At 41.6% G+C, this 143,636-nt stretch overlaps 7 protein-coding genes across 11 annotated transcripts in view; 4 read left to right on the top strand and 3 right to left on the bottom strand.

The window, feature by feature from the left end:
* The first annotated feature begins 16,449 nt into the window (after positions 1-16,449).
* On the top strand, positions 16,450-18,781 carry sp5l (Sp5 transcription factor-like). Its single transcript, XM_010747827.3, has 2 exons — positions 16,450-16,906; positions 17,228-18,781. Exons 1-2 carry the CDS (start codon positions 16,853-16,855, stop codon positions 18,263-18,265), a joined length of 1,092 nt encoding a protein of 363 aa, XP_010746129.1. The 5' UTR covers positions 16,450-16,852; the 3' UTR covers positions 18,266-18,781.
* Positions 18,782-20,070: 1,289 nt separating this feature from the next.
* Positions 20,071-51,325, bottom strand: arhgef25a (Rho guanine nucleotide exchange factor (GEF) 25a). Of its 2 annotated transcripts, none has more exons than XM_010747807.3 (16): positions 50,781-51,325; positions 33,995-34,302; positions 33,413-33,523; positions 29,657-29,796; positions 28,428-28,494; positions 27,952-28,055; positions 27,672-27,741; positions 26,006-26,095; positions 25,348-25,440; positions 24,811-24,861; positions 24,628-24,705; positions 24,306-24,497; positions 23,884-24,064; positions 23,432-23,661; positions 23,049-23,183; positions 20,071-22,077 (listed from the first exon to the last, which is right to left on the bottom strand). In XM_010747807.3, exons 1-16 carry the CDS (start codon positions 50,884-50,886, stop codon positions 21,952-21,954), a joined length of 2,082 nt encoding a protein of 693 aa, XP_010746109.3. In that variant the 5' UTR covers positions 50,887-51,325; the 3' UTR covers positions 20,071-21,951. The 2 variants fall into 2 exon arrangements, with proteins under 2 accessions (XP_010746109.3, XP_010746117.3); XM_010747815.3 differs by having other exon boundaries at positions 20,071-22,074; positions 50,781-51,324.
* A 17,284-nt stretch (positions 51,326-68,609) lies between these two features.
* ankrd33aa (ankyrin repeat domain 33Aa) lies at positions 68,610-74,687 on the top strand. Its single transcript, XM_010748808.3, has 5 exons — positions 68,610-69,145; positions 70,805-71,125; positions 71,249-71,378; positions 71,472-71,612; positions 72,297-74,687. The coding sequence occupies exons 2-5, from the start codon at positions 70,865-70,867 to the stop codon at positions 73,118-73,120; spliced, it is 1,356 nt and encodes a 451-aa protein (XP_010747110.1). The 5' UTR covers positions 68,610-69,145; positions 70,805-70,864; the 3' UTR covers positions 73,121-74,687.
* Positions 74,688-80,526: 5,839 nt separating this feature from the next.
* acvrl1 (activin A receptor like type 1) lies at positions 80,527-88,183 on the top strand. Its single transcript, XM_010747794.3, has 10 exons — positions 80,527-80,530; positions 82,762-82,833; positions 83,827-84,069; positions 84,421-84,623; positions 84,713-84,812; positions 84,903-85,049; positions 85,171-85,446; positions 85,614-85,811; positions 86,661-86,791; positions 87,064-88,183. The coding sequence occupies exons 2-10, from the start codon at positions 82,764-82,766 to the stop codon at positions 87,208-87,210; spliced, it is 1,515 nt and encodes a 504-aa protein (XP_010746096.1). The 5' UTR covers positions 80,527-80,530; positions 82,762-82,763; the 3' UTR covers positions 87,211-88,183.
* A 3,157-nt stretch (positions 88,184-91,340) lies between these two features.
* Positions 91,341-105,738, top strand: acvr1ba (activin A receptor type 1Ba). The gene is made up of 9 exons (XM_010747783.3): positions 91,341-91,587; positions 100,101-100,337; positions 100,430-100,690; positions 100,930-101,160; positions 101,434-101,601; positions 101,738-101,894; positions 102,536-102,660; positions 102,758-102,888; positions 103,168-105,738. The coding sequence occupies exons 1-9, from the start codon at positions 91,524-91,526 to the stop codon at positions 103,291-103,293; spliced, it is 1,500 nt and encodes a 499-aa protein (XP_010746085.3). The 5' UTR covers positions 91,341-91,523; the 3' UTR covers positions 103,294-105,738.
* A 1,375-nt stretch (positions 105,739-107,113) lies between these two features.
* Positions 107,114-137,746, bottom strand: kmt2d (lysine (K)-specific methyltransferase 2D). 4 transcript variants are annotated; one of them, XM_027288936.1, is made up of 55 exons: positions 137,423-137,746; positions 134,202-134,284; positions 133,764-133,875; positions 133,424-133,626; positions 133,161-133,270; positions 132,878-133,040; positions 132,477-132,648; positions 132,207-132,321; positions 131,838-132,016; positions 131,432-131,727; positions 131,187-131,306; positions 130,223-131,040; positions 129,955-130,092; positions 129,752-129,865; positions 129,515-129,619; positions 129,253-129,434; positions 128,811-128,975; positions 128,496-128,605; positions 128,317-128,358; positions 128,020-128,208; positions 127,769-127,930; positions 127,564-127,686; positions 127,043-127,164; positions 126,817-126,952; positions 126,620-126,706; positions 126,454-126,531; positions 126,195-126,353; positions 126,003-126,072; positions 125,560-125,798; positions 125,364-125,437; positions 124,944-124,994; positions 123,214-124,830; positions 122,958-123,128; positions 122,375-122,514; positions 120,436-122,234; positions 120,219-120,342; positions 118,399-118,480; positions 118,242-118,308; positions 117,888-118,120; positions 114,791-117,790; positions 114,543-114,692; positions 114,283-114,447; positions 113,996-114,140; positions 113,816-113,897; positions 113,559-113,731; positions 113,303-113,427; positions 113,076-113,211; positions 112,753-112,874; positions 111,279-112,650; positions 111,037-111,173; positions 110,586-110,716; positions 110,150-110,435; positions 109,988-110,061; positions 109,767-109,875; positions 107,114-109,633 (listed from the first exon to the last, which is right to left on the bottom strand). In XM_027288936.1, exons 2-55 carry the CDS (start codon positions 134,248-134,250, stop codon positions 109,541-109,543), a joined length of 15,216 nt encoding a protein of 5,071 aa, XP_027144737.1. In that variant the 5' UTR covers positions 134,251-134,284; positions 137,423-137,746; the 3' UTR covers positions 107,114-109,540. The 4 variants fall into 4 exon arrangements, with proteins under 4 accessions (XP_027144737.1, XP_019114817.2, XP_019114818.2 ...); XM_019259272.2 differs by lacking the exon at positions 137,423-137,746 and adding an exon at positions 136,846-137,379; XM_019259273.2 differs by lacking the exon at positions 137,423-137,746 and adding an exon at positions 136,846-137,379 and having other exon boundaries at positions 132,477-132,645.
* Positions 137,747-141,582: 3,836 nt separating this feature from the next.
* The window catches only part of dhh (desert hedgehog signaling molecule), a 5,737-nt gene continuing 3,683 nt past the window's right edge, over positions 141,583-143,636 (bottom strand). Inside the window, exons 2-3 of the mRNA XM_027288221.1 lie at positions 142,995-143,256; positions 141,583-142,881 (exon numbers count right to left, since the gene is read on the bottom strand). Of these exons, the coding sequence (XP_027144022.1) occupies positions 142,076-142,881; positions 142,995-143,256 (1,068 nt within the window). The 3' untranslated portion in view covers positions 141,583-142,075. The remainder of the gene's footprint in view (positions 142,882-142,994; positions 143,257-143,636) is intronic.

Genomic DNA, 143,636 nt, shown 5'->3' with positions numbered 1-143,636 from the left:
AGGATTTATGAACATACCGACAGCGTGGTGTGTCTGCTGGCTGTTTAAACAAGATATTAATCAGTGGTAAAAGGAACAATGAATGGGAAAGGATATGGAGTGTTAACCCCAAACTAGACGAAACCCTTCTGTTCCATCATAACATAGACAGCTCTTTATAAATTCAAACAATGAAAATGTGAATACCTGAGTGCCATAACAAGTATGTGTCATTTGTGAAATCCAGTCTGCCACAACAAACAGTGCATCGACACATTTTTGTGGATACAAAAAGTGTCAAGTGATATGACCTTTTTGTCTGGCAAACATGCATATTTTAAATGTGAAGTCACACAGGTTTCTGAATATGTAAAATATATAAACATGAATCATTTTTTGTTACTATGCCTCATGTCTTGCTTCCATTTTCAGTGTTGTTGATGTCTCTGAAGTGCAGCATTTTCCTGGAATTCCAAGCAATTATCTTGACCCCTAAAAACACTTATGGAGTGTTGTGAGGCTTGTAAAAACACACAATTTAATGGCAATTGTAGTTATGTCTGGCAGCATACCTCATGATCCCATTCTCCTTGTTGCATTGCATTAATCACATTATAAAAATATCTCATCCACCCTGTCTCCTTCATGCTGAGTGTGTGTCCTGATCTTAGAGGGGCTTTCTATTATTCTCGCTCAGGGAGAGGCTCCAGTCATTTTGTGGCTTATAGTTCCTGCTATTGTTCTTTATCTGCTTTATGGGATGCTTGTCCCGACCCCCCATGGCATGTTACTTTGGAAATGACCTTGTCTATGATGCTGACAGCTGGCAACCAAACCTCTCCCTGTGTCCCTGTCTCCTTACCTCTCCCATCCCTTTCCGTTCGCTGCTCCTCTCCTCATGCCGCCGTCCAGGTATTTACATTGTCTGACTTTGTGAATCATGAAGAATTCTTCCTGTTGGTTCATGAATTTGTATGTAATTTGTCACTCATGCCATGCAAAGTTCTTGCAGGGGTTAAGAGCCGAGCATAACCCAGGAACAGCCCTTTGATGTGTTTTGAAAAATATATTTTATGGTAGCTTATCGGGCTCCATTATTTAGCCAATACAATAATCAAACAAATGTTGCATTGTTTAGCCAATGTCAAACACTTTTTTTCTCAGATAGTCTTTCTGTTCTTGACTGTACCTTTAATTAGCCATGTCTCGAATTCCCAGGGAAACACACTCAAATCCAATTACTTTCAGTCAAAGATCTGTGGAGATTTCCCACCCATGTTCACATATATAAATGTTATACAGCTCAGGCCGTGGTTGTGAAAGAAACAGTTTTCATAGTCTTTCACACCTTCTTGTTTCAGTTTTTGCGTGACTCCAGTAGATTTCAGAGTTAGTTGATGATTTCCTGTTCGCTCTTGATGAACGTCTCCTGACCTTCACCACACCTACACTAGTAATGTCCATTCATCAAACATCTGGGTCATGCATCTCCTGGGCGGGTAAGGCAGCACCCGCCTTGATCCACAGGCTCCCCAAGGAACTGTGTTTGAGTGTGGAGCATCCTCCACAATTAAGTTTTATGTTCTCATTAAGGTAACAACAAAGATGATGTCTTCAGGACATAATGCATTTTAAGGTTAAGCACATAATCAAACTGCCTTTCAACGTGATTAAGTGGAGGGTGGATTATGTACAGCATTGTTTGGTGTACTGCTAGTCAAGGAGTGCAATGTCTTCTGCTCTTCCATGTTGGAGACCAAACACACCAAAACAGACAATAAAAAGGTTTAGGCAGCCTGTCTATCATCTGAACAGAACATAAGGTGAGACCTGGATTCCCATCTGACCTTCCTTTCCTTGCTGATAGTCACTGTCCCCTGTCAGGAAATGGTACTACACATGAAAAAAACAAAACACTTGCTGACTTACAGTCTCTACTCAAGGTATGAGGCATATATTTTATCTATATATATATAATCTGCCATCATGCAGTACAGCAGTTTTGCTCCACAGTTTTTATCACCTCCAGAATAACAATTAGATAGATTTACTAAACCATGTAGGGGAGCTGTTTTTACCCAAAGAGGGAGAGTCTGGTTATGGGATGTGTCACTTCCTAGCCCATGCCAAAGCATTGTGCAGCTCAAGTACACAACCGCGACACAGCCTTGAACCACATTGAAAGAGCCTCTGTTGCATTGTCTACTTCACCTCAACACTTCTGTCAACAGTAGATTCACTTTCAGCCATACAACACTTATAGTGTTCAACACAACGAAGAAACAACATTTCCCTGTGTTGTGTTGTCATTCCAAGCCCTCGGACAACTCCCTACTGTAAATATTTTGTAACTGCTGTATGTACGCTGGAGAAGATTAATTAGTCCCAGATGCAATTCACATAAAATAGTGGGCTGGAAAATAGAAGAAAGATCTGCATCTGAATATGGTGTTGAAATATATGAGTACATTTCTGCAGAGCACTAAAAGATTCACAGTTTCTGCATGTTTTCTGAAAAGATTCACATAGAACCAGATATTCAGACTGTGAAATCAGCCACAGTGATGGAGGATGTGATTTTGCGTTGATCCACTGTAGCGACTCCAGTATTTCATCTTGTGCGTGAGACTCTAATGGAGTGGGTCCTTGAGAATCACCAGTGCAGCCCGGTTCACCTCACACAGAGTTCAGGCAGGTAAGTTGTCCTCATTGCACAAAAATGTTGACTTGACAACTTTCAGCAGTTAGAATTTGTGTGTACCTATTCAGCGATTCTTCTGGTTTACCTCTAGTGGTATTTAGCTACGCAAATAAAAATTGTGTTCCAGTTGTTCTGGATAATCCACAGACCTCCCTTTTACTCACTCTCCTCAGGTTTCGAAGGGTCTACATCGAGAGTAGTTCATAGTTTAGCGACTGAGCCTGTCAAGCTTCATTTCTCCACATGTTGAAGCGGCTGTAGTAAGAGAGATAGGCTACTTGATATACAAAGAGTTTGAAGGGAAGTGTCTTCCTTTCCTAAATCTAAAACGGAAATGAAAAAAAATTAAGGAAGGAATTAAACTGTGTGGTTAACATGCCCAACTGCACTTATCACACACAGTATTTTCATACTTAAACTTGCTATTTTGAATACATAAGTGCATTAACATTGTTAGTTATGGCAAAATTTAATGTACTGTCAGTACCCAGATGGTGTACTCATAATGGTCACTTCTCATCCTCAATGTGTCGTGAAAACCACATTATATAAATGTAAGTTAACATGTTTTATATTTATATTTTGGCAGTCAAATGTTGGGACTAATGCTCCCCTGGTTACAATTTGATGATGAAGAGTAAAAAGTTTCTAGTTAATGCAAAATGTCTGTACAACATTGCCCTGCTGAAATTAGTGCACTACACCAAGGAAGTACATAGTGTACACAGGGTACTAAATAGAAGTCTCCTAAGGAAAGTATTTGAATTGAGACACAACATTTGTGTTACTGTAAAGGTCCTGTAGTGGCACCCATCTGTCAATCAAAGCAGCCACACTGTTAATTATGCATAACTTTAAGCCTTAATACAATTTGAATGGGTGAGTTAAAAAAAATCAGACTCAGTACAGCTGTCATGAACAAGGAAATTAGCTATAGAGACCAAAACAGTTTTTTGTACCAGGATGTAAACATGTTTATCTCTGCTGTGAAGTTAGACATTTTAAATTGGAGATTTATGGAGACTGACATGTTCTGTATCCAGTGGCCATTTGAGGAACTGCAGTTTTTGGCACCCACACATTGGCTTCACTTCACAGCCATGGAGGTTACCACTTGGGACTAACTAGTTCTACCCCACAATACAAAAACAATGTTGCCACTTATTATATCTATATCTTCTATATGGATCACCAGCTGGCAAGGATGATGGTTTCTTTCATCATTAGCCTTATATCATGAATCGTGTATCTATGCATCAATTGCATATTTAGGATTCAACTGCTTTGTGCAGTTCTTATTTGGAAAAACACATTTATAACCAACTTACAGAGCTCGCAATACTTAGTTAGTTAGCTACAACTGTTACAATTCTTTAGTTTAATCTATCAACAACCCATAGTTTCAACAATTAACAACAACGTTTTTACTTATTATTACCATTAAAAGAGCTTCAATCTTGTGCAATATTCCAACACTGAATTTTCCTGACGTCAGCCTGAGAGCTCTATAGTCTGGTTCACAGGACTGCCGCATCACCAGACACCCTCTACAGCACGTACCAGGCTGAAAGCAGCAGGGCGGAGGACAGGGAAACGTGGACTCTGAACTGTACTAGCAGGTCACTGCCAGACCACCTTCCTGCCACGCTGTGCCATCACTCATGCACACACATCTGAGGCCAGACGACAAAAATGAAACAAGAAAGAGGTGTTTTGTTATAAGTTACATTGCGCTAGAAATAAACAGTAAGTACAAAAAGAAAAAAACATTGGATAGAGGTATTGTGGATACACTGTTTGTTTTTTTTTTGTTTTTTTACCAGCATCCTGTCTTATCTTCAGTCAGGTGAGTCTCATGTGCATAAACAGTTTGCTGTAAAAGTCTTGATATAATTATAAAATCTGTAACAATGATCCTCTTCAGAAAGATGAAAGTCTCATGTTTTTTTTTCATTGAGATCCTGCGACGTTTACACCTGAGCAGCTTCAATATTTTATGATGCCACTCCATTCTCCTCGTATTCTTCATGTTCTTCTCCTCGTGTCTCCTTTACTTTTCCCTCTCTCTAGCACCTTTCCTTTCTGTTTCTCTCCTCTCTTCTCTTACCTCACCATCACCTTTCCCTTGCTCCCATCAGTACTTATTCAGCATCAAAGGGCACCCGTGGCTCCAGCTGGATGGCCACTAGCTTCTCATTTCCTCTCATGCTCTCCAACCATTCAGTGGTGGCGTGCTCCGTCAGGGCTGAGCAGACCCCAGGGAGTCTACCAGAAGCCTCCGCTAGGCGCTCACCGCCGTTTCCTGCTCATTTAAGAGAGCTCTCAGAATGGAGCGCCATTGTCCTGGCTGTTATCTGATGGCCCCACTCAACAGGCAGACAAAGCCAAGAGCCTGGCCCCCCACCAACCTCACTCGTTGAGACTCTCCTGATTTTTTTTTTTTTTGTTAAACATGTCAATAGCACCAGAAGGGAGCTCTAAAAACACTGATAGATGCATAAAAGCACTACACATTTTCTGGGTATTTAGAGGGAATTCAGAGACCACACAAGTATGTTCAGAATAATCATTATATAATTATATAGTTTTTATTAGAGCGATGTGTAAGAACCTGATCTATGCAATCCAAAGTATAATTAACTACATTATACTGACAGGTGTGACTGATGTAGCAGCAATACAATAGTTAGTGAGAATCAGTGAGTGAGTGAGGGTTTTTTTTCTTATGCATGAAAGGCAAGTCAAATATTTAATATAAACTGTAAATTTGATTGCAGTCAGATTTAACAAACACATGCATCATGAGTTGAATCAGACATGCTAAGGACAAAAAAAGCACTCCAGATAATTTACACAAGATCAATTTTAGTCCCCACATTAACTACCAGTTGGAGGCTGTGGTTAAAGTACATGACATAAAGTCATCATCTACTAGTTTTGATGTAGTTTGCTCCAGAGGCTAATTATGACTGAAGCATCGCCAGACTTCTAGTTCTCACTTTAACAGATCTTTTGTGTAAATAAGATATGGGAGCGAACACAGAACAAATTGCCAGGGTGAACCAGTAGATGTGTGAGGCTAAAAGGACACAGTCCTATGCCAAATCTACCAGAACATCTTAAATCCTAATGCGATTCTTAACATTTCTTTTGAAGCTAAGCTTTTTGAATTGTGTTAAAAGCAGATGACATTTCTCGGAACACAAGTCTTGTTTGAATCAACAGATAAAGATAAGATAAATAGCTCTGAGTCAAATGTGAATGTTGCAAACTCTGGACCTGCCTGTTTTATGATTTTCTGTAACACCTGCAACACTAAAAATCTAATTACAGACCTAAGAGTCCTTACAGTTAAAATCGTATGGATTGCATTTTAGAAATAGAAGCAACAATGTTTCATGGGACCTTCAATACTCAAGAGATTCCTTTAAAAATATGCATGAAACATTGCTGACTAGTCTAAAGTACCTGACCAGGGTTTTTTCTGCAAGTCAATTCACAAATTCGACTGTAAGCGCTTCACAATCTGTATAGCATACAGCACTCTTGCTTCAGAGAAGGCAAGATTAACAAAAAAATAAAAACCTTTCACAAGAAAAAAAAGGAAGAAACCCGAGGAAGAGCAACAGCCGTCAGTGTGCCTGAACGGATGGGACGTTTCTAACCAAACAGTTATTATAATTCAGTGGCTCTTTTTATGCATAAATAACATGTAATATTATCTTAGTAATTTTCAGATTTAATCAGTGAATGTATTTATTTCACTATGCCCTTTTTCTGTGCCCTGAGCTTCACCTGTTCTTGGTACTGTTTCAAGAATACAAAATTATACACAATTATTATTCAGAATAAATAAAGATAAGAAGACATGTCTGGTGTATTTATTGACCAATGCATACAATACCACAGTTTTTAATAATTCAAAAGACAAAAGAAACAAAAGAAATGATGATATATGGTGGCAGCATGAAGTAGATGAAATGTGGGAGCAGTGTCCTCTTGTGGAGATATAGGAAAAAGCAAATTCGCCAAAGTTTTTTTTTTCTCTTCACCCAGAAGCTTTGTCTCATTTAGTTTTTTTTCGGTGCCATTTTCTTGTCTGTTTGAGACTTCGCCCCACACACAGACAGAGAGCTAAGGGGGTTTTCCTATAGAGACACCATTGTGTGTGCTGTATCAAAGGGAGATTTGTTAAAGGAGCTTTGGTGTGCTGTGATATCACCCACATCAGTCAAGACTGCCCGTGCAGATGCCTGCAACTGAGGGGTGGGGGTGGGGGACTCACTACCTGCTCCGATTTCATAGACTTCTAACCTGACAGGAAAGACTGTAGCAGCAGAGGGAGAAGGTATCAAAATCAGTAGGAGTCATGTTTAAGATGATTTAAGGTAGATAGTACATCAATCTACTTAAAATCTATACATGGAAATTGTAAATAATCACCCTCTGCAGAGGTGTGATCAAGTCTTCAATGTACTTCAGTTACTTTTGTTGCCTTTTCAACAGCCCTCTCTAGTGGGGTGGCAATGAACTGTATGCTACCTCACCATGTGTGGCAAAAATAGAAGAGTTATAATTTGAGTGTGAGTGACAATACTTCTACTACTCCTCCTGAATCGGTTGATGTCAATGAAAAAGACTCCAGATTTTACATGCGCACACTGGAGAATTTTATTGTTTTAATATTCTCTGTAGAACTTGATTTTTGGTCACAATGTCACATATCGAGTAAATGTTATATTAATTCATTTTAATAGTGACAATGTAGGAAACTCTTCATCAGTACACGAATACCTCATCTACCAGAGGGCAAGCTAATGATGCACCAATTATTTTTAATGCATATATTTCAGGAATTAAAAGAATATTTCATTTTATTCATTCAGTCTTAATGAGTCGTTTTTTCCAGAGAAACATCAGTGTCAGGAGAACTTAAATACTTAATCACTTTATTGAAATAAAGAAAAATGAATTGAGATAGAAGAGAAAATGTTTAAAGTATGTTTTGGATTATAGTCCAAGCAAGACATACGCATATGCCTGTTTACCTGAACAATGAGACAGCCCAGAACTGAAACATTAATGCACATGGTGCACAAACAAGTACACCAGATGAGAAAACGAAAGGCTCCTAAAACAACTAAAGAACACTAAAACTCAAACTGATTCATCCATCTAGATCTCCCCTACTTTTTCTCTCTTCTTTTTTGAAGATCAAGCAATGGCAAAAAGTTGAATAATTCTGCCGCTTTGATCTGCACACACAAGTGAGAGTTCATTTCCATTTTTGATTTTTTTTTTCTTCCTTTCTGTAAGAGTGCCAGCATCAAGATTTACCTTGGTGTGCAAATGTGCTGGAATAGGTTAAAAGGAAATCTCGCTGCTCTCTCAAAGCACAAGTGCAGATGTTGTGAAGTTAATTAAAAATTTAGCAATTCGTTTCTCCCGTCCCAATTTAGGCTGCATCAAATAGAAGAAAACAGACAGAAAAAAATGACTTGAGAGAAGTCCGTGCAGTCTGTCTTTTTACATGTATGGCAACGTCAACAAGGAGGAACACTTCTGTAGTGTAAAATCCAGGATGAAACACCAGTCCTTTGCAATTCCTTGCACGGGATGTATCATTAATAAATCCTGTAAGTATCCATGTTTGTATTTTAAAAACAGAAAACAATTCATCAAATGTAAAATTATGATTATAATCCATCATTTCCATTTACTGAACTCCCTTACTTTTATGTTTATGTTTTTACTGTAAGATCAGAGATTAGTCCAGTCAGTTATTATCCATTTTCCCAAAGACATTTCACACAGCCTGCCTCATTTAGAAGACAACAGTGATAAACACATTTTAAAATCCCCCTCCTCATCCACCAATCTTCCCAACAAGTAACCCGGCTTTATCCATGTTTACTAAAATTGCATCAGTATGTTGACATAGGCCTCGCATCTTCTACCAACTCTTCGATCTCCTCCCAAATAATTGTGCCATCCACAGAAATGATGTCAAGTCTCAAGGTGCTGCCCACCCCTCTCCACTCCCCCTGTGTGGATGCTCCAGGAGGGTAGCAGGGGGGTTGGGGGTTGTTGGGTGGGGGTGTAGTTTCTGCACAGGTGTTGCAGCTGCATTCGTACATAATTCCTTTCTGTGCAAGCAGAGCGCAGTGTTAGCCTCTGTGTGCTGCTTTTCCCCAGTGGGACCCCTCTTCCACTGAGTGATATTACAAGCGGCAGCCGTGCGCCTCTGATCTACATGCGCTGGGCTCCCTCCTGGTCCTGGGTGAATAGCGCTTGACTTGTTCAATTTGTTTAGAAGCCGCGTTCGACGCTTTGAAGCCACACATTTTAGCATAAATCATAACCTGTCTCCTTGCTCACAACTGCTTTGAAATGCAACATCTGCTTTTGAATCCCCTGCTTTACAATTAGTTAAGCAACATCAATAGATTGACTCCCTATATTTTTTTTCTTGATAATGAACTGCTTTGTACAGTACACGTGCAAGGGCATTAGTGGTGGGCCCATTTGATTTTTTCAAGGCCAAGGTCCTGAGACGGATCAATCTTCATCAGGCCCACTACACCGGGGCGGTGTGAACTTCCTGAAGTTCTCAGCATGTTCTGACTACAATCAAACACATGTGTTAAATTGGGTTACCCTCCATGGTAACCTACTTAGGAAGTGTCATGGTTGTGGGGCATGTTACCAGGCCATGTTGTTTACTCTTTCATCACACTCTTCAGGTTCCCTGTTTGTTGGTTTGTTTTGCAAAGCACAGCCTTCTGTTCAGCTGTGGGAAAAGTGCGGAATCAAAGTCCCGGAGAGCAGCCTGACGTTGACACTGATAAGCTTGGCCTGTCACTATCCATTTGTCTGAATGACATTGATGCTCAGGTTGGATCTCTGGAGGAAGCAGCACACATAGAACACAGGTGCATATGCTAGTGCTGCTGCGTGTTGTGGAAAAGAAAAGTCTGCTCTATCCAAGTTTGCTCAATGAAGTTTGCATAGTTCAAATTTGTTGAAGTTAATGTATTGAATAAAAGGAAATACTCACAATATTGGCATGAGCTGTAGTTCAGTTCAATGCACTGTACCAGACTTCAAACTCTCAAAAACTGATCCGTCAGTTAGAAACCTCTCATCAGGTGCATTAAGAATTCTTTTTGCAGGTTGAAGAGGGAAATAACAATCCCAAAGATTTTATTTTCAAAGGCAAGCATTTGATCAGTAGTCATCAATTAAATTTACTGAGGTGCAAATTACACCACAAGGATTAGATGAAAGAGCCTCTGTGTCATTTTCCCCCCTCCTCCTCAAAGCTTGGCTTGGTTCGCAGTACACACAAACAGCAGGCTGATCCCTGGCATGGTGGTGACAGGGTGACACTTCCCCTCACATTACGCAGGCTGAGCTGACTGAGGGGCTTAACAGATAGTGGCATCACAGGCGTACGTTTACAAATAAATCTACTGCTCTGGCTGTGTGGCACTCCTCTGCACATGTAGCCCTTGTACCCCTGCTCCTACTTTGCATTTCTGATTTCAGTTGGAGCCTTGCCATGAGATCCGGTTACCATACCGACCAAGTCCCTCATTCCAGATGGCATGCTGGGGCTTCCTCAGTAATATTTATGATATGAGATCCATGACATTTTAGGTTTCTTTTTTTAATGCTACTAAAGGCCTTCTGTACACAACAATAATATTATACAACAAGGTGAAATAAGGTTAAACATGGTCAGTCTCACTGACAGAGTGAGACTCGAGTCTTTTGACAACTCATGTGATTTTATTCCCATTTCCTTCTGGAGTCAGTCCCATCTGAGTACAGTAGTTTAGATCAGACGCCAATATCACTGTGACAGGTGCTCACATCTCCCACAGACACTGAACAAAGCTATAAGATCAATTAGTTTGGTCCCTGCATGCTACAATACCCACATTACATTGATGTGGTTGTAAATGATATTGTCAAGTGTTAAAGCTAATTATTTATCTTTGTCTAAATGTGTTTGGAGATGCTTTGTGATTGATAATCCCATTGTTTCCTTTTTCTTTTGTCTCTACGTTTGCTTTTTTATTATTCATTTTATGTGGCATTGTACAGACAGGTAATTGTGTGGGAATTCCTCTTTTTAGGGAATTTACACAGCAAACCCTATGAATAAACAATTCATTCTTTCCTGGTAAATTAGTTATCATTAATTTTAAATGTTGTGTTCGGGATATGAATTAACATAAACACAGCACATGCAGAAAGGGTGCATGCAGTGGATACTTTAAGCACCAACAGGAAACTGTCACACTGCCGGTGTCTTAATCAGCAATCAGAATCAACATTACTGGACAAGTATGACAAATAGTCTATTAATGATTTGACTTCACCTCTCTGTAGTTTTAAAAATACAAATATACACAAATATATACTTACATATAAACAACAACAAGACCGACATATTGCATCTGCATGGAGAAAAAAAATCTATAAATATGGGTCTGGTATGTTGTGTTTAGTCCAATCATATATATTTATATATGTGTAGTTAATTATAGACGCATATACATTAAAGGTCCAGAGTGTAGGATTTAGTGGCATCTACTCGTGAAGTTTCAGACTGCAACCAACTGAATAGTCCTCACCTCAGCCTCCATTACAAGCGTAAAGGAGAAAGTACACCGGCTGCAAAACTTGCAACTTGCAGTCTAATCGTCACTGTGGCACTCTCCAGCAACCAACAGAACTTCAGGAAGTTACTGCTTCCAGCTAAGAACCACCTCAACTTGTCATTTTTTTCCACTTTGTTTGTTAAAAGGTCAGACTCAGGTTAGCTGTTTCATCCAACCTAATGCTGAACATAAAATATGAGAGGGGTTTCAAACAGTTCATCTAATTTTCAGCAAGAAAGCAAATAAGTGTATATCCCAAAATGTTTAAAATTAAATAAGTTACTGTAAATGACTCAATTTATTTTACTTTGGGCTTTACTTGTAGCTGTGTCACTTATTATCTCTTGATTGACTACATCTTTTCATGCAACTTTGCCACAAGTCTCTTTTTCAGATCAAACGCCATATTTTATAGGCCAAAACCTTCAAAGCATGTCATATCCTGTTGAGATGATGAAATGGCTATGAAGCACCATGAAAGTGACATTTGGCAGATGGACTGTATTCATCTTTATCACTGCAGAGTTCCTGTACTACTTTCCTTTGATAAAACATGAAACACATCCTCTGCTCAGATTTTCAGTCTGTGACAACTGTTTTAACTTCACTACTGATACATAAGTGAGGTTATTGTGAATCTTGAGCCTATTAAACAAAAAAAAATCAGTTCTGTGGTTAGTTTTTATTTGGTGACTTGCCATGCAACACAACATTTTGTTGACTAAAATCTGTTGCATGATAAAACTGATTTAACTTGGACTGTCATACTCGAGATTTGTGTAGATTTCATTAGTGGTAAAGGGCATCTCAGTTTATTTTCTATAACTGTCACAAAGGTGAAGAAGGCAGCGATTTCTTCAATCCATTTCTTTTATATGTACTTCCCAAACCCCCTCCATCTTCCCTGGATCTCTCTCTCTCTCTCTCTCTCTCTCTCTCTCTCTCTCTCTCTCTCTCTCTCTCTCCCTCTCCCCTTTCGTCTTTCGTCTCTGGGAGTATGGGTGCATGTCAAGTGATTGTTGAATTGAAATATTGATGTGGAGTATCAAAGCATGGCATAGCACTCCTGTGTTTCCAGAACTAACCACGAAGCGCTTTGATCAGATACTCCTGTGATCTGACTTCTGAAGTTGTTAAGAGTGCTGGAAAACAAAATGCAAACAAACTTCAAGTGCTCTTGGTATTGATAAAAGTTTTCTTTGACAAGTGGAGATGCGTGCTGTCTGCCTGCGTCTGCCCAAGACTGGAGATTTTGGGGTTTTCATACATGCTAATGGACAAGAGATGAGGGAATTATGATTTGTGAGTTTTCTACTTCTCACACACCTAGCAATGTAAACGGTGGTACAAGGGTGGGAATCATCACTGAACTCTGTTGTGATATCGAGAAGTACTGCAAAACTAATTAAATACTGTGATTCTCTGATTTATGCTTTAATTTCTATTAGAGTCTGATGACACTTAATAGGATTTATAATTTTATTTAATTTGCAAACTAAGACATTAAATTAAAACCTTAAATAAAATCTCTTAAAGCCATTAAAGAGCTACAATGCTTCCAAGCAAAGATTGAGTAATTAATTAATAACTTATAAGCCATTTTGGAGATTGAAGTGCTCTTCCAAGAAAGAAAAAATGATTTAATTGAGGTATTCCTACAGCATTAATTCATCGTTACATTATTCCTGTGTGAGCAGAAGAAGAGGGAGAAATGTTGTTTTCATCGGTTTTAACATCATCACCAAACTGCCAAATAAATATAACACGTAGAAAGATATTAGGAGCAGAGCTTAGGTGGCAAAAGAGTTTTGAACAAGTTCAAATTCCTGAATGGGCAGACAAGTGGAGGTCTTGTATTCACACAAAAAGCCAGCATGACCATCAAAATAACATGTTGTGACTGAAGTGAAAAGTTTAAACTCACATCATGGATGGATCTGAGTTGCAGTGAGTAGTTACTGAGCAAGGCACATTTGGCTACAGCGGTAAACCTCAATGTGCCTGATTGTACACATCAATCTCTCTTCAATATGTCTCTGTGCACCTCAACCCATCTCAGACACACACACACACACACACACACATGTCTAACTCAATAGGAAACAAGAAAGAGACTCCTGAATGCAGTATCAAATTGTTGCACTGTAAAGTCCAGCTGTTGGTGTTGCTCCTCATCCCAATGAAACTCAGTGTGTCATGTGTCATGGTAATTACGCTCCATCTTGTCCTGCCTTGGATTGCTGAATGGTTAAAGAGTGAAGCACTACAGTTAGCAGCAGGCTTTTACATGCTGTCTGTCTCATCCATTAGGCCACATTTGTCACACGAGGGCCATTGAGGCAGCACAGTGCTGTAAAATTGGCTTTTTGACATGGCCACCAGTACAAAGGCTGCTCTCCTCCATGGCTGCCCTTTTCGAGTGCAGATGGTCAGGACAGCTGGGACAATTTAGTGATCTGAGGCTTTTAAACTGCCCCCCAGGCATGATAAAAACAGCTTGAGTAGCCACTTGCATATTCTACGTTCTGAACTTAAGAGTAAGATTATGTCTGCAACACAAACAACACCATTTGTTTTCTACAGTGAACAAAAGGACTTAGAACTCTTCCAGGATCGTGAGGTTTCAAGTATCACAAAAAGCCCTGTTGAGTTTTAAAGTCTGTTAGATTTTTTCTTAGATGCACTTTCTGTGTTTTTCTGTTTAGAAAAAGATGCATTAGAGCATATCGCCTTGTTGGGATTTCGTCAGTGTCAGTTTTGAAGTTGAATTTGCTGGTAGCCACCCAGTCTGAGCATCGTGCGATGTATGACGGAGTGGGCCTGATTACCACCAATCTCACCAGCTGTTTAATGAACACAGGGACCTCTTTCTCTGGAAATGAGTTTTCCCTTGAAAACTGTGGAAGCCGTATCCAGGTCTATTTAAATGAGGTAACATGGGGAAGGTAAGCACCACCACATGAGCATTGTTTTCACAGTTCAAAGTGAGGAGAGAGTACTTTGCACTTCAAAGCCACTCATCTGGGAGGCAGTACAGTGGGGGTGGGGTGGCGTGGGGGAAGAGGGGACAGGAAATAAGAATCAGGGTAATTAACAACTTCTGCTCTGTAATAAACCAGAGACATGGTATACCTCTGCCTCCAAGATACACTTCTTTTTTCATGTCCTTCTCGCTCTTCTCCTTTACTACTGTTTTCTTTCATCGTAAATGTTCACTTTAATTTGGAATCATTTTCCCTCAATGATGTTGTTGTGGTGTTACATCATATTTCTTAATATTTGCATGAGGGATTTGTATCGTACACAATCTGTGCATTTGTCTTTAACTGCACCGTTGCATATGTTTATCTATTCTGAAATTATTTTGTTCAATTTGTATTTCAAGCCAGAGGTATTAGGAAACATAAAACAATCATAATTCATAAAAATGCTTCTTTCTTAGCTTTGCTGTTTTTTGTAAAGCTAATAATTAATCCGGTCTAACATCTTGTAAATATTTTTTATAGATTTGTCCTTTTTTTTTTTTAAGTTCCAACACACATATTTTCAGACTCACTCAGTTTGGTCCTCATATTAAAAAAAGAAAACACAATCCATGTGACTTGTTTGCGGGCTGCAGCTGAAGTCTGTACGTCATTGTGAGTCAGGAGAAATCTTTTGTTCCACACTGAGGTGTCTCTCTGTCAAGGACATAACGTAAGCTTAACCAAATGGTACAGTTTGGTGATGATTTCACTGCCTTTTGTTTTGTTTTTTTAATGGTTTAATTCTAACATTTACAACTTAAGTGGAATACAAGAAACTTTACATTTCAGTTCAAAATAATTTAGGAAGTTTAGAAATTTCCTAGCTGCCTCCTATTTGGGGTATGTTTGTTTAAGGATCACAGTCTGTGAAATAAGGAGTAGATAAGTAGATAAGTGAGGAACTAGGAATTTACATGAGAAACAGGTTCCCAGCCTGGATTTAAACTCTTAACATTGTAATGGTGAACAGACTTACAGAATGAGATTAAGCCTCAATCTGCATTTAATGGAGCAGATCTGAAGCGGCCTCTACTTGAACTCTGAAATGTGAGAATGTCACACAGGGTAGCCTATTTGACATGTCACCCACTGGTGAGAACTCAGAGGCTTTGATTGAGTTTTATCAATTAGCTTTGTGAGGGAAAATACTGTGACTGTCTTCATAGTGTGTGAGCCTCACGCCTGCCAGGCTGAAGAGCTGTTCTGCTGCTGTCATAATCAGTGAATGAAGAAAAAAAAAATACAGTCCATGTATTTCTTCATCTTTGTATCCAAAAATAAAAACGGTTTGTGCTCATTATCTACATGATGTATGTAAGCAGAATTGTGCATAACTGCAGCTTCACATTTTAATTTAACTAAACCAAAAGTGCATGTTAATGCAAAATTATTATTATATACAGAACTATAATTAAATGTAATAAGATCTTTTTGGCCTGACATCACTGTCTCTGACATAACGTTTTATTTTTCATCCCACATGTACTTTTTTTGCTGTCCTGTAAGTATGAATCAATTACTTTTTAAAATTCTATTTGTTTGTTTGTTTTTTTGTCTTAATATTTATTGACTGGAGGTGATAGTTTGCCCACCTTTTCATTTAACGCAGCATCATTTATTGTTGCCAAAAATAAAAATCCATGTGTTTACTATATTTACTTGAATTCCCACAGTGGACTTAAAGCAGTATGCAAATGCTCCCAGTGTGAAAAATATTTTGACTAAGCTGGCTATATTAATCTTAGATCTTTTAACAGACTAAGCACTTTGTTCTTGTACTAAGCGTGGTCCTAAATGTAGACACTGAAAGTTTCAGAAACAGTGATTGTTAACACTTTGAAATAGTTTTTTTGTGGATTTACTTGAAACTTAAATGGAATACAAAATCTCCAGAGAAGTTACAGTACATGAGGATACTCTAAGTGAAACATTACAGGGGATTTTTTTTAATCATGCCTCATTTTTTTTTCAGAACAATTGGAGGAGGAGTCAGTTCTTGGGGTCAGCATTTGGTTGAAATTGGGTGAAATTATGAGTAGCCCACCCCTTCACCTAACAATCCCCCCTCCTCCCTCCTTCACATCTCCTCTCTATTGACTGGCTCTCCTGCATCATACTGGAGACCCCGTTGAGAGGATCTTTTCTCTCTATAAAGAGAAGATGCAGCTCAGGCGCCTTTGAGATGATCGCAAGGATTTACTGCGCGCGTCTCTGCCTCTAACTTCAGACGGGCATTCACGGCTGCTTCAACACCAAATCATCTGGACTGTTAGCACACGAACAAAATTTACCGAGTGGACTGAGAAACATTTGAATGTCGCGGGATTTCACAGTCTATTCTACCAGAGTGCCTGAGTCACCCAAGATCTGAATGCGAGCATCCTTTCCTTCTGCGCTCCGAGCTGTAGTTTAGACTTTGTGCGTCGTCGCCTCTCGGCGCAGTTTGTGTTGCAGGTGCGTGGAGGAGGACAGGACAGATGGCTGCGCTGGCGATACAAAGGACTGACAACTTTTTGCACACCTTTTTACAGGTTTGTTGTCTCTTTTAACACAATGCACCCGGATTAATTATCTGCTTTTTAGTTCTGTGAGTCGTGCGTAATAAATGCTTGATCCCTATGAAAATAATTAACTTGTTATAATGGTAAAATAATTTGCAAATGAACATAAAACAGACTAAAGAATATCAGGACAAATGTTTAGTTTAAGTCTTTCAATTAATTGATGATAATATAATACATAATATAGTCTTTAAGATAATCTTTAAATTTTACATTAAGGGAGATATAAAGCTTTAAGTTGTCTTCAAGGTGGTCCATGTATGTAATGTGTTTTTTTGTTTCACCACACAGGACCGGACGCCCAGTTCCTCTCCAGAGGGAGCACCTAACGCCCTCTCCTTCCTGGCCACCACCTGTAGCCAGGCCTGGCAGGTGGGAGGCACTATGGGCTCAGAAGGCTCCCAGTTTCCCTACGAGGGCACCGTCAGCTCCACATCAGGAATGTTTCAGCTCTGGAGCAACGACATGGCGCCAAGCACAGCCCTAAGTACACACCAGATGACCTTCACAGTGCCCAAGGTGCAGTTTCCTGGACACATGCAGTCTGGCCTGGGTCACCATCATCATCATCCCCATCATCACCACCACCATGAGCTGCCTCTCACCCCTCCGGCTGAACCCCCCTCCTCCTACTCATTCGAACTCTCCCCTGTCAAAGTGCTGTCCTCGCAGCCACAGGCCAATGGCCCCTATTATCCTCAGCACAACAGTGTGGGACAAAACTTCCCCAGCTTCCTCCAGAACTCCTCAGCCAGACATCACCTAAGCGGGGGCCATGTGGAAGATGGGCAGCAGTGGTGGAGCCTTCCCCAAACCAATGCCACCCCTTCCAACCATCCCTTCTCCTTAGGCAGACAGCTGGTTTTGGGACATCAGCCCCAGATAGCTGCGCTTCTCCAGGGCACCTCCAAGGGTCTGCTGAGCTCCACTCGCCGCTGCCGCCGCTGCAAGTGCCCCAACTGCCAGGCGAATGGTGGAGGGTTAGAGTTTGGAAAGAAGAGACTGCACATCTGCCACATCCCAGAGTGTGGGAAAGTGTACAAGAAGACCTCTCACTTGAAGGCACATCTGCGTTGGCATGCCGGGGAGAGGCCCTTCATCTGTAACTGGCTCTTCTGTGGTAAAAGCTTCACCCGTTCAGATGAGCTACAGCGGCACCTCCGCACACACACCGGAGAGAAGCGCTTTGGGTGTCAGCAGTGCGGCAAGAGGTTCATGAGGAGTGACCACCTCTCCAAACATGTCAAGACCCACCAGACCAGGAAAAGCCGGTCTGGGCAGCCTTCACAGAGCACGGACCCTCTGCTCACCAATATCAAGAGAGAGTAATCTCTGTGGTCCATCATTCAAAAATAATAATCAATCAATGAACAGACTGTGTGACTTACACTTACTGCCATAGGTTTGCACTATAGAGGGTAAGCATCAAGCTCCCTGAAGATCTTCCATTGTCAAAGCCCTACTTTTGTCTTAAAGTAGTAAAAATATATTTAGAGACCATTTTTAATCAAAGTCATCTGTGCTGTTTGGGGAAAGGCACTTTTAAAGAATACTTGAAGCTTTTTTCAGCGATATTGTGAGAATTGTCCTGAATTCAGTGTCCTTTTCAAGTTGCCACATAAACAGACTTCACCGTAAATAAAACTAATTTCTTTGAAAAAAATTAAGATTTGTACAAATTTCAGCTGATGTAAAAATCTAATTTTTTTTTCAGAGTTCATTTTGTAAATATTTTATTCATGTGAAGGACGTAGCATACATGAGCGAAATTTCCACAAGGTTTCCTTTAATATGTTGTCCATATTATCATGTTCAAAATAAATGTATGCCTTCGTACAGCTAAAATGATCATTTCTGCTCTCGCAAACAGGTTCAAAATGAGAAAATGCTTATGCTGCTGTTGATAATTAGATTTTTATTCCTAAACATATCCTAATTTGTCTGCTTCAAGGTAGGGATCTTTTTTTGAAATGTGAGTCTTTGATCTACAGATTTATCTCGTCTGCTCTTAGGCAGCAGTGTGAAGCACCATTGCTCCAGACTAACAAACATATAAAATTTTTAAGTTCTTTGTAAATTATGTATAAATATCATGAACAATTTTATTGTGGTTATGGCCGCATGTAAATTTTAATAAACATTGTCCTTGCTTAAACAATTTCACTGTTTCTAATAATGTTATTTTCCTACATCTTGACGGCTGATTGTGAAGTAAATATTTATGACAGTGAGGCTCAATGGTTTTAAACTTCTTAGCTCATTCAATAAATGTGTGAATTTCAGATGCCCCGGAGCTCCTAAAGATCTAACACTTTATTTAAATGATAATTCGATTGCATTCAGAATACAAATGCTGCTCATTGTGCTGCTGGTGTGAAGGAAGAAGCTCCTAAAGAAGACCTAACATGGTGGGCTGTTCAAAGATTTTCACACCTCAAAGTAAATACTCAATCTATTGATGGGGCTGTTTGTCTCGCCTGCTGCAATCAAGTTCACAGTCATGTGGCTTTTAATGAGTGTTTTCTTTCTCTCAATGGAGAAGATTGAGTCAACAGATGCAACAGAGGGCACTGGAGAGGAATTCCCTGTGAATGGGACCCCTGTTGTTGAGACCCCCTCAGTGGTGACAGGAACTCCCTTTGATTTTGCACCCTTGTGAAAGTTAATACCCCTTTCCCCCCCTCTGTCCACAGCCTTCATATATCACAGCCGTGTTACGATCGGCAATGCTTTACTGCCCAGAATGGGGCTTTATTCAGAGGCCAGCCAACCAGATGTCTGCTCATCCAGGGGTTTCTTCTCTTTGTTTTTAATCCTGTTTGAACTTTCTTCAAGGGGGATGTCGAAGCAAGTAAAATGCTTTGCCTTTGTCTTTATCGGGGGGAATCCCAAAAGTGAGTCTGAGGACCTCCAGGTCCATAATAAAATAATACTTTAGTTGCACCGGTTGCATCGGTTGACTTAATAGAATAAGCAACTGTAAGAATGTATATATATGCCAATATTAATCATCACAAGTGGTTACAATATATAAACTTCAACAGGATATTTAAGCATCTGTACACACTGAAAGAGTTCTTCTAATCAAACCAATCAAGAGAGATTATATAGAGAAACACAAACACTGCACTCAGTTTCAAAAAGACACTTTTATTTGATATGATACAACAGTTTCTTCTCAGTCAAACATGGCATTAATCAACCCTCTCTGTTGGTTTCATGTCCTTGCTTTTGGTTCTCTGTCGTTGTATTTGTTTTGATGCAAAACTGCCTGATCAGTAATTCCCATGAAAACACGACAGTTCACATTAACTGCAGATGAATTCTGTGAGATGGCTCCACTCACTTTCCTAATGTCTCACCTCTCCTCAGTTTACCTTGTGTCATTTATTATTGTTTAGGGTGGGGTAGACTATTGAGCAGCTTTTGTTTCATTTTGAGCACTGAAATTTGAGACCTATTGATCTTTGTTGCGGTATGATCAAACTTAACTGTAAGTGAAAGCCTTGTGGGGACCTCTACTGGCCACAAAGAAGAACTGATTTGATATTGACAGGATAGCCCCTTCATCTAGTCTTCTGCTTTTGTCACTTAGGTGTTATAATCTAGATCTGTAATAACAAAGATTTCTTATTTAGTAAGCGTAGTGGCAAACTGAACTATAGTAGTATTTTAGTGGTCAGCTGCTGTTTTTGGCACTGTTGTCTGAGAAAGAGGGGGCATGCAGATTCATCAACATCACTTTTCATCCAGCAAAATACTAACTTTCATTTAAATCAACCGGAACAGTGACATTTATCAGCATACCTGGGTCATTCTTCATTTTACAAGTCGAAATTTATGATTGCCTTTATGGTATGCACTGTACAGTATTTAGTCCATGAGGGCAAAAGCTAACAGAGATTATAGAAATGGTGCACAGCCTTGACATGACAACAGTGGACTAATAAAACAATTTATATTAGTTTAAACCAATGCACTTTAAAGGACTCATGTCCCCTGAACCACAAGCACGCCACTTTGACCTGGGTAGAAAGATCTGTGTAAAGTAGCACTGTGACGGTCAGTCACCAAGGAGATGTTGCATGCAACACTTTGGGTCAGCACAGCAGTCCCTTTGAATGCACCTACCATATCTAGCAACTCCTCTGGAGTTGCCCAAAGAGTAAAATGTATTCTGAAGTGACGTCATACCCACAGAAGACCTCCAGGGGGCTCCATCATGCCTTTTTTGTCCAGATCAAACGAGGGCCAGTCAAACAGAATAAGAGAGCACACAGGAGCTCTCAACACTGTGGCAAGAAAGAAAGTTCTTCACTTTCAGTTGAAATCCGAGTGTGTTAAGTCTTTGTGGCATGTTCACATCAAGTGTTCTGTTTTTTTCCCATTCTTATTGACATAAACAGCAAACTCAGTTGTCAGCAGGGAAATGACTAAATGTATTAATGTAGCTGTTCTTGTCTTCACAATTGGGCATCAGAATTACCAGAGAGTACAAGAGGAGCCACTGCCACTCCTTGCACACTCACATGCACACACATTGTTGCACAAAGGTACATACACGCACACAATCAACTCCAGTGACTGCCCCAATTAGGAATGGATATTTCTTCATTAGACAAATTTACCTTGTCCTTTGACAGAGAGAGGAGTATAGTATACAAACTCTCAAAAAGGTAAAAAGCAGAAATTGCCTTGACACTGAGTGTTAAATGAGTGTTTTCCCTCTGAGCCCAGTAACATCCAGTAACTGGAGCTGTTCATGTACACTCACGGTGGCCTAAGCTAGTCACCTTCCATTGAATGGCTCCCTAAAAACAGGAGCAAAGTCATTTTTATAGTTGCAGCCCATAATTCCTTCATATGTTCCTTCGGGTTCATTCATTATCCTCCAGAAAAATCAACCAGGTAACGGTCCAACTTGGCATAAACAGACAGTAGACAAGTCTTCTTGTCTCCACAGCTGTGGCGTTAGCTGCTGTCCTCCTGACTCAGGAGACATATAGTATCAGAGTTCATAGGTCATCCTCTGCTAGCTGAGCCAGGTTGCTGGGGCGTCGTCCGGCTGAGGGGCCCGACAATGGAGCCTGGATCCCAGCATCAGTAGCATGACCCCTTCGGCAGCCCTCTCCTGCTCTCTGCTGGGTAGAGAGGGAACATTCACCACACAGCTATGAAATACTTCAGTGTACTGCACTAACATATCTAATAATAATATGTCAGTTGTGGACTGATAAAACAGTAGTGAAATATATTGCCAAACACTGAAGGGAATATTAGGACTTTTTTCATTTGCAGCCTCAATCTAAAAATTCATTGGTCAAAGTTCAGTCCGTTTGCCTCAGCATAAGTGTGGGAAACAATTATCTGCCTTTGATAGGCATCTCTCTCTGATTTCCTCGTCCGGCTCAGCCTGATTCCTGTTTGCTTTGTACCAAGCCTATCCAGTCTGAGTAAACAGAGAGAGGGGTGGAGAACAACAACTGTTCGCCTGTATACATGCTGAGGACAACAGCCCACTGATGACAGGGGGAGACTTGCTAATGGTAATCTAAAGCCCAACAACAGGATGCTCTTATTGTTCACTGACCAGATGGATAAAACTTCAAAGTAAAGACAGACAAGCCTGAAATTTTGGAAAATGTAATTTTTTGTGCAAATGTTTGTGGAATTTCCCTTCTTTGTTTTCAGCTAAGTGAAACAAGTGGTGCTATAATTGTAACCCGTTTCCTTCAGAAATATCCTGTTTTTTATTGATTCCCTTTTCATCCATTAGGGGGAGAAATAACTCTTCTTATGACTCAACAAATCCCTTCACTGCATGTGACTCAAAAATAAATGATTACAATTTACTAAAGTCTTTCATCTTTTAATTAACATTAATGAGCACATTGGGATTATTATTAGACGTTGTACAATGGCCCATTATTTCCCCAGTGTTGAGCTTGCTGCGGCTTGTTTTTTGTCATTAATTTTTCCAATATTGGTGTTGAATAATAACTGCTAGACAACCCTGAAGCACAGTGTTCATCTACGTGCAAAATAATGTTAAATGTAACTCAGAGGCCCCAGCATAGACAGCTTTGTCTCTAAATGCATGCATATACACTACCTGTGCACTTTGTGTGGTGGCTGTGTACAGCCCATTTGACACAGCTTGACAGTTTGGCTGATCAGTGAAGCCCAGTTGGACATGTGATGGAGAAACAGTGTGGGAGTCAGCAGGACATGGCTGGACCACAGTGGGCTGCAGAAGCAAACAACAGGTAGGTCACTCACTGACACTGTAGCTCATGCACACAATACTTTTGTTGTTTTTATTATTCCATCAGTGCAGACAGTCCAGTCAGGCAGCCAAAAAAGCTTAAAGGATAAGCAGGTCTGGCAGTGTCCTGGGTGTTTCATGAATAGAAATACTGTGTTTGAGTGGGCAGTTACTGCAGGTCACAGTCACTGAATGTGGGGCGGAGAAAGAGACAGCTAAAGAAAACCTACGTCCCGCAGTGAGTATGTCTCGCTGGGTCCTTGGCCCTGGCCTTGGCTGGGTAGGTAGAGTGTGGGCAGGGAGGTGTTGTGAGAGTGAAGGGAGGGCAGCTTATGACGGTCTATAGAGGCAGAAGAGTGGGGCCGAAGAGCGCTGGCAGCAGACAGAGGGGGCCTCATGCTGCGGCCCAGGCTATTAGACTTGCTCTCTCGCCGCTGGTACTCAATAGGTGACTGTAAGGCTGAAAGACACAGAGATACAGAGATAGATCTTATAATGCTTTACATCTGATACTGAATGTTCTACAAAGCATTACATCATGTGGATTCAGCACTTTCCTCAACTGCTTACAATGCATCTGCACTCCAAACAGAGTCAATAAATGAAAAATATGTCAAGCTGAAACAAGATTTATGGATCCAGGGAAATGTGGCGTCATCTTTAGAGTTCAGCTGGGACTTACCATTGAGGAAGTTACGCTGGGATTCCAAGATCTGAACAACATCATTGACCCAGGCCCTGCAGATCTCAGGGGAGGAGGCCAGCAACTGGAAACGCACCACACTCCCGTCAGGGTTGCGTGATGTCAGCACAAGTCGACCATCATCGCCGTCCACAGTGGGCTCCACCCCCAGGCAGCTCACCTGGAACATATCACATCTGACTAGCATGTGGAGTCCGGCCTGTTGAGTTGCTTGTTAAATATCTCACTTACACATGCAAGCCTCAGTGCCATGGCATTATGTAATGTGTGCTGATTTAGGCAAGAATTAGTGTGGATCTGTTGTGTAACTGATAACCTGGGACCAAAACGTACTTTCTCAAATTTTATTTTGCTAAAACATCATGTGTAGCTGATCTGAGTTCACTGAGGCTCACACCAACCTTGATGCTGTTCTTAAAGATGTATCCCGGGAGTGAGAAACCTTTCTTCCTATCAATTGGCTCACTGAAGATGACCAGCTGCTCAAACAGGAAGATCCGTCTTTCCTTTGCCCGGGACAGGAAGCTACTGTCCTGTTCGGTAACAGTGAAGGTGTCTTGCTGGAGCAGCTTGCCCTGGGCTGTGATCTTCCCCTGGTACCACAGCAGAAGATAAACACAACAAAAAGGGGAAGTGGTTATGGTGTGGTTTTCATGGACTGAATAGTTGGCATGAGAAATGTTTTGAAGACTGTGACGGATGGTCTAAATTCCTGAGACGTACCTCAAAGCCTTGTAGTCTGCCCACATTCATCATGTCATTGCAACGTTTTGGCACAAAGCACATCACTTCTACTGCTTTCTGTTTAGACAAAAGAGGCTGTTATCAAGAATACTAATAAAAAGTATGGTTTTGCACATACAAAGAAACCCTTTAAAACTTATATTTATGCATCAGTACACCAACCTCCAACTCCTCTGTGTCCATCCCAGCTTTGGTGTAATACTTCAGGAAGTCCTGGTCAAATAAACACAGCATGGTCACCAGAGCATTCCAGGTTTACTGCTCAGAGTAAGCTGAGGACATCTGGAAGAGTATTTATGGGTGCTGAACCCACCTTTCATTTGAATGCCAAAGGGCAACGTTTTATATTTAGGCAAAGTTTTATACCAGGGATGTCATTTTACGATCATCTTCAAAGACTCTTACGTATGATTGTTTAAATCTTCTGGTAAGAATGGAGTCTCATTATGTAATTTGCCTCTTCCTCTCTGGCTGGAAAGTAGCCTGAGCAGACAATGCCACCGGTGTGTCGTCAGTGTTTCTACACAGAGGGGCGCATGTGTGTGTGTTTGTGTGTGTGCGCTTGTATGTTTACAACCCTGTGACTGGACCTGCTGTGTGTGAGACAGCTGCACAGTGAACACCAGTATATGTGTGTGTGTATATATATATATAGGTGTTGGTGTGTTATCAACAGCACAGCAGTGTTCTGCTTTTCACCTTGAGGAGCAGCTGGTACTTCATGATCCTCTGGACAGGTTTGATGAGTAGGTCGTTGAGCTGCAGCCTGTGGCCCAGCTGCTGCCGCAACTCCTGACAGCGAAGACAGACACAACACAACACCATTCAAAATGACAGCCACTGCACAAATAACAGCAGCTAATAGCCCATATAATCCCACTAAGACAATCTATTACAGCGATTACACTGTTTGTCTGCTTGTCTTGTGTTTGCTGTCAACGAAAAGGAACTGATTATAATCTGAATAATAAATGGCGGCGGAAAAAACACCCACATGGTCATGTATAATATATAGTATGAGAACAGTTAAACATTCATGCATACTAAATGGCTTATTAACCACAGGCCTGAGTGGCAGGTGACAAGAGTATCGGTATACAAGTGTTAGTCCTGAATCAATAAGTCAATACATTTGAAAACAAGTTTAAAACTGAATAATTAAGTAAAAATTCCAAACATTTGCTGGCTACAACTTCTCATGAGTGAGAATTTGCTGGTTTTCATCTTTGAAAATTGAATATTTGGGGGTTTTGTTGATCAGACAAAACAAATGTTTGACTTTAGGAAGATTTCATGAGCATGTTTTGCCATTTTCTGATTTTATAGATGAAACAAATATATTGCAAGCGGTACTCACCTCAAAATAAGTCTCAATATATTCTGAGACGATGTGTTCTGACTTGGGCTTGTTCTGACAGTATACAACGTACATATGCAGACGCCTCTCCTGCATTATAAGCCAAACAAACATCTCATTACAAAAATAATTCAGTTGAACTTTTGATACAAATTAGCCACAAAGTGAAAAAGTACTATAACATGAGCCTCACTGTGAGAAAAATTGCATCTTTAATTGCATTACAAATAAATAAAAATACCCCTAAAAGTGACCTAAAACAGAACGAACGAAAATCAATGTGCAGTGTCTGGTTGCTTCTGGGAGCAGAGCAATAATGGTTTGTCTCAAAGTACGAGTCCTTTGAAGCTGACTCTGTCTGGTTAGCGCCCACTCTTGTGTGACTAATTGGCACGGGAGTGCAGATGTGGCAAACCAAAGAGCCCTAATGGAGTCATGTGTAGATGAGCATCAGGTTATGTATAATTTACCCAGGTTATCCTCAGTGTAACCAGACCCTTTTAGAGCTGATATAAGACTGTACCTAGCAACAGACTGCATGGCTCTGTAACCTAGAGACCAATGAGCTGCTCCAGCTGAATATGGACATCATGTAACACTGCAGAAGACGATTGCCTGCATCTGTCCACCAGTGTCAGTATATCGGTGTGGCTGCATGTTTACAAGTGTTTCTATGTTGTATGTGTGCAAGTAAGCACACATGTTGCATGTCAGTGACACAACCCTTGTTCAAAAGCGGATTGTGCTTTCTGCTTTTCATTAAAGCCATGTTCCCAGTCTGCTTGTTTTCACAGTTTGACACCATGCTTAGATTTAGTTACAAGTTTCTTTATTCCCCCGCAGGCTTTTTAAGTTGATTATCCTGTGGGCTGAGCCTTATTGAATTGTTTAAAGAGCTACAGACAGAGAGAGTGAACATAGCAAAAGAGAGAGGCAGACATTTAACTTAATCATCTTCAGACAAAAAGCAAAGCCGAGTTGGTCAAATTACCCATCATGTCTGCCTGGTCTGCACGTGCCGCCACTTAACCAATATACATAAATTTAATTTTGCTCCCTGTAAAAGGCCTGTGACCCTATATCGTCTCAGTCTCTATTCTTTTCTAAGAACAATATAATTAACAGGGACTCTGTCTCGCATGTGTCACTTTGCTTCATTAGTCAGTCAAGATATGAAGAAAAAGGTAGGTTGCCATTTTGGGTGGAAAAAAAGTCTTCATATAAAAGAAGCTGGGCTGACGGTATGTTTTTCCTCGTCTTATTCTTTCTGGCTGTTTTTTCCCTGGTGTTTCCTGACCAGTCCACCCCAAACTGGAAATCAGCCAGTGTGTCGTTTGTGTGTGTGTGTGTGTGTGCGCATGTTTTCCCTGTGCACTGTTGTAAAAACAGAGCTGGGCCGAGACGTATCAGTAACAGGGAAGTGCAAGGAGAGACACTGGCAGTAGAGAGAGAAGGAGGGAGGTACGGTATAGGATAAACAGGAGCTCTGCATGTTTTCTTAGCTCTGTTTACCTTCAGAAAGCACAAGGAAACAGACCCAGACACATCCACTGGTGTGTGTGTGTGTGCGTGTGTGCGTGTGTGTGTGTGTGTGTGTGTGTGTGTGTGTGTGTGTGTGTGTGTGTGTGTGTGTGCATGTGTCTGTGCCTACAGTAGTCATACTCACATGTTTAATAAAGAGCTGAGCCAGCCTCTCTGGCTCTGCCAAACACTTCTCCAGCTCTCCCAGGAAGTAGCTGCAGAGAGAAAACACACACACAAACACAATCACCCCAAAACGGAAGGTCAGATTTGTCTACTGACCTATTGTTCCTTTGTCTTCCACTCAGCCACCAACACAATACTGTGAAAATCACTATTTGCCTTTCGCTTTGAATGCAACTTGATCAAATATACAATTTTCCACATGTGGAACTAAATGTATTTTTAAAAAATCATGGACTTACTCTTTATGCCAGTCAAATATTTGGTGAATGTTCCCAAAAACAATCTTGTCTTTTCCCTTCATGTCCTCCGGTATACTCTTGGCATTCATTGTGCCCATGTAGCCCTGCAAGGAAATGACAGAGCTGTTTGTTCACACCTACAAAAAATTATAACACACTACAGCAATCCCACACCAGCTATTATTAAACGTTTATTAACATTCAGACGACAAGAATTCTTTTGTGAACCAAAATATCTCCGGCTATTTAAGGCACCGGGAGACAGATCACCTTGCAACATAATACTCTTCAAGATAATAATTCACAAAATCTGCTCAAGACTGCAGACGGTGGGATGAAGGCAGACCAAAGTGTGGAGACAAATGAATGAATTGTGATGATAAGGATTTAGAGCTCTCTCTGACAGACTGGGTGGAGTTCCCTCTTCTCTGTGAGTGCAGATTCTGTGTTCTTAGCTGGCAAACTGCAAGGTTTACCTCCACTATGAGCCCCAGGTCTGCCACATAGTGCTTCTCAGTCTCAATAAGCTCCTTCAGTACGTACCTGTAAAGATACAAATGAGGGAGGATTAGTGTTAGAGTTGCTGAAGTTTTTTTTGCAAACTGCACTTTAGTTTTACAAGTCTCAGTTTCCTAATAATTTTGCAGAAAGGTTTTGAAACCAAATTGCAATTTCATAGAATGTTTCCTGGAAAGGATTATGTAGTTACAAGGAAAATGGTGACTGGTACACTTTCATTTAAATGAATTGAATTAATTAGCATAACCTAATCTTAACTCCACTAGTTTTTTTCCAGGGCTTTCAACTGTATCATACAGTCTTCATCAGGCAATAGAGTTAGCTTTGTCATGGCAATGGCTCAGTCAGTCAGTCATTAAAATGGTTTTGTCAAATGTGAAATAGAAGGATTCAAACAAATAAATTATTTAAGTGAATGAGTCTCTTGCATTTAAACAAATCAGTAACTGCTTATAAACTTGATAAAACTATGTAATTACAATATAATATACTACAAGAACTACTTATGTAGCCTACAGTCTTATTACACCATGTCTATTTTCCCCATAAGTATGTAGTATACATTTTAAATTAGCATCAAACTAATTTCTCATAGACCTTTCTATTTTAGTGCAGTGACCAGCTCTATAGGCTTTTTCACAGCAACTTTCTTACTGAAATCAGATTGAAATATTCTTACTCTATTAGCAGATTTTCTTTTTTTTTATTGTTTTTGCCATGCTAGCAGCATAGCACAAGGAAGGGTAATGTAAGTCTGAAATAAAAGTCTTGTCAAATATTGGATGGTTTGCTAGACAAACATTTGGCAACTCCAAAATTATTTGTTTTTATGACTTTGGTGATCTCACTTTGTCAAATACTTTGGTTTGTGACCAAATGTCTGCTACGTGACTTTCCTAGCAGCATCAGAGATATTTTGTGTTTAGCGCTAGTTAGCAAATATTATCACAACATACTAAACTAGAATAATGAACTTACTTAACTTGAACTTAAACCTCATTGTGTTAAAATTGTCAGTATGAGCATGATAAAATGATTTTTGCAGTGCATATGGTGAAATCTAACACATTACAAAATGACAACTGCACTTAAATATAATGTTTGCTATAATACATTTATGTACAGAATATGTTGCAGTGGCACATGTGTCCCCCGTGTCTGGATCTTTATCAATAAAAACACATACATGCTTTTCTCTAAGGCACTCTTCCTCTCCTCCTCAGTGTCAGCTGCAGCTGACCATTGGCTGGAGGTGTCGTCCATCAACACAGAGCCGCTGTCATCTGGCAGAACACTGGTGGACTGGGTGTCAGAGAGGGAGACAGGCTGACAGACAGACAAACAGACAGACAGATAGACAGACAGACAGAGAAACTGTTTATCAAAGGGTCCAGTGCCAGTATTGTGGATCATGCCAGGAATAAAGTAAGCTAGGGGAGATAAAGAGCGGGAGAGACATGATAATGATGCAGGTTGCCAAGGTGACCAGGGAGAGCAGAGAGACACGAGGAACAGAGACTGAATGATAAGAAGATCAGATTCAGATAGTCACCATTAATGATCCGTGCTGCACACATCAGCCACAGATATATGGAGAGAAAGAGATTAAAAGATAGACAGAGTTACACAGAGCAGTAGGCTCCAGAGCCTGACGTAGGAGATGACAAACAAAGCTGTGAAGGTTCTTGATGGAGTTTCAGAGAACGAAGAAGCACGCCTGCTTGCAATCACATTACATTTCTGATTTATGTGTGAATTGATTAATTATATTTTCTTGTTTTGCCACCTGAGGATTCAAACACTTATGAAAACACATAAGACAGTATCTCTTTTTGGTTATTTATTTCTTTAGCACCCCTACAGTGACATCTACGTCAGTACGGCTTTATTGGCTGCAAATAGAAATGCATGCAGGATAAACCCAAGGTTACTATGATCTAATCGATTGTGTTCATGTGCAGTATACATGACCTCCTTTTCATGCTTTTTCCTGGAATTGATATGATTTCCTGAGGGGCTCCTGGTGAAAAACTAGAGTCATTGTGCAAACTGCAACCCAGCCTACAAAGACTAAAATCATCACTAACTCGGTGGATCCACTTTTAACATCTGCGCACGACCTCCATGTTTGTGTAACCTATTTATGTCACAATAAGCACACTTATCGCCTTCATATGGTCATATGGTCACTGCCATCTCTTTGTACAAATATATCTTCTTTCAAAGTTCTCCCCTCTATTTTTAGCCATGTTGTTCACCCGTTTCTTTTAAAACCATTCAGTCTTTCCTGACTGTGTAAACATAAAGGGGCAATCGTCTGTCTTCACCTAAATCCCTGTGTTCTATTGTCCTAGTCAAGCAGAACCTCCCCACCTTAAACACATACACAAACCTGTACACACACACCACAGACATATGCCTAATCCTTCAGACTCCGTTGGCAGGCGTCTGCCTGAGGGAGAAAAAAATAGATAGATCGGACAGATAGACATAGAAGCAAATGGAAAAAGAGACAAGACACAACTTTCTCCTCTGGCCTAGTTCAGTTTGTTCACCTGCCATCTCCATGATCAAGTTGTTGGCGTCTACAAGATGTGAGCTTTCAATTCTGTCACAGTGACGAGTGTGAGAGAGAATAAGCATGAAAGAGATGAAGCGAAGTATAGAAACAGGGGTGCTGGGAGAGACAGAGAGGCTCCATAAAGACCCTTGCTCCCCCAACTCGTCTTGCCCCGCTAGGAGTTCTCCTGCCTGGCTGACAGGTCTCCCTGGCTCCTTGATCACTTCCAGATGTGCTGTGGCAAAGCCCACAGGAAAAATTACCCTTGTCTCCCTCTGTTGCAAGTTTTGTTTTTCTCCTCAGAAGCCGACGAAAAAAAACTGACAACAATTTTAGTAAAAGCTGAGATCATGATTTTGTGTAGGATTAGGGGTTGTGTAGGTGTTTGAACAGAGTTTTTTTCCCCCTCATAATCTGAAATAGTTTATAGTTCAAAATAGTTTGTATTTCTTCTTTAAAAAAATCTCAGAAATGCTATAGGATTGTAAAATAGCCAAATGTTTTTGCTGATTACATTGTTGTTCAAGAGTATACTATAAATTTTTTTATTGAATTATTTTATATTCATAACTAAGGCTCACATTTTGCACTGCTCATTTGGGGGCTTAGAACATATAAAATGCTGTAAATGATGAGTATTAAAGTGACTCTAAAGGCATTTTTATATAACAGAATAGACTTTATGGCTTTAAATGAAATGTTTTTTGCCAGGTATGATATCCATACCCAATACCTGATATTTGCTGATGCTGGAAAGGATGTGTTTTTACATTTCCTGTGGTGGCATCAGCTGTTTCTTTAATGTGGTGGAGCAGTCCATTCAAAGGGCCCATCAGTCTTTGAAGCACAAATCAAAGGCATGTCTGTGCTGAAACTACTATTTAACAGCATTCTTGCCAGTATAAGTAAGAGAAGGTTTTTAAGAGATGTCACAATATTTCTTTTGTTTCTTGGTTATTTGTTTGTTTTATATCTGGGTCAAGGTGACAGACTGTAAAACTGTTCCTCTGGAAAAGCAGTTTAATGAATATTGTGATCTATTGTTATGGCTTCTCTTTTAACACCGCATCTTGTTTAACGAGCTGCATACAATCACAAGAACTTTCCATTGAACAAGAAAACAATAAACATTGTTGAAAACTATGTTCTGCTGCGGTTGTGAGATTAAAGTCAACGGGTGTGAAGAAAAGGGGGAAAAACAACAATGCATATAATGCTGGACATGTGGCCAGAAACCACAGCTCGGGGATGACTGACCTACATAATTTAATCTCTCCACTTCTACCTCTCTCCCTTCTTCTCTTACCTCTCTCTTTCTCCAAAGATTGGCAGTAAAAACACCAAAACACTGACCTCATCCCTGTGATGTAATCGTATTAATGGCTTTTGATGTGTTGTTGAGACTGAAATTAGGATTTAAGTGCTCTGGTGTTGATTCACCAACAGGAGACACTCCACAATGCACGAATGCTCAGATATCATTATTGTTTTAGTGTGTATTGATAGGGCTCAGGCACTGATGATTCATTCAATATTACTGTTTTTTTTTCCATTTTCTGCCATGCTTCAATCTCAAAAAAAGGGGATCCTCTGAACACTGACTCGAGACGTTCCTTTGCCACGAGCAACTGACGCAGAGTGTTTGATGGAGAAATGAAAGCGTATGTGAGCACATTGCGTTCTTTGTCATTTCACAGAAGTGGAGTCATCTTTCATCACATCTGCCGTTTCGCATTATTTCCGATTTTTCTCCAGGCATGTCCTTTTGTAACATGTTGAATGTGAGTCATGCATCACACAGGTCTCTGTCAAACTCTGCCCTCTGGTCTTCTGGTGCATCGATCTGCTCTGATGAGAGAGCCTTGTATTCATTTAGACTCCCTTATGTGTGTGTGCATGTGTGTCTCTATGCATGAGGCTATAAATCTTTGCGTTGTGGTTGTGTGCGTGTGTGTGTGTGTGTGTATGCATGGTTCCAAAATACAGTGCTCCTGTGTGCATCTGTGTGTTTGCTTTTGCCGGATAGTTGAGCTCTGCCAGCAGCAGTAGAGTTAGTCATTTCCAGATCTTGCTGAAGGGCCATGAAGACAAACAGTACTGATGTCACCTCCCCACCAGGCTGGGTACTCACTGAGAGTATTACTACCACTCCTCTCAGAGACTGTCTACAGTAAACTGTCCACTAAAATAAACTATAAGTGGATTTACACCTGATAGTTTGAATCTCATCAGAGTTAATTATTCATTAGCTCAAGTTTCTGGCATCCTGTCAAAAACTTACTACTTGTACTTATACTAGAAATGTTATCTCTGTGTGACAAATATGTAGTGACAGATACAGGTTAGATAATGTTAGTTTTACAGTATCTTGTCCAGATGTACCTGGGTGTTTGGCAGTGACGTGCAGCCTATCAGCGAGTCAGTTATGTAGCCGGGGGACTGTAGTGTAGCCGGTGACAGGTCCTCAGGGCTTGCCAGGCCATCTTTCCACTCCTGGAACACACACACACACACACACACATATCCACAGTGTCAGAATCACACAATATAATTATGATGCGTAATGGTTGTAGCATGCTCATGCATTCAGACACACAGAGGCAGCCGCACAGCAGCAAAAGAGAGCACGAGTCACAGAACATGGCAGCATGCGTTCCTGCAGGCTGAGCCAGCAGTACTGATGTTATATAACAACATCGCCGCCTGCCATGACACCAGTGTCAGGATGTTGGCTTTGGTTTGTATTTATAGTGGTTAAAGCTATGCATATTTACTTCAGAACCAGTTCATAAGAAGATGGTGTGGGAATAATTCCTGGTAATGAGTTTACATATGAGGTGGTTCATCTCATATGTATAAAAAGGATCTTGAAGCACAAGGCCAGCACACAAAGCTTTGTTTGATTAGTACATGTGACCGGTAAAAATCAGTGATGCATGCTGCAAACAACGTTTCACATCTCACCTGTTCTCTGTGGGTGACAGGCAGGATGGTGAATGTGTCATCAGGCCTCAGAGGGCTGCCCAGATCCTGGCTGTGGCTGTGGGAGGGAAGAGGTGCAGGCTTTCCCTCAAGTTTGCGGACCTGGCGCTCCCCTTTGGCAGTGGCCCCGGCACTGAGTTTGCGGACAGGATTTGTGAGCCATTTCTTCAGGGTACTCACAGAGCGCCTGGAGCCTGGGGAGCTGGGGGCCGAGCTGCCTGATGCCTGCGGGGGCAGTGACGCCACAGAGGTGGAGATGCTACCTTCGCTGCCTGCTGCCGAGTATGAGTCTAGAGTGAAGAGACAGGGAGAGGAACAGAAAGTGGATGGTTAGCGATAAAACAGTGAGTGTTTGTGGAGATAGACAAGTGATAAATGAATGGGTCAAAGGGCAGAGTACACCATAACTCTCTTTTCAGAGCTCAACAGTCAATTCATCACTTCATCCATAGACAACAACAGTGCAACAGTTCACTTTCTTTAAGGCAACAGAACTCCTGACTGACAAATAAATTAGGGCAGCGGTGCTGCTCAGTGAGAGGTGATGGAGGACTTAAGGTCAGAAGATGTGTGAACGCCAGGAGAGAAAAAGTAAAGAGAAAAATAAAACAAAGAGTGGATATATAAATAGCCTTCCTTTTCAAACACAGCTGTGCAGCTGTGAGACACGCCATAAAAGACACACTGTTCTGTTTATGTCAAGCAGACCGTGGTTTTTATATGTGAGCTATGCATCCAATCACATGACCAGCGGATGGCCGACGTTTAATGTGAAAAATACTACCGGACAGTTGAAGGCCGGCTGCAGCAAAGTGATGTCAGGAGGACATGGGAAGTGGGCTGGGGGGTGAGCTGGGACCGGACATCCACTTTAATCCTTTGTAGAGGGGAAGACAGTCCTTGCTTGGGACTGTTTGTTTTTTCTGTCTTCTGTCCTCCCTTCCCATCCTGCCTCATCCACCCTACCCGTCTTGCCTTCCTCAATACTGAGATAGCTCTTCCTCTGGGCTGTGTGTCTGGAGTGTTTTATCTGTTGCGTGCAAACGCAGTTCAGTAATGCCTCCCATCCATCTTCCTGCCCTAGACCTGACCCCTGACCCTTGATCACCACTCACCTACAGATGGAGGAACACTCTCTCCTGCTAAGACTCACTGCCACAGCTTATTATTGTTTGAATACAGACGCTATCTCACCTGACTGTATCTTAACTTTTCAGAAAAATACACTTTCCATAAAGTTTTGTATTGAGTTTGTGACTGTGTTATGCATGTGTTGCTTACACAGGGACAACACTGACCTCATTTCAGTGCCACAGAGGAAGATCTTATCACAGGCCGAGACTGCAGGAGCCACACTGACACAGTTTTGCATACACAGTCTTCAAAGGCATAAGTTCTCAATCCCATCTCAATCAGTGTTCATGCTTAAAGCAATTTTCACATTTTATTTATTCATTTACGTTCTCTCAGAAATAGTCACCACTGTGCCGATCAGTGAAAATAAGTTGTGTATAAATGTCCCCTCGCCTCCAGTGCACGAACCTCAGTCACAGTGTTTGAGAAATGGCTAACCCCAAAGCAAAACAACTCATGTTCATGACATCGCATTGCTGCCAGCACATACAAATTTGGATAAAATATACCATTTGTGGATGCCAGCTGCTAACAAAAAAACCTCTTACTTGTCTGTTTGTGTATTTTCACCACCGAGACAACATTTCCTCTGTAATCTTTCTCCACCAAGTCTTGCCATACATTTTACAGACATCATGCATGTGTGTGGGTGTGTGTGTGATCCCAGGGTGGCCAATTTCCTCACTCTTCTGTCACTCCCACCCCCATCCACATGAAAGACTGGAGAGCGTAAGGAGATCTGAGCATCGCAGGATGGGAGGCAGGGGGGGTTGAATAGAGGGAAGAAACAAGGAGCAGAGAGGGGTACAAAGAAGGGAGATGGTTGAACCCTGCAGGGATTAGATGGAAACTTTGAACACTGGATAGGTCCATATACACAGTCAGACAAACATCAGTCTGATGTTTAAACCATTGCACTTTGTGAAATGTTTTAGTTGTATAAGACAATAGGACATCAAGAAGCATCTGAAAGCGATTGTATTTATGGCTGGTGCTGTTAAAAAGCCTGTGGCGAACATGCGCCATCGCTGAGGGTCCCCAGCCAGAGAGAAAATGATGCTGAGCACATGTGATAACCTCACCCTCAGCTTCTCTGACCTCTAACAAGGGCCAGGCCTAGAGGTTTGTGTTTCCCTGCTCAGGTTCAGTTAGGCCAGGGCTTAGGGGTCACAGTGCAGAGGCACAGCCAGCAACACCATTTCTAACCAGCTCCAGACAACAGTGAAGATAGCTTATCAAGAAAATTGGGGTTGAAGAGAGGCTGACACTCTCTGGGCCTGGAAGCAATTAAAAGTGAGAGGAGACAGCAGTGTAGCTTCATGATTTGAAACCCTGCGTCAGAATGACACAGTGGCTCTGTCAAATATACAGATTTACAATGTGCAGTGTACGCGATTTACTGGTTTTATAATGAAGATTGTTACAGCCGCATCTGTCACCATGGCAACTCTGCAGTTCCCCTGCTGATTGTTGTGTATATGGGTCGGTTTCCTTGTTGACCCTGGCAAGCATGATCTCTACATTGTTATGAGCCATTACGAGGATGTCTATAACAGTGTGTAAAAAAAAAAAAAAAACAGCAAGTAAACTGTAAAACACAAAGGGAAATGATGAGTTTCCCCTCAGAGCAACATGCCTCCGCTCTCCCTACATATTGGAAGATGAGAGGAGCTGATACCATTATACACCTACACAGAGGGAATTTGGAGTAAAAAAAAAAACAGTCCTTTCCACTCTCCCTCTGTCTTGCTGCATGTTAATAGTGCCCAGTGACATTCATCTCCATAATGGCGTTGCTGAGAAAAGATTACCCAGGCTGATTTTGTTAATGCAACTTGACGATTGTTTATGTGCTTGCAATAATTAACAGTTGAAGGCACAGGGCAACGCGACTGCATTAAGCTGGCCCAGTCTGTGGTGATCAGTTAATGCTGGGCTTTCACCAGTCGCCCACTCACTGCCTGAGAGGCTGAGCGGTGGCCGGGTGGGAGGCTCGCCCAAAAAGTTGCTGTACTATGTAACTCTAGAGCCAAGTGGGTCTCTGCTGCAAAGTACTTCCAGATTTTCTCATGATGATGTTCACTCACAATTGTGAAGTTTGATAGCACTCATTGCCTAAGAGGGCAGCTTTAATTTAGGGATCTATCCAAGTGATCTATTATCTTATTCTTTCAGTACTGACAAGCAGCAACTTTTTCCAGCACTAAATCAAGCTCTTGACTCCAAGTCTGGTTGGTTAATTTCAGGGCTGTAATTAACCATTAATTTCTTATTTTCATTAGTGATGTAATATGCTCATTGTTTTCTTGATTAATTGATTGGAGTGAAACAGAATGGCTGTCATTTAAATTCCCTTCAAACAGCATTGCAAAACCTAAAATGACTGACTTTACTGTGAAGTAAGCAAGGAAAAGCTGGAAAAACAAACACACACACACACACACACACACACACACACATTTAGTATTGCAGTACAATTGAATTATCCAGTGACTATCTGCGACACAGCTCGTCCAGTCATGTGGAAAGGGGAAAACATCCATTGCAATATTCTCAGGAGGGTCACTAAAGTTTGGATTATGGATATGAGTTTGGATGTGACTGAATAAATGATAAATGTCTTGGTGATTTATGTTTGCAACAGAAGACCAGAGAGAAAATAAAGGAAAATCACAAAGGCAAAGCAGCCTCAAATATGTGGGTGGATGATGTGGATGGATGTGTTGTAAATGTTGGTTCCCCTGAAGAAGTTTAGTCCAACTTCCTGTTATTGATCAGTTGATAAGTGAGTGCTGCTGAGCCAACAAATCAGGCTATAAAGCGTTGGCTGTAATGGAGCAAACTTGTTCACAGCCGCTCCACTCTGGGGCTCTCTGTAAATCCTACAGCCTCTTGGGACAGCAAGCAATTTAGGCATCACTGAACTCCACCACACATGCAGACAAACATGAAGGTGCCCACATATATCCAAATGGCACATGCACATTTTTTCCAGGGTAGCGGTCCAGATGGGTGGCTGCAGGCTGTTCATTTGTGATCTGAGCTTCCAGTGTCATCTTTCTGTCAGAACAAACAACACGCGGCACATCAGAGGCAGACGACCTGCTGGTCACCACAGTGTCAAACATGTCAAACATCCAGCTGAGTCCAAGAGGCTCTCAGAGCTGCCAATCAATGCCAGCACCTCACAGATCACAACCCCTGGGGGTCTGAGAGTGTGGCGGTCAACACACAGGCACCAGACGCCCGCCTGCGTCATCACTAACAACTTTCAAAACAACAGTATGCTTATCTCCTCAGTTCTTCATTGCCCTCCCCACCTTATGGTCTTCAGCCCAGGTTCTCCTTGTATATTACATTTCACCTACTCAGAGGAAATGGACACTCTTCCCATCAACTAGCAAGGACCTGGGCTGCACTCAGGCATTCAGATGTGCAGACTGAAAGACCCGTGAGACAATGAGGCACTTAGTACCTGAGGCATATGACCGGAAATCCTCTAACTGTCCTCTGATGAACTTTTGCAGAAATACAGTACAAGGCTTTTTGTTGTATAACATTTGAGATCTCATTTTCCAGCTGCGATTCTCAATGAAAAGACAATTTTTTTTGACCTTTTGAAACTCCTGTCTTTTTCACTTTTCCCATTATATTTCATCCTGTTAGCCCCCAGGCTGGTTTATGTGTATTTTGTTTGTGCTGCTTCTGATTAATAAATCCTGGCACTTGGCTGTTCTTTCTTTCTCCTGTCCTCCCTCTTTCCCTCCTCTTCATCTTGACTTCATCCCCCTTACAACATGTCTGACCCCTTTTTTTTACACTGCTACCCTATTTTGCACTCTAACCTTCTCTTACTCTCTCTGCACTGCAGTGTTTTTTAAGACTTTGGCTCGGTCCTGCCCTGGGATCAGGACACTCCTCTGATGAAATGCCCTGCTCTGCCCCAAAGCTGCTGAGACCAGCACAAGCTTGACATGCAAAACCAACTGGCAGAGCAGATAGTGACACTGTAGCAAAAGTACGTCTGTCTTCTTTTCACTTCTGCTCTCTTCTACAGTGGTGGTTTTGACAGTACGATTTAAGCAACTGAACCTGCAACCTTAGAAATCCTCTGAAATAATCAAGTTGTCTTTCCGGGGAATATGAATATATATTTTACTGAACAGCAGACAGAGGGAGAGGCTAAGAGATGGGCTGATGGGGGGATTATTCATGATTTAGGAAAGCAGTAAATGAAGGTTAAGCACAAATGCCAGACAGACTGAAGCTAAAACCTTGAGTTAGAGGAAAGGAGGAGACGCTGAAGAGGAAGAAGACAAGGAAGGCGATTAGGGCACAAGCTTCCATTTAAATATTTGAATATACTTAAGATCACATAAGCAGGAAGTCTGCAAATTCCTAATCTCATGCATAGAAACATGGACATGTCTGCAGTAGCACAACTGTTATCTAACTAGTCATTATTGTGTATGGATTGTATTGGAGTGTATCTGTGTGCAGTAACTTTTGGAGAGGCACATTGTAGTCAGACAGACAAGTGAACAGAGATTTCCTGTCCTCCTACTGACCTAGTTTATGCAGATACACACTGCTGTGATTCCAGGAGCACAGAAGGGAATACGTGGTAGACGTTGTCAAGTGACACACACAAACAAGCCATCAGGGTCGTCCTCCTGCCATCTACACTCTCAGCCACGCTCTGTGGCATATTTTTCATCAGCGTAAAGCATCAAAGCAATGTCAGTCACAGAAAAACAGGCCTGAATAGATGATGCTGGCATTAATCCTATTGTCTATGGAACAATGTGGAAGAGTGATTCAAACACTTCTCCTGATGAGGGCTTATGAAACAGCCTGACGACAGATCTAAACCACCTCTAGTGCCACTGACTGTCAAAATCAGGTCAACATGAGTATAGCGATGTATTTTAAGTGCCGAAGGTTGTGCATTTACGTCACAGTTGCTGATTCCCATTGAGATATTGCATCCAACTGAGGTTGCAATCACCTCCAGCACCTACAAATTGGATCTTACTTTGTCAAAAAAAAAAAAAAAGGGATGCATCAGCATGAGTACGCAGAGGCAATCTCACCGCAGACACTGTATTTTTCCTCAGCGTCTGCTGCTGCTGCCGCAGGCTTCTGGCAATGCGAGGCTGGAACCATGTTTGTGGTTAGTGGGACTGAAAACTCCAGACATTCCTCTAGAACCATTCACAGAGAGAGACTAGCCAAGTTCCTGGCACCATCTGCCTTTATTTCCATTAATGTAAGCTTTGGGGAGCCGAACAAACACACACTGAGAGTCAAACGTAGGGGATTATGGTTCAACTGTGGTCCATTTCACACCCACGCTGATATTAACAAACTGAGCACCATGAGATCAATGAGAGATTGCAGAGATACTAATGATGACTCATTGTGAATCATCACTGGCCAAAATCAAAGCAACTGACCGAGATATCCTGACTTTTAGTCTCTCACATGAATCAGGCTCTGAAAAAACACACCTGATCCTACATTTCACTTAATGCACCTCAATGTTTCTTTCATTAGAAAGTCCACCATGCCTGGTAAATAAATGCCCGCAACTCTGCATAACAAGCACACAGTACTTCGTTGCTTTCAGAGGATTTCAACATAGATATAAGATTCATTTCCATACATTCAGAGCCGCAGATGACATTATACAGCTGTTTTTACAGGCACAGTGACCAAGCAGCAACATCCATGGCTGGCAAAAGTGCCAACACTAGTTCCTTAAAAGGCCACTTCAAGCTGGCACCACAGATGATCAATCTCCTCAATTTATGTATAATTAAGGACATGGCCACTGAAAAGTAAGATTTGGCCCAGCCATCTTTGTTCACTTTTAGATTAGCTGTGTTTGAAACCTACTGGTGACGTCATAGAGACTATGTTTTCCTTCACACTGCCTAAAATATAAGACAAGAAAAAAGATCTTCATGTGTAAAATCAGTGGCATGCCCCTTTATTCCCCTTCCCTCACACCCACACACACCATTACTCTGTAAGAGTCTGTCTGAATGATACTTATTGGTGTCACAATCATAACATCTATATATCAATGGTATATTATAAAAAATATTAGTAATATTCTTGATCATTAACAAGATTAAGTCATTGCCAGCATGGCAATTAGTGAAATCTGCTGATTCATGTTCATGTCACAAACATTTATAAATATATAATATTTTGGAGGTCGGAAAATTGGCTCAGATTTTGTATGAAACAGTACAGAACAACATTTCCTGTCAGAACAGAGTTTTGATGATCAGGAACAAAGAGGAGTCATTAAAAGGTCAGCATGAATCTGGATATGTTACACTGCCAGAGTAGTTATAATAAAATCACACACAGGTGTTCTCCTGTTTTATTTCAGAAGCAGCAGAAAAGCAAAGACCCAATGTTTTAGCTTGAGGCCTTCATCAAGTATATTTACTGTAGTTTGCTCATTGTGATCTGACACAGAGTTAATTTATTTGGACAGATAGAACATCTGTCCAAATAAATTAAGCAGGCTGTAAAACAGATGATACTGAACCATGCTTCACTTTATATCAACTCAACACTCCCTATAATTCATTGACTGGCAGTGCTGGAAGAAGTACCTAAAAAGTAGGATTACAACAGTATAGAAATACTTTGTATTTGAAACATGCATTCAAGTCTACACAAATCTATTAGCATGAAATGAAGTACTTACTTATAGTTGTACTATATTATTGGATTATAGTTATTGATGCATTATTGTGTACAGTACTTCCAGGCTGCAGCTTGTAAATGTGGAGCTAATTGTAAAGACTTTATATACTACTGGTTTGATTATGAATGAATTTTTACTTCCCATGGATCGAAAAAGGTCTTCTCTTAATCTATAATAATACATCATAACTATTATCAGTCTGAAAAAAGGTTCCTTTTTGGGTAGAGAACATGTGGAGAGAGCACAAATATGACTTTGTTGGAGTGTGTACATCTGTTTTAGTGTTTGTAATGTGTGTGTGTGTGTCTGTGCCCAGATAATCATAGTGATGATCAACACTACCCTTTCTGCCTCTCTAACAGCAGGCAGCAAAAATGCACACTCACTCACTCGCACTGGCTACTGTTGATCATCACTATGATCATCTAGACACACACACTAAAAGAGAGGGCACGGTGCAAATTAAAAGGGATTGTGATTCCATATGGCAACTGTGGCCGTGCCAGTCAGGAGGCCTGCGAGGTGAGCTGGAGACAGAGCTGTGGTGCCTGCTGTGCTGTGGGGATGTGGAGCCTCTCCTCCTGGCCCCAGTCTGCCTGGCAGCTCTGGTACTCTTAGCTCTGGGCTCTTGCTGTTTATCACGCTGGCTGTATACAAGGTCACTTCTCTGAACTGCAGCCAAGGCTACTGTATGTACATGATGGATGTGAATTGTGGGTAGTTTAGCATCCACACACGTTCTGGCTGTTCAAGCATAAAAGGTGCCGAAACCATTGAATGAAGTGTAGCTCTTCATGCTGATCTGACATGTTTAGTTGACCTACGGATGTAAAGATGTGCTGGTACAGTTGTTCTCAGTCAGACTTGATAGGCTTTCCAGACACATATTCTCATTCCTTTCCATTGCTCTCCACCTCTCCCCCACTCTAATCACCATAGCAACTAGCAAACCCAGAATGGGGAGCGACTAAGGGACAGCCGCACAAAAGATTAGCCATCAGCAAGACATAAAATCAACCTACACATGTTGCACGCAGGAACATATACATGTACACATGCCTGTCTGTGGCAAACACACACACACTGTATAATAATTGATATAAATTTGCATCAATGTTTATACAGTAACTAAGAGTTTTCATGCCTTATGGTTATTTGTAAACCAATGCTTTGTGTGCACAAAGGGTGCCTTTGAAAGGCTAATTCCAAATTTTAAAAAAAACATCTGCACCTGTCAGCTTTTGTGTATTTCCGATCAAATCCTGCATTTGGAGCGAGAGCTCTCATCCATATGGCCATTAAGAGGCTGTCTTATGAATACGCAAAATCAATTGGGGTGTTACAGGAAGACCTGGAGCTCAGGTCCACCTGTAAATCCATGTTCAAAGTCCACAGACTGAACTGCTGACTATCAATTATGGAGAGGTTCATACAATTTCATGATGGACGTGAAGCAACATTAGAAAAGTTATAAATATTGCAGTCTCTAAAAACTGTTTAGATCCTCTTTGTTCACTGAACTGCTTTGTTTTAACTGTCAACAGGTGTCATTTGAGTGTTAGTGCAGAAACACATCATTCTGATACAACCTAAGGGTACATTTTCTCTCTGAAATGTGTTAGTTTTAGTTTTGCAGGTACATTGCCGCAACACAGAAAATCTGTCGTCCAGGCCACCACGACTGATTAAAAGTATTAACTGCATTAGAGTAACTGCGGGCTATCTCTGAAATAAGAGCCATATATGGTAACAATGAATGCTGACAAGTGACAATCAATCTGGTCTGCTGACAAAGAGGAGGAAAACAGCTCAATTTTCACTGTGGAGCAGGCAAAGACAAGGGAAAAGTTTACTAAAGACTGCAAATGTCTGGAAATGTTTTCTTTTATGATTTGCTTTCTTTACCACTGAATTTCCCAGGAAAAACATTCTTCCACAGGACACATGTTTTATGTTGGAGTGAGCAGAGCCAAAAAGCTAGGTCAGCTATGTTTATTAGTTTGAAAAGTTAATTTACCCTGAATTGATTTCATGATTTTGTAAGACTTAATAATTACACACTTTTGCACAACTGATAATCCATGAACTTGTAGAACTATAGCCTCTGGTCACAGAGAGACGAAACAAGAGGGAGAATTCAGGTCAGAAGTCAACACCACAGCAATACTCTACGCTGATCTTAGACTTGTAGTGTAACCGGGTTTAGGGCTGCATTTGACATATGCCACTAAGAAGCTGTTAAGCCCTCACTGAACTGAAGAAACTGATTAAGAACAAGGCAACCTTTCCCAGACACAGCAGGCAGCTGTTCTCATGGTCAGTACAGAGAGAGTCAGCAGCTCATCTGAATTGTAGTCAAAGCTGAAACCGACTTCAACACCACATCGCCTTCAATATTGTCACTTTCCATTGTTTGCTTTGCTTTGTGCACTGTTTTGGAAAGTTTCTCAGCGAGGCCTCTATCAAGTATCCCCTAGGGGTGAGCTGCAGGGGAGAGGAGCCAGAATCAGAGTACTTCTCTATTCTGTCAGCCTGTGGGGGCACTGAAGTAATTGTTGGACTCAACCTGTTGCTAAGACTTACAGTAACCATATTCTAATCCTTCTGGATGAAAAGATGTTCTGGGTAGAACGTGAATAAGTTTTTTTTCCACTGTAGAGATAAGGGTATTATAGAGCATAAGAAAGGACAAATGTCATAGACACCCCTAAAGACTGCAAATCTAAAAAGACCCATATGGCTGAAAGTGGGGGTAGAAACGCAAGGGGAAGTGGCTACTCTCCCCCTCTGCGCTGTAGGAGAATTCTTTCTAAACAAGGTATGGAATGCACTCCTGTGTTTCATAATTTGTTCCCTCATTCTTCTCCTCTGAACATTTACAAACAGAGGCCTGAGGAAGAGGAAAAAGAGAGCGGGAGATAGAGGAGTATGCACGGGAGCCCTGGAAATATGTCAGGGCAAGGCCGTTTAGTAGAGCAAAACAAAAAGGAGATTGAACTGTGAAAATAGGGAGATGGTGAAAATAGTGAAAAGGGGGAGAAAACATAATTAATAATCGTCTGACTGGCTGTATGCCGACCAGTCTGAGAGAGAGAGAGTTGGGAGAGAGGAAGAGGAGGAGGACAGAGAAAATGAGAATGCCCCAGGAATGATCTTAATGCTCCACTTGGTGTTCACATTCCAAGCCGGCAAATTATGCGACATTGAGCCCAAAATTCAGATGATTTCTTCCACTGGTTTGCTACCTCGTCCTTTCTCTCACTCCATTTCTATTTGTCCCTTTTTCGTTGCATGTGCGAGAGAGAAACAATATGGAGGAGATCAGTTGCACAGCACAGAGGAGGCAGGGGGCCTGGGTGGGAGGGCAAGAGGAGATGACGAGGTGGAGGGTGGGCTGGGGTGCAAAGTTTAAAAATATCTCAGACTGTCGAACACAAGGTTGGGCCACTGCAGTCCAGCAGCATACCTTCAATTTCAGCTATTTTTGTTGCTTTTTCCATAATGCCTGAAGTCTGCCTTATAAGCTGATGACAAAGACAGTTCTCCAGCTGAGACATAAAAAGACACGCTGGTTCTGTCACGGCAATTTTCCCTCACGTTTGCCAACAAGGCTGCTTTCTGTCAAAAGCAAACTCGACTTGTTATCAAAATTATTCATGGGCCTCAGGGTCAGGCAGGTTAGCGAAGGGGAACCTGGGGATCAAGCTGCTGTGTGTGAAAACAACCACACTGCTAAAGTGCCCTTGAGCAAGATGCTGAACCATACCACCTTACTAACCGGGGACTGTAACTCATCACGCACTCTGACTAAGAAAAGTATTTTTTCTACAGTGATCAAGTGATTTATTTGTAATTACTTAGAAACTGCAGCAAATGAGCCATTTGTTGAAGCTGTCAAGCAGAAAAGTACAAGGACAAAAAAGAAGAAGAAATGTAATGAAATGTAGAGTTGAAACAATTAGATTTGCATTCAAACAATTTTTGATGACTGAATCTATTTTTAATTTGATATTTTTCTGCTTTTTTGTCTGTCTTTTTTTTTGTGTTTTTCTTTTTGTGAAGCTAAACTCAGTAGCTTTCAGTTTTAGACTGTTGATCAAGCAAAACAATACAATTACGTTGATCTTCAGGAAATTGTGATGGACATTTTCCTCTATTTTTACCAAACAATTGTTCAATTGATCAAAAAAAAATATAAGCAAATTGATAAATAATCAAACAATTTGTTAATTATTTATTGAATACAACCACCACTCAACAACAAAAAAAAAGTTTCAGAAATCAATTTCAAAAATTAAGCATTCATCACCATCACAATATAACACAAACTCAACATAAAACATAATAACTAATTTGGATACGTATTAACTGATTGCTGTGTGTTGTAGATGTTTCTTTATTTTGAGCATAACTTGCATGCAATGTAACGTAATGTAATGTAATGTAACATTGTTTATGGAGTTGGAAATGCAGGCCATACATTATATGACCATGTTGTAGGCACATTCACATGCAACGGCATGTGAGGCAGTTATAGTTCCATTTAATGTTTTTTAAATTCAAAATGTTCGTCTTTTTCTTACTGTTCTCTCTGCCATGCAACCATGTAAATGTGGTGTGAAAGGTGTGTGTGTCTGTGTGTGTACATATGAGTTTGTGTGTGTATCATTGCTGGGGGGATCCTTGTCCTAAGTCATTGCATGCATGAGTTGACCTTCACAAATAAGCACACTTACGGCGAACACATATAGATGGACAACGCATGCACAAGGCAGCAGGTAGCCCTTTTTATATCTTCAGAGGAACATACAGGAAGAGAAAAATAAAGAGAGAAAGAAAGACAATATTAGAAATATTAGAGAGACGAGGATCGTTGTAGAGGAAGAGATTTGGGGGCCACAGATGGAGAATTTGTTTTTTTGCCCCCCAGACACAGTTAAAGCTGCTTACTGCCTCAGTGGAGGAATAGAGCAGGTCAGGGACATGTTAAGAAAAACAACCAAATTACTGAAGATACCTGTGTGAGTGTGTGTGTGTGTGTGTGTGTGTGTGTGTGTGTGTGTGTGTGTGTGTGTGTGTGTGTGTGTGTGTGTGTGTAAAGCTAAAATAAAAAAAAAATTCTTTGCAATTATTATTATTCCCCAGGAAATCTTAATATGTTGAAAATTTTTTTTTGACAAACAGTAAATTTACAGTTCAGTTTATAAATATCTACAAACTGTGCATGTCTTTCAAATGTCAAACCATTTTGAAACACGTTTCAAAAGCACATTGTCTGATTTTTCCTTAAAATAACATTTTAAATATATTTTCTTCAACACATTCAGGTTATGGGCTTTTTTAAACCTCATTTCAGACACAGAAGTACAGTGCATATTTAAACATGAGCTAAAAACATTTCAAAAAGCATTCTGAAAAGCCAATTTAATGAAAGAAATCTGAAGCAAAGATATATATTCAAATTATACTCATTTCAATATGGGCTGACTATCTAGCCTTGTAGCAGCGTGAGCTTACCTCCACTGTACCCTTATCTTTCTTTTGTTTCTGGCTGCATTTATGAGTGTCAGATTTACTTCAGGGTGCATCCCAAATACCACTAGGTGTGTGGGAGGCGGTGCTGCAGTAAAGGAAGCATTTAGAAGAGATTGTGTTGCCTTAGAATACAGTGACATAATTCATGTTTAACATTACCATGTATGTATAACGAAAACATTGTCAGTGTCATGATTGGGAGCCTGTACATTTTTTTATGTAAATCCTTTCCAGCAGAAATGAGCGTACGCACATTCATTCGATGCTTTACGGGACTTTACCCTATGAGTGTTTTACTCCACCTTACACAATGAAAACGTTCACCAAAACACACCACACCTACAAAATTGGATTTACCGAATCGACAGGTTGTATTTCTTCCCTCTTGTCTATAGAGTTAATTGACTGTAGACAATATCAAACAATTGCATATCTATCTATTTTTTAATGGTTTGCCAATAATATTTGCTGGGAAGCAGCTCTCACTAATGGCCCCTCTGGCAGCCAATCTGCTAATGTGCCAAGCAGAGCAGTGCTGAGATCAGGACTAAAATGATACATGCTTTTCTCTTTCATTATATCCATCTCTCCACCTGCCAATCTCTCTGAGATTCTTCTCATCTCGTGTTCAGCACTGCTCAGATCAATAGTCCCACCTCTCCCCTCCCCCGCTGAACACTGATTTATATATTGTCATGTATTTTCTCTGATTGGATTTTTCTTGCCTTCTGGCACTTGTTAGTCCTGCAATAAACCTGCAACACACGTTGCAACAACAAACAACACCCCTACATACATTCACATATCCTTTCACTAAGGTGTCCACTGTGTGTGTTCCTGTTTCATTACACTTTGATTAAAAAAATTGCGTGGCAGGATAGTCTGTATAAGGCTGCAGGAAGCTATTGAGTTTTTCTGACGCAGTAGTTCCCTTTCCGCATAAAAGAAGCAGGACTGATGACCATCTTGGGCGTTAGGGCATTTCTTTAGTCTGCAGCTGAAATGACTTCAAGTTTACTCATTCCTTGATTGACTGCTTTGTGTGAGTGTGCTGATCTGAGCTAGCGTGTGAATGGAGGCATAGACCGGGCACACATATGGTGTGACATAATGGCATACTACACTACGTGTCATCACCCAGCATACAAGTAAGTGTTATTACGCCTAAGTAGGGAATGAATCATGCAGTACACTATAATTTCCTCTTGTGTCAGTTGAGTGGCTTTTTTAGAATCAATGAATGGTGTAGATGGAGACAGCCTGTCACTGAGATGAAATGACTATAAAGAGGAAAGTCTTTGTTTGTCGGTGATATCAGAGTCGCTTGTCAGAAATATAGCAGCTCAGTTAAGCTATTATTTTGTATTTTGACCCTGATTATCTCAGCTTAGAGAAAGCAGCTACTGGTGTTTCATTAAAAACATCAACATCATTTAAGACCTGTTTGTTATGCAAGAGTATTCTTCCTGGGATTGCAAGAAGGGCAAGAAGTGAACTCAACCCTGTATTGTTAGGTGTTTTTCCTGTAAACACCACAACAGAAACAACAGAGTCCCGAGTGCCAGTGTTGCGTGTTTTCCTATTGGACAGGTTCCAGGCACAGAAAATGAGTTTGAACAGTCAAATATAACAGATAAAATGTCAGAGAAGGGACATAGTTTGAAATAAAGCGATCAAGAGGAAATGCTATTGTAAAAAAAAAAGTCCACCACAGCAGATGCCCTTTTCCCTGTTAAATATAGAAACTGATTTACAGTAGATGATTGGAGAGGACAGTATGTGAGAATACTAGTGGGACCAAATCAGTGATAGCAACAGCGAAATGTACTTTACATGCTCTATGAGGTTTTATAGAGCACACAGTTTCACATTAATAGTTAAGTTATTCTAAGAGACTACTGTAGTTTTATAATGTGGCTTCCCCAGAGGAGGTAGAGTGCTCACATTTCTCCTGTTCAGTCTGTAAAATAAGAAGCTTTTCTGCTACTTCTAACTGTAAAATGTAAAACATCTCATCTTTTCATGTTGAGCCCAAAACAGCTGCTTGATATGTCAAGGGTTGTTTCAATAAATCCAAGACTGTTTGATTTATTCGATTGATATTTCTTTTAATAGCTTCATTCGTCAAATCGCACATGTTTATGCATGATCTAAGCATTTGTGTATTTGTTATGATAACGTGGTAGAGGATCAGTGGGGTGGGGGGCTGTGGAAAAGGAGAATATCTATTACATAAGAGATTAAACTGAAGGAATCTGAGGTATGTATCCAACAACGCTGGCCAGTAATATGAAAGCCTACTTCATGAGCCCCCCTATGTACAGAGCCTCAGCGGGCAGGTCCACTGTTTATCCCTTTGATGTAGGCTTGTAAAAGGGAACAAACACACAGTATGGCCCCACAGCGTTAACTCATATAGTGCTATTAGACACCACTGATATTCTAACTTTGCCTCAATGCCACAGTGACAGAGGTCACGTGCGTGCACGGACAGTGACAGAAAAGATTTTCCTTGCTCTCAGCTCAATGTTACAGTGAGTTATGCTTCAACTCTATAACTCTGCCTGTGGATGACTGCATGAGCTTACCGGCCTTGTTGTTATTACATATCGTGCCACCCGCTGCTTTTACTCAACCACACTGTTCTAATGGACCGCTGCTATTCCTGCTGTACTTTGTACAACAAACAGGAGAGTTAGAGGGAGAGAGACAGAGAGAAAGAGAGAGAGAGAGAGGGGATTACTGATGTTTTGTTCAGCTCTCACTGTTTGGGGTATAGGAATGTTTCAGAGTGGCTCAGTCCCCCTGTGTGCTTCATCCATCCACGTGCTGCACATAACCAACTGACACACACTTATCATGATGAGGACCTTTTCCAAATCACACACACTGTCTTCGTCTCCCTCTTCCTTTCTCTATTTTAATGAAAGATTTTTCTCTTCCTCGCTGTGCATCATCTATAAGAAGGACTTTATTTCACCCGCTCTGATGTGTATGTGACACACATCTGTTGCTTTAGCTGTAGGCGGAGAGAGCAGGAGAGAGGATTGAGGCTTACACTTTAAACCATTAGCATACGTTCACAGGAATGGAAGGGGAGATAAGGGAGAGGTGGGTGGACATCTAAGAAAATGTGGAGGAGAAGATGAGCAAGCGAATGCAGAGGTATTAAATGAGAGGAGAGGAGTTATTGCTTTCGGGGGGGAATTTCAGGATGATCAACAAGAACACACACACAGGCAAGCAACTCCACACACACAAAAACAACAAGACTCTTACAAGCTGTTACAGCACCAACCTCAGGGCAAAGAAACTTAGACACGATGAAAATCAACATTTACTACACGTTGTGTGTTTGTGTGTGACACTGACCTCTGACTCGGGCATAGCAGCAGCCACACTTGGCCAGGACTTTACGGAACAAGTGTTGGCAGCCACAGCCTCGGTGGTGGCGATGGTGATGGTGGCCCCCTTTCATGCTGTTGAACCATGAGCAGAGGTGGGCATGGCCCGGCACTCTCTTTTTCCCACCTCCCTCTCTCTCACTCTCTCTCTCTCTGTCTCTCTCTCTGTCTCTCCCAAGTCTTCCTCTCTTGCCTCTCACAACAAGTAGAGGTTTACTCTTCAAAGTGTAAATCCCCAAAAGGTGTCAATAGATCCTTCCTCTTCAGTTAACTGCCGACAGACTTAAAGCTCACACATCCAGAGAAGAGAGGAAAAGAGTCCACAAAAGCAGCAGCAGGCAAGAAGAAATCCACAGTCACAAGGTTTTTTTCTTCTCAGCTGGTGATAAACAGCCAAGGAAACATTCCAGCAAGCCTATCGGTATATTGAACGTGCTCTCTTCCCTCTGTCTCTGTGTTTTTCCTCTGTTTTCTTTTTGGTGCTGAGCTCTCTGCCTCTGTGAACTGCCTGGTCAAATGACACACTAGGAGACAGCTTCGGAGAGAGAGAGAGAGAGAGAGAGAGAGAGAGAGAGAGAGAGAGAGAGAGAGTAAGGGGAGGGGTGAGAAGGGTGGAGTCTGGAGCTCTAGTTGCTGGCTATTCCAGGATAAGGTTCCCACTCCCCTAATTTTCTCTCTTCCTGTTCTCTGTTTCTCTCCTCTCAGCTGTTTTTTCCCTCTGCTCCCTTCTGTTTCCTCGCTCGTCTGCTGTCTATTCAACTATCCACCTCCGAGAACCAGATGAAATGTCGCGCTGAGAGCTGACCCTGGAAATAGTAACACCCAGGACTGTAATGATACATAAAGCTATTTACAGAGAAGAGGCCATGTCGGGTTGAAGGTGTCATGTATTTTCCAGTAACAGTGTCATCATCACCGTCTGTAAGCGTGTGTGTCACTTTCTGGCAGTTAAAGAGTGTGTGTTCACTTCATGGATCACAGTGGGCTTTCCTGACTGGGACAGCTCCAATATTGACTTCTGTGTTCATTTATGAACATGGGGCCAGCTTAGTGAGCGTTTTTTTTTTTTCTTTGTGTTTCCATGGAGCAAGCTGGCGGTCTCAAATTTCACAATGATGGCATGTTGGCATTCTTGGTGTGTGTGTGTGTGTGTGTGTAATACTAGTCATTTAGTCTGACAATTCATTGCAGTACATTGTGGGGCAGTCAAACAGCTCTTTAAGATACACTAGAATAAACTGTACTGTATAGATGAAGTTCATATTGGTCATCTGAATGACTGATGAACAGGTGATACAGATACAATTTTCAAACACAGTATGCAACTTTATATTGGGATATTAATATATATCATGATATAGTACATTTCAAATATAAATTTAAAAAAGCATAAGATAAGAACACGGTAATGTCTGTTTTGGGATAATCAAGCAGCATACACACTGAAAAATCAAGATACTTCATATTTACTGCAAGAAAGCAAGCCTGCTCTTAGTCAGTAATATCAGTAGAGAAAAATCATCCAAATGTAAAATAAAACCATTTCCAACAACGTTTTACTCCTCAATGCCTTCATCCAGATGTCTACTGTAGCATCAGTGTGTGCATGTGTGTTCAGATCATCAGTCAGTGCATACATAAGCATCCGTGTCCAGTACTAGACATGAGTGTGCATATCTTATGTGATTGTGTGCTAACATAGCAATTCATGGAAAGCATCTATATTTAGATGTGTCAATGCTAAATTATAACTCATCAACCTTCCTTATGGATGAAATCAAAGTCTATTGACATTTCAGCGAGTATAGCAGGCTTATTCAAGCTAAGCAACATAAGAGGTAACCGAGGCAGGTAAAAGAAAAAAGTCGTGATAACGCTATCATGAAATAATGCATGTTCTGAGACACATCCAATTACTTTCAGACCAACAAACAGCATTTCTTAGGCCTGAAGCAGCTGAGCTTATGACTCAGTCTGTGATCTCATCTCACTCATCACGTCAAGCTCCTTTCACACACGCTACAATTGTGGAAATCACCACCTGATTATTGAAAGAAGAGCAGGATGACAGCACCCACTCGGGTTCATCTTTGAGGGGCATCGACGGAAGAAAAGAAGGCAGTGTGTCAGCTGGCACTGAACCAACACACAAGCACAAGCACATCCCTGGGGTTTATTGTTAGGTGCCTCAGTGGTTGACAGGGCTGTCTTTCCAGCATCCACATCTCTACAGTTACAGACTGCTGTCAGGATGTTTCTGCTGTCTACAGGAGACAGAAACATGCCTGCATTACCCATTACTCTCTTACTATTTCTGTTTCTCTCCCCTCACTCACAAACATACAGGGCAAACCAAAGCAGCTATTACACGTAAGAGATGAAAGTTTGTCACTCGATAGAGACACTTCAGTGACAGATGTATCATCTGTTCTCAGATTCACACTGATCTCAGATATACTGGTTTGCCACATGCAACATTTATAGTCTGATGCACTGATACAGATAGATCACAATCCTATCTCCCGGCAACTCTCCGTCTCTCCCTTTCTCTTCTTATAATGGATGCTTTAAGCGACTGTGATTGAAGGGGCAATTCACCCGAGGAATATTGAACAGTGCTGCTGAATGTCTCCACTTGTCTGATGGTGATATGGCTGCCAAATGCTGTGGAAGAATAGGAGCACAATTTAAAGTGAACTGAGAAACAATGGATTTGACAGCAGAAGAGAGGGTTTAAAAGAAACAAGATGAAAAGAAGACATGAAGACAAGAATCCGAGGGCAGAGTATCACAAATTGAGCAAATGCTGCCTGCGCTATTACTCTACACGAACACTAAGGAGACATAAAGAATACAGGGAATCTTTTCATGTTCTCTTAAATTTGATGACTCTAGAGTGTGTTTCTACAAAGTACCCAGTAGGGGGCATTTTTACTTGTTGCATAAGGTTAATTGGTTTGTTCACTCACATAGTGTAATGAAGGTAGTCTTCACTATTTTCTTTTGGTTATTAAAAAACACAATAAGTTAACATATTTAAGAATGAGGCACAAACAGAGTAGCAAATGTTTTATTGTATTTGTGTGTATTGGGTTAACAATAAGTATTTATTTTACCTTGCAAATCCAGCCGCCGCATGGCGATCCTAACACATGGCAATGGTAAATTTTATTCTTTCATTTATCAATATTTTCTAAAATAACAGTGTCACAATTGTTTGGAATATGACACATAAAATGGCCAAATCTAATGTAGTCGGTACAGTGAATGCTGATTTCTCTGTATCAGCCCTGATGTTCAACACCTACGGTATCACTCTCTCAGTGTGGAATGAAACCTTTGAACAACTGAAAATGGCCCAGGAGACTTGTACAAAGCCATGAATGTTAACAGAAATATGGAAAAAATGTTCCTCCCCCTGGCTTGAAGGGGAGAGCAGGGGGATGTGAGGTGAGGCATGCATTAACACCCATTCATCTCCCTCCTTTTATCTCTCTCCTCTGCTGCCTCACTCCTTCCTATCTTACATGACACACACACACACACACACACACACACACACACCAAAGATAATTCATCTGCACATATACGCTTGTGCAGATGTGGATATCTGGATAGCAGCAGTGAAGGAGGACGAATAAAATGTATGCACGTACATTCACACCAGGGTGGATTTAATGGCTTGTCTGAAGATTAGCACGCTAGTAGATGGATGTGTGTTTTTGTCTGAGCCAAGCCAGCCAAACAGGGAGACTGCATAGTTTTCCTACTGTGTGTAGGAGACAGTCACATATAGGAGACGTGTTCAGAGTACTCTTAACTATGCGAATACACGCATTTTCCTAATGTTGTTTTGTAGTGATGTTCTTGGGAAATAGATATTGCATCCATCCATAATGTACAGTATCATGTACATGCACTTTAACTACAGGAGGCCTATAACATAGGCATGCATACTAATAGCTAAAGGAGAGTCTCAGTTGCAGTCCCACTCTCCCACCCCCCACATGGACATTAGCCTCTCCTCACCCCATCAGCCAGCTGAAATCCTGCCAAAATATGCTCACTTAGATTTCATTTTCCTTCCTACCTCTCCCTTGCTTTTTCCTCCCTTATTTCATCTCTCTCTCTTCCTTCCTCCCTCTCTTTCTTCTTCCCTTCATCTTTCAGCTGAGCGCCAATTAAGGTAAACTGGCATTCTGGACAAGCCGGTGTAAGGCGGGGGGGTTTGGCAGAGGCCCCATCGTGGAGCAGAAGTCACAGAGAAACTGTCTCGTTCTCTTCTCCTGTGTCCTGCTGGTCTGCAGAGAGCTGCTGTTTTTGTCCAATTAGACTAAACTGCCCTGCTGGCACACACCAGGGAGACAGACAGGTGTGTTACCCTGTGTGTGTGTGCATTCAACACTAGTACCATTCAGTACCTCCCTCTGTGTTACCTCACCATGCAGTGCAGCAGGAGCTCTGCACTACACAGAAGGGAGGCACACCTGCACATACCACCCACAATTAGAAGCACACACACACACACACACATTCACACAAACACTTACCAACATTCCTTCTTCCAGCTTTTTTTCCCAACAAATCACAGTGACAGCACTTCAACATGAGCTTGTCAGAGTTTTCCTCCTGCACCTAACCCTCAGCCTCTTTCCCTTTCTGAGTCTCTCTGGAAATGGTCTGTGAACCTTGCTCTAGAAGTGGCATGCTGTAGCACTGAGACTCTGGGAGTACTGCTGACTGTGTTCAAGGTTTAAGCCTGAGCTAAAACGCCACCCAAAGGAGAAAATGTTAATCAAACAAAGCAAACCCAGGCACCAGAGAGGGAGAGAGATGCCACTACTTTATCTTCGATTTTCTGTCAGGCAAAAGAGATTTAGAGATGGATGATTCAAATAAAGGCTGAATTATGTTGTAAATTATTATATATAAACTAATAAAAAATGTTTGTTTTTTAATCTGTATTCCTGTTTGTCGTGAGTGTATGTGAGTACGTAAGTACATTAAAGTGTGTAGATAGGTGTCTGTGTGCGCACGCGTCCCTGCAAAACTGTGTTTATGTGTCCTCATCTGCCTCCTTCCTTCATTCTGTGGTCTAAATGCCAGCTGTGCTGTGGAGCAGTGACCTGTGAGGTATCTGACCAGCCTGACCTAAGCCTTCGAGCTAGCGCTGCCTGACCCACTTCACTGAAACACAACATGAACTTTCTGCATTGAATTTAAATGAATTAAATTAAAAACAAAACAACAACAAAAAAAAACAAAAAAAACAATGAATAACCAGAGGATATGATTCATACGTTTTAGGGTTTGGGAGGAGATACAGGTTTTGCTCATATCATACTCGATCATACCACCAGGACTGTCCACTTATTGTTTATGAAAGGCCTGCAATCCTCAATTCTTTAGAGCAGCTATAATCGTCATTATGGCAATGTGTAAACAGTTTGTCGATGTGAAAGTTAGTAGTGATGAGAATCACCACCTCATCTCATCTGCAGCTGTATGGAACAAGTTTTAGCTCATTATTTAGTCAAACCAGCAACTTAACTGTTTTGGTTCACTCTCACTGCTCTCATACAGTTATTTTTGGACACTGCAGGAAGCTGCACTACCTGCTCAGCTCCAAACAGCAGACAGACACAGTTAGCAGCTTACTAGTAAACATAGTGGAGCTCTTAGCAGCTAAAAAGATATTTCCCTTAAAAGTTAGTAAAAACGAAAAACTGAGCTGAAAGAGAGTGAAATATTGGACTTGCCTCCAAATGAATGATGACATTGCTCCTTGCTGCAAACTGCTGAATGTGTAAATAAGCAACTGTTTGCAAAAAACTTTGTTTATATGTTCACAATATGTTTCCACCGCCACCTCAACAGCAAGCTTGATTAACGTTTCCCTCTCAAGGGAAATTCAATCCATGTGGTAGGAAGTCGACAAGAAGGTCATTATTTCACAAAAAGGAGGTTTAGATCTATAGTTCAAAGGTGCAGATAACAGAATCAGGGCTGGTCTTTGGCCATTGTTTACAAGAACACCAGTACATTGCAAAACAGATATGCAACATCAAACCATCTGGTCACCACACTCCCAGAAACCGTACATAAAAGAGATTTTTGGAAATCTATGACAACTGTATGTAGCAATTTAGTGGCCTTCATACACAGGAAACAATTGTTGTTTATGTAACAATTATACTAATTCATTTTTCTGATCCAGAATGTATAAAATCGTCTGACACAGTACATCTCTTTTTCATTACAGTAGAAGATACATGAGATATTATAATTGTGTAAATAAACACACGATTACACTATCCATCTTTGTGATCAGGCCCTCACAACACAATATGGTGCAACATCAGGTTGATCTCTGACCATTTAAGGTCGCACACATACAGTTCAGTCTGAGGGTCCTCTGGGATCAGCACCGCTCCTTGGATGGCACACTCTCCCAGCCTCTTACAAAACCCGATATGGACAAGGGCATGCATTTTCTTCATAGTTTACCTCAAATCAACTCAAGAATGGGGTAAATGATGTCATTTAATTTGTACTGCAATGATGTTCTCAGCACCAAACTGGGTACACGAGCCTTCCAATCATAACTGTGTTTTCATGGGTATCATTTTTCATCAGGTCCAAGTCTGTGAAGGTTCTCAGGTCATTGAGAAGAGATCAGTCAGGTGTAACTGGACAGTGTCTAAAGACTCTTTCTTTATTATTTTAATTTCCTGCAAGGTCTCTCCAAGTTCTTGTTTTGATCTGTACTATTTTAAATTGAAAATCCATTCATTATTTCAGGATTTTATGTGTAGAAATGTGTGAAAATCAAAGGAAAATCAATTTAAACTGTAAAATGCACAATTCCAGTGCATTTGATTGTAAAGACTTTATGGTACAGAGACAATTATGTAAGTGTTCTTCATATTAGGTTCCCATAATTGCTTCTGTATGTTTAACAGAATATCATGTTTCTTATAAATAACACAACTCAGTGACATAACTTATAATAATAATAATAATAAGCATGTGTTTTAAGTTTCAAATGAGCACATTCAAAATTAAATATAGACATGTAAACATGTGTACACATGAGCAATGTGTGCAGTTCTGGGTCAAATACAACGCTGTTATTTTTACTGGTTCAGTGCAGTTTCCTGTTGGCTTCATGCATTTCACCTGTGTGTAGACACACATGGCCATCCATCATTGATTAGTGTTACGAAACAGACACATATTGTCTGGGGAGAGTGAGAGTGAGAACTATATGGCTGAGAGTCTAAGGAGCCAAGAGACAGAGAAAAAAACTGATGAGATTTGAAAGAAATAGGATCAGCAGCTCTGTGTGCTTGAAGGAAGCCGGGTTTAAAATACCACTGCTGAAGATATTGGTTGGAGGAAAAATAAAAGAAGACATACATAGGGATTAAAGAAGAAAATGAGGGAGACGGGAGGGAAAAAAAGAGCATATGATCAGAATAAAAGAAAAAGTCAAACTGTGGTACGATTTACTACCCAGAAGAGTAAAATACACAAGTAAGAAATGGGATGAATCGGGGGGGAAAAGGATCTGAATTCATGGAGGTTGGCACTGTCCTGCGATTCCTGGGAAGCCACTAGAAGGCATCTTGTTTCTAACATATAACAGATGGCCCTTATGGCCCTGTGAACCATGTCTTTTAAGAAATCGGGGGCCTCAGCTCTTTTCCCGTCTCTTCCACTGACACAGCAAGAGATGGAAACAACACTATGACCTCTGCTAGTCAAACCATAGCAAAATGTAATCACATGTCTCCTTTTCTGCATGTATTTAAGATTGAATGCATGTTACGCTAAAACAAAATTCACTGTAGAAAGCAAAAAGCCCCTATAAAATCATAAAACATAATGATACAAATAAAGTATTTAATGAACAATCTTTAATTTAATCTTTAATTCTTTTGTCTTTAATTTGTGCTTTTAGTGAGTGTCTCCATCATTAACCTTTTGATGCTTGTGCTTTTGCCTGCCAACCCCATTAATTGGCCCATTAACATGATGTAGCTCACTTAGTAGAGTGTGCGCCTCAAGTACAAAGATTTAATCCTTACTGCAGGGGCCTGACTTTAATTCCCCACTTCCCTGTCACTCTTCAGCTGTTTCTATCAATAAAGACTCAAAAGCACCAAAAAACATGATGACTGAGGAAAATGCGAAATTGTGTTGTCACAAACCCTTTAGGAATCCAAGTTTGCATGAGGACAACTTGTCATGTCTGTGCTGAATTCTCTGGGTAACAGGCAGACGATATGGACAAATTGCAATAACTATTTATGGATGACAATGATTGATATATGATATGATATTTACTAAAATAATTTGCATTAAATTGCATGTGAAAAAGCCATTGTTTTTGCAAAACAGTTATTTCCAATAACTACTGAATATGCACTCAAGTAACAAGGATCATATGATGATCAAGTCGACAAGATTTCATTATAGGAATTATGTCATGGTTCGATCATAGAGACCAGATAAATGAAAACACTCCTCATCCAGTCCTACTCTGGGCTATGACAACGTTTGTATCTTGTTGTTGTGGTTCAGATGTTTTTCTGCTTTGTGTTTCATTGATTTTCCATCCACTTTCCCATCCGGAGGAAATTGGGCTATGCAAAAACAATTGAGCAAAGGATCTTGTCTGGAACAATCTCCCTTTTGGTCATCATCCATCCACATACCATAATGAATAATGGATTTCTTTCCCTTTTTTGCTTTTCAGAAACTACTGAATATGTACTGTACGCTAAAAATATTTGACAGTATCAACTCTCAACATCACACTCCATTAGAGTAAGACTATTACTGATAAGCATCGCTGACAGCTTCCTCTGGCCTCACTCACACCTCTTATGTACGCTATGTAGGGTTCTGCACAACAGTTAGTGGTCCAGCCACATGGTACACACCACCAAACCCTCCCCCCCCATATATACACACACACTCCCTCTAACCCAAACCCAGATTCAGCTACAAAGCTTCTTTTGTTCCATTCTACTCGAGGAAAATCGCAATGCACGCAACCCTTTCACAGCAAAATCAGAATAAGTATAACCAACAGTGTTGGAGCAGAAGGGGAAGGAAGGCAGCTGAACATGTTTTCTTGCCCCATCTGGAAAGTGTTGCACGTGTATACGCATACACACAAGACCGCTTTCTCTCTTTCTCTCTCACGTACTTATGTATGGTACATTACAGCAAAGCAATTTACTGCTATCAGTGCTAATAGAGGATATAGAGGGTGGAGTTTAACAGGGGTAAACTACCAACACTCAGGTGATTTCAATCTGATACTTTCCCTGATGTTATTACTGCCTAACGACCATCATCAGATATGGCAGATGGGACTCGGCAATGCGCCTGTTTTTATCCTGAATTCACATATGGCTAACATGCAAGAACAGGCTGAGCTGAATTTAAAGGCCTGGACAATAGTTCATGTGGCATGTACACACTTCTGGATTATTTATTTATGTCATTAATCAAGAAATCATCACTGTATACATCTAACCAGCCATGCAGATTGTTGCTGGGAGTTTTTCATCAAAGTGATTGAGTGGCTGAGCAGGCTGCTTTTTCGAAGTCACTGCGCAGAAATCTGAGACGTTTCACACAAAGAATCAAAGCTGAGTCTGGAGGTTTGTGTTTCGGTGAGTCTCTAAGCTCTTACTGGTTTGGTGAGAGCCAATGTTTGGACTAGCATTGTGGGTTTGGGGTCACAAAATGGTCTGTCACGCTTAGTGCAACCCTTACAGGTCTTACCTGTTCTTTCTCTCTGCTCTGGGTTTTCTGTAGCAGTGGCCTGCTGCTCCCACTCCAGCCCCTCTGACTCTGACTGCAAAGGCCCCTTTTCCTCCTCGCTTGATGGGAGGTCTGCTTCACCCCCATCTGAGAGCTACACACAGAGATGCCTTTGTCAGCGGTGAAGCCCTGCTCTCAAGGAGGAAGTGATGGTAAGATTGTACAGAGTGCTTTTGGTCACATAACCACAAAACATTATACCAGTGGCTGTTTTTTCCACTATTCCCTGCATCTTGTTCATCCTGTTCTCCATGACACACTAAACAAGAATGCAATAGAAATTGTTGAGGTCCAACTTTTGCCACAGAGCTTGGATAAGAACTGCTTCTCAAACAGAAGATTTGAATCTTCATTTTAAACCCAGCAGCACCAGATTGGAGGTTAACAGAGGTAAGAAGAGTTATCAGTCTTCTGCAGGAAAGAAAAGAGAGATTATAATCACTGTTGTGTTTTTTCCCTTATCTGTCAAGGTGGAAACGATTTATGAAGATAAACATTCTTTTAAAGCGAAAACAGAGTTCCAAAGAGAAACCCATTTGGATGTTTTGGTACATCTGTATAATTGATTTTCCAGATGTTGTGTTTAAATCTACACGCTGCAGTTCAATCAAGTTCATTAAATCTGCGTACAAAGAAGAGACTCAAAATTGATGTGGCTGTCATGCCATACAGCCAACAAGAAACCACATTACTCACGTTAGAAAACCAGATCACCTGCAATCATTTTCTGAGTTTTTATTGCCGACACATATATGTGTGTGTGTGAAAAGGCGAGGGAAGAGCGGTTGAGGAAGATAACGAGAATGGAAGGGAGGGAAAGACGAAAATTGCCTGGCTGCAATGAAGCGTCAGACACGCACTGCAGTTTGTTTATAGTTTGATGGTTTAATCACCACTACATTGCTTCCTGTTCTTCTAAAACATCCAAGATTCCTCCGAAGCACTGAACAGAAAGCAATTCTTCCATCCCTCTCTCTCTCTATCTCTCTCTCTCTCTGCTTGTCTGGCTTGCCCATTTTAGATTTATGACAAAGTTATGGAGTTGACATAAAATAAACTTGGTATGTAATGATTTGGGCCAGAAATATGCATCATGCCGTGCAAGCCCTGATGAATACCTTTGTATGTATCTTTTGCTTTCTTTTTGGATTTGTGGTTTTATGCTTTCATACAAACAGCCAGTAAATACACAAACAGATCTACAACTCACCCACTGATTGGGCATGGCCACAGATGTAAGCATGTCAGCCATGGCTCCCAACATCTGGTCAGTGCGTCCCTGGTTTTTCTGTAGAGCCTTCATTCTTCCCCAAAACCAAGCAAAAGGTTCCCTCAGATTATTCTCCTCCGCTGTCGTGACCTTTGATCTCCAGCTCTTACACAAGCTTTCTCTCTCTCAGTCTCTCTCTCTCTGTGTCTGTCTCTCCGTGTCCTCTATCCCTCGTGTCTGTCTGTTTTCTGCTCCTTCAGCTCTTGTCTCACTGTGCCACAGTTTGGAGCAGAGCCTCCACAGTCCGCCTTGTTCTACCCTGACACACAGGAAACCTCATGCATATGAATAATTGATCCTCGAAGTTCCTGCCTAGATTTGAAAACATAAGCTTGGACTGGAGCCTCAGACCTCCCTGTCCATGTCTCACCTCCCCCAATTCAGACACAGGTGAGCTGGCTGGAGGTGTCTCTAACTCTAGTTTAGTCCAGCGCAAATATCCACCAAGTGCTTTCAATATAAGCTTCCCCTGGAAACTCAGATAAAAGTTTTCTTGGGCCCTCTTGAGTAGAATCAATTATCTTCTTTGTCATCTTTCTAAATGAGGCGTCTACATCATGTGGAAGTCTTCTTCTGTCCTCCTGGCTGAATGCTGAAACGGTGAGATGTGACTCCTGAACTGAACACATCACCCTCCTCCTGAAATCCTGCTTTCTTGTTCTTCATTGGCTATGGAGGATCACCACCCCCTCCCCAAAACCTCTCCTCTTTCCATCATTCATTCTCTTCTTTCATTTTTGCCTCTTTGTCTTCACTACCTGGATTTTTTTCCTGTGTCAAATTGTCTCGATATTTTCTATATCTCTTTCTTCTGGTCTTTCTTTGAACTATCCTGGCACCCTGCACTCTCTTCATCTTTGCCCAACTCTCAGGCAGTGACACATGGATTGTGTGAACTCTTGAGCAGCGGGGCAGCCCCAAATAAGGTATGAACACACAGCCCATGAAGCTCAAGTATTTAAGAGACTGTCACCGATCGCAGACACATCTTACACAACCGCTTTAACTACTGAAGTGCTAATTAATCAAACAAGTATTGTTTGTTTTTGGCTATGCGATAATTTGCCATTAAAAGTATAAAGGCTTGCAACACTGTTTGCTGACAGATTGACCCTGCAGGCCACATGAAGAGCACGTATCATGGAAAATATTGCATTTTCACTGGAGAACACTTTGCATGGTTTTACAGCCCAAGTGAATATTCACACTACAAGACTATTGGATCACCAGTTATTGAGATTTAATCTGAATTGATATAAACAGGTTGCAATAACTATGCTAACTGCTGGAGTTTAAACCCTTATGATGTTATATAAGAATGTTATCCTAATGTCAGTTTCTATGACCATTTCAGTTATTTCAAAGTGGAAAGAAACACAAGAGAAGCCAATCAATCACACGGGCTGCACTGCTAGAACCCATAGTCCAACATAAACTTATACGCACACAAAATGAATGCATTACGTCACAAATCCGTGACAAATCTGAATATGTAACTTGAGATTTGTGTTATTGATGCACACTGTGACTGCACAGTTATGAATGAATGATAGCAAAAAGAGAATAAAGAAGAGAGAGAAGGCGCCGCAGTGCTCACAATAAACCTATAAACTCTAGCAGCATAGAAAAGCATACATACCTGTACATTTGTAAAACCAGGGGTTCATTGGTGGTTTAATATATAAGATAAATCACTTTAACAGCAGCCAATTGTGCTTTTAAATAGAAATAAGAAATGAATTAGAAGCATAATTAAAATCTACAGCCATGTTTGTGGCTCTGTGGGGTGGTGCTTATGCACAACGTTGCTTTGATCAAAATGCAAAAACATTTGCTAATTAGCGCTAGACACAAGGTACAATCAAGGCTAAATGATGTCAGTTGTTTTGTAGGCATTTAGCAGAAATCAGTAGTTTATTGAACAAATAAAAATATGGACTTGATTGTGGCCCTAGAAGAAAGGTCTGAGGATCACTAGTCATTACATTTCATCCTGAGGGGACCATGGATATCTGCACCAAATCCAATAGTAATGCATACAATACATGTCAAAATATTTCACTCAGAACCACAAATGTCAACCTTATAGTGCTCAAGGAAGTCATTGCATCACCAAAGTCATCAGGATTCATCCTCAGGGGAACATGGATGTTTTGACAAGATTTCATGATAAAAGTTGACTTTTGAACCGACTGACATTGTTATCCCTTGATCGACAACAGTTTGCCCAATTGTTTTTTTAAGTTAGATCTAGACTTTATTGCGCTAAATCCTGTTTTTGCAGATGTATCACCAGTTTGAGGATGGATTGCCCAGAAAAGCAGCACTATCTAATTTAGTGTTTTGTTTTTGCTATGATCACAATTTATTCTTATATGATCTATGTTTTGTTTTGTTTTTTAATAAATTCTTTAAGTCTTTGTACAAATGTCTGAGGCAGTTGAATATTTCCATATAGACTTTTTAACCTCAACCAAGCCTAAGTACAGCCTCCTCACACTGTTCTCATTTGGTAACACATAGTTTGGGCCAAGAGTGATCCACCTTTTCTCCATGCGATGAAGAACTGCCCAGCATAAGGGTTGGTGTCTTCATTATATTATTGCTTTTACTACTATGTGCCTTTTCCACTATTTTAGAATGTTATAATTTATCCGTCACATTTTTATGTTTTATTTTTCTTTTGTAACTTATCTACTTATTTTGAGGGTGTAATCCAAAAAATATCTACACAAACACAAATATATTAAGAACATGAGACGTTGCAGAATGACGTGCTCGAACATTGGGATTTGTACCAATAAATGATGTAGTCACCCACTGTCAACTAAAAGCATAAAAAATAAGTTGATGCAGTACCTTTGATAAAAATGGAAGTTTAGAGTTTTTATTTGATCTAAAGTGTCTATTTTTATTATTAAAAGATGGCTGGAATAACGCATGTTAATAATATTAAAAGTAAAAAGAAGCTTTGAAGAGTAAATAAACATATAATAACAAATTATGTAAGATGCATCGCTCACAACACTTACAAATTATGAACCAACAAAGAAGACTTTCTATTCAGCAATTATATTTCAGAAAATCCTTTTACACCCAATCTAATATGTAAATTAACTAGAATTGTACTCTCCCTCTATCAAACTGCCATGAAGGATTTGCATTGTCATATATGAATACATTTACTCTCTGCTACTTTCTCTCTTTTTGTCTTATGTGTTTTCACTGAGCCAAGACAGACTTCATATCATCTTTAAAAATAGAACATTGAAGCTCTTTATCAGGACTTAGTACAGTTAGTCATCGACTGCAGTGGAGACCTTTGAGAAACTGGCAGATTAAAATATGTGAGAACATGAGGAAACACTAAGCTTAGTGTTGGAAGAAGCTATGATTGCTTTCAATGACCACAAAGTTTCCACATCACTCACACCAGCCATTAGCGTAAGTCATGTGCTCAGTCATGACTGATTGTGGACACATCCAAATCACTTTCTCTGAATCTGGGCAGCAGAATGTAAAGCACACAGTCCTAGGATGACCCTCGATTCGATGATAATGTACAAACTTGACACTTAAAACCATTGTTGGCATTTTATAGTTTTAAACAGTGGTTATCATATTCTGTCAGCCTGGTAAATTTGATAACTCAAAGCCAAGTTTGCAATCAGATTGCAGACCTGCAATCATGATTGCCATATCACATTGTAATATCAGTCCAGCTCATTTAGGGGCCATATCATCTGTTTGTGTGGGCTAAATTCTTTATTTACACCACTACCATCTTATCTGCTTTACACTGGTTTCCCATTAAGTTTCTTGACTAAATAGCAAGATCTTGTTTTTACATATAAAGCACCGCAGGGTCAGACAACAGCTTACATTTTTGATCTGCTTCATCCTTATATCACATGGTGGTCATTTAGGTCTTCATGCACCACTGAAAACAAAGTGATGCCTTTTCTGTAGATCTAGGTTCTACAATCTCTGTTGAAGCTTTTAAAAAAGCAGCTTCAGACTGAATTATTCATTGTTGCTTATGTTTTATTGCTTTATATTGTTCTATGCTTTCAGTTTTTAACAATTTCTTCCTGTAAAGCACCTTGTGACCTTGACCTGTGCAAGGTGTACTAAATAAACAGATTATTATTATTATTAGTAGTAGTAGTATTCGTTGTTATTATTTAATTTTGAATCAATATGTATACACAAAAAAAACTGAAGTAGTGGACATTTTTCTTCTGGATATTTTTTATGTTTTCTTGTCCTAAACTAACTCAAACACAGCCTGTAGTAAATTCCATTTTGACCTTTATAAGGAAAAGGTTTAGTACTAAGCAAATCGTTTCCTTTATTTGCAGCTTTCGTTCCTTGTGCCTTATTTACCCAACCTTGGGTCAAAGCACAAACACCACAAACGTCTACTTCCCGTTGTAATAATTTTCCCAAATCACCTCAAATTTCCTCCTTGCCTGACGTCAACAAGTTAGCTCTGTTTCCTCTTTGTATCCTTCGATTCACCTAATCTCTCTGGTCTTTTAGATTCTTTAAAGCACGCAGCAGAAGGGGAGGTCTGTCCTTTAGCCACATAGCTGGAAATTATACAGCAGATGCTCACAGAGTCGAAGTAAAGTGCTGGTAAGACTGGTCCTGGAGAGACTGCCAACAATCTAATATTAGCTGAGCACACGGCTGTCTTTAGAATCAGTCACTAAGCTGGCTAAACTTAGTTCAATGCTTCCCAAGCCTCTTTCCAAGTTTTGCTCCACCACTGACCTCTGCCATACCCTGGAGTCTGGGGAGAAGTTGGGCTGCCTTTTGCAGTGATGAGTGAATGTCTCTGTGAAGAATTTGCAGAATAGGAGGAAAATAACTCAGACCCTAAAAGGAAAGTGTGAGTACTATGGGGAGGTAGGAATCAGAACAAAATGTTCCTTAAATCATGCATCATTGTAATTGTAAAATATGTTTGTGATGATTTGTCCTGTACACGTGACATCTAGGTGTTACTCCCTGTACATAATGTAAAGCCCTCCGAGGCAAATGTACTTTGTGACTTTTGCTATACAAATAAAATCTGATTTGATTTGATTTGATTTGAAACCAGAGCAAAAACATTTAGGTAATAAACACAAACCTGCTGTTAAAGTGTGCTGTGCTGCCCTCGTCTGGTAAAGACCATTCTTGTATATCTAAAAGCATAAAGGAAAACACTGAAACCAAAACACACTACTACCCCATCCTGTTGTACCAAACAGACTTCCTTTTCCTCTGCATTTCTTCCTATCAACTTCTGTTTTGGCCTTTCAGAAGCTGTAAATCTTCGCCCCCCAAGCATCCTTTTTTCCTCTTCCTGTGTTCCATATCAGTAAAGACCCACCTCAGGCTCCTGTGTCTAAACATAGCTCCTTTTGAGTAATGGGTCAGGTTAGTGTGATACCATAAGTCTGATCTGATGGCTCACAGCCAAAGAGGCAGATTCTGATAAGGAATTGGCTGGAGCATTTGATGGGATTTAGTGGGATTATGTTGTTGGTGTGTTGTGTTGGGTGATATCAACAACATGTCTGCTGGTTAACTCTTCAGAGCAGATCAGCAACTATAATTCTCAGGATCAAGGTGCTGAGTGAAGAGTATCCGGTTTGTCACAGTGGCTTGACCCAGCCAAGACAGAGCTCTACAGTGATTGACATATGACACTGAAATAATTTTGTTTGCTAGTGCTGGCACAAAGCATTTTATAATAAAGTCAAAGTGCAAAGTGGAGACAGTTCAGAGCCAACAAGATGTTTGGAGATATCATTTCTAGGTTATGTAGACAGCAGCTGTAACATACAGTGAGGATTAATGTTATGGCTATTTTAAATGTGAGCTCCCTCAATAACTTGTTGAACTACGCCCCATAAACACTTGGACTCATGTCCAAGCACTGCATCACCTAATTTGATCAGAAGAGGGCAGTCTGCCTCCCTCTAACAGAGAGGAGCTGTCGCATAACACAGGCTACAGTGCACAAAGACATGGATTGGACATGCTGGATCAATTTGATATGAGGGTTAATCTGTTTACATGCACCTTTGATACCACGTGATTGAGACCATGATGCTATAAATGAACCCGTTAGTATGACATTTCTGTCCACATATGGGGCTTGGCCCTCAAAACAAAACAGTTGTGGTCACAGTTCAAGCAGTGGGTGAAAACCAATGTGAAACTAGTAAGAAACAGCTAATTCAAGCATCTTAACCTGGTTTCTTCTAATTGAAATATGAGATTATTTATGTTATTTGAACTTTATGCAAAACTACATTTAAACTGACAATTAAATTAACTATAGCGGAACATGTGTCGAAACAGAAAATATGCATGCTATCCTTTGAACTATGTTAGACCAGTGGAAAAACTTTGTAAGTCTGCTTTGTTTGTTTTTATAATGTAAGCATGCAAATTTTGCAACATTTACAGCATCTGTGTGGGTGTACAATGAGTAGTCTTTGTGCGTGCTGTATTTGAGCATTTGTGTCCATGTGTTTTCTGTCCGTGTGTGTCATCCCTGTCATGGGAATAATTACCACAAAGGCCCCCCTGGCTTAGAGCAACAATAGGTTCAGTTTGTTTTCCCAGCAAATAAATTTCCACGGGAAAACAGACAGAAGATGCTATCACCCATCACGCAAACACAGAAATTGGGGTCTTCAGCAGTGTAGTAGGTTTCGGTGCCATAGCCGCCATGATTCAGTCACAGCACTTGGATCATTAGAGAGCTTTGCTCTGACACAACAGACGGGCAGCAGAGAGTTGTGGATGGACAGATTCTCAGAGAGCTGTGGAGACAAGTGAGAGAGGGAGCGAGAAAGAGAGACTAGCTCAACAGACTGGAAGGGGAACAAGGTTGGCTCCTGTCTGTTTCTTTCTCTTAATCCTTAAATCTTCTATAATCAGGATGAGAGGAGGAGAGCATGTTGCCTGACTTAGGACAGCAGCGTCTATGTTGGGACCTGGATGGATTGCCAGCTCATGAGGCAACCTAACTGGCCAGTAGGAGAGATGGAGGGAGGGGGGAGGCATTCAGCTGGAGTCAGTTGGGAAAACTTAAACTTAACCAGTTTCTATCAAGAGCCAACAGGAAGAGTGGAGGTCCAATATATGAGGATGGTTTAACCACCAAGAGCAAGACAGAGAGAAAAGACAAGAGGACTGAGCCCTGCCTGGATTGTTGTAGGGTGAGACTTTGACTATTTCTATTTTTTCTAAGTAGTGTTTCACTATGGTTGCATATTTTTACACCTTCACTCAACAGTTTAGAGAAACAACAGTTCATATTTAAGATGCAGAGGAAAAAGCTTGACCAGATTGCAAGGTGTTACTCAGCAGGAAGTGTGAGGCCACAGTGGCAGAGTTAAAGTAGGAGCTTTCTATGTCTGTGCAGAAGGCGGAAGAGAAACATTAGTGTGATAGTAATCGTAATTCTTCTGCATGAACCAACACTAAAACACAAAGATATGTATGTGGGATTAAAGTTGAGCAGTTCTATCTGGTATTTAACAAGAACCTATCCAAAAGATTCCAGTGCTCTAATAACTTAATTAAATAATTGTCTGCATCTGCAATATTCTATGTGAATGTCTGCTTCGTGTGGATATGTTGTAATAATGTATGCAAGGCCAATGCAGCTTGTCGACTGAATCCCTCATTGGAAAGCAATCAAGCTCTGTCTCACGCTCATTTGCAGCTCCTTCAAAACATTAAGAATGACTCAGTCTATGCCATTTTAAGTCTGAGCCTTGAGAAACAGTACCATTGCTGCTTTGGAAATATGTTTCCTACAAACATAACATTGTATGAATTGTGTAGTAGATTTATACAAGAAAACTACTGGACACCCCATTGTGCTTGTACTGCAGCTCAGTGTGACACATTTAAGACACCATGACAGATGCTGTCACTAGCCTGGCCTCCAGTTGCTTCCAGCACCATATGGCCTTTCTCGACCCAGTACACGCCTCCTACTATGCCTTCATTCACATTACTGTCACAGACTGAGTTTCTGCAGTACAGCATTTCCTGAATATTTACGTATTTATTTGTAGATATGTATATACACAAAGCTTGCACATTTATACATTTCTGAGTATTAATAAATAGAATTTTAAAATTACCTTAGAGTCATAATAACTCTTCTCCTGTTCTATAATTGCCTGTGCTTGTTAACTAACATTAAGGAAAATCATGTTATATCGCCAGCTTGCCTATCTTGTAAATCACGGACTTACAGATCAGCCGCTTTGACAGGAGGGCTGAAGTAAAGTGAAGCTCCTTATCTTCTTTAGGCATCATGCCTTATAGATGAGGCCCTCTAAGGTCTTCAGATATATTTAACATGCTATTTTAACACCTAGTATTTTGGTATTTTTGCAGTGTACCAGTGTAAGATGCTTATTTTGAGGAGAAGAAAGCATTCCTAAACTAGGTGGCAACAAACAAAATCAAAAAGCAAAAATCTTATGCCTTTTGCACACAAATATTTCCACAATCACCTTTTTTTTTACTCATGCACAGCATTTGTTTATTGGCCAATGGGTCTATTTTTCTATCACTATAGAAAGTTGTGTACCAAAAAATATCATTAGTTATCTAAATTAATCATCAATACAGTGAGCAGTGAGCTGACTGGGTCAGTAATGCAGGTTTGTCTCTCTGTCTGTTAGCTGAACAGCACACAAAGTTTCATGGTGTTAAGTCATGCACTTCATCACAATCACCTTTGGCAACAGTCTGAACTCAAAGGCAGTTCATGATTGCTGCATGGCTAAGTGAAAAAATGTATAAAATAAGTTTTTAATTTTGAGTCTATTATAACACTTAATGTTTTCCTCTTCAAGATGTGGGTGGTGTGCAGCAGATCTGACACCCGGGTGTGATCCCAGGCTGAAGGGGGTCCAATGGCCACTGCAAATTATGACCCCCACCTGGGTGAAGGCCCATCTGAGGACTCAGAGTTCTTCCTGGATGATGACTCTGACTCAGAGAGCCTGCTCTCTGATGACTCAGTGCTTCCCGACTATGAAAAGGAAGAAAATCATAAAGAGCCGGCCAAAACGTTGTTTGAGGCCTGTGTTAGGAATGACCCCGTATCCCTGCGCAGGATCCTGGAGAGAGGAGTCACCAAAGAAGAAGCCATGGAGCTGGACATCAATGGCAAGGTGGATTTAATTTTTCTTTGACACACCTTTAAAAAAATCTGTGTTTCTGCTGTGAAAAGGGTTAAATATAAGGTAAACTTAGTTTAAAGATGGTCAACTTAGTTCTACCTTGTTCCTCTTCAGAATGGACTGATGCTGGCTGTGAGCAAGGGATTCATAGACATCGTCACCATCCTACACACATGTCCATACATAGACATCAACCACCAAGACAATGATGGCAATACTGCCCTCATGATTGCTGCTCAGGCAGGTATGTCTGAAGACATATACAGCAAATAACCTCAACATCTCATGTCAGTCCTGCTATATAATGCTGTCATTGTTGTTGTTGTTTTCAATCCAGGCTACATCACCACTCTAAACTATATCATTAACTACTATTCTGGTGTGGACACTGAGGTCAGGGATCCCCGTGGCTTCACAGCCCTCATCAAGGCAGGCCTGCAGGGCAAAGAAGAGTGTGTGTCTGCCCTGATAATGCATGGTAGGTTTATGGTACATCTGCACACATGAACTACAGGTTTACTCAGAGCCCAGATTCTTACATTAGTGCACACCGTCACCCATAGGCTGTATATGTAATGCTTTAGGTGTAAACAAAACATACAGTTAGGATAGGAAGATGAATACTGTTGTGTGCAAGTCATGTGTCCAAGAAAACATATATGTTATGTTAATGTTATATGTGATGTACAAATAGTAAATCAGGCAGTATAAAAAGATCGAACCACATTCTATTCAAAGTCCAACTATATCAGAAATAGACTGATAATATTAGCCCATAATCTAGTTGTATTTACAGGCAAGCTTGAGCAGCTTGGATTTGTTTTACAGCCTCCATTAGGCCTCTTAATTAAGTGGAATGTCATAGTCTTTGAAATAGACACAGCTTCCTCCAATAATGGGTTAAGCTTAATTATTACATTTATTACTCTAGCCTGATTTAGCATTTTTCACCTAACTGCACTCTATATCCTATTCCCCCATACTGTGAAATGACCTGATTTACTTCTGGTAGTGTTACGCCTTGTATCTACTCAATGAAATAGTGGTCCAAAAGCAACCACATGGTGGGGTAATTTTACTAAGTTGAAGGAGCAATTGATTTCCTCACATCCCTCAGCATCCAATGATTCTAGTTTTCTTTCTCTTACCTCTTCATGTGCAGGTGCAGATATAAATGCAATGGACCTGGTCCAAGGAAGAGGTGTAAAGGACTGGATTCTTAGGACAGGAGGGTTTGAAACCTTTCAAAGAATACGCCGACTGCAGGCGCATCCAATCGCTGAGCAATTCTGTGATAGCTACATTCCAGAGTGGCCTGAGCTAAGGCAACTAGTAGCAAAGGCCACAGCCACCAAAACAGCAGGTCAGAAGCTGAGGCAGCGATTAAAAGACACCTTTACTTTCAGCTTTCCTCAGGATCCCCAAGAAAATGGGGTCATGGACCATATGGTGCGAATAACCACAAGCATCCACAGCCCCCTGGTAGCCACTGCTTGCCGTCCACTATGTCCCAGCAGCCCCCCAGAGATTGGAAAGCGACGGTTTGCTGTCCCTGAACTACTTGAAAAGCACAGTAGCAAGGAGTTGGAGGAGAGCTCAGTGTCCCACAGTAATGGCTCTGTCACCTCAGCTACTCCCCCTGTTGTGTCAACCACCTCTGTATCTCTGATCTCCTGCTGCCAGAGCTCAGCAGAGTGCAAGCTGCCAAGTGGGATGAAGAGCATCATTCCCCACAGCGTGGCACATAGGAACAGCATCTTCCCCTCAGGCTGTATTCCCAGGATTGAAGTGACAAGGTCTTTGGATCCCACTCCAAAGAAAGAGAAAAAGAAGAAAATGCAGAAGGGCTACCTGGAACCTCCTGTCTGGAAGTACAAAGAAGCCAAGCTGGAGAAAAAGAAAGAGAAGGAGAAGGAGTTGCAGGAAAAGGAAAAAGATAAACAGAAAAAATCTAAGGGGCCCAAACGTTCATCGAGCCAAAAATGAGGCATTACTCTCCTTTCCTCAACAAATTTCACTGTGATAACGTCATGCATGAGGGATGAGCGTGTGATTACAGTGACTCCGAGGCCAGTTTTACGTTTTACATTAGAAAAGGAATTGTGAAACAAGTTCAAGTTCAGGACAATTAAAGACCCAATGATGTGTTTGAACTTTGGCTTGGGATGAACAAGGGAAAACTGGAGTAACTTGAATTTGCTGGATGTGATGCATTTTTGAGCATCTTTGTAAAGCTGAATATTATATTGGAAATGTCTGTTTCATATTGCAACTCCTACCTGATGCATTGGGAGATCAAGTCTCATTGGGATGCAAAGTTATACCAAATTAGAAATGACATTATTTTATTTTGAAAAAACTGTACAGTTGTGAGGATTTACTAATTTGTGTGTTGTGATCGATTTCCAAGTAGCGTGGTAGCATCATGGGATGCAACTGCAAGACGACCACAGCAAGTTTTCCACACTGCAATAGGGATAATGGCTGCCCATTGAGTGATTGTTACATAACTTGAAGGCACAAGAAGTACTATGTGGATGTTAAATTTTCCTCTTGCATCTTGGAAGGTAAACTCACTTCAGGAAATCAATGATACTTTTGATTTGCTGTGCAGATCATCATCTAAACTGCTATCTGTTATCATTTAGAGTTAAACCATTTCACCTATACACAAACCCTTTTGACCCGAGTATATAAGCTGGTCTATTTCAGACCATAGTTTGAACACATTTGACTTTTGTCAAAAGCAATTTTTTTAGTTCATTTGGTACTCCAAACTGTTTAGCCACAATGCACAAATTCAGTTGTTGGCAAAGGTTGAGAAACAGGAAGTGAATCATATCTATGTAACACACTGTGCAATTATTATCAAAACATTTTTATTTTATTCTTATTTAAAAGTTGTCCAATCCTCACAATTCTCACTGTCTCCAACATGTGGCATCTACCTGATGCCTTCTTTTTTGTGTTTTTGACCCCAGCAGTGAAAAGGGAACTGAGATATCTGCAACATTTTGTCTGATCATGAGTAAAACTGCTTCCTGGTTTACACTCCTCAGTCTGACAGTGCTTAATGTTCGATGGGCTTTTATTCACTAGAATTGCTGCTTGCAATCATTTTTAAGAAACCAATTATCTATGCGCAGCAAAGAAATCTGTACATTATGTTACTCAGGAAACCCTTTTGTTTATAATATGTTGGGCATTATACATTGAGCATCTATCAAGACAAGAAATCTCTTTTGAGGTCAAGCTTGGATTGGAGTCAAAAGCTTCTGTGTATAGATCAACTTGGTTATTTCAGAACTAATCATAACTAATATCCCATACATCTGTAACAGAAATACATATTCTAATTACAACAAAATATATATTAAAATGTGTTATCTAAAAAAAATATTATTTAGATGCTGCTCTTACAAAAAATTAGAGTATCATTTCTGGGGATGTTTATTTTAAAGTGAAAGCAAGAGACTCAGAAAAGATTGTTTTTTCTTCTTCTTAATAAAGTGTGAGACAGATAAAAATGTGTCTTTGTATGTGAGCTGGGAATAAATTTACTGACCTTTTGCAAGCGAGTTTGTCTTTCTTCACTGTGCTGTATCTCATATCCGCTTATCTGAAAGTGCAGCATTTGGTGAGAAGGTTTTAAAGATATCTCCCCAACATCACTTTTACACAACTTCCTGAAACATTTTATGATTTTAAAAGCTAGAAATGTAAACTTGCTGTAACTGTACTGGCATTCATGTGAGTGACAGCCACACGTCTGGCACATAGTCTAACCTCAGTTACACTTTCACTGTAAAATAACTTTGAGCTTCTTAGTTCTTAGCTTCTTAGCTTAGCATGCACTCACTAGAGTGGCAAGGGATGACCTTTGAACCCTGGCCTGTAATCTTTTAATCCAATGTGCAGTGTCATTGCATAACAATTAGCTTTTATTACTTGTAACATTGAAAAATGGCAACTCTGATGAATTCAAGAATATTTTCATAGAATTATTTATATGAAAACATGCTGCAGCTCATCAGTCTCACTTCCTCTTTAGAGGAGGGGACTGGAGGTCAGCTCAAAAGTGAATGACTCTCAATATAGGTCAGTGAAGGAACATATAAGACTTTAATCATATCTATAAGGCTCAAACTGTAAACACATCCTCATACAGTTGTAACAGATTACATCCAGTCCAGACTTTGACCTCTGAAAATTAAGTATGACACTGTGTGGCATGAATATAGCTAAATATCAGCATTACATTCAACTGTAAGTGTTGTGTTGTCCACATCTAAAATATTGATTACTCAATAGCGTTAAAGAGAGAGTAAAACCAGTCCTCTCTTTATCCAGAACTTTCTTTAAAAAAACAAACAGGATGAAAAAAATGTCCGCTGAAGCAATATCACATTTCCTCTGCTTCAGTAGATTACACAACAAAATAGGCTTGTTCGAAAAACCTTAAGGGAATAGGAACAAGTTACTCTTTGAATCACAGAGATTAGAAAAATAAGTGCTGATGAAAAAAAGAACAACAATTTCTTCTTTTTCTACACGACAGCTGATGTGAGCCCTTCCAGCTGTTTTTTCAGCCGTAAGCCAAAAACAGAGAGATTACAGAGCCTGAGAACAAGGAGGGGAATTTATATTACAGACATGAAGACATCTCTCTCAGACTCTGCTGAATGAAGTGTTTTCACACGGCACAGTCTGTTTGGCATCCAAGAGACAACTTAAGACATCCTTTGACTGCCACAACTGCTGTAACAGAAAGGCACTTGAGAACTGTTGTGATATCTTCAATTTGATGAGATACAAGACTTACTATTACATTAGACACACAGATTAGTGGGATCAAGCGTTTTCTGTATGTTAGCTTAAATCTGAATTTAGAACATGATTTTATGTTTTATGATATGGTATTTTAATATGCAACATACACAAGTGTAATGTGGAAACCTCTGGTACACTTGAGAATGGACATTTCAGTGAAGTAGGAGACATCTTGTGTCCAGCTGTTTATATAATCAGTATTTTTATAACAATGAATCAAATGACACTGTGAAAACAAAGTTGGCTTCACTGTTAAGCTGTCTGGCAAACAACTTGATTGTTCTGTTCAATCTCACTGCTCTCAGCATTGATTTCAGACATGACAGGCAGCTGTTTAGCAAGTAACAAGTTGGACGTACTGCTTCTTCCACCTTTTGGCTAATGTAAATATCGGCAAAGATCCACTGTGAATCATCGGTGGGCCTGGAGTAGGCCAAATTATGCCTGGGTGCTCTAAAAAGCCACCTATAATGGCACTTACCTGTCAATCAGTGCTATTAATTACTTTATGCCTTAATATTATTTGAACGGGTAAGATTAAAAAGAATTCACCCCACGTACAGTTGTCATAAATGGTGAAATTAGCTATAGAGCCTAAAATTGTTTTCTGAACCAGGCTGTAAACATGTTTATTTATGCTGTGAAGTTATGCATTTTAATATGTAGACTGACTCACTTCTGGAGCCAGCCTCAAGTGGCCGCTCGAGGAATTACAGTTTCTAGCATTTTTCGCATTGGCTTCATTTCCCCAAGTGGTTGCTGTTAAGTTAGCTAGTGTTTCACACTGCTGACTAACAGTGGACGGAAGCAGGAAGAAAAAACACTTGGGAGCATGCATCGCATCCTTTGGATTTCCCCATAAAATTCATCCTAAATACGGTTTCATGAATTTTATATTTTCTCTGAAATGAGAAAGTCATGGAAGGTCTCTTTGTTCACACATTAGTTAAAAAAAGTGATTAAAACATAAAATGAACATATAATATGCTTCAAACGGTGGTACAAAGTATTTTCATGTTTTTTAAAAAATGTCTGTCAACTGTTATTAGTTTTTATTTTATTTACTTATACTTTAATTTACTCACTGGTTAGTTTACTTACCCATTTTTTTGCTTTTCTTCACTGTTTATTTTATTTATCTTTATTTATTTATTTATTTATTTATTTATTTTCCTCTCTTTTTTGATTATCCTTAATTTATTTTTAATTACACTTGTCTATCTGTTGGGGCTGGGTGCCAGAGGGATAGGGGTGGGGGTTGGTATCTGTTCTGGGGTATGCTGGATTCAGATTTGTAACCTGAATACTGTTGTTTTTTCAAAAATGTAAACAGAAAGTTAAAAAAAAATGTCTGAAGGGGGATCTTTAAGTTCAATACTGTTGCTGTAATGTATGATGGAGCCTGCAAACTCATATAAAAAAAAGATTATGGTTTGACAACTGATTAAAAAAAAAAAAGAAGAAGAAGAAATTAGATACTTATTAGTTCTTGTTTTTACTTGGAGAAATGTTATTGTATCATAGAGGGGTCTTTGAAGCACATTCCTGTCAGTGCAGTGCAGACAGCAGTCCACAGGGGAAAGAGGAAAATGAGAGGTTTAGTGAGCAACAGGAAAACCGCTATGAGAACACATTCCAGGCAGAGCAGGCTGTACGGGACAATAAGGGGTGGGACAACACTGTATACTATTTAAGAAATATGTAATCTTGACTTCAGATCAGGACCATAGACAACAGCTTTTAAAAAAAACATGTTCTTACTTAATGGGAGAGGACTGGCAGAGAGCCTGCACTTGTGAAGCGGAAGGACTCTGGGCTGGATCCAAACCGACGACGATGGTTCGTGTTGTCGGTTTATCAGCACAGATTTGGACCGAGATGTGATAGGCTACAGTCTGCTGTTCGTCCGTCCTGTCGGTACACAGCTGCTAGTTTCTTCCAAGTTGGAAGTTTTTACTTCTTTTCTACATGTATAGATGTTGTTAAACGAGTGAGAAGTTTTAATCTTTTTGAAGCAAAGAGAAGAGGGGGGAAAAAACTACGGACAAACTTTTTTTTTTTGTCAGAGACGACGGTCGGTCGTCACACGAAGCAGGAAAGGATGTGAGACCTCTCTGGATGAGACAGCTACCATTAAACGAAACGTGTTTTAAAATGGAGCCAGCTGTGTTTTAAAGCCACTTTTACTTGTAATACTTACTGGCCACGGAGAGACACTTCAACCTAACTTTGATATGGGAGACGTGCGGCTGTCAAGTTAAAAGGCGAGTAGAAAACAGGTAGGTTAATGGTGTGAAACATGCCTCTCTCGTCCTGTAGGTGTTTTTACATTGCATTGTGATTTCTAACTTATTTCATATATGTAGCTATTAATGGTGTTTAACGCCGAAGTCACCTTTGACAGTACCAAACATCAGTCCACGTGTTTCCAGATGTGAACCACCAGGTGTCAACAAGTACCTGATGACCCACAGACAAATTAACAGCAGGAAATCATCTCAAAATGTACATTTATAACCTATATAGAAGCCCACATTTGTGCATTTGATCATATATAACTATCTCCTGTGTTGTGATGCTGTTTTTTATTCATGCAAAAAAACAACAACAAAAAACAGCCATAATAATTTACATTTATTAACCTCTATATATCTTCTTATATGTCTATGTCTATGTATCGTAATGTTTTGTTACCTTAAAATAAGTCTTATATATCTACAGACACCGAGGGGTCCTCTTCCTTATTGTCTACCATTTTGAACTGCCATGTTTCTACAGTAGCCCCGTACGGACAAACTAAAAACTTGCCCTGGATGAGGTCTTTTGTAGTCACCATAGTTTCTCCTACACCATTCCTGGGTGAAAGTGAGGCGAGGGGCATTCAGAACAAAAAACAAAAAATGTATTCATTTGTGCATAATGACCTGAGTCACGAATAGTCACATTTTTGTTAGAGACGCTTAAAGGCCCACCATTTTTAACTGCCATCTTGGTACAGACAAACTAAACACTGGCTCTAAACAGGGTATTTTGTGGTTTTTACAACCACCATAGTTTTTCCTACATGCTTGGTGGTTTAATGCGAGTTAAGGGGTATTTAGTTGGTTGCAATCTGCAACTTCAATGCTAGATTTGCTGAATCCTATACACTGCACCTTTTAAAGTACATTCATCCAACTCAAATATTGTACAGCGCTGAGGTATTTTCATGTAATTCTGCTAAATTCTGTAGCATTAACCTGCTGCTTAATAACTTTTAATACCCAGATATGTATTTTTACTGTAAGATTTTGAATGCAGGACTTTGAGGTGGAAAGTAAAGGTTCCAACCACCGTTGTGGCTACTTCCAGAGCATGTTGGGGTTAAAAGTTCATAGCTCTTGAAATTGTACATTATGCTGATCTGAATGCAAATTTTAGCTTTGTACCTCTCCTTCACTAATCCCACACACACAGGTGGGTGCTGTTGTTGGTTCATGATGTCAGATCTGTGTGACTCATATCCAAACCTCTGTGTATTTGCAACTGTTATTTACTTCTTCTAATTTGTGTGCACAGTACATCTGAGGTATATTTTTCTTTTCTACCACAGTCATGCATTTATTGCAGGTATGTATGTGAGAGCCTGCAGACAGCAACTGAGTTTAAAGCCTGCCAAGCCTAGCTTTGTCTGTGAATGAAGATACAATCTGTCTGTCGCTGTAACTGGCAGACTGTCAGAATCACTGGATTACACATTTAGGTTTTTCTTCACCACTTCAAGCACACACAGAACACAAGAATTTTAAATGCATGGCTAAGTCATTAAGAAAGAACTGAATGTGATGTTGCCTTGCCATTTAAAAACCACATAATAGAAGCTTTTCCAGTAACACTGCTTAAAGATACTTTCCAGAGATAGTTATGTCTTTTCGGTGTGATGAGGCCCCAGTGGAGGGGCTGTGAGATGTTGCTGTGCTATGCTATGCCCCCACCATCCACCACTATAACCACACAGATGGAATGAGAGATCTGCCTCACCGAGTCAAAGCTGTGTAGATGAGAGGAAGAGATGACAAGGGATCTTTTCCCCTTGGGTCACGCGGGTGTAGCATTGGACTGAATGGAGACAAACAGGAGAGAGCTCAGAGAGGAAGTGTTCTGGAGACTAAAGTCAGGATGCCTACGATGGAGGACATGATTACTGGTGTCTACTGCCTGTGTTGGGACTCTGTGGATGATAAAAATGATAGCTAGAGAAATAAGGCACAGCTGTACACAAGTTCATTCTGTGGGTGGAGTTTTGTCCAGGCTATTGCTCCTCTGAACAAACAGCTTAAACACCACTGACACACAGGCTGCATGGTACAGGAAGTGCTCTTTTTTTCTTTTTCTTTTTTTGTTGTAAAATATGTCTTGTGGTTTTAATCTCAGTGAGTTTTCACATGTTGAGCTGGAGTTTCACAGCTACTTCACAGTAGCACAGTCATCACAGTAAACATGAAAACCTTTATTCAGGACATGCTCTTATTTTCGATACCCACATGTGTGGATATTTTTAGAACAGATGCATTTTATAGAAAACAGGTAGAACAGGATCTGAAATGAAAGTCAAGTACACACCAAAAATGTTAAATCAAGAACTTTCAGTCAAAATACAGATGCAATCATGCAAAACATGTTTACTCATGTGGTTTCTCTTCATTGACATTTGACATGACTTAAAATAAAATAATGGCTTCCTGTAGTTTGTACTTAAATACATCTAGCGAGATGCATCATAACTAAAGGAGGATGTCCGTAGTTTCGTGCTGACATGTGCAAGTTCCCATGCCAGATGTGTGCAGATCAAGGGTTATTCGCTGTGAGAGACACGAGGTAGGACAACTAATTCTATCAGAGTACTTGATGCTGACAAAACATGCTTTGCTGTTTATTTACAGCAAATAAATGCTTATCTATTGCTATAAAATACGACTTATTTTAAATTTTATATATGAATAGGACTATACCTGAGTCCGAATTTTCTGAGTTGAGTTACATTCAGTGTTTTATTTGTGTAAGTTGTTGACTGTCAATTTTAGTTAAGCATACATAGATATAAATCACTGGCAATTTGGTTTATAAAACATCTTCGCTCACCTTTTCTCAACCTCAAAAGTTTTCTGAGCAGTGTCTACTTTTCACCATCAGTCTAGATAATTTTGTGATGCATTACTTACTCAAGCTAGTGTTAAGTACCTTAGTTGATTTTCTAACAAAAGACAGTAAGAATGTATTACAGGAAATCAACTGTAACCTGTGGTTTTCTTTGAAATGCAGTGAAATGGCGTTCAAAGTGCATCCACAATTTAATGTTAGGCTTTCTGTTGTGACATTTCACTTCAGTCAAAACTTGACATGTAAAACTTTGTATGCATGTGTTATCCTGCATTGTTCTATAAGGCAGCAACACAAGAAAGAGGCTCAGAAATACCAGTTGTATGTGGCAGCCTTATGAACCATCACATGTCCTTTTTGGACTTGAATCAGCCTCTATGGCAACTGCCTTGTGTATCTGAGTGCACACTTGTCCACAGCCCAATTGGTTCCTGTCTCAGTTCGCTCATTTGAGATTTAATATAAACCCCAACCACCTCAGAGGTTATAGGACTCAGGTGTTGCATATAATACAGATTGCAGGCTTCATTTCGTCTTTCACTCTGATGATTAGAGAAGCTGCCAGCAGGCCCTGGTAAATCCAGAGTCTGATCAAAAGCAAATGGTGCTTAACCACTTTAGCCAGATAAAAAGCTCTCAACACCTCTCAAACACCAGCTTTTCCAAGACATGCTTTTTAAGTGATACTGCTGCTAAACAATGGTGCAGAGAGAGCTTAGAGGACCTCAAGGCTTCTGTGGATGCTTGTGCTATTGTGTGGTTGTTTGTTTTTTAGAGTTAAAAGCATGGTGAATAAGTGAATGTTTTTCTAGTCTATATAATTTGGTGACAAACAGAGACGATTACAAAAAGTGATTGAAATGAGATCACAAAGAATGGAGTCTAAATTGGGCACAGAACATAAAAAAACCTCAAGAGACACTAGACAAATGTGTATCTATTTAGCACAATGTATGTAGCAATAAAATGTACAATGCAGGATGTGTTGCAGTAGATATGTATACAATGTTTTATGCTTGAATGTTTTAAATTAAATGTAACTTGTCTAAGAGAGTTCTTCAGTAGCGAGAAAGGCTGAGTTATGTATGACGGCCCTCCTGCTTGCGTGACCCTCAGCAATGCAGCCCTAAACAATGAGCAGACCTGGGTCTCGCCGGCCAGCCGGGTGGGGCCACTCAATGGCAGGAAGCGTAGCCATCAATATTTACTCTGCGAGCAGGGCAGTCGACGAGTCGACAGGCCTGGAGCCTGGGTAGCACAGCGCCACATAGAAGTCTCAACACACATACACAAACACTCTGGAGTGCTGTTACAGCCTCCTTCCCTTAAGCCCCCTTTTCCCACCCAATGCAATTACAACACAGGCAGACAGGCTGGGACCTCGGACTGTTGTTTTTGACCTCATAGCTTCCTCTGCCAAAGAACTCGGGCTTTAACCACTGCTCGACTCCTCATAGACGCTACTATTAAGTTACTGTCTGTACGTTTCAATCACATAGCAGTAAAATTGTCAGGGAAATGGCCTTATTATCTGCATTCTGCCAAAGTAAATCTCTGATTTCTCATTATGGCAGCTCCTAATAAAGAGACAACACTAATTGTATTATCATCTATTGATTACATTAACTGTTATTAATTGTCCTGTTTCTGCTTTACAGAGATGGGAAGCTCTGCTCTGCTTACAGTGGTGCTAGCTGGGGCGCTTCTTTGGATCTCTGCTATCCATGCAGGTGAGTTAATGGTCAGATGTGTTGTAAAAAGCATTTGCTTTGACACTTAATCACATGACTCAAATGTGAAGGGGTCAGTAGAAGCTTTTAGTTCTTTATTTTTGTTTGCACATAGATAGTATGGTATGGCTCAGTCTCATGGATCTGACCAACCAACTCCATTGTAAAACAATAGGCAACTGTTTCCAACAAGCTCAGACAGGTGTGTATAGAGTCTACACCAACTACCTTCCATAAAATGCAGTCAAAGTAAACAAGTGGCTTGTGAAGACAAATATCAGCTCAGGTATCGGTGGCTCAAATCACAGCTGAAGGTAATCAGAAACTGATCTTCCATTGGATGCTTGTGTTGCAGTCTTTCTGCCTCCTGGTGGTCAAAGGTCCAAAAATCCAGCTTTAACCATGTTGAAAAAAAGTCCCTTTTAAAACTTGTGATACTTTTCCACTCATTTGTGAGTTCAATGTGTTTCTGCTTCGGACAGAAATGTGTATATGAGAATGCCTTTGCTGCTTGACTATATGTAGATATTAACTTTTTGCTACTCTGTGCAGCCCAGACTTTCAGACTTCAAACAAAGTGACCTGATCATCACTTTCTAAACCCTATGTGTATACGGTGTCAGATTACCTCTATTATAAGTCGCAGAAACAAAGTGTGCTGTGTAATTTCCATTCAAAAATACCTCTCCTGGTTAACCACACAGCCTGTGTCTTCAATATGATGCCTTGTGGCTGCCAGGAAATGTTGTTACCATATCTCTTTGGTTTCCCCTTGAGGAAGCCAAGGTTTCTTTACATATAGGTTATCACTTTACTACCAGTCTTTGAATAATGATTTGCCGTGTGTTTGGCCTTGCTTTTCTTTTATATTCCCCAGATTGATCATTTTTGGTGTTCAATGTATAAGACTGATGGCAATTAAATGTGCACATGCATGTATGCAGGTAGTTTTGTGCCGACCTGTCAATACTCTCTGTGTGTACTTTCTTGTAGCTTCAGACTCTGAAGACGATGGGAAGCTGCTATGCGCATGCAAGAATGAGAAAGGCACATGCGTGAATGGAACTTGCAACGGTGACATCTGCTTCTACTCCTGGGTGCAAGAGAGAGAGGAGCGAGGCTGTTTCTCAGCAAATCACTACAGGGAGCAGTGCCTTACCTCCTTTCCACGCTTCTTTGTCTCCTGTTGCAAAGAGAATCTATGCAACGCCTTCACCACGCCGCCTCCAAACATTAGTCAGTACCCAATACCATTGCTTTACAATATCTTGGAGAATTTCTGTTGTATTGAGCCTTCTTGTTTAGTGTAATTTAGCCCTCTCAGTCTCATCCCACAGTTCAGTACTGCTGATGTACATTACTTTGTACTGATGGGATTCAAAGCGTCCCTCCAGATAATAACTGGTTCCCCCTTGTGGTCAGTTAGAGCAAATTGCCAAAAGGTTTTTTTGGTGCTTTTTACCTCTAATCAAAAATAATGCCAAAATAAAACCTCTCCTCCTCAGTGTATTGAAATGTTCTGTACTGGTTTCACAATTTTAAAAAATGTACGTGTTTGTGCTTGAATGCTTTTGCTTTTGTGTCAAGATGGAGAGCCGACCACAAAGCCCCCAGAACTTCGTCCGGAGCTATGGATCATGGTGTCTTTGCTCCTGTTCATAATAACTGCCAGTGTGTGCGGCCTGGTGTTGTTCCTGCTTTTCCGGCGTGCACACTGCAGACTGAGAAATGTTGAAGACCATGATCCCACCATGCTCAAGGTCCCTAATGGAGATGATCCCACATACGGCGTAAGAGACATTTGATGTTTGACACAGCGCTATCAAAAGAAGAAGTTTTTGAGTTCTCACATATGGATTATTTCTGTCTCTTTCTACAGGATATCTTTGATGAGTTTTGTACATCAGGGAGTGGAACAGGGCTGCCCTATCTAGTCCAGAGGACTATGGCCAGACAAATCTCACTTGTCGAGTGTGTCGGTCAGTCTTCTTCCTCACCACTGCTGCTCTTCACAACCATTTTTTTGTGTATTACTTTGCAGTTGTGCAATTGTGTATCTCTTTTTCCAGGCAAAGGCAGATATGGGGAGGTGTGGAGGGGAACTTGGATGGGAGAGAATGTGGCTGTCAAAATCTTCTCTTCTAGAGACGAGCAGTCCTGGTTCAGAGAAACAGAGATTTACAATACTGTACAACTACGACATGACAACATACTGGGTATGGCAGCAAATTTAAGTTAGAAATAAATTATTCATGTGCTGCAGAGAAAGATTCCATGTCATTTCAAAAAGCATCAGCCAAAAGACATTAAAATAGTGATCTCCTCTTCTGGCTTTAGGTTTCATAGCCTCTGACATGACGTCCAAGAATTCCAGCACCCAGCTGTGGCTCGTCACCCACTTCCATGAGCTGGGCTCTCTCTATGACTTCCTGCAGTACAGCAGCTTGGAGCCTGAGAGCTGCCTGAGGATGTGCCTCTCTGTGGCCTGTGGCTTGGTCCACCTCCACACTGAGATTGTCAGTTCCCAGGAAAAGCCAGCTATCGCCCACAGAGACCTGAAAAGCCGAAACATCCTGGTTAAGCGAAATGGACAGTGCTGCATTGCTGACCTAGGTGGGGATCATGTAGAAACAATAGCAGTGAAATCGCTCTTAATCAACTAAACTTCTAGCTGTATCTGTTCCCATCTTCTGCCATTTGTTACAGTTCATGCATACAGACAAACCAGTTATGTCATGCTGATGGTTGATAGTTTGTATCTATGTCTAATGTCTCCCCAGGTTTGGCTGTCATTCACTCTCAGTCCCATGACTATCTCGATGTGGGCAACAACCCCCGAGTGGGGACCAAGCGCTACATGGCCCCTGAGGTGCTGAATGAGACTATCCGTATGGACGTCTTTGAGTCTTACAAGCAAACTGACATCTGGGCGCTGGGCCTAGTCTTCTGGGAAATTACCCGCAGGACCATTGTCAACGGTAAGAAGACAACAGCCTGTTATAAAGTTTAGCCTCTGCAGTCATTTGGAGATATTTGAGTGTGTTTGGAATTGTATATGTCAATAGATCTTTTATAATTTGGTGTGTTACCCATCCACTTAGCCACATCATGCTGAAAATGTGCTTTCTTCGTCATGTCTGCCTGGTTCGGGTAGAGTATACATAAGAGGCAGTTAGTTCCATGTCTCTCAGCACTCTAGTGTTTTTGTAGTCTGTGTCTGTCTCTACTATCCTCTCTCATGATTAGCACTGCAGTAATTATAAACAGTCTTATCTGGTGTCAGCACTCACTTGTACAAAGTCCAGATGCCCGTGCACTCAGTTTGTAGATGCACAAACGACTACTCACACACGCATGTACAAACACATTTAGTCCAGATGGATGGACTTTCATAACTTTGAGGTTGTGTTCTCAAACAACCACACACACACACGCACACACACACACACATACATACACACACTCAGCAGGCTTCCTCCATCTCAGTGTAGTCTCCAGGGAATTAATATCTTCTCCTGCTCTCTTGTTTAGTCAAACATACTTTACAAAACTCTCACTACAGACTATCTCAATTTGCAAGTGTGCTATTTCAGACCACATATGAAGATAATTTTATTTTCTGAAAATGTATGAGGTGATAAATGATCAGTTATCTGTTCATGAGGATAATAATGAGTTTTCTTACAATATTTAACATTACAGTCTGCATGCTTATCACCTAACCACCCCACTGAATCCATGTATTGTTGTTATAATAGTTAATATTCTGCTAAGCAGCATGATTTATTGATTGATTTTTATGATTTTCATGATTTTTATTGTTTTAGGCATCGTGGAAGAGTATCGCCCTCCGTTCTTTGACCTGGTGCCTTTAGATCCAAGCTTTGAGGAGATGAAGAAAGTTGTGTGTGTGGACCAGCAGAGGCCCAGTCTGCACAACAGGCTTCACTCACACCCTGTAGGTCGATCACACCCACACAATGCAATTGTACTTTGCACTTTTACTTTAGCACACACAATTCCCCAAATTTAGACAGCAATGCAGAATAAACAGGTAAACATACACACTGGATTATGTTGCGCACAATGGCTAACAAAGAGTGCGTGTAGAATACAGTATACTTTATAGCACACATTAACAATGCCACAGTGTTTAAACAGAAACCGTATGGAACAGATGCTACATTCTCCATTCTGCTGGTATTTTACATTTGTCTTTATGTGTCATAGATCCTGTCAACCATTGTAAAGATCATGAAGGAGTGTTGGTTCACAAGCCCACAAGCCCGCCTCACAGCCCTGCGTGTGAGGAAGACCCTCTCCAAACTGGACCATGACAGTGACTTCAGCATCGAGAAACTCAAGCGGGACATCTAGGCCCCAGTACCAGGATGAAAAAGGGATAAAAGATTGAAAACGCCAGAAGAGGTTTTCACCACATTCCAACAACACAAGGTGCATATCATTAGCATATTTTGAGCTAATGACTCACACAGTCACTGCATTATATTAAAACCATATGGCTTTGAGCAAAAGTGTCTAGACTGGTTTGCACCCAAGGCAATTTTTTTTTTGTTGGTGTTTGTCTTTTTTGCGTAGCCTAATTTTCATCTGCCATATTTCTGGTGCCTCAAACCAAGAGGCCTTAAAAAGAAAACTATTAGAACCAGCCATGTTTATCAAGGTTATGTTTCTTTTTGTTGCGTTTTTTCAGCAGATTAATTAACTGAACAATTCACAGGCTCTTCTACAGACACAGGGTTTAAAAAATTACTGTCTAAATCCCCCATCGTCACGACAGAAAGGAAATATCTAACAGCATAATTACTCATCCTCTCATCGAGCATGCCATTCGGTTTTTCTCTGATATACATTACAATTGCACTTAAGGGATTTCCCATAATGACCAAAGTCACAGAAAACCACAGAGAACACAGAGGCCTTACTTTTGAAGGCCTTACTATGAATACAGGAAATATATAAGAAATAACATACACATACCAAAGCACATTACATGTTGTATAAGTATATTTAACTTATATACAATAAACATTTATTATCTGCCCACTGACACATCGAGCTTTTTAGTTGTACATATTCTAACAGCATTGAAGTTGTGATCTTGTATCACTATTGGGTTTATTGTAAATATATTTCAAAGGGGGTATTATTGTCTATTACTCAACAACAAGACACATTTTCTATACTTCTTTTTTTCAACTTTCAACTTTTTCTAATTATTTTTTTACATCCCTAAAATGTACCATCACCATTACTATGGTCAGTAAAGGAATTCACAAACCGACATGTTATATTGTATATGTTGAATAAAGGATTGTATTTTTCAACAGTTTGTGGTGGAGATGCTATTTTGTACCACTGTGACCAGTAGAGGGCATCAGATAATAAACAGTGATCCATGTTACCTACAGTAGTGCAGTTTAACTTAAGATACTCATGGTGTAATCTGTTTTGCAATTGTGTTTTCATTTGCATTGCACCATCTTGAAATTGTTACATGAAAAAGTTAATACCAGTATTTCGGCATAACACTGACATATAATCAAAAACAGTTACCATTGTCAGGGGAGAGTAGGGGACAGATTATTTTACAGGACGTATATCAATCATCATGTTTGGACAGCCATATTAGCCCTACTTGCATGTTAAAGTTAAAAAATTACATTAAAATAACATATTCATATTTTCTCTCAGTCACACTAACCTCACAGAGTGAGATGCTAAGCTAGAAAATATAAATAGATTAATGTAAGACAAGCCTGACTTAATGGGGACTTCATGAATAAACATGTAAAATATTGTTTATATATTTATGTTGCTGCTTTATTCTTCAAAGTTACTGAAGTATGCACACATTCATGTGTATCCAAATTTGAGTAGTTTCCTTAAAACTGATTTAGAGATCCTGTTCATAACCATTAAAACTACTTGTAAACATTTTTGTTTACTCTTCAGATGAGTGACACATGGAGATGTCCGAGCCTTAACTCTTGAAGCCATGGTGTATGATCAGGTGTAAGATTTATCTGATTGTATGAATACTTTGTCTAATAAAATATATCAAACAGCTGCACAAATGTATGGGGTGCAGAATGAAGAATAAAAATGCCAAGAATGTTTCTCAGTGTTTGGTGGAAAATAATTGTATCACTTAGGACTTCTTCATGTATCATCTGCATGCCAGTGTTTTCTTTTTGTATCTATCCTGCTTGCTCCTCCTTTATCTGTTAGTGTGTGTGCATGTGTGTGTGTGTGTATATGTGTATGTGTGCGTGTGTTTTCTGTCTGCCTGGTTGTTGAACAAACTCCAGAGAGATAATACTCCCTCAAAGCCCCAGTCTGTCTGGTCAGTCAGATGAAGAGCTGGTTATTTTTAACACTGCAGGGGGGTTGTTCAAGTATCAGAGAGGCCAAACTCCCTGTCTGTGAGTGCAGAAGCCCATCTCACTTCTCTCTCTGTTTCCCTCCTCTGTGTATTCTTTTTCACAGTGGGATCATTCCAAATGGCTCAGTAGAGACAGGGGGATTTGTTCAGCAGACAACGTACACTGAAGAAATGTGGAGATAAATTGGACAGGGCTGATAATGGACAGATACAAAGCCACAGAGGAGACTATGCAGACACAATTAGGCTCGACGATAGATCAGTGAGAGTGCTAGCAAGCGGATAGGTAATAAAAGCAGGCAGAGATCAAGTCCCAAATGTACCTGGTTACAGCCTCACTCACCTCTTCCTGGGCTAGATTCTCAAGCTGCGGCAGCTGGATGTGTTCCTGGGGGACAGGACTGGTCCCCAAGCTGAGAGAACCCTGAGTGGATCTAGACTAAAACCACCTTTTGCAATCCACTATTATTTTACACTCTGCAAGCGACTGTAACTTCCTCAAAAATCTGATACAGCAGATGATATGTGATTTGAGATCAACTGGATCAATAAGGGTCTTTTTATGCAGACTCAAACCAAACTGTCCCCACAGATTTTGATCAGTGGGTCGCTAAAAGATTTATAAATTAGACAGCTGCTGTGCCTCAAAGTTACTGTATAAATAGGAGATTTGTTTGATAATTGATCAGTCATTGAAAATGGATAGCCGTATTCTAACAGGACAAATGAAGGGAGGCCCATAGTCACCTGCTGTGCATATAAGGTGTATCATTTCAAACTCTTCCTGCCTTCTAACCTAAATCCATACTAAGAGAAAGGGTTTAGTCATCAGTCACAGTGTATTGGATTCCTCTCCCATTTGCATTAGAACAGTATGTTGTTGCTGTCTTCACATGTCCGCTTTGAATTTCGGCATAGCATTGTTTAAAGTAGGGTCATGAGTTTGGAGCAAGACATTCTCAGTCATCAGATCTGTTAGCTATTGTTATCTACTTATTTTTAATAATACCCATTTTGTATATATATTATTGTTTCACATTTTTAATAGTGGAAGATGACTCTTTTTTTTTCTTAAAAGAGATCAGTCACCAAAAGTACAGTCTTGTGTAATAACCTTGATCAGGAAGGCACATATTAGTCACAACTGAGTTAGCTCAAGTAGAATGCATTAATAACCAATTTATATTGTTGCCATGTGTCCTTAAAACCAATAAAAAATACTGTAAAAAAAATAAATGTAGTCAATTATGAACTTTGGGACATAAAATCCATTCTATAATCATAGAAACTAAATCAGTAATGTAGAGAAGTAGTTGTAATTACTACTTCTGACTGAATACTGACTGAATTCAGATTATTAAATTCCTGGAGCCATATTTTGAAGGAAAACAGCAACGATTTTCATTGTTCTGCCTTTTTTGGAAACCTTTATGACATGAAACAAAACCAAAAATGGAATTCCGCAACACATTTTGAACATATTTAGTCTGACTTCATCTTTAGTCGTGTACAAATCACTGCATAGTCACATAAAGGAGGCTGAATATAGAGAAGTAGTCATTGTTCTCATAGGACACAGACTGACTAATAAACATATTTAGTTTCTTCTTGTTAAGAAAGGGGACATTTCATCCTTATACATCTTCAGAAAAGCTAATAATAACAATGAAAAATGGCCAGTGAGGCTCAGTTTGCTTCCTGAAGACATTTTTGTTTCAAATAGATCATTCAGTCTTAAGTAATGACCTCAATCAAGGTTAAAGGTGCAATTCAATCATCCATAAAATCTTTATCAACCAATGCTGGGAGATAAATGCTTATAAAATAAATACAGATAATAAGAATATAAAACTTGCATTGCATATAACCACGTATACACTAAATCTGTGCGGTGTTTAATCTGATATAAACAACAAAAACATACTGAATAGAAAGTAAGCCGATAATACAGAGGTGTAGTCACAATTTCTCTGTGTGTGTATACATTTTGCTGTCTTTTGATAAGGCTGGATGATTGTAATTCACCAGCCTTTGTATTTACAGCACACAGCCCTGACCTCGGTGGCAGAGCGGGGGGACATGCAGCAGGCAGCCCTCCCCTTTAAACATGCACGCACACACCCCTTTAAACACGTCACTCGCCAGGCTGGCTGGCTGGCTGGCTGGCTAGTATTTGGCGGTGTGGTGTGTGCGGTCGGACTGTGGTTGTGTTTCAGGTCTGCTCGTGTTGATAACGACACACTTCGGACGCATTTCATCGCGGAGAGATGGGAATTCAGAAGAAATGGCTCTAAAACAAATTGCCCTAACGCTGCTGGCCCTGTTCGGGTTGGTGGCTGTCGGTAATGGTAAGTTTCAGCTGAGCACCTCTCCGGCTTTTGTCTCGATGTGTTTTCCTGGACTGGGCATCGCCTGTTGTCGCTCATCGTCATGGCGCTCTGTGTCGGGGATTTGGCTAACCGTATCCAGCTAACCGTCGACCTCGAGACGACGGTTAGCCAAAAGTCGTGTTTGTTTGTTTGTTTGTTTGTTTGCGGTCGGTTGTGAGTTTTATCCACTGACAGAAACGTGTTAATAGTCGGTATTTAACACCGAGCAAGTAGCTGAAACCACAACAACAACATGGTGGGGGGCTGTTTTGTTTCTAATGCGCCAGCTAACGTTGGCTAGCTCACTGGATAACGAAGTGGTTTAAAGTTGAATATTGTTGTGAGCCACAGCACAGGGAGGTTGTTTTTGTTTTTAGTGTAAATGTATGGGTGAATAAATAACCCTGCTGTCGGTGCTGAAGTTGTCCTGTCGCTGTCGCTGCTAACATATTTACAAAACAATCTCCTGTTGGCTTGTGACTGATTATCACTGAATTGCTTGGCTACAACACTCATGCACATGTTTAACCAGCCTGCTATCATTGCACTGTGGTCGGTTACAGTTTGGTCACATGTTGTGTACCGTGCTGGATGGAGCAGAGGGAGAGAGAGAGGGTGTCTGAATGAAGGCCTAACCTACTTTGTGCATGAAATGTATGTGTGTTGGGTTTTTTTTTTTTTTTTTTTTTTTGAGAGTAAACACTGGCAGCTCTTCCATTGCTGTTCATTTGTAAAGGAGTGAAAAGGCTGCTTAGTGGCCTCCAGCAGAAAGTGAATGCTGGCATAGGGTGACAACAGCCGTGTATTCAGACATCCCAGACAGAAGTCAGAGTTGAAGTCTGGGTTCATTGTGATGGAAATGTGGCAAGTGGGGTCTTTTGAGGCGCCAGTTATGGGGCTGCTTCAGTCTGAATCCTCCCTGTCTGCTTGGAGCAGCTGATACCCAGCTCCCAACAAACACCACAGCTTCAACTTGAGCATATGTTGCGCCGAACTTGTCTCTCTGCTGCATGTTTACTCATCTTCGACTTCCCTTTTACACTGGGATTTAATTCAGACACAAACATGTCTTTGCAAACTAACTTTTTTTTTTGTTCTTCCCCCTAATCTCTGCATTTCAAGGCGGTATCTTGTTCCAACTTGCCGCCTGTCAGATAAACCAAGTCATAAAAAAAAAAAAACAGAAGACAAAATTCAACTTTTTGTGCCAGGATAAATATCCTGGCTGCATTGTCATCTGTTAAAGTGTATGCGGTGCACTGCACTTGAGTCACCCTTCCAAGAAACACATGAGTATTTCCGCCCCCGCTTCAAAGGTTGATCAGTTCATATAAGGCGAGCTAGGAGAAACGATCACACCTGAGTGGTCAGTTTGTTTGACTGGGTTACTCCAACATTAACAGTAATGTGTTAGGGAAAGGGTGGGGGCGAACGGGTGGGTGTGTGTGGCCTGAGCAGACAGGGAGGTGATGATGGGTTTGTCCAGCTGGCGGGGTCTATCGTGTGAGGGGCCCACAAGTCTGTCTGGAGCCATGGTTTCACACCCTATAATGGATTACACCATGCGAGCACTGAAACCAGACAAACCTGAATGTGGCTACACTACTACAGATTCCAGGCGTGTGTAGTATGTTTTTGTGAGAATACCCTTTTACTCACAGGTTTGATGAATCGCTCATGTGTTGTTGACTGCATAAGAGTTAGAAGTCACTGATGTTATGGGCATTACATGGCTGTGTGACACAGTCTGCCTGGGTGCATTGAACACAATAGCAATGTGATATGGGCACTGTCAACCACACTGCCGTGAGGTAGGGCGCGTCCCTCTCATTCGCCCCCCCTCCCTGCCCTCTCCATTCTCTATCTCTGTCATATAAAGGCCTGGTGCTTTATCAGAATTTAATCTGTACTTTGTTATCTGTGGTCCCACGTCTGCTTTCACTTACTCACTGCCACCATACGGTGCTGGGAAAAAAAGCTTTACTGTAGCCCTTTCGGTTAAATGAAGTCCGCTCTTTAGTGCTGCAGTCATTTTTAGTAGCCATTCCTCATACTATGATGACTACACCAGTCTTATCACTCCCTGATGTGGCTCTGGGTAAAATCAAATGATTGGAAACAAAAGTCCGCACTCCTCAACTTGTTCAGAGAACGGCCCGAGCAGAACTAAACTCTGCTACAGGTGCTGTTTAATGTCAAATTTGATGTGGGTGGAAGCATGAGCTAGTCAGACCGGGACATGTGTACACCTGCCCATTAGATCAGAGCCAAGGGAATGTACGTAGAAAGGTAGAAACTTTATTGGGTTCAAAGGTGTGTGTTTGCAAAGAGACTAGAGTTTGGACAGGGGGTGGGGGTGGTAGTATTTCCAGCTGGCTTAAGCTTAAAAAGGAGAAAGTTGTTTTTCTTTTTCTCTAAATGTGTAGCAGTTGTCGAGGCCTGTCCTAGATAGATAGGTGTTTTGGCTGCTCTATCCCTGCATCTAAATTATGATCAAATTAAGTTGCACATCCGCTGTATACAATTTCAGGTTACTCCCTGACTCAGACACCTCCTCCTTTTTAGAAATCTGTGTTTACTAACAGTTTCCATAATGTGGCACAGAGCCAGTCAGGGTCAGGTCAGGTCTGGGGTGGTCTAGTTTTCCCCCTATAATGACCAGTGTGGTTAATGACCTCCGGAGGCACGGAGCCCTAATTGCTACAGCAGACAGTGTAGCCTCCAACTGACCCACCTCCGCCATTACTGATGTTGAACCACAAGGGATTACTACTACACCGCATAGCCAGCAATTTCACCTTCGGTCGTCCACTTCTCCGTGCTGTTAATTTATTCAGAACACTTTGTCTTTGTTTAAAGTAGCATTTGTGTGTGTGTGTGGTAAGGTTACATCTTCTTTTCTGTGCCATACCGTAAATGTACTCTGAGAAATAGAGTTGTTATTGTCACAGTACACCAGACAGACAGACCTGGTAGCTATTTGAGTTCATGTCTATAGGGCTAAACCTGACACCCTCCCTCCATTACATGTCTCTTTGTAGAGGTGTTTGATTTGTTTTTTTGGCTGTTGATGGTATGTAGAATAGACCGGCTCTGCCTAGTAATTGTCAGGAAGGTGTGCAGTCTACTTGTCAAGTTCTCTGCAATACGTCTCCGACAACTATTTGCTGTGATTGGTATGATCCAGGGTAGGGCAATAGGTAAGAAGTCTTTCACTGAGTGAATAAAGCGTGGGTGTTTATTAACTGCCTACTTTGTGAAGTAGAGTTTACACCTTTGTCAAGGTGCCATGAGAGTGTGTTTCACTCACAGTTAAGAAATCATACTTGCAATAGACTCCAATTAGTTGTCTTTGTGTACTAAATGTGATTTTAATTAAGAGTATATCATTTCAATATTAATGTGGCAGAGTGCAGAAAGTGTCAGGCAGCTGAACACAGCGTTTGTGTTGGGCTGTTTGATGATGGTAACCAGATCAAGTTGTTTTGGTGTCAAAGCATTATCTGATTACAGACTGTATACAAAATAACAACAGATAATCGTCTTTTTTTCCACATTGAACAGCATTATTACCCACACTGTATTCTTGATTTACGGTCAGTTGTCTTTTGTGAAATATTTTTAGTCTATTGGGTTTCTGTTGATTATTTAGACAATAAAAGTATACAACCAAAGACATGTACTGTCATATTACATAAATTTAGTAAGTGTGCAATGTGGGGACTTCATACACTGCCGCTAGAACTGTTTCTAAACAACACAGTTTTTAACTTTATGTTGAGATGTATGTTTTTCTGTCAAACCATTTTTTTTTTTGGTTAACAGGGAAGCCAAAGTTCTCATGTGTTAAATATTGTTTAAACACAAGCAAGTGTGCAAGAACCAGCCTAAATTCAAAGAAAAATACAAAATAAATGTAAATGGTAGATTGTTCAAGTAGAAGTATTTTATCACAGATTAAGTTAGAAATAACACAAACATGACCAGAAATTTGATGCCAGCTTTTGCTACTTGAGGTTTGTGTGGTCTGTACCAAATCTGTAATGAGGCTCAATAACATTTCTAATTCTTGGCAGCGTATCCTAAAACTTTTTTTTCAACAGTTGTGGGGAGACAGAAAAATGAGTAATTGTTAAGTCTCTTGCTAATGCTTATAATGGGTCTTAGGTCACGTAGTAGCTGCATTGGCCCACAGTACTGAAACATACCTGGTGTTATAGAACCAACGTTTGAGCAGCAGTCCAAAGTGAACCTGTGCTCACACTTGTGCGCCTTTTGAACTCATCCGGGGCAGCAGGCGGACAGGCAGACAGGATGGGATGTAGGCTAGAGGGTGGTGGTTGGTAGAGATAGTAGAAGCATCCTTAGCCCCAGAGACTTTACTTTAGAATCAGATCAGTAATCTGACCCTGAGATGCAGACAAAGGTAATGACTTTCCTCCTTCCCCTAGCATTGATTAGGACACAGTTGCGGTGTGTGTGTGTGTGTGTGTGTGTGTGTGTTTGTGTGTGTGTGTGTGTACTAACACTGTCTGGTGGCGTCTGCTTGTCTTGATCAGCTCTCAGTCTGGTATCTGTATGGATCTAATTTCAGCCAGTGCATTTTGGTAATGGTGCTCTGCTCCCCGTGCACACGCACGAACCGACTGTCTGTCTGCGTCGCTTAGCCCCAAGAAACACTGCTGTGTTTGTGTAACCCTCGCCACCCTGTGCCGAGCACGTTTTTAGAGTATTTTCCACAGACTTTATCATCTTACAATATTAGAAAGTTCACCTCTGTTTTGACAGGGTTGCTCCGCACGAGTAGGTCTGAACACCCCCAGTGTACACACACAAAACAAAGTCATCAAGGCTAATTTGTGAAGGTGTTTGGAATGGGACTATGCTGTGGTTTCTAGTCAGTTCCAAGTTAAGGCGACGCTGGTTATGGCAACAATGTTTTATTAATCCCTTCCTCACTGTGTCTGCCATTTCCTGTCTCGACATGAAGGGAATGATAGGAACTTCACGCACTAGCAGCTCAAAGCAGTCACTCTTTGCACTGTTTTCTCCCCTCTTTCTTCCACTGTTCCCTTTTCCTGTTATTTACTCCCGCCTGTAAGTCAAAGTCTAGACTGGGTTTTAATGACGGTCGCAGCTGGTCACTTGGGCAGACCTCAATCGCAGCTGGGGGGCCCTGTAAATCTCGCTCGTTATACCCCCCCCTCCCCTCCCCTGCATATTGTCCTGCCCAATTTGGGACCAGCCCCCATCCTGTCTGGCCCAGAGCAGTCCCCTAAACATCGGGGGTTGTTACTCTTACCCCTGGTCTGTCCCCTGTGTGCACCACCCATCCCCCCACGCTACTTCACGCAGAAGTGCGCTCCCCCACTCCACTCTGCTCTTTGTTCGTGCAGGGCCAGTCCAATCCCTCCTCATGTCGTCTTAATCTCCACACAAAGGACCAGTGTAAAGACCACCAATTATGTGGATACAAGAGCAGAGTTCACTCAAAAAAAAAACAACCAAAAAAAAAACACACACACACACACACCCGGTCTGTACTCAGATCCATGTGGCTGGATATTATTCCTTCAAGTTTAGCGTGGTAACACTTCAGCCCTGAATTCATTGAGATATGCAGAGCACTGTGCAAACAACATGGCATTCGGTTAAACACCGGAGACCAGGAGACCTTTCTTAGGCCATTTTTTGATTTACCTATACACCAGTGCCCGGCCATGATGTTCACTTTAAATTTACATTTTTATTTCTGGTGCTTTCACATTGTTTGATCTTTGGTGAAATATTTCTGAGCCTGTGGGTGCTTTGATGTTGGTGTATACTGTGGTGTAAAGGCAATTTGTCAGCCAGTAGAGCTTTAAAGAGTCATCCCTGTCATATTTCTGGTTGTAATGGGCAAAGTTGCAAAACAGTGAGCAGAACTGTTTTATTTCCGAGTGATAATTGCCATAGTTTGTTCCGTATTGAGGTAACAGGACACATTATTTTATCTATAAATGGTTTCTATCTCTATCAATATATAAAATGACATATCGTGTCAAGATTTTCTGTTTCTATACTGACCACCCATAGTGTCGAAGCTTGTTTGTGTGGAAGACTACATATGGCGCAGTCACAAGGTAGTCTTTAACGAAAGGGAAGACTCGCCACAAACCAAACTCTTGGTAGACCACAAACCATCCACGGCCGACTCAAGAGGGGGAAATGTGTGTTTTCAGCCATGTTCGGTTTCCTTCCCGAGCTTCTGTCTGTATGTCTGCGGACCATCTGTCTTACCACACACAGAGTCTCCATGATGGATGCGCATGTTCATGTCAGATCATGGTGTCCTTATCAGATCGCTGTGATCATTTATTGCTGTTGGTGCAGCGTGTATGTGGTAAGAACAATTTTGTGGCCTTTCGTTTCTCATGAGGAAATGTAGGCATTAAATTTAGTTTATAATAGTGTGATGTAATGTGGAAACATGTTTTTTTTTTTTTTTCTTTTTTTCTTATGATATGTTTTTTCTTAAAAAGTCACTCTTACTTTGAGGATGGATTGATCAAATCCCGTCTGGACTCACTAGCCGAAGATTGATTTATTTCACTGAGACGCAGTAAACATCAGGCAAAAGAGATGAGCTTAATGGAAGGAGGGATTCGAGTTGTCTGAATTGGATGATGGATATCGAGTGTCGTCCAGCTCTCAAACGTACAGCTGTTACTCCTGACATCTGTTTTATTTTGCAAAAACTATTTGCCCCATTAATGTTGCAGATTAGACATGGCACAAGGCTTGTTTTTCTCTTTTCTTTATCGGACCCAGCCGGCTTCACCTCTGTGTAATCTGCAGGAAATTCCATCTGCATGTGAACTGTGGTGAATTTGGACACACTCCGCCAAGAGTTCCTGCCACTTTCCCGCTCGCCTCCTGGAGAGCAACACACACACACACACACACACACACACACACATGCAAATACTAAACAGATGAGAAATATTACTGAAAATGTTCACATTTCCAGTTACCACACAGTGGACAAGCATAGACACATCTGCATATACACGCTACATGCAAAAAATGCTCCCACACAGAACGTAACCTCCCAGACTTCATTTGAGCGGAAATCACTCCTATGACACCAGCATTTGTGGTTTTGGCCACTTGGATGTTACACGCTGGTGTGGCGCAATCAGTGTATCAGTCTTTTTTTTTTCTTTTTTTTTTTGTATTAAAAAAAAAACTGAACTGTACTGAACAAAAGCCTAATCATGTGGCAACTCTGTTGGTTCAAGAATGTGCTAAAATGTGCTGACACCTTTTTGACAGAGACCCAAGTTGGTACAAACAGAAGATCACTGAGCTCATCTGGTCAAAGAAAGCCTTAGGATAAGACATAGGGGATTAGTGGAAGCTTGCCACTCTCAAAATCTTTTCTTTCCTCCAGGCTAGCATTGTCAGTGCTCCAAGTGATGCTCTTTTGCAAGAGAATAAGGATTGAAATTCCTCTCCGCTTTGGGTCTCCTCCTGTGTTGTTGGTACAGTGGTCTTGTCTTCACTAAGTCCACAGCGATTAGTCTTTTGGAGTCCAGCTTTTGTTTTCTAAACAAGGATCAGCTCTGAAACTGTCACGCCACGCTCACAGCCGCCCTGTTGTCAGTCAGACAGTTTGTCATTTACCACCAACATGGGTTCAATTGGATTTCCCTGTTTTTCCCATGTGAAAACTAGTCCCACAATCATCTAGCCTTGCCCGGTGCTGCGTTACACTCCGTTTTATTTGTAGAGAACCTTGGACGAAGCCTTTTGTGCTGACCTTACTCTAAATGAGAAGCATGTGTGCTATGACTCAAAATCACATTTCACTCTAAATCTAATCAGTTTGCAGTTTCTTGCTCTCTTGGTTGCCCAACCAGCTGTGGTTGTTTTAGATGTGGCAGATTTGTGCGGACTTTTCTGGTACTGACCTCATTTGAGTGTAGATGGACCACCGTAGTTTTATTATGGTGCCGGCAGGAGTTCCATTGTGTCGGCTTTAATAGGTCCCCGCGCAGGAGTGTGCTGTGTTTAATAAAACTCCTGTCTCATTAGCTTAAACAGTGGCAGCTCTCTGTGTCAGTGTGAGAAAGACAGAGGAGAGGAATGGAGCAGAATGCTGCATTGGGGATTTGGCAGGAGCCCTCTCCCCTTGTTGGGTTTCACTTTGTCTGTCCCACTGGGCAGGTCCGTCTCCACCCTGCGTGTTTGGGTTCATCTGCAGTGAAGGATCTGATTTCAGGGCTGCCGGGGCCGTCTGGCTGCTGCTGCTTAACTCAAAGCTTGGTGTCTGCACGTCACAAAATGCCTACAACTGAATGGGACACTACACTCTTTACATCCTGTGTTGAAGCTGTGGGGTTAGCTTGCCCCCTGCTGTACAAAACGGAGAAGTGAAAAGTGTTTTTTTAACATTGTGGTTTAATCTTGTGATGAATTGTTACTAATTAACTGTCTGTCCTTTCCTACAGCACTCCGTTGTAACTGCACAAACTGTGAGAAGACGGGCTATGAATGCGAGACAGATGGCGCCTGCATGGCCTCCACATACAACATCCAGGGGAAGGAGCAACATGTGCGGATTTGTATCAACCGGGACAACCTGGTCCCCCCTGGACAACCCTTCTTCTGTCTGGGCGCTGAAGGCCTGCTCAACACACATTGCTGCTACGAAGATTACTGCAACAGTATTGACCTGAAAGTCCCTGGTGAGACTCTTGTCATTAAACATCAGAGCTCTTTCAGTTTAATTTCAGTCCGTAAAATTCAAACTAATCATCTTTGCTTCTCCATCTCCTAGTCCCAACAAAGGAGGTGGACTGGTCAGGCCCGGGAAGCTCATGGGGGCCGGTGGAGCTGGTGGCGGTCATCGCGGGGCCTGTGTTTCTTCTCTGTGTGCTCCTGATGGTTGGCGTGTTCCTGTTCCAGTATCACCAGAGGGCCTACAGCCACAGGCAAAGGCTGGAGGTAGAGGACCCCTCCTGTGACCATCTGTACTTGGCCAAGGACAAGACCTTGCAGGACCTCATCTATGACATGTCCACCTCCGGATCAGGCTCTGGTCAGTACATGCTGCCTGCCTTGAAAACACATTTTCTTCAGTACCTATTTCTTATCAGCAAGACAAAGTAGCAGAGTAGTCTTCTATAAATATGCTAATAAATGATTATATAATTGCAGCACTTAGTGAAAATGTTCCTGACCTACAATCAGCTGAGGGCACTTCCACTACTCCACCACTGTTAAAACAAGTCTGCTGAGAACACTGGCTAAATTTTATCTCTCTACTGCCCCCCGCAGGTTTGCCCCTGTTTGTGCAGCGGACGGTGGCTAGGACCATTGTGCTTCAGGAGATAATAGGAAAGGGTCGCTTTGGGGAAGTGTGGAGGGGGAAGTGGAGAGGAGGAGATGTGGCAGTAAAAATCTTCTCATCCAGAGAGGAGCGCTCCTGGTTCAGAGAAGCGGAGATCTACCAGACAATCATGCTGCGCCATGAAAACATCCTAGGTTTCATTGCAGCAGACAATAAAGGTGAGGACGTTTGTGGACACCTGACATTAACATTACAGGCATTTATCCAGAAAAGTCCATCAGAGCAGTATTGTTTAGGTGAAAGTTAAAATAAGAATAAGACCTTTCAGAGCAAAATGAAAAGGTGGTGCAGATGGGGAAGGGTTCCACTTTTAACTAGTTGATGTTTAGAAATTCTCTTTTGCACAGCTCATTTTTAGTTAAAGCACACTTTCCATTAATTGAGTGAATTTAATACCATGTGTATTCTCTGACTTGTTTGCTTACTTGCAGACAATGGCACATGGACTCAACTATGGCTGGTGTCAGACTATCACGAGCACGGCTCTCTTTTTGACTACCTGAACCGCTACTCTGTCACCATCGAGGGCATGATCAAACTGGCACTGTCAGCTGCCAGCGGCTTGGCACACCTACACATGGAGATCCTCGGCACTCAGGGTGAGCTGACCTGTCATGTTAAAATGCAGCGTGCAATGAATAAACAAATGTGCACGCGGTAGTTATTTACATTCAGCAAGCATGGGCTATTTCTGCTGAGCTCTTGATGCAAATATAATGATGTGTTCTCCTGCAGGTAAGCCTGGCATTGCTCATCGTGACCTCAAGTCTAAAAATATCCTGGTTAAGAAGAACGACATGTGTGCCATAGCTGACCTCGGCTTGGCAGTCCGCCACGAGTCCATCACAGACACAATCGATATAGCACCGAATCAGCGCGTGGGCACTAAGAGGTAAATGTTTCCATACTCATTCACTGGTAGCACACAGAGGGTATAATAATATACAACAGGGAGTCTTTGAAGGCTATGTCTGGGAACATTGGCCTGTTGTAAATCCTTACTATTAAAAATATTATACAAGAAGATACAAAAAGGTTATTGTACACCCTTTGAAATAAAGAAAATATGTAGAATAAACTTATTTGCTATATATTTGCCATTTTTTAATTGTTTCCGTCGTCAGTAGGAAGGAAGGAGGGTAGAAAAGTAAAAAAGTAACAACCTACAACGAAAATGTAGAATGTCTCCAGACCAATCCTTGTTTTTAATCCATGGAAGTTAAGATAAGTAAATGTTTATTGTACTGAAATGAGTAAATAGCTTTGAAAAGTGTATTTTCATTTTCAATATTTTAATGTACTTTACTGATCCCAAGCTAAATTCAAGCACCCAGTAGCAGCATGAGCATCAAAATGAACCTGTAAGATGGATCTGGATATATATAAACCTTTTGATCAGTGGCATGTATTATCCCAAAACATTTTTCATTCCTTTAACCTTCAGTCTTATCAGATTTGAATAACAAAAGTCTGAATTTTACCCCCTTTATGATTTAAAAATTCTCATTGTGTTTGCATTTGTGTCCACCAAAGGTATATGGCTCCAGAAGTCCTGGACGAAACCATCAACATGAAACACTTTGATTCTTTCAAGTGTGCTGACATTTACGCGTTGGGCCTGGTGTACTGGGAGATTGCACGACGCTGCAATGCGGGAGGTAAAGTCCAGAAACAGCAGCAGATGTTGATGGATGTGTTTAATGAACATGAGCTTGAAACCAGATACTGAGAAGGCTTCTCTGTTGTGTACTGCAGGTATCCACGAGGAGTACCAGCTGCCCTACTACGACCTCGTGCCCTCTGATCCCTCCATAGAGGAGATGAGGAAGGTGGTGTGTGACCAGAAACTGAGGCCCAATGTGCCCAACTGGTGGCAGAGCTATGAGGTAATTCTCACTCTATATAGACTAAACACCAACAGCTGCACTGGCAGTTTTCTAAATATACACTCACTGTATAGAAAAGCAGTAGTAAAGGACGCCTGGACATGAGCATGGCTGATGGACTAATGGCTGATTTCTAATTCTTTAATGTGTAAGAGTATTAAATTAATTTTATTAGTCCAAAGTTACCATATATCCTATAAAACGTTAAAAAAATAGTTAGTTCTGAAGGATCCACTTTTTCACAGATATCTTATGTTAAAATGTGTCGTCTTCTTGCAGTCGCTGCGTGTGATGGGAAAGATCATGAGGGAGTGCTGGTACGCCAACGGAGCAGCCAGACTGACGGCCCTACGCATTAAGAAGACCCTGTCTCAGCTCAGCGTGGAGGAGGACGTCAAGATGTGAGCGGTCTGGTGGCGTTTTTTTTTTTTTTTTGAGCGGAAAAAAGACGTGCTGGAGACGCACAACCAGACCACACTCCTATAGGAAACAAACACTAAAGACAGACTGCAAATGAAAACCCTGCCAGTTTTAAAGCCACACTCCAAGTTGTGACGAGGCCTACCTCACCTTTTTAGCCAAAACTACTGAGTCACCCTTCCCATCCTGACTTTTGTCCGTCCCGCCCCCCAAACCCTCGCCTCCCTTCGGTCCTTCCGTGTCTCCCCCCTATTCCCTTCGACCCCCGTTCTCCATGGGCCACAACACTACAGCACTACCACTGTTAATATCATCAAACACAACCATTTGTTTATTGTTTTCATTTCCCATGGCAGGAATTATTACTATTATACAGTGACGGGATTTTTGTGTTTTGATCTTTTTTTACCTCTCTGAAATCTGTCCCGTGACTGACTGACTGTCCAGAAGAGTCAAGAACGTTGTGGGTTTTAAGTTTAAAAATAATAACACTTTATTTTCTGTTGGCCATCACATTCTGTGTGTGTGAGAGTGTGTGAGAGTGTGTGAGAGTGTGTGAGAGTGTGTGAGAGAGAGGCTGAAGCACTGTTTCTAGCCGTGTGTGTGTGTGAAAGGTGTCTGGACTACAAGCATGTTTCTAAGACAAGATGTCCTCTGGCATACGCTGTAGTTCATTAGACAAAAACCAGTAATGGGACATTTGGTAATTAAGCATGAACAGCCAGACTTAGCTTTTTAATCCCTCACTTGAATATCCTACAAACAGAAATTAGTTGCACTCAACTGTAGCTTCCTCATCATGTGTGAGACCTGCAGGTATCACATAACGGATGTGGTCCAGTCCTGGTGTTAGTTTGAAATGTGGCAGGGATATAATGTTTGGGATGGTTTTATCTTTTTATTTATTTGTTGATAGTTTTTATTTCATGTTGATGAACACTGTGAGATGAGATGTGACAAGCCAAGAGTCTTTGGCATGAAACATGTAACATTGTAGTTCAGTCCAAGTCTTCACCAACTTTCAGACATTCGATTCAGGGGGGTTGTCGCATTCATTCAATAACATACTGGGTGCAAACATGGATGCTGCCGTAACCCCGTTGGTGACAGGCGATGACATCGTGCATACTGAGCAAATAAGAGGCGTATGAAATGGCAATGAAAAAATACAGTTTGTTTTTTTTTTAAATATATTTTTGTGTTTTGTGTAAAGACATCATGATGGGTATTTTCTTTTGACTTTGACATTAGACACTACTGATGATGGGTACATATGATTTTGTATATAAAACATGCATATTTTTTTCCTTTAATGCCACAAAGCACCGGTGTGACATTGGAACAGTGATTTTTTTTTTTTTTTTTTTTTTTTTTTTTTTTTTTTTGCTTGAATGGTACTTTCAGAAGTCTGTTGTTTGATCTGTCTGCATGGTTTTCTAACTATGCCAGGAAATAGACCGTGTCATCTGCTGGAATTTGTTTTTTTAACTTGCTCCTCTTATGGCAATTTGGTGGTACTACTGATCCCAGATCATTTCTGCTTCAACTTGTGTGTTTTTTTTTTGTTTGTTTTTTTAAATGTATAATTGTTGAGTTCTTTTTAGAGCTCAGTAATGCAGATCTGTTCCCACACACGTTTCTCTGGGGTGACATCTCTTTCTCATAGACACTGGAATATTTAGGAGCATCATGTAACCTTGAATTCTGATACTGCCAATGGCTATTTATTCAGAAAAACAGACAGCTGCTGACGGTTCACACACAGGGAACATATGGTTAGATGTGAAGAGTAGTTGAGATGTTTTACCTTCAAAGAACTGACATGCTGTAAAGTGAAACTGCATGTTTTCATTCTACTTTGCTGTCTGCAGCCTCGAGTCTGTCTGCAGACAAAACTATGAAAGTATTACACTGACATTTGTCACCATTGGGCTCTGCACTGTTATGTCCATGTGGACTTTAGTTAATGTTAGTTATGTCATCACTTGATCCAGAATCCATATGTCATGTTAGTATCCATTTTGCATGCTGTCTCAAACACTGGGTCCTCTGCACTGAGGTAGATGAATCTAAGACTTGTATTTCCCTCTTCCTACCAGGTTTCTTTTTTTCCTTTTTAAAATTTCTTGTTTGGGTCGTTGGCTGTGTACCCCAGAAATGTTGCTGCTACTGATAACATGGGTAGAAGTTCAGCAGACAGATCGTTTTTGAAGGAGAGACGGGAGGGAGAAAATGGGAGGCTGCTGTCAGTTGAACCAAAATTGTTTAAACACTCCTGTCCATGTTTGGTTTGTTGCCATGGGTATATGACCATCAGACATCCTGTTCATAAGTAATACTTCAAGATTTCAAATCATGTTGTGCAAAATCTTTTCAGAATTAGTTGAAAAGTGTATATAGATGATATACAATAAATTCCTCTTTTTCATATCTGTGACTTCAACTGTGCTCATTCGAAATGTTCTAGTGTTTGTCAACTGCTGCTCCTGTTTATAGAGCAGTCACAAGGTTAACACACGGGGTAAGAAACTTTACAGCCTTACAAACCATTCAAGGGTGAAAGGATATGTTCATATATTACTTAAAACAGCATTTTTTTTTCTATACTCATGATAGACATTTAAAAAAAAATTTTTTTAATTCATTGCCCTATTTGTCTTTTTGTCAAAGGGTTTGTTATAAGATCCCACACTGCAGAAATTCACTTATCACAGCCACTCATATACACAAAGTTGATAAGAAATGACTCATAAATAAGGACTGTATAGAAGAAAAAAGTTCATGTTGAAGACAGTCAGGAATGAAGGACCTGTGGTAGTAGACCTGCTAATATCCTCTTCTCCCTGACTTCCTCTATGGCGTCTAGGGGACTGTTAAGGGCAGAGCTGAAACTCTTGTTTAGTTTGAGTCTTTTCCTGTGAGAGATGATGTGTCATGGAGATCTGGTAAACTTAATTCTGACTCCACACCTCAGCAATTTATCATCAGATGTAAAAAAATAAAAAGTAACATCACTTGAGGCAATTTTATGGAGCCACAAAAGGCTTCATAGGCTCTAAACTGCCTTTATTTTTATTTTTTAATCACCTGCAGTATTCACTATCCATCCATAACTGCTTATTTTCTGCAGAGGATTAGGGTACACCCTGGATAGGTCACCAGTTCATCATAACCATCTTCAAGCTCTATCCGCTGATGAAGGCCATGATTATATATTGTGTGTTGATGTTGTTAATGTTTAAATTGATTTCCAAAGTCAAGAATACATCTTCTAGCTCAGCATCAGCACTGCTTTAAGTCTGAGTCAAAAAGAAAAATGAGCTCATATTTAAAATGCATTTTATTTTCCTTTACAAGAAACAAAAGCAGACAAAGAAATAAGATGAAGGGGAAAGGGAGTGGGAAAGCTGTATATAAAGAGATGCAACCTCTGGCGTCCTGAAAAAAATATGTACAATTCAAAATAATATCCATACAAAACATGCCACATACAATAAAAATGATCATTATATTTATTCATATTCCCTAAAAGTATCTCTGCTGTACAGATGCAACATCTTTTTAAAAAGTAGGTGAGGTTAAAAAAAACCTTCAATTTGAGCAAACTTTATTAAATTATAAGATATGCAGAGAACTTAAATTAAGATTCAGAGAAGTTAAAAATTATTCAGGCTAAAATCCAGTGAGCGGCATAATGTCTCGTCATGGTCTTCCCTTGAAATAGAAACATACCAAAAAATATATATATCACTGCTTCGGATACTTGATCAATATCTACCACTTTTAGAGAAGTTCTCCTTTATACTATGAGAGTGCAATTCATTACCAGGTTAAGTATGGGATTAACTTTGAGTATTACATCATAACATACATTAGGCCAAGTAACCATTTCACAAGGTTTACCAACACATTCACTTCTATAGGGAAGATATAAAAAAGCAAAAACACTAACAATATTCTAGGGAGTTCAAGATTTTCCATTCAAGAGTATATTAATCCAATTGTGACCGATTAAGGGACAGGTTTTGGTAATCAAACAAGCAGTAGCATAAATAAAAAGAAAAAAAAATAAACACGAACAATATTACATAAATACAAATGCTATGCACCATTGTACTGCTTTACGCAAGAAGTGATTTTCATGTCTAATTAACGACCCTCCACATGAATCCAAACAGTTTTTATAATCACATTGGCTTCTCGTCGCAATTGATTAGAGAAGACCAGACATTTTCTCATACCTATTTTTAACAAACTTGTCTCTGAGAGCTTATAGCAAAAACACTAATAGAAAAACAGGTAAATGCAAAACACTCTGGTTCATATACATAAAGATATTAGTTTGCCATTTTACATATATTTATATTTATATACAGCTTTATCTTTGTTAAAATGATATCCAGTGGTTGATTTTTTTTTCAATTTTATTTCTCTACACTTTTGACTTTATTGATTACAAAGGGGCTGGATAAAGAGTTGCTGTCCCCTAATGCATATACTATATATACAGTTTGTACAACTTTGCATTTTTAAAATCATGTGAGGTCTTAGGTTAGGGGAAGGAGGAAACAAAGTAGTATGAGAAGGTGGAGTTTTTAGTAAAGCTCCCTTTAAAGACTTTTTCATTCATCTTACATAGAAATGAAAACAAATGCCCTTTTTTCCAATAAGTCTTTCCCTGCCATCAGTCCAGCCTCGAGAGGACAGTACCAGCACTAGAAAAGCACACTACAGGGGGAAGTAGAAACACTGCAGGCTGTACTCAGGCAGAGGAAGACTTACTACAGTAAAGTTTAACAACAGTCAACTAAATAATACAGAGAGGAAGAGGCATGATTCAAAGTTTTAAGGTTGAGTTGTGAGAAGATCGAGTTGTTGGGGAATAAAAAGCATTTCATGGGACAGTAGTCATGCATCCACCGGCTGGTTTTTACAACAAGTGGAAACTTCAATGTGTGAAGCAGCAAGCAAATGTGTACTTGGTTAAATTTGGACTGTGTCTTCTTCGAAAGACTGAGTGTCCTGTGATCCTAGAGCCGTTCACTCACACCATTATCTTTAAGCAACTTAAAAAGGTGGATGTTATTGTGCTTTCACACAGCTAATAACATGTTTTTTTGAGACGCATAAATAAAACAGAACAAAAAAACAAAAAAAAAAAAGAAGAGAAAAAAAAAGCTACATCAATATCCAGGATGATTTGGTGGCATACAGGACACCTGCTAAGCTTCTGATTGTGATGTTAATGCAATATCTTATCAAAACTGTCATATATTTCCTCTGTATAAACAATTCATGAATAATAATTATGTTGGCTCATTATTGTAAATCATCATCAGCATAGAGTAGATAGAGCAAACCTGCTGCTTAAGATTCCCTGCTTGTCCGAGAAGGCTAAGCCCATAAAAACATTCCCCCTTCCCCACCCCCCCGTTCCACAGTAGCAGTTAACAGTTTTTATACAAAGCAGTCACTTCCCGCTAAATCAATGAGGTAGACTGGGTCCAACTAACCCACCTTGGGACTCCACACAGTCACAACATCTGGTGCCTCTGGAGCCACAGATCAATAGCATCTCAAATTTTTATATTAACTTACATCTCTTTTTCCATCGATCATATGTAGTTCTTACACAGAGCCACATCAAGATTGTCTAGCTAGCCAAATATCCGTGTTGTCTTCATTGATGACTTGATGGGAAAGTGCCTTTTTTTCTGGGAGGTGAGGGGGAGGTGTGGTCAGGTAGGACAGGAAATAGGTCCGACTTGGAACATAAAAATGCATCATTAGTTCATTCTTAGTATTTTAAAATGGCTTTTTGTCGAAGCTCCAGGTGAGCTCTGCACTACAAGTATTGATATCAGAGGGTCAGAATCATTTGGTAGATGTTGAGGATTGTTTTCCAGCCACTGTAAGCTTATTGAGAACAGTCAAGGGGGGGAAAGGGTTTTGGCTGAGGAAAAGGGTTATTCACTAGTCCAAACATGAAACGTTAGTCCCACCATCAAGCTGCTGTTGACAGAGGTGGTCGGTTGCTTTTATTGATTAATGCTCTTCAAACCTTTGGCTACACGTGTCAACGCTTTAGTCTTTCAATGACGGAGGTCTGGCTTCCTCCACGTCTTTCAGAACAGCTTATGCACTGGCTATGTAGGATTCAAAGGCTTTGGCGCAGGAGTGTTCTGGCACCAGTGAGAGGGGAATTCTCCATTTTTTCTCTCTTTCTTTCTGGTTAGTTCATCCACTTTCTGCAATTCCAGGCTCCACAATGGCAGGGGATCTTGTGCTGATCGTCCTCGAAATCAAACTGGTAGTCGTAGGTCAGCTGGAATTAAGAAACGGGGAGAGTTAGTGGCTGCACAGATTTAAAAGTTAACTTTAAAAAGCATAAAAAAAAGGTAGTAAAATTAAGAGGATTGGTTAGTGTGAGTAGTGATCTTTTTTCTAATTCACTGCACCTCTTCTCCCTTGGGGATCCTGCGGCTGGAAATTATGATAATCTTGTCTTCTTTGTCAAACGTTACAACCTCTGCAACACAGTTGGGGGCACAGGAATGGTTGACGTAGCTGCAGAGGAGAAAAAAGTTAATTCAGTTTTTTTTTTTTTTAAAAACAAAAAAACATACTGGATAGAGTAAGAGGCTTACAATGAGGCAAGCAATCACAAATCAACACTTACCGAGCTGGGCCACCTGTCAGAGTAGCATCAATCACCTGCTCATTGTTGATACGGAACATGTAGATCCCACGGTTCTAAGTTAGAGGAAGAAAATATGAAATGGTTGACACACAACTCAACTCTATATCTTGTTGGTTCTTAAGTGTTTTCCAGCTGGCGTACCTGCAACTCGTAGATCTTCTCACGCCGATTGGCCACCTCGTTGCGTATGACTGTGCCAATGTACTCAATGACCATGGTGTGCTTCTCCAGATCTTTAGCAGCGTACAGACCCAAGCCCTGGATACGGGATCGTGCCAGATACACGTTATTTTTCCACTCAGTCTTCAGGCGGCGGTACTGGGATGACTTGGAGTGGACAAACTGCTTGCTGTATGGTGTGTTGAGCTCTCCAGTGAAGGTACTCTGGTAGGCCTTTGACACGCTGGTGCTATTTAAAGTGTGAGGCCTTGACAAACGGAAAAAAATAAAAAATCAGAGTGTGCATCCAGTCACTTGTACGATGCATTTAGAAATGCGAGGTTCATGGGACATTTGTTGAGTTACATATTAAACCATCTGAAAACACTTCTATTATACAAACTATTCAATACTTTACCTCTTGCATTGTGTGGGGACCTTGGGCTCAGAGCGAGCACAGCCGGTGGGGTTGATCATAAGAGGGAGCTCCATCAGAGGGTGACGGCCATATCGGAACTGGTAGTTCGGGCAGTTCTCCACTCCAGGCAACTAAAACACAACAAAGTCACACAAATCATGTTAATCATGCACTTTGATCTACAGAAGAGCCATTATATTATAGCAGGTTTCTGGTTCTGTAGCCTGCAGGTCTCAAATACTTGAGTCTGGTCAAGCTTTCTGTATACTATCATGTCTGCTTGAGTCTACAACCATCAGTCAGGTTTGTTTTTTTCAGTAGTAGTATTTCTTGTATATTTGTAAAATTTTGGCAAGTATATTTGCCAAAATTGTACAAATATATGAATAGGGGACAAAAACTAAATTAAATGAGACACAAAGTGACCCTTTTTCCTGCTACAAAATCTTACCGACTCAGTGATACGCATGACCGCATGAATGGTGAGGCCATACATCTCCTCTCCCTTGACATGTTCAGTGAACAGCTTCAACATGGATGATTCATCTCGGAGTTTTGCCACCTGCTGAACCACCCGCTCCCAGATTCCTAAAAAAGAGAAAAATGGTGAATTAAATGAAATAAATGTTAAAGAGAGTTATTTAAATTGGATTGTATGTAAACATAAAATAGGAGCAATGTATAAGTTTTTACCCTCAGGAGTGGTGTCACGATACTGCAAATCCTCCATGCCATGCTCCAGAACGCGCACCTCAAACAGAGGGCGACCATCATCCTCACTGATGCGGCAGCGGTAGCGACAGCGCTTGTTGGGCAGACGTGTGCTCCAATAGATGCGTGTGGCCTCATAGCCAACAGGGAAAATGGCAGTTGGTGAGTGGAAGTTCGCCATCTGGGAGGGTAGCAACTGGCCAACAGCGTGAAAGATGAGACCACCAACACGGAACAGGTGGATGCGGTCACCTCGCTGTAAGATGCTGGCAATCTGCTTCACTTCATCACGCTCAATGTAGACGCGCCGTAAAACAGCAAACGCGCTGAGTTCATCTTCACTGGGGCCCTTCAGCTTATGCTGGGTGCACAACATGGTCTTGTCTTTGAAGAACATGCAGCGTGCCCGGATGGCACAGGCGAAGTGGTAGACATTTGGACAGCGCAGTCTGTTGCAACTGTTGGTGGCACCAGTCTTCTGGCAGTAAGCGCAAAGAGTCCGCAATCCCCGGCGCAGGGCTACCTCCACATTGATGAGGGCGCCTCCCTGTGTCTCATAAACCTCTGTGGACCACAGGGCACAGTTCAGGTGCACCCAAAGGTCCACGTCAATGTTGAGCAACCGGGCAGGCCCATCTGTAGCTCCATCACCTTCCTCATGGCAGAAGCAGCATTTACGCTTATCGCGAGGCAGCCTGTCAGGTCGAAGAGTTATGCGAAGGCGTTCCATTAGCTCAGACACCTCACGACTGCTCTCCTTCTTAGAGCCACCCTTACGTATTGAGATGACAATTTGAAGACGCTTCCAGCGAATCCCCTTCCATTTTTTCACTTTGGGATGTATTACCTCCTCATCAGGGGAGAGAGGCCTGCGCTGTTTGATGGCCTTTGGGGAAGACTCCACATTGTTTGGAGAATCTTCAGGAGGTTGAGCTACCTCGATGGCCTCCTCTTCCTCCTTGGCAGCAGGACTTGGATGATCTTCAGTAGGAGCAGTAGGATCTGGAACTGCACAGGCAGTTTCTGGATCTGTGACTGACTCTGGAGCAGCAACTTCAGACTCTGTGACATCAGTTGGTCGAGCAGCATCTATAGAAAGAGCAACTTCCTGTTCAGGCTCAGTTTTGATCTGGACGGTGGTGGGACTGGGGGGAGACGGGGATGGAGGAGCTGATTTTTTCGAAGGTTCAGCTTCAGTAGATGGAACTGGCACCGATGGGGGAGGTTGTGGAGGGTATGGTGAGGGGGGTGGAGATTCCTCCACTGGTATACTAGGAAGGTGACGCACATCCAGGTCATTTACATTGGTTGTGTAACAGTGCTGGGCTGGTTTGTCCTCTTTTTCTGGGAATTCCTGAGAGACAAAGGCACATATGAGATTTCAAGAAATACATGGTATATGCTAAGACAAAGATCAATAATTCACACAGTTCTCAAGAGACCTGTAATGACTGACCTGTTTAATAAGTGCCAGAATGTCCACTTGTTTCTTTAATGTACAGCCTGGTAGAGATACATCAAACTGCCTTAGCCATTCATCCTGACTGGGTGAAGCGCTGTCCTTCGTACACAAAACGCCTGAAAAACATGACCTCAATAACATAAGTCTGAATTTATGTACGAATAAACTTCTTACATGTCTTGCATTCATGTTTAAGAGCACTGTTGTCACTATACTGCAATGACAAAACTTTGTTTTTTGAACAGCATCTCACACCAACTACGACATATGTTGCATGGCTTGGTTTGTCAGGGTCTAAATAGTCTCTAAATGCATACCTGACTGGCCAGGTCCTTTCCCAGCTCCATCAACTCCAGGCATGTCAGGGTTTTGGGGAGGGAAAGTCACCTCATAAGAACCTGGCATCCTAATGTTGAGAAGTTGGGCCATCGCCATCATCACATGATTCAGTTTCTGGAAAAAAAAAAAAAATCAAAGTTTTTGTTAAATATGCATGAAGATGAGGAAAGGTCAAACTGTGTGCAGTGATATCATGGCTTCATACCTTGGCTGCAGCAGAGGACAATGTGAAGGTAACAGACACCTCGTTGCTTTTGGACTTATCCCAGTGGTTGGATGTTGAGACTACCTTGCTATCAGCTGCTTCAAATGGTTTGGTTTCTGGGAAAGCTTTGAAGGGAAATGTGCAAATCAGTCTTTTGTCAGTTCACATGCATACATTTCACCAAAGCATGTATAAAAGGATAAATATAAAGAATGCTGCTGTCGTTTTAGGGAACATTTATAATGTTTTGTAATACCTGGGATGGCAGTGCGAGGTATGAGGGGGATAATGGGGGATATTGCTCTCTCAGTCTCCTCCTCTTTAGGCTCCCGTAGGTGAGGGAAACGTGGTGTTTCATCTCCTACGTTACTCTCTGGGGATGATGCCGGGATGATGCTTTCTGGGGCATCCTCGTCATCACTCTCCATCCTGTTAAAAATAATATTTCCTACAGTTGTAACCACTGAGCAAATCTATGTACTTTGGTTGACAAAGAACTTAAAAGAATTGTACCTTATGTCCTCATTCTGGTTATGTGGTGGGGTGGGAAGAGCAGCGAGAATATCTACACTCTTCACCTCCTCTGTAACAGAATCTGCAGGGAAAATTAGTTATTTAGAATCCAATTACTGTACAACTGCAGAATAATATCATGAAAAACATTAATTTCATGCCTAATTTCTCATTGTTTACCCATTGGTTCTGCTGGTTCGGTGTCTTTCTGACCCTCAGACATCTCCTCACCAGGAGTCACTCCATTCAGCAGCTTGTGCTGTACTGAAGGTGGAGGAGTAGGTGGCAGGGAGGATGGCGGTGTTGGTGGGTTACTGAGGTTACTCTGTAAAGGCACAAAACAATAACTTCATAAAAACAACTTTGTTCTGTTAAAGACTTTGTTCTTGAAGTAGCATTAAATCAATAACTAAATGTTGTCAGTCTGCAAAAGATAGCCATTAGTTCATGTTGCTGCTGAATTATACCTTGGTGAGTAACTGAGAATAATAGTCTGGGATATTGTCCAGCACTGCATTTCCAAAAGATCCTTTGAGCTGGGCTTTGCCATTGGCTGGACTGCTTCCAAAAGGAGCAAAGAGATCCAGACTGGCAGTGATTGAAGGCTCCATCAGAGGCAGCAGAGACAGACCCTGGAAGGTAAATGAGGTAAAATGATGAATAAGCACTCTTCAAAACATCAATGGCAAAAAACATTTAGAAAATTCAGCTTTTTCCACCCTTTTACCTGTTTGAGTTGCTTTATCAGGGCTTCTGCACTTTTTCCAGCTTCTTCCTTCTTATTCTTCTTACGTGCGTTAGGCCCTCGGTCTCCAGTTGCCTTATTGGTACGCTTTGGTTTTTGTACAGGAGCCCTTTTTGTTATAGACTGTAAATCCTGTGAGAGAGTTGACAAAATTAATGAGAAACTCTTATTACACAAACAACAAAATGATGAGGGCAAAAATAATGAATATACACTGAAGAACAACATACCTCCATATTACGTGGAGTCCCTTGTAGTTTTTGTTCCAGCAGTGCTAATTTCGTGTTGATGTGGCCATTGATCTCATTGTGGATGCCCTCAGAAGGCCTCTGAGCGCCGAGCTGAAGGTTCTTAGTTCTCAGGAGTTTCTGTAGTAGTTGCTGTCCAGTCTCAGATCTAGGGCCTTGAGCTCCAGGGTCTCCAGTCATGTTTCCAGCATTAACAAAGCTAGTGTTGTTCCCAGAAGCAACAGTCTCTCCTGTTGCTTCTCGCTTTATAGCCCCAGGATGAGCCTCTGCCACGCCATCACACTGAACCTCTCTTGGTTCCTGTTTAATGTTCTGTAGGGTAATCTTGCATAGCTCCCCTGCTCTAGAGCCATGTTGTGCATGAAGAACATTGCTGTCTGTGATCTGCTGCGGCTGTTGCTGATGAATATTCATGCCTTTCTGTGGACCATTGGGGATAACTGAGGCGGCCTGAGATGTTTCATTGCCTGATGTCTGAGTTTCTAATTTAAGTCCTGGACAATCAAGTGGACTCTTGGCTCCAGGTGACCTGAGTGGAGATGCCTTGACTTGGCTGTATGGACTCCCTCTTCCAGCCCTATTGTCAGCTAAAGAGGGTGAAGAGACATGGGACGAATGGGGTGAAGCTGGGTGGGCTGGGCTCATACCAAAGGAACCTCTTGGAGAATATGCATGGGATGGAGAGCCCTGCATGCGGCCTGCAGCTACCATTAGTGCTTGTTGGTTCTGGTTGGGAGTGGGTGGACGCATTCCCATAGCTTGATTAAATGTGTGCCGTTGTGGATCCCCAGGAGAGTTGGCCAATGGCTGACGCGGAGATGTTGGCCTTATCATGCGGCCATGGTCCATGGGAGAAGGTGGCACTGGTACCTGACCTCTCATAATATGTTGCATCATCTCCCCTACTTGTGGCTGTTGTTGCCCAGGGACCATCATCCCCTGCTGTATCTGGGGAGCAACACCAACACCAGGTTGCTGGCCTACCATGCCTGACTGTTGTTGATGGACTACTGCTCCTGGCTTCCCCATGGCTCCATATGGCATCTGTTGGCCTTCCATCCCTGGCATCTGCTGCCCAACCTGTGGCACCTGTCCTGGTGGTATGTGAGACCTCAACTGACCTTGCTGACCTTGAGCCATTGACATCCGCAGCATCTGCCCCTGTTGGAGCTGCCTCTGGGCAATCATGGCCTGGATGTGCTGTATCTGCTGGTTTGGGGGAAGATTGCGAAGCTGAGGATTCTGAGCAATAATAGCCTGGATGTTGATAGGGGTGCGGATCTGTCCAGGTTGAAGTGCAGGCCTCTGTGCCATCATCCCTTGCTGCTGGGCTCTTATCATGCCCATCATGGCCTGTTGTTTTTGCTGCTGGGCCATGAGAGCTTGCTGTTGTGCACTATGGCCCATCACAATGGACTGTGACTGGCCAGGATGGTTCTGACCTATGATCTGCTGCTGCATGCTGGGATCTTGTGACTGCTGCATGGCATTTTGAACTGTTTGTTGTTGTTGTTGTTGTTGAGCTAAGAAATCAGTTGGTTTCCCTTCCTCTTTTATAGTCATCAAACCAGGTTTGTCAACACTAAGAGAACCTTGCCTCTGGAGAGTAGATTGTTGCTGCTGTTGCTGAAGTACAACAGATTGTTGGTTTCCAATCAAACCGGTTTGTTGCTCAGGTACAGACTGAGGATTTGACTGTTGCTGCTGAGCCATATAAACCTGGTTTTGATGCTGCTGCTGCTGTTGCTGTTGTTGAAATTGCTGCCTCCCCATGTCCGTTTGATGATCATTTGCAGAGCCTAGTTGGGTCATCTGATTGGGGGTGGAGGGTCCACTCTGCTGTGGTGGCGTTCTCGAATCAGGGCTGAGGATCCCACCCTCTTTGGGGCCTGAGTTTTGGCTGTCTGTAGCTCCTTGTGGTTGGGGTGTGATACTTCCTGCTGAAGGCGAGGATCCCATCTGTGGGGTAGAGGGTTGGGAGAATCCTCCTTGCTCCTGGCTGGATTGATTGATCAACTGTGTCGGTTGTCTTTGCTGAACCATCTGCTGCTGCTGGAGGTGGGCCAAATTCTTCGCAACATTTTGCTGCTGTTGCTGTTGAGATGCAAGCATACGTTGAGCCAGAATATTCTGTTGTTGTTGAGTCAATTGGACCTGGGGAGGCCTGAGGCCAGGATGACCTGGAGATCCAACCATTCCCTGTGGACCCATCATCAGCTGAGGCCTCTGTTGCTGTGATAGCGCAACTTGCTGGTTCCCCATAATCCCTGGTTGAGCTGCCATCATGGCTTGAGCATGATTAATAGGCTGACCTCCTGCAAGGTTCTGTGGCATTGGAGCCACGGACTGGCCTCCAACCATTCCTTGTGGAACTGGCACCATGCTCTGCTGATTGGCCTGGTTGGTTAGCATTCCCTGTTGAGTGTTTGCTTGTTGCTGGGCCATAAGTTGATTCCCCATCATGCCGGACTGTGGCTGAGCAATTAAGCCAGACTGTTGATTTGGGTGTGGCATAGGTTGCTGGCCCATCATCACCTGTTGCTGTTGCTGCTGCTGTTGCTGGAGTTTTACCATCTGCATCCTATGCTGAAGCTGTCTTTCTTGGAGGAGCCTGGGGTCTGCACCTTGCATTCCAGGTCCCTGTGGGAAGAATCCTGTTGGAGCCCCAGGAGGACCTGGGGCCCTTGGACCACTGGCTCCAAGAGTCGCAGGCAGCTGGGGTTGGGCTCCACCAATAAAGGGCTGCCCTTGAGGCATCCTGACAGGCATTCCACCTTGGGGCATCATGCCTGGGTGCTGGCCCATTACTGGTGGTCCCTGTTGGCCCATCACTATCTGGCTAGGCATCTTGGGAAACATGTGAGGGGGGCCACCCTGGCCAGAATGGCCTGGGGTAAGAAGACCTGAGCTTTGCTGATGCTGCTGCTGCTTGCTTCTGTATTCTGCAATAAGATTGGTGTGCTCTTTCTGCTGCTTGCGTACCTAGAAGCAGAATAATTATGAACAGATATAAATTCACACTTATCAAAAGCGAAGTACCTTTACTACAGACAAATCTGTAAACCTCATATCTACACACCTGGTCAAGCTGTTTCTGAATTTTGCTTTGCTCTTCTGTAACCAACTTCAGTTTCTCTGCATCTGCCTCGGCAAACTCCCTGCCAGCTTTCTTAGCAGTGCGTTGCTTAGCACATAGTGCCTTGCGTGATTTGCGGTGAACTCCAATCTGTTCTTCCAAAATTTTCAACTGCATTTGGAGTAACTGCTGGGTGTGAAGAAGCCACTCTTCATATTGGTGCTGTTCCGCATCATCTGTAACAGAATAGAATAACTTAGTACTTAGTCAATAAAAGAGGATGGCTTTGTTGAACAGCAATGTTTCCAGATTACTAAACAGGGTTTTTAAACAAGAAGCAGTTTTAGTAGAACATACTGATGATTCCTTGCACAAACTGGGGAGGGTTGGGTCTTGACTGGGTGGGATCACTTGTTTCTCCCTCCTAATCACAAAAAGAAAGCAGTGTAAATCAGTCTGAACCAAACTTAATAGAAATAAATAAAAATCAGTCCTGACAACCAATATAGCATACCTTTAGAGGTCCAGATGCAAGTTGAGCTGGATCTGTGCCTGGGGCAGAGGCCAGCCTCTGAGCAAGCAGAGAAACTTGTTGCCTGAAGGGAAAGCCAAACATAAAACATATTAACTATATCGGCAGTGTGCTGAGCAAAAACGGTGCAAGTTACCATGGTGTTGCCACCACCTGATGGGTTTCATGTGATGATATTTGACATTTGACAGTTAAACGGTGGTACTGCTGTACACTAGATCACTCTTTTTGGAGTCTTAGACTGGATTCAGACAGGTTTCAGCACTGCTGCCAGAACAGAGACCACCACCACTACAAAACCCTGCTACATCTGGCTGCGGCGCCTAATCATGTCCGAATGCACGCTTTACACATTGTAAGAATTGTAAAACATACTTAATTACGTAAATAATTCTTATCATTTGCCTCGGCTAGAAGTTGTACCAGTAATATTGCAGATCCTGTTGTAGATGTGTTCAGTACGAACAAATGTAACACTGTAAAGTGTATCACTGACATAATGAGTAGCTTCTTGCAGTGGAGCTCCACTTACTGGTGACTGAGAGCACCATTTTTAGCTCAGCCGTGATACATAGTACATCATAGCTTATTAAAAGACAGCAAAAAACACTTGTTACCAGTGCTTGTGTTGGCCTATTTTTGTACTGAACCTAACGCGTTGAACCTCCAACTGAAGTGTCATAATCAACGCTGATCATTGTGCCGGTATGAATAGTAATGTGTTAACTTACTGTACATATTGAGGTACATTTAAACCATGATGCATTTACTTAATGTTGTATGTACAGAAGTGCATTTAAATGTAGATACATTCTCTTAGCACTGGAAATAAACTAAACTGCATGTTCAGTGAATACTTATTAAATTATAAAAACAATGGTTACTACCATCCCCCTAACATTTTTGCAACCACTGACATATTTGTACAAAGGTCAATAGGTAACCAGGAAACTAATTGAACCTACCAACACTAGTACTCTTAGTCTTCCCAACAATATCTGTCCCCTCCTGCAGAAGTTGCCCTGCTTTCAGTATACTGTCAGACCTGGCTAATTTAGTGCATGCATCAAACACACAGCAACATTAATATTTATTTGGAGCCATGTAAATACAATATCCTCTCCTATCAGCTCAGCTCAGCTCTATTTGGTTCCCACCAACCCCTGAGGGAAAGATCTGGCTATTTAGTTGCTAAATGCTCCACTATGTTCTCCAGCTGGTAGCTTACTTCATTTGTATTCCATTTGGTGGTGGACAGGTGGTGTACCATCAATGTTATAAAATAAAAATACTGCATATGAAGAATGAAAAACAAAATGACTCTGTCCAAAGACAGCATGTGCCATTTTTGGCAACCTTCCACTTCATCTTATTGTCTTTGTAGTTCTTGTGGAGCAGAAGCATGCTGGTTGTCAGCAGTATAATGATTTTGTGTCTACAGCTAAAGAAGCCATAGATTTTATAAACATATCTGTCATTTCATTTGTAGGACTTAGTGTCACCTTGCACTGCAGTTGCTGATGACAAGCCTGTCACATGACCCTCTCCATACTAGCGTGAAGGAGAAACTACAGTGGCGGCTAAAGGCATGAATGGCCCCATCTAGAGTGTGTGTCTAGTGTTTGTCCGTTAGTATAGAATAATTGTTGGTGGACTCTGTGGAAGAGGACCCACAGCATCTGTAGATGTAAAAGACTCATTCTAAGGTAATAAAAACATACCTCTTTTTCTGAAATAATTATACACCAATTAAAACATAGTTACTCAGAAACATGAATAAAAGGTTGACACAACAAAAGTACCTGTTAATGCCAGAGGGAACAACCATCGGATCCTGTGCCAACACTCTCTTGATACCCTTGAGTGCCACCATCTTTGCCTTGGCAATGGGATCCATGATGTCATCAGTTGCAAATTTGTCTAAATCTATCAAAAGAATAACACAAAAGCTGCTGATATTGTTTGAACAGAACATAATTACATAGAGTAATGACAGTGAAAAAACAAAACAATGGTTACCTTTATCTGGGAAGAAATTGTTGGCCAGAGGCGGCTGTTTAACCACTGGCTGTGGCTGCTGTTGATGACTGAGACCTGTATGGACCCCTGGCTGCCCCATCCTTATCATGGTTTGCTGTTGGACCATCGTCATATGAGGCGGAGGTGCAATTCCAGTTCCCACAAGCCTTTGCTGCTGCTGCTGTTGCTGCTGCAACATGTGTGGTGGACGGGGCACCATTCCTGGTTGAGCCATCATTCCTTGAGGTGGTGGGCGATGGTGCGGCAGCATTATCTGCCCAGGTGCCTGTGGGTTTGGCTGTTGACTTGAGAGGCCAGGAAAATGAGGAGCCATGCCTCCTTGGTGGAGGGAACTCAGCTGTTGCTGTTGTTGCTGCTTCTGTTGCTCCTTTTTCTCATGCTCCAGCAGATCCTGTATTAGAAGAGGCAGTTCACCATCTAAGGAGCTCTCTACTTTCGCCAAATCTACAGCGGGGGAGTGCTGTCCCCCAACGTCAGGGAGCCCCAGCAGATCATCGCTAATATCTGCATGTGGAGCAGCTGGAGGAAAAGGCAGTGGATCCGCTTGGCCTGGAAGCGGGTACGGAAGTCCCCCTAATCGAACAGAACTGAGTGAAGCGGACTGGTTTTCTGGTTGTGTGGGTTTAGCTGATGGTGTGGTCCCACCAAGAAGCATGGACACAGCCTCTCCGATTTCATCTTTCACCACAGTCTGTCCCGGCTGCAGCTGAGGGGTCAATCCTCTATCTTCTACTTTGACCTTGGAGGTATCAGCAGTTTCTGCAGAGGGTGGCTGTTGGGTAGCAGCACCTCCAGTAGTGGTGGGAGCTGTTGTGAGAGACTTCTGCCCTTGCTCTACCTTAGCTTTCTCTTCCACTTTAACAGGCCCAGAACCAGAGGATGATGAAGGTGCTTCACTTTCTGCCTCCACCAAACGCAGCTGGTCTGAGAAGACATCTTTAGGGTCTCCTTGGTCCAGCTCAGGGTCAGTGTAAGCCAGTAGGTCAAACTCATCACTGTTAAGCAAGTCATCTAGATGTGGATCATTGGTTTCAAGGTTGTCCAGGTTCCCCAACTCATCATCTCCTTTGTCAGGGTCCAAGTCTAGAGCCAAATCATCCTCATCCTCCACACCTCCATCCCCTGGGGCATCCCCAAGCCCCTCGAGGTCAGGCTCTGGCAGTTCCTCACTGTTTTCTACCGCGGCAGTCTGGGGCCCTGCGACAGCGCTTCGTTGTGGAAGCTGATGCTGCTCAGTGCTAGGAATGTTTGGAGTGGAAGGAGCTGCCTGGGGCTGCAGGTGGGGCTGTTGTGTTACTGGGCCTGTAGATTGCTGAGGCAGTAAAACTGACAGTCCACCCTGCTGTAATCCCAGCTGTGAGTTGTTGCTCCCCTCTGTTTGAATGCCACCAGCTTGAGCTATGGGATGTTGCTGACCATAAGGTGCTGCCATCTCTTGCTGTGGAACAAAGAGACGTGGTCTCGGCTGGGGTCCACGGGGCATAAACTGGGGTCGTAGGGGTAGCCTCTGTGAGTTGTGTCTCAATTCAATGAACTGTGGTGGGGGACCTTGACTCATTGGTTGCATGGTATCGCCTCCATGTCCTGGCATTATGGTGTGGGGGTTAGCCATGCCTTCCATACCCTGGATGTTGACAGCAGGGTTGAGATTGTGTCTTATGCCCATAGCATCCATGCCAGGTGTGGGGAACCTCCTTGGACCTGAAGCCTGGCCCTGCCACTGAGGAGGAAATGGTGGACGGGCAAACATGCCCTGAGGTCTGGTGGGTCCTGGAGGCCTGAAGTTGCGAGACACACAAGAGAAAATAATACAATTTAATTTAAACCATGTATACTGCATTACCAAATTCTGAAGAATTAAGGGTTGTGACCAGTTTGTGCATCAGGGCTCATTGCATCCCTTCAGTGAGGTGCTTACCTTAGTGCACTAGGATCCATGATAGCAGGGGTTCCTGTAGGTGGTGGGCGAATTAGCTTTTCCTCCTTGACTCCAACAGCCATGGGCATCTTTCCTGCCACAGAAGCTTGAGCTCCAGCATTAGCAGCAGCAACACGATCCTAAAGAAAGTAATAACAAGTAACAGGTAAATGTACCAGTCGTTTTCATTTGTAATGAATGGTAAATGGTTGCATTTATACAGTGCTTCTTTTCTCCCAAAACTCCTTACAATTCATCTCTCATTCACCCACACACACCGACAGCAGCGACCATGCAAGACACCTCTATGTGTGGATAAAAAGAGCTGGCAATGAAACCGCCAACCCTATGATTAGTGGATGATCTACTACCTGCTCACTTTGTCATAATGTTTGCACCAGTTAACACAGAGGCCAAAGTGCAGCCTCAATTCTAAAACAGTGCAACTTAACTTAAGCATATCAGGGTTTTTGTTTTCCATTAACTCTTCAGTGAAGCTGATACTTTCTGAGATTGCACTTAGGCCATCCAAGGACATCTTCCTAATTGCTAAAATCACACCATTGTTAAGATGTTACATTACCTGTGGATAAGGTGGTGGTGCCCTGTGGGCCTTGTCTTGTGGAAAGGCTCCAATTTCCCCTCCAGACCAACCAGGGGATGCACTGCCAGCAGCAGCAGCAGCCTCCTTCTCTTGTCTAATTGAATTTCTCTGCATTTGTTGTCTGATTAAGAATTCCCTCAGTCTCTGGCGCTAAAAAAAACCCACAAGAAGCACTGATTAGCAAAACACGTAGGAGGTGCACAGAATGACTGTTCACCGGCTAACACTTTGATACCTGTCGATGCTTCTCCAGGTCAGATGGGCTAAGGCCTACCAATGCAGGATCCTGCACTCCTGAAATGTCAGGCATTTCTTGAGTGCCTGGCAAAGCTGGTTGATGTGGTGCGTCTGGAGGGCGGGCAGCTGGTAGTTCTTGAGATCCAGAAGGAGGTGGCACCCTGGAGCTGAAACCGTCTGTCTGCTGAGTTTGTGGCTGTGGTTGCTGAAGCTGACCCTGTAACATCTGACTCTGCTGTTGGGTCATTTGGAAGCCTCCTGTGTTGGGGCTGCGACTAAAATTAGGAGGTGCTAAAGGTTTACCAGAGAGAGGATCCCCTGTGGAACTGTTGTTGGGGTGAGGTGGAGGTGGCTGGTTTGGATGAGGTGAGCTTTTGTAACTTACAGTTCCCTCTGCAACAGAGGGAGGTCGAGGGGGAGGAAAAGTAGCAAAGGGGTCTCTAGATTGTGGCCTTGAAGGTGGCTGAGAACATGGGTCTGGGGATTGGAAACGAGGGGTAGCAGGAGACTGGACAGAGTAAGCATCATTGGAGAGGCCACCAGGAGTGTGGGGAGACTGAGAGCTGCCCTGGGACTGTGGGCTGGAGGGCACTCTAGGACATAGTTCCTGTTGACTGACAGGGTGTCTCTGGGGTCCAAGAGAACAATTGTCACCTGACTGTGGTCTGGGAGTTAGTGGTGACTGTGTGTGGGGATCAGAGAAAGGGTGGGAGGGAGACTGCCTGTAGCTTTCAGAGGGGTGGCTAGGGGATGCTCCGGGGAGTGTCCCACCCTCCCCTTGGTGCATCCGTGGTGTCATAGGTGCCTTGAATAAACCATCTCCAGATTCCAGCATCCCAGCAGGGGAGCCAGTGGATAAGTCAGGTCTTCCAACTGCAGAGGAGCGTGGAGAAGGTGCACTCATGTCAGCCCTATACTGCCCTGTGCTTACAGGTGAGGAAGCCACTGCAGAGGGTGACGGGGATGAACCATACTCTGGCCGTCCCATCCCTTGCTGGTTTCTGAAAGGGTCTCCGTAGTGGGTATTGTGGGGTGGTGAAAAGATGGGCGACTCCCCAAGTCCAGCACCTCTTGAATGAGGACTTTCTGGAGGTCCTAGGGACTCCTGAGAGCCTTGCTGTGATTGTGGTAAATGACTCTGTTGCTGCTGTAGTTGTGATCTGAAGTAGGGGTCAACCTGCTGAGCCCGTCTGGGGGTTCCAGGAGTTCCTGGTTGCATGTCAAAGGGGCCAAGACTGGCTGGCCGTCCCTGAGGAGGACCCTGTGGGCCGGAAGCGGAATAACCTGAGGAAGAGGCCTGCAAGGGGCTGGCCCCAGCATGGGAGAAGGGTGTGGTTGGGTGGGAGTGAGAATGGGGTGACTGAGGAGGAAACTTGGCCAAGGGATCTGTCCGGATTTCAGCTGACCCTGGGGTCTTAACAGGTCCATCTGAGAAAAAGACAGAGGATGATCCTGAATCTGGAGGAAAGGGAAATGGGCTTTCTGCAGAGCTGGGCTGGGAAGAAATTGACGTAGAGCCTGAAGGTGGAGGGATCTGGAGGTGTAAACTGGGCCGTTCTCCCTTTACATGCCCTGCCTCTGTTTTGATTGGCCTGCACACTTGACTCTCTGCCTGCTGTGAGAAGGGGAGAGAGAAAGCATTAACAATTTGCACCTCAGCTCTAATGATGGGGACCAAACCTTTCATTCACTTTGACAAAACAAAAATATGCTGATGTTTTAGCTCACCTTCTGTGCCTTGTTTATCCTCTGAGCTGCTCGGTTATCTTTGGCCTTTTGCTACAGAAAGAAATCACATATTAAGATGAGAAAAGAAAGACTAAAAACATAGTTGACAAATAATACTTTTTGTTTAGTGTAGGCTGAACTTGGATAGATTTAATGCCACATTTCTAATTGGGCCTCTAATGAGCAGTACCCACCAGACATTTCAGATTTAACTAACAGTATTTCTGTGTTTGATCATTTTTTCCTTGAGGCTTTATGCATAGCTGTGATGGTTTCATAAACTACCAGGGAGAATATGATTAAACACAGAACAACAAAAAAACTGGCATCATTCACTACATTTTAGAAATGTGCTGCAGGGAACAATTGTCAATATAAATCAATTATCTATCAATTTAAAACACAAAACAGAGTACCTACCAGATATGGAACCTTGTCAGCAGCTGACACCTTTCTCCAGATCTTCATGATTTGTTTACAGCGACTAGCCCAGTCTGTGACAGGAGAAATGCTTAACATCTGCTTAATATTTACATATAAACTGTACCAAAAAAGCATGACTGTTTGGTTTAACAACAGGTTGTACATGTTCATATAACATTACTTCCACACTCACCTGGGTAGTCCTGTTTGAGAGTGGGAAAGTTGGTATTGGCATAAAGAACAGGGGAAATGGTTGAGAGTTCTCCCAGCTCCTCATCTTTCTCCCAGCGCTGGAGACTGCGCTGGTTGTAGGACAGCCCATCACCTTCTGCCTCAGTGGGGGTCGGTGGGGAGGAGGGAGTTGCTGGGGTAGAGGGAGTAGCCCAAGGGCTCTCCTCACCCCCATCTGGACTGAACAGTCCTCCTCGGTCCCTGTACATCAAATAAGAGGGGGTTGTCTTCCATACAATAAAGGGCTTACATTTGTCAACAACAAGGACAAAAGTCTACTCTTGCATTAAAGAAAATAAAAATGCAGCTGCTTTTATACTTTGATCTACAGCACAAATTGTTCCAGAACTACATACTAAAGATACATATAGATTGTTGCACTAGGAAATCCAGTATTGGTCGTACCGCATGTCAAAGAACGGTGACTGAGAAAGGCCAGGAAAGGCGTCCATCATTCCAGCTGAGGGCAGGGACCCTGCAAGAAATTTTCCAGGTTTGCTTCACTTAAATCTTACATGCATATGTCCTGAATCATACAACACACATGGTTTTGAATTTCAAAAAGGTAATGACAGAATAATCTGAAGGCATCCCCACCTGAGAGGAGAGCTCTCTGTGGCAGAGCGCTACGGTTGAGTTCTCCCTTACTGCCCTCCAAGATGGGCTTCATGCCCCCCAAAGAGGAGCCATCTGACACTCCCAGCACCTTCCTGAAGAACTGCTCAGAGTCCTGACTCTCCACCCCTTGTGGAAGACCTGTCATGTAAGTCACAACGTTACCATCAGTTGTTAAATATGTCCCTAAGTTAATGTTGCATACTGTATATATATCAAAGTATCCTGTCAGGAGAGTTACCTTCACTTTTTTCTGCATCAGAATCATGAGGATCAGTTGGCGCCTGGTCCTTTAGTGATGAGGATGGTGCAGACACTCCTAAAAAGATGCAATTTTAAACAAAATTAAAATTACTTCAAGACCATAACAATAAACCAGTGGCATCAGTGTCAAAAGAGACACTTACCTGCACCTTCTCCCTGAGCCTGGGGGTCCTCACCCCCCTCTTGCTTGAGAGGAAAACTATCTTTCACCACACGATCCTTGGCATCAGCTAGTGAGAGAAGCAGAAGGTCACACCCCATGTACTAACCTTTTCCACACCCAGTGTCACAAATAATCTGCAGAGTTTTCGTGTGTCACAGGTCAAGTTAGTGATCTTACTTTCTGGGGCAGTAGGTTTGAGCCCTGACGGTGCTGGTAATGAAGGTCGGACAAGGCATGCGCCTAGCCTCTGCCCTGGGGGTATCATTACAGCTTTCTTGCTCAAGTCTATTAGTGTCTTCCCAAAGAAAGCCTCCTGCAGCGAAACAAACATTTGAGACATGAACATCATATCACTGGATACCATTAGTTTCAAAAATATCTGAAGCATAGAGAGATTGCAAACCTGGAGATAAGTTGGAAACATGTCCTCAAGTTTACTCTTCTTCCGGCCCCGACGTTTCTTGGCCTGTTCCTCGCCCTCCACTGGTTTTGGATCCATTATGTTATCTGTGTCAGGGTGGGGTCCTACACAGATATAACCATAAAATTCAGTTTTCCAAACATACTATTTCACAAAAAGCTGCCTCTAATAATGGAGGGGTGTTGAGAGGGCACTCATATCAAAAAACAGCCATGCGTTAAAAAGGATTTGCTTGATCCCTCTACATTGGTAGCCACAGTAAGTCAACATATTCAAATAAAGGAGGGCTTCATTTTTTCACACAAGGTGTAATGTGGCCTTATGGAGGAAAGACCATAAGCAGAGGGTCAAATGGTCAATAGCTGGAAAGCAGCATTTTCAACATGGCAAAAGTAAAAGTAAACCACTGTACCCCACCCCATTCAGTACAAATTTATAAAAATTATGTCATTATTTTCTTTAAAATTGGATAAAATGAAATTCAACAATCTGTTGTCACTAACCTTCATCAATGGTTCTCTCTATTGGTTGTCCATCCAACATAGTCTCTCCAGCCAGCTGGGCAAAGAATTCTTTCTTCATCCGTGTGTGACATTTCCTTTGTCGCACCATGAAGCCTCCAATTCCTTTATGAATAAAATATCTGTAAATATTTTGTGGATGCTTTGACATCCATGTCAAAGTTGTTTTGTGAGTAGGGTAGCTCACCAGGCCTGTAAGGTTTCCGCTTTCTTTTTTTGCTATCCTCCGTCTCCTCTGCTCCACCTTTGAGACCCTCACAGTCAGCCATGCCTTCAGGTCCCTCTGCACCACCTTCTCTGTCGGGGCTGCCTGGGTTTTCCATCTTGGTTTCACAGTCCATGGGCTCCCCTACAGAATAACATTGAATATACACAAAGAATATACACAAATATACACAAAAAAAAAGCAAAACACTGATGAGCGGACTGTATGCCAACCTTTGCCCTCGTCCCCATCTCCTTCAACCTCCCTGAGGTCCATTCCATCAGGACCTCCGTCACAACACAGAGTGCCAAGACGGGAGCGACGCTGCCGTCTCTTGTGCAGGGGGGACATAGAGATGCTCCGAAGCAGGGTCATGCCTGACTCTGTCAGCCACACACCCTCCAACCGGTAGAACTGCGGTTCTGTAAAGTGACATTTGCAAATCAGAGTGATTTAAAGGAGAACACATAAAAGATGACCACACAGAATATGCTTATAATAACAAACATGAAGAAGCAAAATCCACCAACCTGGCTCCTTGATCTTTATTGAAGCCATAATGGCTGACTCCACTATTGTGAACGAAGGCAAAAAGCAGGTAGAGAAAGCAAGAGAAATGTCATTAGTACCTACTAAAAATAAGAATATTCTGTGTTTATTTTTGAAACCGTAATCCTCATGTCTTCGGTTTTTTCATCTTGAGACTTACCCACAGGTTTTGGAACATATGGGGTGCAGGATGTGCATGCAAAGCCTTCATCAGAAGCTTGTTCCACCTCATCCTCTGTGTACAGACTCTCACAGACAGCATGGACCCATCTGCACAGACGCACAGAAATACATAAGATACGCATACCTATCATATCATATCATGCCGCAAATCAAAGATGTTATGGAATAATTCATGGCACGAAGAATACATAAATAATCCATTCCCCGCTTGTCTTCATTAGCTGCAGTTTCATGAATAGCTCAGCTCATGCCTCTGGTGTGTGCATGTGTAGTTCTAATGAGCAGCACCCACCGGTCGCAGTACTGACACTGCAGCAGCAGCTCCTCCTCCATGAAGTTCTCTCTGCATACTGGACAAGTGACGAGACTGGCACAGGGGCCACAGTGGGTGTAGTTGTTCTGCCACTCACAGTGGAAACCCGGTGAGTTGGAGCCACACTGCACACAGCATACACACCTGTGCAAAAGTAGTGAACCAGTCTGTATCAATTATACAGCTAATATGCAAGATGAAATAAAAATACAGATGTCTATGTGAGTGGTTTAGCAAATTTTCTGCTGCTACAGAAGAAAGAGGCAGAGGGATGGGCCTCTGAACTGCTAATGCAGGGCTGTGGCATGGGTGTTTTACATAATATGCAAATTTACATGTAGTCATTTCCATTTGACCCCATTCAAAGCTACACGGCTGAACGAAGCATTGTGCTCTTAAGAGTTTGCTTTTTTTTTTTTACCATTTGCACTTCCAGCCACCCTTTGGAACATTGTGCAGGGGTGGGTCCAAGCAGTAGGTGTGATAGCTGACATCACAGTCATCACACAGCAGCAGACGGGAAGGGTCCGAAGCCTTTCCACACATCTCGCACACAATACATTCCAAACAGCGCCAGCCCTTACGGAGCATCGTCTTGGTGATCTGGAGATGATATCAGATTTAATCTACCTGGATTTCCAAAATTCAATGATTGAGGGAGGAGGGGGGGGTGAGGAGCTTACTTTGCTGTTCACACAGTAAGGATGGTAACACTGGGCACACTGAGCGCATGCCAACAACTGCCCCTCGGGCCCCTTTCCAAAACTGCCACACACAACACACATATCCTAAAAACAGACGACAGAAAGAGAAAAAGGAAAAATGAAAGTGAGGAAACAAAGAGTCTATTTGTGTTGCATTTAAAGTGGTAACTGTGCCTTAGGGTAATTAAAAATGTCACACTACAACAATAGCTGTACCTGGAGCAGGACAAATTTATCAGTGTTTGAGAAAAGAACCACTGTGTTCTGCATGGTGTCATCTTCCTCATCATCCTCCTCCTTACTTGTTCCAGTGTCTGTGGTCATGCTTAGCTGTGGACAAGGGAATAAATAGTAAAACGTATTACCAAAATATGTAATTAAATGACAAATTATGACAAATTGTGTAAATCACAGCTTACCAAGAAGGCATCAATGCAGGAGGCCATGGCTTTGAGGCGTGATCTACCACCACGCCCTCTCCCTCCACCACCACCACCACCACCACCTCCTCCTCCTCCTCGAGGTCTACGCTTCCCAGGAAAACTATTGCTTCGCCCCTATGAGTAGAGGAAAAACATTTCAGTATCAAACCATGTTGGGTGAATGTGACAATGACATCATGAAAACAGCAGGTAAAGAACGCAGTTGCTCAATCTTCATAGTCCAACTTGTACATGGCAAATTCACCTGTTTGACCCGTGAGCGACCTGGGGATCCTCTGCGCTTCACCTTCTCTCTGTCGCTTCTGAGGGGTTCAAAAGGAAGCGAGTCATCGGTCTCAGTGAGCAGGTTATCTGTGTGTGAGCGTCCAGCGGGTACAAGGCCAAATTCCATAGAGAGCTGATGATCAGCTTCCCCTGGAGAGCCCATAAAGCCACTGCTGCTCTCATCTCCATGGCTCATGTTGGACATCTCATCCAGCAGCAATTCTGGCTTAACCGCTCGCTCATGAAGTTCCTCCTTTATGTCCAAATTATGATCCTCTCCTTTCATTGGCTCATCATCATCCTCGTCTTCCTCCTCCTCAGAGGGAGGTAGTAACCTCCCCTCCATGTCCACAGTAGAGAGGCCCTCTTGTGTGTCTACTGATAAAGAAAGAGGTGAGGGAGACCGGTGGTCCTGGCATGGACTTCTTTCCTGCTCATTAGCCATGGGCAAATGATCTGTTTTATCCACAGAGGCAGGAGAAGCTGGTAACTTTGGTGGATCCTTACTCAATGGTTCTGTGATTGGCATGTCATCAGAGTCACTATTTAAAAATGCTGCTGATACTTCTTGGACCACTGAGGGGGTGGTCTCCTGCTTCTCTTCCTCCGCCTCTTTCTCCACCTCCATATTTTCAGGACCCTGCTGTGACACTGGTGGTTCTACTTTAGGACTGTTACACTGTGTCTCTGCTGTGGGGTCCTGGGAAGGGGTGGCTTGGGTCACCTGGCTGACTGCCTCTTTTGCTCCCTCTTCATCAGCAGGTAGACAAGAAAGCCCCTGTTCTGTTGTTGCACAGTCTACATACAAGATTAAGGAATGGATGGTTATTAGTGTTCACATTTATAAATCTGTCATTAGTTACGGCACAGCATGATGCAAATAATAAAGTGCTGCTTTGTTTTCAGTTTCAAATATGCATGTCTGAACTGTGTTCTGTGTTTACCTGTAGACTCGAGTGGAGCAGCGGGTGCCTCAGAAGTGAATTCTTCTGTTGCTACCGTCGGCTTTTCCTCCATGATCTTCTCCCCGGTGTCTGTTGTCTCAACAACTGCAGAATCCACCCCTAAAGCCAATAGTAGTTAGCTTACATCAGAACATCTTGAACATAAACAAGTTGCATTATTTCATTAATCCAACAAAAACACATGACTGGCATGTTTTGTAGACATGTGTCCAACTCAGACTTACCCAAGTCCATGGGTGTCTCTTTGTCAGTTGTGGCTTCAGCCTGACCCATCTCTGCTGTGCCTTTTTGTCCTGTTGCCACCTCTGATAAATCTGTGTGCTCTTCTGTCACCATGTCTGCATCCGTTTGGATTGTCATCTCCACCAAATCTACGTGTCCTTCAGTCTCCTCAGATGCCTCTCTGGTTTGTACCTCTGCTGTGTATGGTTGAGTAACAGGCTGCTGCTCCTTGCAAAGCACGCAAATGCACTTGGCTTCTGGAAACTCCCCTGCTAGAGTGCACTCACTGTGTACCCACCTATGGCAATAAAGAGATCATTAGGAAATATTTTACGACAATATGAGCTACAAGCCCACTCATGATAGTTACCTCCATTGAACACTATTGCACTTGTGCATTAAACTCACCTGTGGCACATGCTGCAGCACTGCAGAATGACAGACGGGTTGGCAGCTTTGCTGCACACGCCACACGTAGAGCTGCGGTGACGCTGGCAGGCCTCACACACAGAATAGTTGTCAAACCACTGGGCCGAACCTGGCAGCATCAGACCACGGACGCCACACTCCGTACAAACACGACACCTCTGACATAGCACAGATTATAGGGACTGAATGTAAGATAAATGGTCAAAGAACTCTTCAAATGTCCTGATGAATAAAAAGGTTTCTGACAGAAGGATTCTGTCTTAAACATGTAAGTAAACTTGCTTCCACAATAGATTTTTAGGGGAAGGCCACCTCTTTGTACAAAGCTGAGTGACAAATGTGACTTACTCTGCATTTCCATGGGTCAGAGGGAAGAGAATCCATGGCCGGCTGGAGACAGAAGGTGTGGTAGCCCTTATCACAGGCATCGCATACCAACATTTTGGAGTCTTCGCCTGGTTGTCTAAGAAAATTAAGAATCAAGACATTAATCTTAAAATGCAGAAATAAAGTTCAAGTGTAAAATTATAAATGTCTATTAAAAACTATATAAATATTGTGCAAAATGTTAGGCATGGCATCTGAATCGCTCATAAAGGGGGAAAAAAAAAGACTCACCTGCAAGTCTGGCACACTTTACACTCCGGGCACTGCCAACCTGTACGCTGGATGGGCGTGGCACCAATCTCCAAACAGGCCGCATGATAATGTAGGCCACAACCCGTACAGAACAGCAAGTCTGTGAGCTCCCCCGCTGAGTCACACACTGCACACCAAGACTCCTCACCTGCTATAAAAAAAAAAAAAGACACATATGAAATGGTATTATAAAAATAAAAATTGCATTAGTGTGATCTATTTTTGTGTTTTTCTAGGTAGGTAGCTAGTTGCCACTTTTTAGAGATTCTAAGTGCTTTGCACTTGAGTGCTGTTTCATGAGACATGTGTGCAGAGCACAGGCTCTAGACTGTGAGCATGCCTTAAGTGTCAACATTCTGACAAAGATGTCTGCTTCTTACCCAACGCCTCTGCTCTGTCTATGTGCTCTGGACAGAGGAGGACCAACTGCTTCATGGACTGGAAGGATCCGCTGGCTGCCGAGCAGGGGAAGTGGTAGAACCGTAAGCAGCCCTCAGCATGGCATCGAATGGTTGCACCCAGCCTTTTGCAGTATTCGCAAAGCTGAAACAAAACAATGGTTAAGAGTAAGATTGTGAAAGAAGTTGGTGTAATAATACCACCTAAACAAAGTCTATTGAGTCTATATAAGTCTATATAAAGTCTATTAAGTCTATCGCTTACCCGCTGTGTCCCTGAGATAACGGCCTTATCCACGTTCTCCAGCTCCTCATTCTCCATCCGCTTCACTCCGTCTGACCACACCGCACACCAGTGATGAACCCAACAGCCCCCTGTTCATTATAAAGCCCACCATCAGTAACATTTCCAACCAAACTTCAATTCTACATCTGTGCGCATGGCTTCAAGAAGGTGCAAACGTAAAAGTAATTATTTGTTGTACACTAATAATATGTAATAATATAGTGTAATGTTTTGCATTCAACCTGAGTCGTCAAAGAGTGCGGCCAGGCAGGGGGAGTCAGAAAATCCAATGGAAGACAGGTCATCATTCCCGGGCTGAGGCAGTGCAGAAGCTGATGGCTTGAGGGTCGGCCGTTCAGAAGATGGCCCGAAGAGTCTCAGTTCCCGCTGTCCATGCAGGCTCCGCTCCACACAGTTACAAAGCGCACAGGCTCGAACGTTCTCTCTGTCGGGTCACAAACAAAATTATTCAAAAAAATAAACGTGGAGATCCAGTTTTTGGTTTTACATGAGCAGCTTTGTGGGATGAAGACCACAAGAGAGCGCAAAAAATATCCTTTAGGAGCTGAATGAAAAACTTACACAGGTGTGCTGGAAGAGGCTGCAGTAGCACCAGACACATCCTCAGCAGCAGGAAGGGCTTTGGACTCCTCCTCAGAGGAGACAAGCTGTTTTGAAGGGGCATTGTCATCAGCTGTAAAATGGAGGGAAAAAAGAAAAAAGTCACTTTAAGCAAACACATATACATACTTTTTACTAAACCCATACATACTTTTTACTAAACCCATACTGACTTATCTGTTACGGGGAGATAAGTATGTCCCTATTTGTTCTGCTCCATTGTCTGGTAATGAATTATGTTTACAAAAATGAAAAATCTGTTTTTGTTCTCGTCTGTGTGCATTTCTCTTTTAGAACAAAGGCACATGTGATATTATACGCCTTCCTGCAGAATAGTGTACAATTATAATGGATGACGTTGGGACATAAACAAACAAACAACAAAAACAAACACATTACCTGTTGGTTCAGAGTCATTCTCTTCGCAGTTTGATTTCTGCTCGTCCATCCCCCGTACTGATTTTGACCTCCTTGACAGAGATCTGCAATTTAAAAACACAAATACAATAAACATGTAAATATTAAGTAGAACTGACGGCATGCAAACAATGTGTGGGCATTTTATCTGAAAACTGGTTATGCCATTAACATTGGGTCAAGTAAATGTCACTCTTTGATGATTTGTTGTATCATGTTGCTATAGTTAAACTGTGATTATGCATTTTCATTTTATCTACCTCATGTCTTTTGGTACATTATGCATGCCTGTGATGTGCTTGAAATATTTGTAACTGTGGCTGCAACACAAGAATTTCCCTTTGGGGATCAATAAAGTTATCTATCTATCTATCTATCTATCTATCTATCTATCTATCTATCTATCTATCTATCTATAATATCGGGTTATGAGAGACAGCATAGGTTGCAGGTTTTAATACACTACTAAGACAGTTGGTTAAAAAAAGCCTTAAAACTGAATTGATGGAATGATATTAGGTAACATTTTGTTTAAGCCAACATACCCAAATGTACAAATATGTATTAACAACAATCACCGCATAATAAATGACATTGGAGAAACGACTAAATTCAAGAGGTTAGCTTTGCTCCCATAAGAAATAAACAGCCAAACAGTACACAGGTCCCCACTGACCAAAATAAATAATGACATCTCATTAGGCAGCATGTTTATCATCATATCATATTTTCTTGCCACACTGGACTCTTCACTGCACTTTTCAAACAAAGACCTACAAACAACAACAATGCAAACACTTAGACATGGCAGCCAGGTCCTCAGTTTAGTTGTTTCCTTGTGTTAATCTGACTGTCGTTAGCACTGCTGCAGCCGAGCTTTGCTCGCAAACTCATGAAAATAGCGCGGGGGTCTCACAGGAGGCAGATCAATCGCAAACCTCTTTAACACTTCAAGTTGTTATTTACCCAGCAATGCATAATCCAAAGGGATCGGGTGAATCTGCAGCGTGAAAAGGCACAAAATGATCAAACTAAAATGGTGTTTTCCTAAAATAAAACAACCATAAATCGGGATACACAAAGAAAACACAACTTCCGTGTGCAGAACTTCCTGTTGCAGCGGGACTCCTTTCGTGCAGAACCTTTGTTGCTCGCTTCATAGTTCCGCTGCGAGATTCACGCCATTTATATGAAATACTGTAAAACAAACAATGCAGGACTGGACGGGGTCACCGTGTTTAAACACGCGAAGCTAATAATAGGAAGTCGTTTTTCGTATGGTTTAAAAACAGCATAAACGGGGGTGATACTTTCAAAATAAGAGCGCGATCGGCTTCGCTGTTTTACATCACAGCCTCGTTAATATTTGTCAGGATCATGGTGAATGTTAGAAAATAGATCACAGAGATCATCATCCATGATGCGAGGCTGCACGGCACCCCCCACCACCCCCTGCCTCTCCGATCTCATGGGCTCAAATGACAATAAATGTGACAGTGACTTTGAAACCTAGCTTTCAGACACGCCAGTGCAGTTGCAAAACAACAACACACACACACACAAGACTGAGCTTCCTGTGAGCTAACGATAACACATTTCGAAATGTTCATCAAGCAAAATATCCGACCGAGGACGGCTGCGCGTTTATCGTGTTTATAATGTATGTGCACGCCTTGTATTTATCCAGGAGTGTTTTCCACACACTCACTAAAAATAAAGCATACCTGCACTATTTTATTATACACACACACACAATATATGGTGCTACATTGAAGCACTGTTTAGCAAATGGCACCTGAAAGCTGTTGGCAAAACGCTTGTGAGCAGATGGAAAAATGAAACGTTACATCTTCGTAATAAACGGTGGCAGCAACACGACAACAAACTAACGTCAAAGCAAAAGTCCCATTAGAAATAAAAAAGCATCACATCACAGCTTACAGTGTCTCTAAATGTGAAGTTGAAAAGTGATGACATGATGAGCCTTAACATCCTGGCTAAGCTAAGTTAACATGAAAAAGTGTTAACGTTTTTTTACAAGTTAACTTTGGCGGTGAACGGGTGTTTTAATAACCTTAATGTTAGCCGACACTGGCTGGCGTTTGTTTCGCAGTGCCACGGTGAAAAAGCTATTGAGGTTTTATAGTTGAATAATTGCAGAGCTAAGCACTATTCCTCAATGTAAACACCGACTTCAAAAAAGGGTTGGCTCTGTCCAGCAAATAGCCAGGTCCGTGTCACCGGCGACAAGCTGATACGGAAATGCTAACAACTACCAACGGTGACGTAGCAGCAAAGTGTCCCGAAAGAGGCTAAACTACAAGAAATTCATCAAATATCACGCACAGGCACACGCACTTCAACAAATGTCAGCCGGCCACCCCGTGGATCACACCTCGACCACCGCCGACGTTGAACATATTCCAACCTAAAGTTAGCACCCAGGTAACGCGGCTTGCTCTCCAGCAAGTAGACACCCCCCGACGGGTCCCTGAAGCTAACAGCTAAAACGTTCCCGATAGCGGAGCTAACATTGCCCGGTCTAAGGTCAGGGTTGGAGAGTCTTTAGGTATGTCTGCTGCAAGAAAGAAAAAGTTCAAAGAGGCCATAATCAAAACAAGCCTACCTCACAAAAACAATACCGTCTCCTCATACATCAGCAAAATCCAAACAGCCACACAGCTTCCCAAAATGCTGATGGTCGCTTCATTTTATGTACCGGACTAACGCTGCAGCGAGCCGGCTGGAGGGAGAGTGGGGGAAGTGCACGTCGGCGGAAGGCTGGCGCTAGCTAGCTCCTCACACTGGATGGATAATGCTACGTTAGCTGGCTAACCAGCAACTTGAGCTTTGTGTCGAGTGGTCGTGAACAGCCGGGGGGACTATCGAGCACCGAGACAAGCCTTTAACGACTCCCGAAAAAGGGCTCCCCAGCTTCATAGAGTGAATCCAAAAACTCCCTCCCTCTCTCTCTCTCTCTCTCTCTCTGCCTGGCCCCCCTTTGCTTGTTGCTTTAGCTCTGAATGCTAACAACCCAGGAGTAGCAGCAGCTCTGTTCAGGAATCTCGCTCGCGAGGTCGTTAAAGCTCCTGCAAGTTTGCACCAAACAGTGCGTCCAAATATCACAACCACAAACTTTTGTTGACACGACAACAAATATATGTTTTCTTTTAAGTTTCAGTCGACTGCAGACATTCATCTACCTATTTTTTTTTGCAGCTCAACTTTCCATGGGTACCCTTGCATGGGTCACTAGCATCTCTCTCTCTCTCTCTTCACTTCGCTTATTAACTGCGTTGCGTCTGCACACGGCTGTTCCGCCAAGCGGCTGCTAGCCGCCGCTGCTAGCAGTGCTGGCTAATAAACAACTACGTCAAAAATTAATGCGTGCAAAAGAGCGAGCAAAAACAGTGTTTTATTAGCACACACAGGTAAAAACGTGTTGCTGCTTCAGGGTAAACGACGAACAACTTTGTGCGAGGTCCGAGTGTTTACGAAACAGCACAGCGTTTTAATCCCGGGGAGCAGGACCACTGAAATATGGGAGATATATTAGATATTAGGTCATTAGATTTTCGGATCGAGGGAAGCCATTTTTCATTAGATTGTTATGATTGTAGGAGCAAAGCTACTTTGACATGCGTGTGTGAATGCGTTTGTTTCGACGAATGATCAGCTGCGATCTAACTGAGATCGATTGGATTCATAATTTCTTTTGCAAATTAATGTTTGTAATTAACGTAACTCAATGCTGAGCACTTCATGGCTGCTTATTCCGTCTCTTGTTTGTATGCTGCTTTGCATTGCGCATTTGGGCTGGAGTGACTGAGTAATCGACTTGAATCTGCCATGATCTGACATAAAACCTCGACCAAGTTGCAGAAGGTTCGCTGATAATAACCGAAATAAACAAATACACGTTGTTTACATCATTTTTATCATGTTTAAGTGGGCACACTGACGATTTGTGGACACATTGTTTTGTCCTATTACCAATGCATATGTAATTAGCACCCACGATTGAGATGAATGATATGTAATAAACAAACAAACAATTGTATAACCCTTAAATAATACTATATTGTGTTAAAAGACACCTTGCTCAACCCTCCAGCAGACAAGAAGGCAAACACTTTACAACCATTATCCTCTGACACTGAATTAGAGATGACCTTTCCATTTTTTAATCATCAGTAATTACACTAATACATGTTCAAATATGGTCCTAAACTATGGTTAGAGAGGCATCATATTGTATACTGTGGGTGAACATACCACGGGTCCTGTAGGGATTGGGGGTGAGATGTGGGTCATATTTATCAGGGTGCCTTATCACTGTGAGAAAATTACAGTGGCATGGGTGCCCCCAGGAAGAATGAGTTCAAGAAAGTTGTTGTCCTGAGAACAGCTCATTGGTAGTTTTGAGTTTCATGTCATGTTCCCATGCATGTAGAAACTTTACATTTTAATGCAGCTCAGAGCAGAAAGCCCTCTAAAAGGTGCATGTGTTTGTTTGTTTTTTTAAAGTGTGGCACAGTCCAAAGGGAATTCTGTTTTTAAAAAAATCCTTTGTTAGCCTAACCCTGTAGATTGCTACAATCAGCTCTTGTAAATCCTCTTGTGTGTGTATAGTTCTTCTTAGATAATGACACCAACCTCCCCATGCTATCCATTCATTGGCCACAATGTGAACAAAAAGGCCTGAGGCCATACGTGCAGTGAAGCTTGGATGTCATTGGAACGATCCTGTGAACTTATAGAAAATTAGATTGGGTAACAGCCTGTCCTATTATGAGAAGGTCACAGGTTTAATCCACATATATCTCCTGTCATGCCCTGGAGGAAAAAATGTTGAACTGTTACAGGTAGCTTATTTAGGCTATAACTCAACACTTATAAGTCACTGTAGAGAATACTATCTGCTAAATGTCTCAAATGTAAAGGTAATGTTAATGAATACACACACACATATGCCTGACAGCTCATTTGCAGTACATTGTGTGCTACCTAAGCAACCACCACCTGCTGCAGGGGTGTGATCTGCAGCTGACCCTGCACTGTGAAACGTCTGTGGTATTGCATACTATATGTGCAGAGGCATCTGTGGAGAATGTGCACCCGAGGGCTCAGATAAGACTGCCGAAGAGAAACATGTTACAAGAATTCCTGTCAACAAGGTGAATGCAGTTGGAACTCTAAAACTTCATTGGAACTGACTTCCAAATCTGACCTGAAAATATGAATATTGTCATCAAATAAAGTCATGTTGCAGCTGATAGAGACTTAATTTTCACATTACTCTGGTGAAGAGCTGTTTTCATACTTATCATGAGCTATTTGCGTTCATAAAAATAGTTGAGAGCAGTTCCCAATGAAATCAAGTGTGGAAAAACATGCTTTGTAGACCATGTCTTTGACCTAACAGGACCATTTCAATTGTTAAATACTATTCATATTGAATTAAATCATGTTTACACACACACATATATATATATATATATATTATATATATATATATATTTGTTCACCAGATTAGGCAGTAAATAATTAGTTTCTGTTGTGTTAACATTAATTAACAATCTGTAAAACTCTGAAAGGACTAGGTCTAGCTATCAATCAGTCATAAGATTGATTGTTGCTGACTACATGTCAGAAGAAAATGAAGGTGTTCTGTGCCGCTCAGTTATTTTCACACTCATAACAAACTCCTGAGGAATCTCCATTGTTGCATCTTTCTTATATTTTGATAAAAATGTTTAGACATTGATGACACTGGTTTGTATTTTACAGTGTATTTTGGTTGGGAAATGTGTGTTTCCCATTGCCTGAACATGAGGTGTGCAGGTTGTCATTTTGAAAATAGGTTATTACTGGTCCCTCTGACTGGATTAGTTAACTCCCCATTCAGCTTTAGCAAGATTGGATTAGATTTTTTTTGGAGGGGGGCAGCTGAGATTGGTTGGAGGAGAGTGACTGATTGGCCGATGGTTGTAAATAGAGGGTGGTATTAGGGCTCTGGGCTTTTCCTATTGGCCAGTCAGCAGAGCGGGTGCTTTCCCATCTGCCTCCTGTATCTCAAGGATAATCCCCTAGAAATACCTCCACAGATGTTTACAAGAGAACATAAAGCAGATGAAGAGAATACAAGTTAGGAGCTCAGTGCATGATTTGTTACAGTTTGTTTATATACTGTAAAGATAATTTAACAATACAGAGTTTGCTACCATCATAGAATACATTTGAGTCTGTTTTCTTAATCCTAGCAATGGCCCTATCAAATGTCTTTGCAATCTTGCTTGGAATACACAGAGCACTTCATTAGGTACACTTGTACAATCAAATGTGATCCAACACAACAACTCTGCCATACATTCTTTTACAAAGCTTTAATTAGTCAGAGAGGTTTTATTATCGTTTATTATCGAGGTTGTAGTTTGCAACAGTGTTAAACTCGATTGCATTATATTGAGAGGTGTTTCTAATATTTTGGCCACTTTTTTCATACATGAGAATGTGGCAGTTGTTGTATTGGCTCACAATGATTTGTGTATTCAATAAAGTGGCCTGTTGGTGTGTATTTTATATTGTATTTTCTGTACTGTCAGTGTCGTAAAAAGTGCATCACAAATAAATAATATGTCACTGTCCATAAATGTACCAATAAACTACAAGTATTACAATTCCACATTTTTAAAAATTTCAAAATCTTCTTCTTCTTTCTCTTCTCCTCTTTCTTCTTCTTATATTATCATTTAGAGTAGTAAATATATGTACAAGTTTATGAAATGTTTGAAGTAAAATTCACAGGCATAATATCAGTTCCTCCACAAGGGGGTGTATAACCTTACACTACATGTCCTGAATATTTTCTTAAACATTATTATGAACCCTTGAAAAGTAGTTCTTCATACAAATGAATTAAATCAAATGTGTACTAGTAACTGTTGAACCAAACTTGTAACTGTACAAGTAAGTGGTAAACATCGAGAGGATGCACTAAACCTCTTAAAAGGTACTAGTAATACAAAAATGATTGGTGGATACTAATAAAACTGTCTCCTTTAAGATTCAAAGAAACCTGATAACTCCACTGAAGTAGCAACTGATAAAGTTTGTGACTGTGATAAAGTCAAGGTGGTTTCACAGTGTGGAGAATATCAAGTATCTCTAGGTTTTTCATTAACCCGTCAGCCTGTTTCCGGGGAGGACTTGAACACTGTGATGTACATAATGCTCAACTATGGCTCTAGAAATGATCTCACGCATATGTTTCAGTTTTTCTTTCACACAAAACAACTCTGTTGTGCCAAACAAGCAAAAGACAAACTGACAAAATGAACACCAGGGTAGAGAAAAAGCAGAGTGCTTAATAAAATGACATTTTAATTTGTTTTATGACATGACAACAAGTGAGGACATACAATACATGTAGTGTAATTATTATAATAACATGAAACATTTATATATTATGATTCAGAAAGTACAAAAATAAAGATTCTGTTGTTGTGGGAAATTGTATTCCTATCCCATTAGAATATATATTTTACATATATATTTGAAATAATTAAAAGAAATAATATGATGTACAAAAAGACTATGATACAGTCATTTTGGCATGACTGTTTTTATATTAACCTGCTCAGACAATTTGTCTTATCAAACTCACTCTCTTGTATTGTATCGCTTGGGTATTAGCATGTATTTCATTATGATAGATTAACAATGGTGAAAAAAGCAAGCAAGCATTTCCAGTGTTTTTAATTTATTGAAGAAAAGAATAGGAAGAGTTAGTGTAAATGTATCAAAAGTTGTACGACTGAATGTGCAACATGTGCTGAGTTTATAGTTTTAGTCTTTTAAGGATGAAATATGTTGGAGTCTAAAAAATTACATCCAAAACTGTACAGTAGTCTAGCATACCAGTGCACATCTGATGTCTGTCTTTGGGAGGAGTGCTTCGGTCTCGTTTCTAACCTCAGAGGTTCACTCAGATTGTCTTGTTTGTTCATAATACTATTATTCATATATACACCTGCTTTGTCCTTTGTGCTATAATCCAGGGGAGTTTTAGCTGTCTCAGTATCTACGGTCTGCTGCTCTTTTGTCGTCTCCCCCCAAAGTAGCTGGCTGACTGAAAAGAAGAGACGCACAGGTCCAAATGCCCAGTGTGCAAGTTTGTGGTCCTCCACCAGTGCATAACTGGATGCCAGCACCCCATCAACAAACACAGTTCCAGCTTCTGTCAAGGGTGCGTAAACTCCTGCACTCTCCTCTACTGAAACTGAGATGATTCGAGATGGACGTACTTGACCCTCTGCTGCATGGATGAGAACACAGTCTCCAGTTTTGGCTCTGCTAGCAAACTCTGCCTGATACTCAAAGCTGTTGAGTCTGCAATAGGGGGATAAAAAGACCAAGTGATGAGGGGTAACAGCCAATCGGTGGCCATCTTCTGTCTCCAGAGACAGAAAAGTAGACCAGCTTTCTTGGTTGCGGTGCAGAAATAAGAGGACTTGACTAAATACGACTTGGCCTGTCCCAGACAGGGCCATGACTCTGTCCCCAGGGGCCAGTGACGACAGACTCTTCTGAACCCCTCCAGCAACAGTTACCCGGGCCCAGCCAGGGAAACAGCCACCTTTTTCCACTGCAACAGAGTGATCTGCAAGAAGATCAGCACAAACTGATGACTTAACACATGATTGTTTAAAAAAAAATCCTGATACACAGTAAACTGCATGATCTTCTATGAAAGCCCCCTTTAAAAAAACTTACCAGCTTTTACTGAGCAGTGGATGTGATATTTGGACTCATAGTGGACCCAGTCAAAACCAGCTTCCACAGCCAGTTGAGCTAGAAGACCATACTTCTCTGTTTCTCTGTCGTCAGTAGTTATATCCACAGCCCGGCCTTCATAGTGCAGAGAGCCAAGAGGGTGGTGACCATCCTCATCCCAGGCCTCCGTGACACGTAAGTGTACACCTGGCCACTGGTTCATCACGGCAATAGCCAGCTTGTTCAAACAGTCCTTGCATCGCTAGGAACAGAATATGACAGAGGTAAAGTGTACAGTATTAACAGATAAATCTGCATATGTATCAGATGATATTAGGTCATCAAAGATGTATCTCTAGTGGCACATATGGCAGTCAATAAATAACAATAAATAATAAATAATACAGGGAAAAAAACAAAAGGTACAGGAATCCCAGGGATGTGTGTGATATGATTTATAAGCAGGGTCCCCATGTCTCCCAATACATATATTTATTTACTGTTCTTTAGCCCAAATTTGTGGGATACTTATCAAAAATGTGCTATAAATTAAAAATATATATTTTTAAACTCTCAAATATTGGCTTTAAAAAATCAATCAGTCTATTAATTCATAAAATGCCAAGAATAATTATAGAAAGA

The sequence above is a fragment of the Larimichthys crocea genome, chromosome XV (assembly GCF_000972845.2).
Source record: "Larimichthys crocea isolate SSNF chromosome XV, L_crocea_2.0, whole genome shotgun sequence".
Classification (NCBI taxonomy): Eukaryota; Metazoa; Chordata; class Actinopteri; family Sciaenidae; genus Larimichthys; species Larimichthys crocea.
Note: the sequence above shows the minus strand (reverse complement) of the source record. Positions and strands in the feature narration are given on the sequence as shown.

Excerpts from the sequence above, each read along its gene's own strand:
- arhgef25a (XM_010747807.3), bottom strand. The coding sequence starts at position 50,886 with ATGAAAGGGGGCCACCATCACCATCGCCACCACCGAGGCTGTGGCTGC. Across the intron at positions 34,303-50,780 it reads CTGCTATGCCCGAGTCAGAG|ACTCATACTCGGCAGCAGGC; the intron begins GTCAGTGTCACA and ends TCTTCACTCTAG. Across the intron at positions 25,441-26,005 it reads ATATTGAGACTTATTTTGAG|GAGTTGCGGCAGCAGCTGGG; the intron begins GTGAGTACCGCT and ends CTTCGCTGTCAG.
- acvrl1 (XM_010747794.3), top strand. The coding sequence starts at position 82,764 with ATGGGAAGCTCTGCTCTGCTTACAGTGGTGCTAGCTGGGGCGCTTCTT. Across the intron at positions 85,447-85,613 it reads GTGCTGCATTGCTGACCTAG|GTTTGGCTGTCATTCACTCT; the intron begins GTGGGGATCATG and ends ATGTCTCCCCAG. Across the intron at positions 86,792-87,063 it reads ACAGGCTTCACTCACACCCT|ATCCTGTCAACCATTGTAAA; the intron begins GTAGGTCGATCA and ends TATGTGTCATAG.
- kmt2d (XM_027288936.1), bottom strand. The coding sequence starts at position 134,250 with ATGGACGAGCAGAAATCAAACTGCGAAGAGAATGACTCTGAACCAACA. Across the intron at positions 132,649-132,877 it reads AGACAGAGCAGAGGCGTTGG|CAGGTGAGGAGTCTTGGTGT; the intron begins GTAAGAAGCAGA and ends TTTTTTTTATAG. Across the intron at positions 128,606-128,810 it reads CAGTGTCAGTACTGCGACCG|ATGGGTCCATGCTGTCTGTG; the intron begins GTGGGTGCTGCT and ends GCGTCTGTGCAG.
- sp5l (XM_010747827.3), top strand. The coding sequence starts at position 16,853 with ATGGCTGCGCTGGCGATACAAAGGACTGACAACTTTTTGCACACCTTT. Across the intron at positions 16,907-17,227 it reads TTTTGCACACCTTTTTACAG|GACCGGACGCCCAGTTCCTC; the intron begins GTTTGTTGTCTC and ends TTCACCACACAG.
- ankrd33aa (XM_010748808.3), top strand. The coding sequence starts at position 70,865 with ATGGCCACTGCAAATTATGACCCCCACCTGGGTGAAGGCCCATCTGAG. Across the intron at positions 71,379-71,471 it reads CATGATTGCTGCTCAGGCAG|GCTACATCACCACTCTAAAC; the intron begins GTATGTCTGAAG and ends TTTTCAATCCAG. Across the intron at positions 71,613-72,296 it reads GTCTGCCCTGATAATGCATG|GTGCAGATATAAATGCAATG; the intron begins GTAGGTTTATGG and ends CTTCATGTGCAG.
- acvr1ba (XM_010747783.3), top strand. The coding sequence starts at position 91,524 with ATGGCTCTAAAACAAATTGCCCTAACGCTGCTGGCCCTGTTCGGGTTG. Across the intron at positions 101,602-101,737 it reads GGAGATCCTCGGCACTCAGG|GTAAGCCTGGCATTGCTCAT; the intron begins GTGAGCTGACCT and ends GTTCTCCTGCAG. Across the intron at positions 102,889-103,167 it reads ACTGGTGGCAGAGCTATGAG|TCGCTGCGTGTGATGGGAAA; the intron begins GTAATTCTCACT and ends GTCTTCTTGCAG.